This window comes from Oncorhynchus clarkii, chromosome 20 (genome assembly GCF_045791955.1).
Source record: "Oncorhynchus clarkii lewisi isolate Uvic-CL-2024 chromosome 20, UVic_Ocla_1.0, whole genome shotgun sequence".
NCBI lineage: Eukaryota > Metazoa > Chordata > Actinopteri > Salmoniformes > Salmonidae > Oncorhynchus > Oncorhynchus clarkii.
Window position 1 is genome coordinate 57060164 of NC_092166.1, and position 104250 is coordinate 57164413.

At 41.2% G+C, this 104250-nt stretch overlaps 5 protein-coding genes and 1 pseudogene across 8 annotated transcripts; 2 read left to right on the forward strand and 4 right to left on the reverse strand.

Annotated features, from left to right (window-relative positions):
* Positions 1 to 11926: 11926 nt before the first annotated feature.
* LOC139376561 (polycomb group RING finger protein 5-B-like) lies at positions 11927 to 31486 on the reverse strand. 3 transcript variants are annotated; one of them, XM_071119296.1, is made up of 9 exons: positions 31168 to 31486; positions 29747 to 30074; positions 25969 to 26065; positions 25436 to 25491; positions 23968 to 24027; positions 23191 to 23336; positions 19862 to 19960; positions 18397 to 18486; positions 11927 to 13192 (listed from the first exon to the last, which is right to left on the reverse strand). In XM_071119296.1, exons 2-9 carry the CDS (start codon positions 29856 to 29858, stop codon positions 13145 to 13147), a joined length of 708 nt encoding a protein of 235 aa, XP_070975397.1. In that variant the 5' UTR covers positions 29859 to 30074; positions 31168 to 31486; the 3' UTR covers positions 11927 to 13144. The 3 variants fall into 3 exon arrangements, with proteins under 3 accessions (XP_070975397.1, XP_070975400.1, XP_070975398.1); XM_071119299.1 differs by having other exon boundaries at positions 23191 to 23333; positions 31168 to 31371; XM_071119297.1 differs by having other exon boundaries at positions 31117 to 31280.
* A 7129-nt stretch (positions 31487 to 38615) lies between these two features.
* LOC139376562 (ankyrin repeat domain-containing protein 1-like) lies at positions 38616 to 42565 on the forward strand. The gene is made up of 10 exons (XM_071119300.1): positions 38616 to 38732; positions 39021 to 39170; positions 39469 to 39597; positions 39749 to 39856; positions 39970 to 40068; positions 40225 to 40323; positions 40416 to 40514; positions 40698 to 40796; positions 41835 to 41929; positions 42165 to 42565. Exons 1-10 carry the CDS (start codon positions 38700 to 38702, stop codon positions 42250 to 42252), a joined length of 999 nt encoding a protein of 332 aa, XP_070975401.1. The 5' UTR covers positions 38616 to 38699; the 3' UTR covers positions 42253 to 42565.
* On the reverse strand, positions 42547 to 46377 carry LOC139376563 (ribonuclease P protein subunit p30-like; annotated as a pseudogene).
* A 145-nt stretch (positions 46378 to 46522) lies between these two features.
* Positions 46523 to 50687, reverse strand: LOC139376564 (ribonuclease P/MRP 30 subunit). The gene is made up of 11 exons (XM_071119301.1): positions 50552 to 50687; positions 50202 to 50257; positions 50058 to 50114; positions 49870 to 49935; positions 49705 to 49773; positions 49501 to 49590; positions 49246 to 49362; positions 49121 to 49150; positions 48985 to 49022; positions 48785 to 48864; positions 46523 to 46811 (listed from the first exon to the last, which is right to left on the reverse strand). Exons 1-11 carry the CDS (start codon positions 50631 to 50633, stop codon positions 46693 to 46695), a joined length of 804 nt encoding a protein of 267 aa, XP_070975402.1. The 5' UTR covers positions 50634 to 50687; the 3' UTR covers positions 46523 to 46692.
* Positions 50688 to 50758: 71 nt separating this feature from the next.
* LOC139376565 (kinesin family member 20Bb) lies at positions 50759 to 71400 on the forward strand. Of its 2 annotated transcripts, XM_071119302.1 has the most exons (26): positions 50759 to 50842; positions 51071 to 51185; positions 51373 to 51462; positions 51748 to 51885; positions 51996 to 52134; positions 52344 to 52528; positions 52632 to 52686; positions 52818 to 53027; positions 53119 to 53302; positions 53389 to 53535; positions 53645 to 53807; positions 53906 to 54181; positions 56577 to 56716; positions 56809 to 56938; positions 58475 to 58679; positions 60403 to 60464; positions 60560 to 60679; positions 60813 to 60963; positions 61064 to 62221; positions 62328 to 62452; positions 62597 to 62764; positions 64029 to 64211; positions 67804 to 67869; positions 67951 to 68080; positions 68203 to 68336; positions 71170 to 71400. In XM_071119302.1, exons 1-26 carry the CDS (start codon positions 50787 to 50789, stop codon positions 71251 to 71253), a joined length of 4614 nt encoding a protein of 1537 aa, XP_070975403.1. In that variant the 5' UTR covers positions 50759 to 50786; the 3' UTR covers positions 71254 to 71400. The 2 variants fall into 2 exon arrangements, with proteins under 2 accessions (XP_070975403.1, XP_070975404.1); XM_071119303.1 differs by lacking the exons at positions 64029 to 64211; positions 67804 to 67869; positions 67951 to 68080; positions 68203 to 68336; positions 71170 to 71400 and adding an exon at positions 63170 to 63440.
* A 30470-nt stretch (positions 71401 to 101870) lies between these two features.
* Positions 101871 to 103471, reverse strand: LOC139375598 (5-hydroxytryptamine receptor 7-like). The gene is made up of 2 exons (XM_071117386.1): positions 102990 to 103471; positions 101871 to 102627 (listed from the first exon to the last, which is right to left on the reverse strand). The coding sequence occupies exons 1-2, from the start codon at positions 103469 to 103471 to the stop codon at positions 101871 to 101873; spliced, it is 1239 nt and encodes a 412-aa protein (XP_070973487.1).
* Positions 103472 to 104250: the final 779 nt, after the last annotated feature.

Genomic DNA, 104250 nt, shown 5'->3' on the forward strand with positions numbered 1-104250 from the left:
ATATCCCAACATTGGGATATGCATAGGCTCTTGAAGAATTCATACACTTGTGTAAGCCTCATCAAAACTTCAATAGTGTCAGTATTCAATGTTAACATGTGATAACAATACAACAGAACAGATGAACCAGAATGACATTTACTCTCACGGGTGGCCAAAAATAACTATCTGCAAGCCATGCCCCTACTAAGCCACATCTCCAGTCTTCTGACCTGACCCGCTGGGTCATATCTCAATAACCCAGCATCATTAACCCAGCAGTTTTCAAAGAAAACAACCCAACTAAGTGACCCAACACCTGCAACCCAGCAGATGGGTCAACCAAACAACCCAGCATTTTTTTGAGTGTATGCATCATAACCTACATCATGATCTATAACAAGTAGTCAAGACTTCTCCACCTCTCAGTCTCTGGAAGGCATATACAGTCTGACACCCCATGATATCAATCTGTTCTCCCTGTAGTGAAAGAGCACATCTGTCCGGTGTATATGACAATAAACACACACACACACATATACACTCTATGTTTCAGCGGAATACCATATAAAGATCTGTTAACTTTAGAGGGAGTCCTAGCTTGAGTTGCATCTTGAGTTGCTGCTGAAACACGCCATTGCAGTAAATTGTTGAGATGGGACTTAACCGCCAAACAGACAAAATACCTGTGCAGGACAGAACGTTATGTTCTTGTTAACCTGCAATGCATCCATCTACACTGAGTGTATAAATCATTAGAAACACCTTCCTAATATTGAGTTGCACCCCCTTTTGCCCTCAGAACAGCTTCAATTCGATTCTACAAGTGTTCCACAGGGATGCTGGCCCATGTTGACTCCAATGCTTTCCACAGTTGTGTCAAGTTGTCTGGATGTCCTTTGGGTAGTGGACCATTCTTCGTACACATGGAAAACTGTTGAGCATGAAAAACCCAGCAGCGTTGCAGTTCTTGACACACTCAAACCGGTGTGCCTGGTACCTACTACCATACCCCGTTCAAAGGCACTTCATCTTTTGTCTTGCCAATTCACCATCTGAATGGCACACATACACAATCCATGTCTCAATTGTCTCGAGACTTAAAACTCCTGTTTTAACCTGTCTCCTCCCCTTCTTCTACAATGATTGAACTGGATTTAACAAGTGACATCAATAAGGGATCCTAGCTTTCACCTCAATTAACCGGGTCAGTCTATGTCACCGAAAGAGCCGAATGTTTTGTACGAATGTTTTGTATAGTCAGTGTAGGACTGTTTTTCAGCATCACAGATCTGAATCCTAGTTGGCATTTCACCATGGTGACATTTCCTGAAGACGCTCCCATGGGACCAAGATGCACAGGCACAGATATGTCACCATTTTCTAAATTAATTTTGAAGAATGAAACTGTGTTAAACTTGAGATTACATTAAATCCTGAGATATTAAACAGCTGATAGTTGTATTACTTAAATAATGTTATAACTATTATAACACGACACCTTTCTCACCTCCCCACTCTGTTTAAAAGTTTCCCAATCGTCTATTTGTCACAGTCTCGTTTCTCAGAGCCATAAACAATTCTACATTTCCCAGCTCCCACACAATATTACAGTTCATAAATTCTATCACTAATTACCCATTGAGGAGAAGGGGCAGCTGTATCGTGGGGCCTTGGCAGCATTTACTGTCTAACAGCACAGAGTTAATGAGGGAGCTAAGCAATATGATCTCAATATAGGCTACACAGATTCTCACCGGACTTTGCCTTCCCTGTACTCTCTATGTGGACAGGGACAGAGACGCACAAACTGGATTTACAAGATAACATGCATTCAGGTCATGGGAAAACATTATGAAAGTGAGACTTCATAAAGAAAGAGAAACAGAATGAAAAAACATTTCAATCATTACTCAGATCACATCTAAGAAAAAGGCAAGATCCTTTTTTTTAAATCACATGACTGTGTTATTAACGTGTTACTAACATGTTATTAAGTGTTATTAACGGATGACTAACTGCAAACGGTCCTTATCTTAAAGATTACACTGTATTCAGTAGTTATGGGCTACTGTACGGACAGTTTATTTGTAGCCTCTGAGGCTCAAGCCTCACAGCATTCCCAGATTAAATGAAACAATTGATGGCAGAAAGACATGCTATGAGTGCCTGCCTATCGATGACAACCCAACCAGGCAACACAGATACTGTAGTCATGGTCAAATGGAGCAAGGATTATGTTCTTATCTCATATTTCAAACTGGGCGGGGACATACTCATCGATCATTTCTCAGGCCATGTTGTAGGCTGTATGTTTGTCTATGTCCTCCTGTTGAATTGCAAATGTCCTAACCTTTGGCTGGCAAGCCTGATACTCTAATCTGTATTCACAACAAGGCAATAATATGCTAAATGCTAGCACTATGATCACTGACATAAGTGGGCTTGGGTCTCACCCTAAGGCAACGATTGAATAATATCACAGAACATATCTCAGAGATACACAGCGGCTTGCGAAAGTATTCACCCCCCTTGGCATTTTTCCTATTTTGTTGCCTTTACAACCTGGAATTAAAATGGATTTTATGGGGGGTTTGTATCATTTGATTTACACAACATGCCTACCACATTGAAGATGCAAAATATTTTATATTGTAAAACAAACAAGAAATAAGACCAAAAAAAACAGAAAACGTGAGTGTGAATAACTATTCACCCCCTAAAGTCAATACTTTGTAGAGCCACCTTTTGCAGCAATAACAGCTGCAAGTCTCTTGGGGTATGTCTCTATCAGCTTGACACATCTAGCCACCGGGATTTTTGACAATTCTTCAAGGCAAAACTACTCCAGCTCCTTCAAGTTGGATGGGTTGCGCTGGTTTACAGCAATCTTTAAGTCATGGTTTGGATTGAGGTCTGTGCTTTGACTAGGCCATTCCAAGACATTTACATGTTTCCACTTAAACCACTCAAGTGTTGCTTCAGCAGTATGCTTAGGGTCATTGTCCTGCTGGAAGGTGAACCTTCGTAACAGTCTCAAATCTCTGGAAGACTGAAACAGGTTTCCCTCAAAAATGTCCCTGTATTTAGCGTCATCCATCATTCCTTGGCCTAAAGGCTCAATTTGAGTGTTATCTGACCAGAGTACCTTCTTACATATGTTTGGGGAATCTCCCACATGCTTTTTGGCAAACACCAAACGTCTTTGCTTATTTTTTTCCTTAAGAAATTGCTTTTTTTCTGGCCACTCTTCTGTAAGGCCCAGCTCTGTGGAGTGTACGACTTAAAATGGTCCTATAGATACATACTCCAATCTCCGCTGTGGAGCTTTGCAGGGTTATCCTTGGTCTCTTTGTTACCTCTCTGATTAATGCCCTCCTTGCCTTGTCTGTGAGTTTTGGTGGACGTCCCTCTCTTGGCAGGTTTGTTGTGGTGCAATGTTCTTTTCATTAGCACAATTCCAGTGGGTCAGAAGTTTACATACACTAAGTTGATTGTGCCTTTAAACAGCTTGGAAAATTCCAGAAAATGATGTCATGGCTTTAGAAGCTTCTGATAGGCAAATTGAAATAATTTAAGTCAATTGGAGGTGTACCTGTGGATGTATTTCAAGGCCCACCTTCAAACTCAGTGCCTCTTTGCTTGACATCATGGGATAATCAAAAGAAATCAGCCAAGACCTCAGAAGAAAAAGTTGTAGACCTCCACAAGTCTGGTTCATCCTTGGGAGCAATTTCCAAACACCTGAAGGTAGCACATTCATCTGTACAAACAATAGTACGCAAGATAAACACCATGGGACCACGCAGCCGTCATACCCCTCAGTAAGGAGACGCGTTCTGTCTCCTAGAGATGAACGTACTTTGGTGCGAAAAGTGCAAATCAATCCCAGTAAAATGAGTCTTATATCAACATAACCTGAAAGACCGCTCAGCAAGGAAGAAGCCATTGCTCCAAAACTGCCATAAAAAAAAGCCCGACTGCGGTGTGCAACTGCACATGGGGACAAACATTGTACTTTTTGGATAAATGTCCTCTGGTCTATTGAAACAAAAATAGAACTGTTTGGCCATAATGACCATCGTTATGTTTTGAGGAAAAAGGGGGAGGCTTGCAAGCCGAAGAACACCATCCCTACCGTGAAGCATGGGGGTGGCAGCATCATGTTGTGGGGGTGCTTTGCTGCAGGAGGGACTTGTGCACTTCACAAAATAGATGGCTAGAAAATTATTTTGATATATTGTAGTAACATTTCAAGACATCAGTCAGGAAGTTAAAGCTTGGTCGCAAATTGTCACGTTCTGACCATAGTTCTTTTGTGTTTTCTTTGTTTTAGTGTTGGTCAGGATGTGAGCTGAGTGGGCATTCTATGTTGTGTGTCTAGTTTCCCCATTTCTATGTTTGGCCTGATATGGTTCTCAATCAGAGGCAGGTATTAGTCATTGTCTGTGATTGGGAACCATATTTAGGTAGCCTGTTTTGTGTTGGGTTTTGTGGGTGGTTGTTTTCTGTCTTTGTGTCTATGCACCAGATAGGACTGTTTCGGTTTTTCACATTTGTTGTTTTGGTATTTTGTAGTGTTCACGTTTATGGTCTTTATTAAACATGTTGAACTAACCATGCTGCGCTTTGGTCCGATCCTTCGTCCACAGAAGAAAGCCCTTACACAAATGGGTCTTCCAAATGGACAATGACCCCAATCAAACTTCCAAAGTTGTGGCAAAATGGCTTAAGGACAACAAAGTCAAGGTATTTGAGTGGCCATCACAAAGCCCTGACCTCAACCCTATAGAAAATCTGTGGGCAGAACTGAAAAGGCATGTGCGAGCAAGAATGCCTACAAACCTGACTCTGAGGAATGGGCCAGAATTCACCCAACTTATTGTACGGAGCTTGTGGACGGCTACCTGAAACGTTTGACCCAAGTTAAACAATTTAAAGGCAATGCTACCAAATACTAATTGAGTGTATGTAAACTTCTGACCCACTGGGAATGTGATGAAAGAAATAAAATCTTAAATAAATCATTCTCTCTACTATTATTCTGATATTTCACATTCTTAAAATAAAGTGGTGATCCTAACTGACCTAAGACAGGGAATTTTTATTTGGATTAAATGTCAGGAATTGTGAAAAACTGAGTTTAAATGCATTTGGCTAAGGTGTATGTAAACCTCCAACTTCTGTATGCAGTATGCATCAACCCCTTTTCTGTTTTTTATTCTTTTGAATTTTTTTAAACAAGTATTTTTTTTTCTTCATTTCACTTCATCAATTTTGACTATTTTGTGTATGTCCATTACATGAAATCCAAATAAAAATCTATTTAAATTATTAGTTGCAACAAAATAGGAAAAACGCAAAGGGGAAATGAATACTTTTGAGAGGCACTGTAATTGCTGACTGTTTTGATATAGTACCACACACTGCCCAGAGTGGATAGAATGAAGATTACTCACACAAACAAGCACTGTTTTTAAACAGTCGAATCTAAAGGTTTAGTGGCACTGGAGCTCTTTTTTTTTCAGAATTAGCAACAGACTGTTCTTTTTAAGTATGTCTAATGGCAATATGAGACATTGATATCAGTCTTTCCTCCCACAACCACTCCTGGCTAAAAACATGATTTCATAGTGTGTGTCTGTATGCAAGCACAACGCCAGTAGTAAATGTGACCTGTATACTGTGAAAACATTATGGAGACTTTGCATAGACATGTAAATGTTTGCAGCTGAGTAAACACTCCTCCAATTATAGCCAGTCAGTGGAGGAGCCAGTTGCTTGCAGAGGGAGACAAAAGTGTAAAAATGGACCCGAAGAGCATTGAGCTTAATTTAAACCCAGCTGGTGCATCAGAGCTACTGCTCCTCTCAAGCACAGATAAGAATGCCACAGCTTGCAGAACTTAAGCTGGGTTACAGCAGCTCCCTATTGTCCACAAGGAGGATAAACTTAACTCAGGTCAGCCAAGTTTTTTTTTTTCGGCCTCACAATCATGACCATTTAGTAGTGGAAGTCTCCAGACAGAGAGAAGAAAGGAAGGGGGCCTGTGGAAAATGTGACAGTTTGGCTGAGGGGCTGAATGGAAATCCAGAGATAATATTTTGGGCCAATCCAAGGAAAGCAACCGTTTTTTTTCGTAGGGATCAGGATTCAGACAGTGTTGGTCACCAGAGGGATGGTCCTTTCAGGGGATCATTCAAATAGCAACACTGACCCCAAAGTTAGCGTGCCTCTGTCTGGCAGTCAACAGCTTTTGTACTGTGTGCTGTGTGTGTATGTAACCAACCTTCACTTTCTTCAAGCAAATGCAAAATCTGGACTGGACAGCTGTGGTTGTCTCCTCGCCCTCCTCGCCCCACTCCAAAACAGCATGGGCACTTCTTCAGCACATGTTTTTTTTTCCTGCCAAAAGCAGTGTCCTAGTATTCAAGTAGTCAAAATGTTGATTGGTTTTAATATAGGAGAAACCTTGTCATTGGCAGATAAAGCACTGATGAAATCATGGTGAAAGTATGAGACTCTGTCTGAGGGCCCCTCTGGGGTTGCAAAGGGAGGGTATATTACTGGAAGCTTTCAAAGTTTAGCAGTAAACTGCCATCATTTTTTGTATCTTTCAAGGATTTTTTGTAGTCTATCACAAGACATCTAGTTTCCCTTTTAGGTACTTCAGATTATCACAGGTGTCTAATTATCTCTGGACCTTTGTGTGGTCTTATCACATGCAACATTTATAAAATAAATAATTAAGTTGATTTGAAAATAGAAACATTTCATGAAAGCTGTTAAACATTATCCTAAATATAAACAATAAACTTAGTGAATACCATTGGTGTTTAATATGAGAGTTTCAGCATGAAATATCCTTACATTTTTTTTACACACTTTTATTCTACTATGTCAATATGTATTTGCTGTCAATGTTTTGGCGTCAAACTGGTGGCAGTTGTGGCAAAAAAGTAAATAGTTGGAAGAGTTCATTGAAAATAATGCCATTGGTGATTAGATACTTTTTTCATTAATTAGTCTATTTTTTTCTTGAACCATATGGTCTATCTACTAGAAACTCATTGACAATATGGACACAGATATAACAAAGGAATACTATATATTCATATATATTTTTAAAGTTATTAAAGTATAAATTATCAAAGTTAGATTGACATAGATTTTGTGTTAATTACCAAATGTGTAACGGCTCTCGTTACAGCGCAGCGTGGAAAGTGTTCATGATTTTATTGATCAAAGAAACACTCGAACAAAGTAATAAAACGAAAGCGAACAGTTCTGTCAGGTAAACAGATACTAAACAGAAAATAACTACCCACAAAACACAGGTGGGAAAAAGGCTGCCTAAGTATGATACCCAATCAGAGACAACGATAGACAGCTGCCTCTGATTGGGAACCACACTCAGCCAAAATCAAATAAATAGAAAACATAGAATGCCCACCCCAAATCACAACCTGACCTAACCAAATAGAGAAATAAAACGCCTCTCTAAGGTCAGGGCCTGACAGGCCTGAACCTATAGGGGAGGGTCCGGATGGGCATCTATCCTCGGTGGCACCTCCGGTTCGGGACGTAGCCCCCGTTCCCTACGCTTCTGTGGAAACGGACCGTGGATCGTTGCCGGAGACTCCGGACTGGGGACCGTCGCCGGAGACTCCGGACTGGGGACCGTCGCCGGAGACTCCGGACTGGGGACCGTCGCCGGAGACTCCGGACTGGGGACCGTCGCCGGAGGCTCCGGACTGGGGACCGTCGCCGGAGGCTCCGGACTGGGGACCGTCGCCGGAGGCTCCGGACTGGGGACCGTCGCCGGAGGCTCCGGACTGGGGACCGTCGCTGAAAGCTCCGGACTGGGGACCGTCGCTGAAGGCTCCGGACTGGGGACCGTCGCTGGAGGCTCCGGACTGGGGACCGTCGCTGGAGGCTCCGGACTGGGGACCGTCGCTGGAGGCTCCGGACTGGGGACCGTCGCTGGAGGCTCCGGACTGGGGACCGTCGCTGGAGGCTCCGGACTGGGGACCGTCGCTGGAGGCTCCGGACTGGGGACCGTCGCTGGAGGCTCCGGACTGGGGACCGTCGCTGGAGGCTCCGGACTGTGGACTGTCGCTGGAGGCTCCTTTCCCTGAATCATCACTGGAGGCTTTGTGCCATGGATCATCATTGGAGGCTTCGTGCCATGGATCATCATTGGAGGCTTCGTGCCATGGATTATCACTGCAGGCTCTGGGCCATGGATCATCACTGCAGGCTCTGGGCCATGGATCATCACTGCAGGCTCTGGGCCATGGATCATCACTGCAGGCTTCGTGCCATGGATCATCACTGGAGGCTTCGTGCCATGGATCATCACTGGAGGCTTCAGGCCATGGATCATCACTGGAGGCTTCGTACGTGGAGCCGGAACAGGTCTCACCAGACTGAGGAGACGTACTGGCAGCCTAGTGAGTGGAGCTGCCACAACATGTCCTGGCTGGATACCCAGCTCGGTGGAGAGCTGGCACACGACGCACTGGGCTATGACGGCGCACTGGAGGCATAGTGTGTAGAGCCAGCGCAGGACACACTGGACCGTGGAGGCGCACCGGAGGTCTGGAGCGCAGAGTGCTGGTTGGATACCCCCCATAGCCTGGCAAGTGCGGGGAACTGGAACAGGCCGCACTGGATTGTGCTGGCGAACTGGGGATACCTTGCGTAGAGCTGGTGCAGGATAACCTGGGCCGAAGAGAGGCACCGGAGGCCAGGAACACTGGGCCGGCACAATCCCTCCTGGCTGAATGCCCACTCTAGCACGGCAACTGCGGGGAGATGGAATAGAGCATACCGGGCAATGAATGCGTACTGGAGACACCGTGCGCATCACTACATAACACGGTGCCTGACCAGTCACACGCTCCCCACGATAAGCACGGGGAGTTGGCTCAGGTCTAAACCCTGACTCTGCCAATCTCCCCGTGTGCCCCCCTCAAAAAAGTTTTGGGGGCTGCCTCTCGTGCTTGCCTCGATGGTTTAACGCCTCATAACGTCGCCGTTCTGCTCTCGCTGCTTCTATCTCCTCCTTCGGACGGCGATACTCCCCAGTCTGCCTCCAGGGTCCTTTCCCGTCTAGGATTTGTCCTTTGGTGGTGCGCTGCTTTGTCCTTTGGTGGTGCGTTATTCTGTAACGGCTCTCGTCGGAATGAGTGGACCGAAGCGCAGCGTAGAAAGTGTTCATGATTTTATTGATCAAAGAAACACATAACAACACGAAAGCAAACAGTTCTGTCAGGTAAACAGATACCAAACAGAAATGAACTACCCACAAAACACAAGTGGGAAAAAGGCTGCCGAAGAATGATTCCCAATCAGAGACAATGATAGACAGCTGCCTCTGATTGGGAACCACACTCGGCCAAAAACAAAGAAATAGAAAACATAGAATGCCCACCCCAAATCACACCCTGACCTAACCAAATAGAGAAATAAAACGGCTCTCTAAGGTCAGGGCGTGACAAAATTACTGAAGATTCTGGTAACTTTAGTAAATTACCGGTAGCTTTGCAATTCTAGGTAGAGCACTGAGGAGCCATGTTTGTCCAGGAGAAGCAGAAGGTTTAGGTCGCTCTTTGTCAGGATGAAAGATGGAACTGAAAGGAACTGGGATACCATTTGGGATCCTTGGATTTAGGAGTGAATCAGGAAGATCAACTTTGCCTCCATAAGAAAGAATAACATTTAGAGGGAGTCAATGACAATCACAAAATGCAGACCATTCATATTATTAAGAAAAGTAGTCTTGAAACCAAATGTTTGAAACTTTAAAACTTTTTAAAAAATCACATTTTGACAGATAAGTAACTTGTCAATTATGAAATGACACCAAGTTAATTCAATGAGTTCTGGATGTTTGTATTTTTGTTATTATGTCACATATAGAGCAGCTCTTGCATATGTACAGTTCTAATCTTTCTAGGAATGCTTGTAGGTGCATTGACATTGAAAAATATAATAGATTATTCCAGGCAGCATTTTAAGTTTGTTAAATGTACAACAAACAATGTCATTTTTAAAGATAAAATATCTACAAGTGCTTCTTGTTACAAAAATACATATTGTTCATTGCAGCACAGAGACGTTTCTAGGATTATTCAGTCTAAACATTTACTTTGCTAACATTTAAAACCACTAGAGCTGGGTTTTTAGGGAAAATAAGAGATACCATTTCAAACAGGAAAAAGCACATGTGTGAAACAGGAAAGTACACAAGAACGCTAAGTAAGCTTCAAAGTTTTACTTGCGGAGATTTGTAAAGACTTGAACTTGTAGGCCCTTCCAGAAAGTGGTGTCCAATCTGTCCATTGATTGGTTCGCACATAACTGCCAATGAACATCAACTTACTATTGACAGACATCTGCTGTATGGAAATTCCTATTACAGTGGCAAATTGCAAACGTTTTGTTTCCTACCAAGGAGACTTCAGTACTCTCAACGTTTGCCTACATTATGTTATAATTATTATGTCTCTGTTAAAATGTAACAGATAAAATACAACCACTGCTGTTTGTCTCTGCTCTTATTCTTTGGTGTTTCGATGAGAGTGAGAAAAAGATTAATGGTATACAGTGCCTTCAGAAAGTATTCATACCCCTTGACTTATTCCAAATGTTGGGTTACAGCCTGAATTCAAAATTGATAAAATTGATATTTTTTTCTCACCCATCTAAACACAATACCCCATAATGACAAAGTGAAAACATATTTTTTGACATTTTAGCAAATGTACTGAAAATTAAATACAGAAATATCTTATTTACATAAGTATTTAAACCCCCGAGTCACTACATGTTAGAATCGCCATTGGCAGCGATTACAGCTGTGAGTGAGTCTCTAGGAGATTTTCACACCTGGATTGTACAATTTGCATATTATTCTTTTCTAAATTCTTCAAGCTCTGCCAAGTTGGTTGTTGATCATTCCGAGACAGCCATTTTCAAGAAGATTTAAGTCAACACTGAAACTAGGCCACTCAGCAACATTCAATGTCTTCTTGGTGAGCAACTCCAGTGTATTTGGCCTTGTGTTTTAGGTTATTGTCCTGTCCTGCTGAAAGGTGCATTTGTCTCCCAGTGTCTGTTGGAAACCAAACTGTACGAGGTTATCCTCTAGGATTTTGCCTGTGCTTAGCTCTATTCCATTTATTTTACTCCCTAGTCCTTGCCAATGACAAGCATACCTATAACACGATGCAGCCACCACCAAACTTGAAAATATGAAGAGTGGTACTCAGTGATTTGTTGGATTTTCCCCAAACATAATGCCCTGTATTTAGGAAATAAAGTTAATTTCTTTGCTCCATTTTTTGCAGTTTTTTAGTGCCTTATTGCAAACAGGATGCAGGTTTTATAGTATTTTTTTTCTGTACAGGCTTCCTTTTTTTCACTCTGTCATTTAGGTTAGTATAGTCGAGTAACTACAATGTTTTCAGCCATTGAACTCTGTGACTGTTTTAAAGTCACCATTGGCCTTATGGTAAAATCCCTGAGCGGTTTCCTTCCTCTTCGGCAACTGAGTTAGGACGGATGCCTGGATCTTTGTAGTGAATGGGTGTATCGATACACCATCCAAAGTATAATTAATAACTTCAGCATTCTCAAAGGGAAATTCCATGTCTGTTTTTTCCCCCCGCATCTGCAAATAGGTGCCCTTCTTTGCGAGGCATTGGAAAACCTCCCTGGTCTTTGTGGTTAAACCTGTGTTTGAAATGTACTGCTTGACTGAGGGACCTTACATATAATTGTATGTGTGAGGTACAGAGGTGAGGTAGTCATTCAAAAAATCATGTTAAACACTATGCAAAGTCCATGCAAAGAATTATCTGTCTTGTTATGCACATTTTTAATCCATCATTTATTTAGGGTTGCCATAACAAAGGGGCTGAATACTTATGGACTCAAGACATTTCAGCTTTTCATTTTTTATTAATCAGATTTTTTTTTTCTTCGGGAAAACATTATTCCACTTTGACATTATGTGGTATTGTGTGTAGGCCAGGGACACACAATCTCATTTGAATCTATTTTAAATTCAGGCTGTAACACAAAAACATTTGGAAAAAAGTCAAGGGGTGTGAATACTTTCTGAAGGCACTGTATGTGAAGAGGGAAAAAGCATTTAAAGCACTTCGTACTGATCCACCATTAGATACAAATGGCAAGGGTTATCGGACCCTGTAACGACAGTCTGGGCAGTTTCTATACGGCAACAACAATAAATTAATGTTAAGCCATCCGGTAGGACATACAGCATAGTAGTAAACAGTCTATACAAATCTCTGCTATGTACAAGTCAACAATAATGCCCAATACGTTTACATAGTGCACAAACACACAGCTACACATTTCAGACAGTGTAGGTGATATTCAGCTCCTTCTAACCTTCTTCCGCCAAATCTAGTCTTACAGTACTTGTATTGCTTAATATGCGGTAATAACATCAAAATGGCATGGAATGGAAGAATATAGCTTATTGAGATAGGGATATGGTAGGTATGGTATCCATAGCTTCCTTGTAGTTGTATGTAGACTATATATTGGGGCTGTTGAATTCACTATTCGGGATTTCATATGAAAAGCAGTTTGAATTTCGGAGGGCACTGCACTGAAAGAGGCATGTGGGGAAAGGCACTACCGTAGTTAAAAACAGGAATAAGGGAGGGAGCCATGTAAGACATGAAATCCAGCATAGATAAGGTGGAATATTATGAGCCGTTTGCCAGGGCGCACACCTGTCTTGTAATATCTCTGTTGTGTTGCGTAACAACAGACTACTAGTCATTTCACCTTGTATTATTAGGGACACTTCAATGTGCTGTAGAATTAAAGGGCATGTCTTCACTCTTTTGTAAATTACATTTAGGTACTTAAAAAAAAAAAATCAATACGTCATGATTACACAGGCATGCTCTCAAACCCTTGATGCGTTTTTGACAAATGAAACGCAGACAGTGAAACTGAAGGATAACGTAAGAGAACAGAATGAGATTAGAGGCAATCACGGATTACTGCATGCAGATGATAAGAAGATGTGTGGTCCTTGTCTCTTGTGCCAGGCACATCCATTCATTGTGTAGTCTGTCAATGGGCTGTTAGTGCAGGAGTAGTCCCACGTCTCCCTCCATCAACCAAAGTCTATCCGTGGGCGATATTCTAGTACCATTGGGTAGTCCTGAAAGAGAGAGATGACATTGATCACCCTTGGACAGAACCCATTACAATGGAGACAGTAATCAGAGACTAAGGAAGGTAGATGTTCTAGCATTGTAAGAATACAATATATATAGTACACTTACAAGGGAACTTGCTAGTTAGAACACAAAAACAACACAATCTCTACAGATTGTAGCTTCGTAGCTACAGTAAGATGTTCTGCAGTGAGAGAAGAGCACTAATGCAGGTGAGTGCAGAGCGGTGGGAGTGTGATGAGGAGAGAACAAGTCTGATGCCAGAGCAGGTGAAAGTGAAAGACACACTCCACAGACATCACATGCAGCAGCCCTATTTTTAGACAGGCAGGCAGGCAGACAGCAGCGGTAGGCAGGAGACACTTATGTACAATCCCAAAGAGAACGGAAATGAGTCGGCCCACACTGACCCAGTTCCTGGTCATTTGGTCCAGGGGAGGACAGGAATTCATTCTTGGCATCACAGAGCTGTCACATATTCTGCACAGATAGAGAATTCCTAAGAGACCAGTCAGATTATCCCTGTCTGGTACAATCAAAGTGGGACGATCTGGCCTAGATGACAAATTTGGTCATGTGAGATCAGTAATACTGTCATGTGATTTTTTTCTTTTTTTTAACATGGATCTCTTCACTGGATATAGTTCTTCTAAGCTAAAAGCGCTTTACTGATTCCTTCCTGGGACTCTGTTCTTGGCATCAGAATGTTCTGCATAAGGCCTGAGGACAAGGTTATTTTAAGCTTGCCAAAGCCTGTATTTAATGCAAGTCTAAATTAGGGATGGATCGACATTTACAGAATGGTTACCTGGAGGAAAATGGGTGAGGGTCATGCTTTTTACATTTCAGTCAAGGGGAGGTTTAATTTAATTTTTAATCTAGTCCAGCGGAGGGTCATGTCATTTGTAATTGATGAAATTCCAATATTTCTCAGTGTTTTAGAATGAGTTGCTTATTAGGCTATACAGTACATTTGGAATGTATTCAGACCCCTTGACTTTTTCCACATTTTGTAACGTTACAGCCTTAATCTAAAATTGAATAAATCGTTTTTTCCTAATCAATCTTCACACAATACCCCATAATGACGAAGCAAAAACAGGTTTTTAGAAATGTACATAAAAAAAAGTATTCAGAACCTTTACTCTACTTTGTTGAAGCACATTTGGCAGTGATTACAGCCTCAAGTCTTCTTGGGTATGACAATACAAGCTTGGCACACCTGTATTTGGGGAGTTTCTCCCATTCTTCTCTGCAGATCCTCTCAAGCTCTATCAGCTATTTTCAGGTCTCTCCAGAGATGGTCGATCGGGTTCAAGTCTGGGCTCTGGCTGGGCCACTCAAGGGCATTCAGAGACTTGTCCCGAAGCCACTCCTGCATTGTTTTGGCTGTGTGCTTAGGTTCATTGTCCTGTTGGAAGGTGCACCTTCACCCCAGTCTGAGGTCCTGAGCACTCTGGAGCAGGTTTTCATCAAGGATCTCTCTGTACTTTGCTCCGTTCATCTTGCCCTCGATCCTGACTAGTCTCCCAGTCCCTTCCGCTGAAAAACATCCCCACAGCATGATACTGCCACCACCACGCTTCACCATAGGGATGATGCCAGGTTTCCTCCAGATGTGACACTTGACATTCAGACCAAAGAGTATAATCTTGGTTTTATCAGACCAGAGAATCTTGTTTCTCATGGTTAGATAGTTCTTTAGGTGCCTTATAGCCATTCTACCATAAAGGCCTGATTGGTAAAGTGCTACAGAGATGGTTATCTTTCTGGAAGGTTCTCCCACCTCCACAGAGGAACTCTGGAGCTCTGTCAGAGTGACCATCAGGTTCTTGGTCACCTCCCTTACCAAGGCCCTTAACCCCCGATTGCTCAGTTTGGCCGGGCGACCAGCTCTAGGAAGAGTCTTGGTGGTTCCAAACTTCTTCCATTTAAGAATGATTGAGGCCACTGTGTTCTTCCCCAGATCTGTGCGTCGACACAATTCTGTCCTGGAGCTCTAAGGACAATTCCTTTGACCTCAAGGCTTGGTTTTTGCCTTGACATACACTGTCAACTTATATAGACAGGTGTGTGCCTTTCCAAATCATGTTCAATCAATTAAATTTACCACAGGTTGACTCCAATCAAGCTGTAGAAACAGGATGATCCATGGAAACAGGATGCACCTGAGCTCAATTTTGAGTCTCATAGCAAAGGGCCTGAATAAATACGGTATTTCTGTTTCAACTTTTTAATAGATTTGCAAACATTTCTAAAAACCTGTTTTCGCTTTGTCATTATAGGGTATTGTTTGTAGATTGATGAGGACATGTTTTTATTTAATCATTTTTTAATAAGGCTGTAATGTAACAAAATGTGGGAAAATGTAAGGGATCTGAAAACTTTCCAAATGCACTGTATATCAATGTGTGCCTGATTCCGCCCCTCATCTCTGAATCTCTGCTGGGCGCACAATATCAATTGTGTCTATAGGCTATTTAGTGATGTCTCAATCAAATTATCCATAGTCTTTAGGCTATAGGCTATGAAGTGCATGCTCTGAGAAGCCCAGAACAAACGTATATTTCTAAGATAGCTGCTAGGATTGTGTATATAAAACTAGGCTGCATTGCACACTGCAATGGATATTCCAACCCTGCTCTGCTCTTGCTGATCAAACTTTGATAGCTTGCTATTACTATAATTGATTTTTATTAAAAAATAATATGCTTCTTGCCCATTATGTATTTATCAGAGCTCGAGTTCAATCAATCAGATTCGAGTAACTTACATTGTGGTGCTGAAACTTGAAGCAGCAGCCGCAGCACAATCTATCGGAAATGGACAGCTCATGGTGCTGAAAGTAGGCAAATTCGAGTAGGCATAATTCATTTCAACCGTCTTCATTTTGATTAGATTTTACTAACAACAAGAGGGCTTTGTGTTGGAGCCTATTTCTTCCTATTTTAGAAATAAGAGGTAGGCCTACCTGTTAGACAGATTAAATTAGGCTATAGGTTGCTATTTCCATAGATTTGTCAGGCAATTCCTCCACCCACTATGCACTCTTTAAATAGCCTCCCTCCGTATCAGTGAAGTTAAAACCAATACTCGAATTAAGAGGGTATGAGAGGGTATGCCATAGGCCCACCTTTTATGAAAGAAAATGGCAAAAAGCACAGGCCTACCTTGTTAGCTTAAGATTTGTATTTTTTTTTTTTACAGATCCGATTATATAAAACTATCTATATCAGCCCTTTGGTCCGTGATGCTTTATGCTAGAAACAAGCTTTAAAATACCTGGGAAAACCGTGACTCCGATGCATATAGGGATATCATTGTTTCATTTCTTTGACATTCAGAGGCTGACTTTGCTTGGGAAGTAATCCATTTTTGTCACTATCAACTGATTAAGCTATTCACGTTCTGTACAATAAAATATGTTTAAACCCAGACATCTTTTACAGAAACACTTGTGACCTCTCGTTGGGTTAAGCCACGGAAGAAGAGTAGCTTAGCAGTTAAAGCTTACATTTTTTTCTGCATTGGAAGGCCTACTCTGTCTGGGGTGGAAAGGTAGGCCTAACTTTTGAAAGTACCATGCTCAGATTCCTAATTTGCAAACAGGGACAGTTTCGTTACACTGATTTGGCATTGGAGAAATATGATAAGATGATCACATAGGCCTATCTCTCTGTCCATTCTTAGCCGGTAATTTAGTTGATTTGTGTGATAATAAATAAAGATTCTGCTAACATGTAAAATTACGTAGAATTGCATGAAATGAAAAAAAAAAGGCCATTTTTTTTCTCAGACCTGCAAAACAGATGCTTTACTATAAAAGAGATCTTTCCACCCCTACTCTTGTCCACGGTGGTCTGCAATCCCACAACCTTCTGGCCCGCAGCCCTGTGTGCTATCAAAATCCCCATGTTGCCATGTAATGCTTACAAAACTGTTTCTAACTGCATATCTAAGGCTCTGCTATCCACTTTGTTTTAGTTATTCTTTTGGGTAATGGGGAGGGTCACTTTTGATATATTTTTTTGTTTTTAGGGAGGGTTTAGGTAAGATACATTTTGCTGAAGGGGGGGGGGCATCCATTTTCATTTCAAAGAGTTATTATAAATAACATTTCATCTCTTAGCAGAGTATTATTCAAAACAGGGGAATCGATTGAACTATTAAAACTGTACAGTTTACAGTTGAGGCCTTAGGTGCGTTGTACTGTGTGTTGAAACCAAACTGGGACAGAAATGGTCTTTGCTGCTGCTAACAGGACGCCTTCATTAGAAGGCCCCTCTATTGAGCCAGTGGTAATGAGCTATGGCTGTGGAAGAGGAGTGTCAGGCAATGAGCCCAGGAACAGGCACCCTGCTAGGGCAGCTTTCCTCACCTGTCTCCCTGGACCAATACAGCGATTCATTGACCTGACCCCGATCAGCCCATCCAAAAGCGACAATTATCAGCAATGAAATTAGCAGCCAAGGCGCCTGGCCAGCAAAAGTGCTTTTGAGGTCAAGCTGAAGTGTGTTAGTTAGCCTAGCATACTGTGCAAAGGACTTGGGGTGCTTCGTTACGTTTATGCATGGTTGACTGAAGGTCCAGATGTAGCAACCACAACGTGCTTTTTTGGGGGGTGAAGTGAACAAAGTGGGTAAATTCTGAATTCATTGAGGAAGAGAGGTAGAAATACACTATGTACTGTATGTCAACTGCATTTTACCATGAGCTACCAATACCATGCTAGCCTTGCAAATGTCTCCAATGGTGTTTCGTACCATTGTAACACAAGGAACCACCAATTTAACTCACCGTACTTTTGATGTGAACCTATAGTACCAGACACATTTTAAAGGTGACCTGTAATCAACTCTATTAACCGTGCCACTGGTACAGTGTAGGCCGTCATTGTAAATAAGACTTTGTTCTTAACTGACTTGCCTAGTTAAATAAAGGTTTAATTTGTTTTAAATCCTCCTTGCTGTGGCAGATTATACAGTAGAGTGGCTGTGGACTTCAGACGTCTAACCAGCTAATCAGCTTTAAAGCCAAGCAAAGCAGTGACTCACATGGAGACTAGACTCCAGGACCGTCATTCAGCAGCCACAGTTTATCCCCATGGCTAGAAAGGTACAGGGCTTAGCATCTTTCAAAACGAGGGGAACAGGGGGTTGGGCATTGATATCATTTGGGGCTTACTTACGGTTTCACCGCGAAGTCTCCACCGCGTCATGTAGATGAACTCCATGGTGTGGTCTTTTCCCATGATCTCCCCGTTGCATAGGACGTCTAGCTGTGAGGGGACACGGAGGCTGGTGACTAAGAGGTAGACGGCGGGACATAGTGAGAGTATATGCTGTTTGAGAGGAAGACTAGAGCTAGACAAATCTTCCTTTCTTATACTGGTCCAACAAACAGAAAAGCTCTGGGGGCCCATGTGCCTGTCATCAATGTCAAAAGGATTTTATTGAATAAATCACTTTTACAGTAACCTTCAAAAAAGTCATTCCTGAACCTTTTTCATTTCCATATGTACTAGGAAGCTAAGTATTTGTTTCTTGGGCTTCAGGAATGTGTCTGAAAAAGTGCCTCAGGCCTTGAAAAAATGTTTTACTGATTGAAAGTAAGGGGAGATCTGTAAACGAATGGGCGCCACGCCACGGCAAGTGCTAGTAGATACCCATGGACTTCCAGTCATTGCGCTAACGCTAGTTATCATTGGCTCGTGAAACAACCTCTAACGTCCCTCATACTGGACAGAGAGACATAAAAATGGAATCCAGGAGTTCATCTGACACTGGGGAAGAAGTTAAAGGGCCTCATTGCCAAAATCCCAAAGTATCCCTTTAATAAGTTAGAAACAACAATACCATGCACCCACTAGTGGTCAAAAGGTTTTTGGCGCTCCAAAAATAATGTACGGTACTGTATTTTGTGGGGTGGAATTACAGTACCATTCGAAATACAGAAATTCTTTCCCGCCCACATTTTCCCACAATGCACCAATATTTACAGTATGCCACACACACAACAATTCTTGAGGCAAGCCGAAGTTCGGAGCCGAAGTCTACGCCCCCTTGTCGATCATTGGTCAAGAATAGGGATTCTTGCATGTTTGTGTTGTGTGTGTTGTCATTCAACGAGATATGACTCCTTTTCATGCACATTTTCTCACTTGAGAAATATTGCACTAAACATCTCAGTTAGATGTAAAATAGATCTCAGTTAGATGTAAAAAAGATCTCCTCGGCAAAAACGTCAAAATGAATGACTGATTTCTGGAGTTATCTTAGAATAATTCTGACATTTTTGAGGAAGTGTATACTGGCTACGGCATCTCAAGATGGACAAACAGTACTATTGCCGCTTTTTCTCGTTTTTCAAGCACAGGTATTTTAAATCATCAGCAAAGGCGCCAGCCAAACCAAAGCATGCTGAAGCCTTAAGGACAGACTCAGTACAGCAGGGGGCCTGCAAACAAGGCCAGAACTTTTACCCACAACACCAAACACACAGGAGAGACTCTGCGGGAACAGCTACTGTATGTGAGGCCCAAACAAAACTGACATAAAAGGATAAATATTCAATAGCATATATGGCTTAATATCTGTCATACAGTAGATACATACGAAAGGGTATAGAGCACATACAAAAGCTTCATTTCTTACCTCATAAGAACTTGGAAGCTTTAACTTCAAGCTGAGAAACTTCTTGATTGTTCCGACTGTCACTCGAGTCGAGCAGCGTATAAATTTCTTCATTAAGCCCTAGAGGAGGTTCAGAAGATTACTTTAATGATTCAGGCACATTTCCCTTTTTTTTTTTTTTTTTTTTTTTTTTACTTATGTGAAGAGCATGCAAATCCAAACATTCAAACAGCCATTTTAAGATAAAAATAAATAAATAAATCAACGAATGCGTAAATTAGGAATAGTTTGACACCTTTTGTACCTTTTGGTGCAGAGAAACTCCTTCTATACACACTAAAAACAAATCTGTTGTGTTATTCTATTACATATTATATATGCCTATGGCCAGTGACGGTGTCTTGTGAAAGACTCACATATGGCCTTGTGTCAATTGAGAACGGTTGATTAAGTCAGTCGTTCTCAATCCTCTCCTCAGGGACCCTCAGCTGTTCCAGAGCTAACACAACCTGATTCAACTTGTTAGTAAACACAATAATAAAAGCTATGGAATTTTAGCAACATAATATGGCTATTAAACCATATTAAAAAAACATATATGGTTTTACAAAGACTGAGACTGAGAAAGGTTATTTATAGAACCTTTGAGACTGAGAAAGGTTATTTATAGAACCATTCTCCATAAAGGTTATACAGTGCCTTGCGAAAGTATTCGGCCCCCTTGAACTTTGCGACCTTTTGCCACATTTCAGGCTTCAAACATAAAGATATAAAACTGCATTTTTTTGTGAAGAATCAACAACAAGTGGGACACAATCATGAAGTGGAACGACATTTATTGGATATTTCAAACTTTTTTAACAAATCAAAAACTGAAAAATTGGGCGTGCAAAATTATTCAGACCCCTTAAGTTAATACTTTGTAGCGCCACCTTTTGCTGCGATTACAGCTGTAAGTCGCTTGGGGTATGTCTCTATCAGTTTTGCACATCGAGAGACTGACATTTTTTCCCATTCCTCCTTGCAAAACAGCTCGAGCTCAGTGAGGTTGGATGGAGAGCATTTGTGAACAGCAGTTTTCAGTTCTTTCCACAGATTCTCGATTGGATTCAGGTCTGGACTTTGACTTGGCCATTCTAACACCTGGATATGTTTATTTTTGAACCATTCCATTGTAGATTTTGCTTTATGTTTTGGATCATTGTCTTGTTGGAAGACAAATCTCCGTCCCAGTCTCAGGTCTTTTGCAGACTCCATCAGGTTTTCTTCCAGAATGGTCCTGTATTTGGCTCCATCCATCTTCCCATCAATTTTAACCATCTTCCCTGTCCCTGCTGAAGAAAAGCAGGCCCAAACCATGATGCTGCCACCACCATGTTTGACAGTGGGGATGGTGTGTTCAGGGTGATGAGCTGTGTTGCTTTTACGCCAAACATAACGTTTGGCACTGTTGCCAAAAAGTTCAATTTTGGTTTCATCTGACCAGAGCACCTTCTTCCACATGTTTGGTCTGTCTCCCAGGTGGCTTGTGGCCAACTTTAACCAACACTTTTTATGGATATCTTTAAGAAATGTCTTTCTTCTTGCCACTCTTCCATAAAGGCCAGATTTGTGCAACATAGGATTGTTGTCCTATGGACAGAGTCTCCCACCTCAGCTGTAGATCTCTGCAGTTCATCCAGAGTGATCATGGGCCTCTTGGCTGCATCTCTGATCAGTCTTCTCCTTGTATGAGCTGAAAGTTTAGAGGGACGGCCAGGTCTTGGTAGATTTGCAGTGGTCTGATACTCCTTCCATTTCAATATTATCGCTTGCACAGTGCTCCTTGGGATGTTTAAAGCTTGGGAAATCTTTTTGTATCATAATCCGGCTTTAAACTTCTTCACAACAGTATCTCGGACCTGGCTGGTGTGTTCCTTGTTCTTCATGATGCTCTCTGCGCTTTTAACGGACCTCTGAGACTATCACAGTGCAGGTGCATTTATACGGAGACTTGATTACACACAGGTGGATTGTATTTATCATCATTGGTCATTTAGGTCAACATTGAATCATTCAGAGATCCTCACTGAACTTCTGGAGAGAGTTTGCTGCACTGAAAGTAAAGGGTCTGAATAATTTTGCACGCCCAATTCTTCAGTTTTTGATTTGTTAAAAAAGTTTGAAATATCCAATAAATGTCGTTCCACTTCATGATTGTGTCCCACTTGTTGTTGATTCTTCACAAAAAAATACAGTTTTATATCTTTATGTTTGAAGCCTGAAATGTGGCAAAAGGTCGCAAAGTTCAAGGGGGCCGAATACTTTCGCAAGGCACTGTATAACCTTTATGGAGAATGGTTCTATAAATAACCTTTCTCAGTCTCAAAGGTTCTATAAATAACCTTTCTCAGTCTCAGTCTTTGTAAAACCATATATGTTTTTTTAATATGGTTTAATAGCCATATTATGTTGCTAAAATTCCATAGCTTTTATTATTGTGTTTACTAACAAGTTGAATCAGGTTGTGCTAGCTCTGGAACAGCTGAGGGTCCCTGAGGAGAGGATTGAGAATGACTGACTTAATCAACCGTTCTCAATTGACACAAGGCCATATGTGAGTCTTTCACAAGACACCGTCACTGGCCATAGGCATATATAATATGTAATAGAATAACACAACAGATTTGATCAACCGGAATGACTCTCACTCACGGTTGCACAAAAAGAGCTCTGCACAAACCACGCCCCAAAAATAATATAACGAGCCACTGCCCCTACATCTTAATTATCACAAAAAGAGGAAATAACCCTTTTTAAAAGTGCAAAGAACCATTGAAGGGTTCCAAGGGTTATTTTGGGTCAGTATGGTTCCACATAGAACCACCACCCTTCCCAAAGAACACTTGAGGAACCCAATTTTTTTTGTATGTAGTATGCCTCAATTTGAAACCAATTGTGAGCCTCTCCTCTCTCCACATATTCACTGTTCTGCCAACCAATTACGAACAGCAACACCACTGTTGCAACAAGGACCACTATTTTCATGAAAACAACTGCCTAATTAGTGATGGACTGGATTAACACCTGCTGATAGAGGAGCGTGTCTGACTGAATGGCCTGCTCTCAATGGCAGCCCAGGAAATAAAGGAAAACCACAGCGTCATCGTCTCTCTATATTCTACTAAACTCACATTCTGCGGTGTTAGACAGTTAGAGGGACGTAACGGAGTTAGCTTCGTAACACTGTACCTAACCAAATCAGCCTAAAAGAGGGGGAGGAATGAGGTTAGGGAGACAGGGAAGAGGGTGAACGTGGAGAAAAGAGCAGCAGAGAGGCGCTACAGATAGAGCTCTCCCCCGCGACTTACCCTCACAACGCTCTCTTCCACCAGACTGTTGTTGCGTAGACAATCCAGACAGATGGCTATCTGAGGGTCACTCCTGTGGTAGTCTCCATCTCCACCGTCATCATTCTCGGCATCCAGCCTAGACCTCTTTGATCGGGGGCCATCTTCTATGACAAAGAAATGGATAAGCATGTTATACTTATGTGTGTGAACAAGAGCACGCACTGTGCGGACACAAGTTCAGCTTGCTTTATCTTGAATTTGTTTAAAACTGTGAAAAGACACTTCACAATAAGCATGGGTTTGATTGATCCTGATGTCTTTCGCTTTTCACTTCCAAATGCAAAATCATAAGGTAAGACCTTTGGGACAAATTGTCTATCATCACATTGTCATGGAGATGGCATTTAAGTCTGGCGGACTGAATCCTTCCACCTTTAGTCGCCCTGTGGTTTCCATCTGATTTATTCCCCACCTGCATTATACCTCATCAACAGGCTAATCTTGTCGATGCCTTGTAGAGTGCTGTCCCTCCTCCTCTTGTTCCTTCTCTCCCTCTCAGCCTCATATGACTCACAGCCACCTACGGTCGTGCGCCACTGCAGCGATAGAACCTAAGTCGTACTGTAACTCCTTCTCTCTCTTTGTCGCCTTGCTGAACCGTCTCCCACATAGAGCCTCTTTACCTTTCACCTCAATAACCCATCACAGCCCACCTCTGCACACCCAAGCCCAAGGTTCATTCTGGTCCCCCCTGAGGGTCTTGGTCTTCATAGATACTAAATACAGATTTTTTACCTTCTCCGTTCTCCTTCGACTTTCGACTCCTCCAGAACTCAATCTCCTGCTGTTGTTCCTCTAGTCAATAAGCAAAAACAGAGAAGATATGTATACACAGGGCAGGGCTCTATGATAAAAAACAATTACAAGGAGAATGTGTGCTCCTAAGTTTAAAAATATATGAGCGCACAAAGAAATTTAGGAGCACAACGAAAAATATTTGGGGTATTAAAGCGGCAATCTGCTGCTGAACGATAACAAAGCTGTCCCCGTCACTGTTTCAGTAAAAGGTTGAGGGATGGGGCTGGAGCAATCACTGTACATATAAATGGACAAAACCGTTGATCACATGACACCATTCATTCCTATTTGAAGAATCAGTAGCGCATTGAAGCCAATTAAGTTGGTTAAGATGGTGTCTCATGGAGACATAACATGCGCAGTTTGAACTAGTCCAGGAAGTGACGTTGTAGGCTAGCTCAGTTCTGCCCCCTCTCAGGATACTTCTTCGATGTGCGATTTTTAAATAATCGGTTCAAGGACATACTGTACATCTGGTGTATTAGAAGCAATTATTGGTACCATGATTGTCTTCAAAAATATATATATATTTACACGAAGATTGACCACGAAAAATGCCATCTTTTCCATTCACCATAACGGGGATCCTGTTTTCTGCTAACAATGCCTGCAATACCACGGTTGGACTTGATCTACCGTGGCTTCAATGAGAAGGGGCAGTCGTTCTCCCCTGGGACGGAGAAATGTAACAACCCTCAAATTCATAGACAGAGCTAAGGATGCAAGGATTATAATTTTAACCACGTTTTGAGGCTATACAGTGTTACTTTGTTTACATTGACTTTGTTTACAAACAATGGGGGGGAAAAAAGCTTATATTTTGGCTTCTGATGGGGTACAACAGTTGAACTAAGCTCATGTGGCATTTAGAAGTTATACTCTTCAAGAATCAATGGATTTATATCATTTGTTTATGAGTCCAAATATGGATGTACTAACTGCAGATTGCCCCTTTTAATGATACGAATTGCCAGCAATTACAAAATACAGGGTTTAGGAGCACCAGAACAATAGATTTTTAAGATTGAGATATAGCCTACTTTGGGCCTATATGAATCCTAGCTACGTTTGAAGCTCATCTCCCGAAAAAGCTCTCCTTTTTACTTTCTTTCTGTGCCACCACGTGTTTGCGTACTGCTGAGGCTGCGGGACAGCGAAGAAATCATTACAATAATTATTACCTGGGCAATTTATTTTCTAGGTGCACTAGTGCTCCCAAATAAGAACTCCAGGTAGCACAGCAAAGTATTTATATTCCCCCAAAATGGTAGCACTGTAGAGTCCTGCAGGGCAGGAGTTATATCATTCAAGTCGAATGGAAAACAGCTTGAGTAACTCTTAGGCCTACTATCAAAGGCAAGATTATATATCTGATGTTGGTGGATACTAAAATGACTTCACTCACTTTCTCTCAGCCCAGGCACGAGTTTGAAAATGATTTCCTCTAAAGTGTTGTCCAACCTGGCGATAGAATGAGACGTCAAGGAAGAATAAAAGTAAGTACACTTACACACACACACACACACACACACACAACCACAAACCCACACACACATTCCCAGACATTGCATCTGTGGGCTGGGTAGCTGGGTGGCTGAGCACTGGGTGAGGTCTTCAGCTGAGACCTTGGCTCCAGAATGGTGTCCAGCTGTTGCCTGGATCTCACCGCAGCCAAGCTCAAGTTCACTCTATCCTCCCCCAGCCCAGCCCAGCCCACACCAGCCTTACAATCTCACAAGTCAAGTAGACAACTGAAGAAAAACTGCCAAAATCCGGCTAGGGCCAGTTCAGAAGCACAAAGGCCAGCATGTTTATACTTTACTGATGGTTTTGATATATTCATCTATTCAGTAGTATACATTACGATCCTGTGATTCTCAAAAGGAAAACATAAATGCAGATAAGATTCTGTCAAAGATGTCAAATTAGGTGTATTACCTTAACATCTCCAGAGGGTTGGTTTCGTGGACTTGAATGCCACATTTGGGGCAGTCGTTGCTGTCTTCAAAGTGTTGGACGATGCAGCTTTTACAAACTGTTGACAGAATAAAAGGAGATCGAGACAAAGACAAGTTGACCATCTCAAAACACGGACCTAAAGTAAATATGGATTTTTTTTAATCACACCATTCTGGTGTTAAATAAATGCCACAATGACGGCATATTCTCTTTCCTTATCCCTTTCGCTCAGGTAATCTCCACAATAAAATGATTCTCAATTGAAAGTAAAGTTTAAAACCCAAAAAGGAACAGCACTCTTAACATCTCATCTCTACCGTTTCAACTGGATAAACAGCAGAGTGTCTGTTGAGCCTTGAAACATGACTAAAAACTTGGGCTTGCAGTTGAAATTTAAACTGCGGACCGGGCAGGGAGATAAGGAAATAGTGGGTATAGCCTGGCCAGTTCTATCACACACATCGATCACACAGCCAAGGTCAGCTGCAGCCAATACCACAGAGCGCACACACACACACACACGTGCATGTACACAGACTGTATGTGCAATAAGGCACACGGACACACGTACACCATCTATGAGGTGGTACACGATGTACAGTCTGATCGTTCTTTTAAGAACACAAACCGATTCCATACAATACTGACCTGAGGATTAAGTCGACGTCCCACAACGGGATGTCGTCAAATCGTCAGATAAAAATACAGATCAACAATATCTGCGGAAATACAGGGCACAGTCTCCCCTCTAGCAATTGCCATTGTCAACACGACGCATACTCTATGGACTTGTGCACTATGCACCGACCTATAGCCTACATAACAATCCTCGCAAACGTACAGTAGTGAGCTGCTGTCATACTCAATCAACCATGACTGCCAAGGGAAACGATATGTCAGGACAACAGCTTACATGTTCTTTCAATAGCCAGCACCACCTACTGCGCATGACACATATGAGACAGACCTCACTGTGCACAGTAGTGTGTAATAGTGGCAGATGTTCTCTTCAGACGTTTCCTATACGTATACATGTAATTGCATGTAATTCACATGTAATTGCATTCTGAATACTGTACTTTATACATAGACTTGGAACCACGGGCCACTGTAATAATGGAACACTAGTGACTTTGATCATGTTTAAATAATGTTTACATGCTGCTTTACTCATGAAATCCTGCACAGTTGAAGTCGGATGTTTACATACACTTAGGTTGGAGTCTTTAAAACTTGTTTTTCAACCACTCCACATATTTCTTGTTAACAAACTATATTTTTGGCAAGTCGGTTAGGACATCTACTGTGTGCATGACACGTGTAATTTTTCCAACAATCGTTTACAGACAGATTATTTCACTTATAAGTCACTGTATCACAATTTCAGTGGGTCAGAAGTTAACATACACTGTGCCTTTAAACTGCTTGGAAAATTCCAGAAAATTATGTAATGGCTTTAGAATCTTCTGATAGGCTAATTGACATAATTTGAGTCAATTGGAGGTGTACCTGTGGATGTATTTCAAGCCCTCATATGGCTCATTTGTCTCCTAAAGATGAACGTACTTTGGTGCGAAAAGTGCAAATCAATCCCAGAACAACAGCAAAGGACCTTGTGAAGATGCTGGAGGAAACAGGTGCAAAAGTATCTATATCCACATAACCTGAAAGGCCGCTCAGCAAGAAAGAAGCCATTGCTCCAAAACCACCATAAAAAAAGCCTGACTACGGTTTGCAACTGTACATGGGGACAAAGACCGTACTTTTTAGAGAAATTTCCTCTGGTCTGATGAAACAAAAATAGAACGGTTTGGCCATAATGACCATCGTTATGTTTGGAGGAATAAGGGGGAGGCTTGCAAGCCAAAGAACACCATCCCAACCGTGAAGCATGGCGGTGGCAGCATCAGGTTGTTGGGGTGCTTTGCTGCAGGAGGGACTGGTGCACTTCACAAAATATATGGCATCATGAAGCAGGAAAATTATGTGGATATATTGAAGCAACATCTCAAGACATCAGACATAAAGTTTGGTCGCAAATGTCTTCTAAAGATGTGGAAAAATAGCTTAAGGACAACAAAGTCAAGGTATTTGAGTGGCCATCACAAAGCCCTGATCTCAATCCTATAGGAAATATGTGGGCAGAACTGAAAAAGCATGTGCGAGCAAGGAGGCCTACAAACCTGACTCAGTTACACCAGCTCTGTCAGGAGGAATGGGCCAAAATTCACCGAACTTATTGTGGGAAGTTTGTGGAAGGCTACCCGAAACGTTTGACCCAGGATAAACAATTTAAAGGCAATGCTACCAAATACTAATTGAGTGTATGTAAACTTCTGACCCACTGGGAATGTGATGAAAGAAATAAAAGTTGAAATAAATCAATCTCTCTTCTATTATTCTGACATTCACATTCTTAGAATAAAGTGGTGATCCTAACTGACATAAGACAGGGATTTTTTACTCTGATTAAATGTCAGGAATTGTTTAAAACTGAGTTTAAATATATTTGGCTAGGGTGTATGTGAACTTCCAATTTCAACTGTATATACTGTATTCTATTCTGCTGTATTTTAGTCAATGCCACTCCGACATTGCTCAAACTAATATTTATATATTTCTTAATTCCATTATTTTACTTTTAGATTTGTGTGGATTGTTGTGAATCGTTTTTAGATACTACTGCACTGTTCGATACTACTGCAATGTTGGAGCTAGGAACACACGCATTTCGCCACACCCGCAATAACATCTGCTCAATGTGTGTATGTGACCGATACAATTTGATTTGATTTATAGTAGATGTTACAACAAAAACAGTCTAGACTAATGTCAAATATATATTTTGCTGGAGATCTCTGAAATTCACTGGCATAAAGAGATCATGCAACAGCAAAAACGCACTGTACTAGGCAGCAGCTGATATTTTTCATTATTGAGATTATGGCTAGAGGTCAATACAACTTATATGACTGTAAAGAAGTGACTTTGCCCTCAAACAAACAAATACATTGGACACAAACAGCTTATCCTGTGTGGAGGATATTTGTTGTCATGGTGACTGAACCCACAGATGACTGTGTTTTACCCTGATCACTTGAGATGTGTCATTCATGGGAGTGAGATCTGCCGTTCTTCTCCAACAAAACATTCAGTTCAGATGGAGAGGGCAGAAATGGAGAAGGATGCCATGTAATATGATCTGTAAATCATGCAGGATATGACATCGATGAGATCAACAGAGGGCTTTTTAAAAATTCATTGCTGTGACTATGCAAGGCTGTGGCATAAAACAAATAAGACAGCCAATTGATTCTGTGAGCTCTGAATTCCAGCTACTCTAGCACTTTTTAGTGGTGCAATAGATGCCGTAAAGATTTCGTTTTTTTAAGTCACACTACACCCCAAAAAAATCCTTAGGATATTTCTGCATAAAATCATTGTTAGATATAATTTCTAGTAAGGGACGTTAGGTATAATGCATATATATTAGGCAGAACTAAATAGAAATCATACAAATATGCATAGTGCAAATGTGTTGTTTTTCTGGTATAGCCAGCTCCCATTTCCCACAGGCCTACATTACATGATGTCACATTACATGATGTCATTATGAATGAGGCACCTGAGAAAGAGAGCGAGAGAGAGAGATTGAGTGAGTGAGTGAGTGAGTGAGTGAGGGAGAGAGAGAGAGATTGAGTGAGAGTGAGAAAGTGAGAGAGAGCGAAAGAGAGAACAAGGGGGAGGGGGGGCTTACAGGTGTGCAGGCACTCAGTCACCGTGGTGGGCTTGATCAGGTATCCTTTACATACGTAGCATGTGATAAAGTGGTTGAAATCCTTGACCAGGTGCTTTCTCGGCGAGGTCATCTTGGACCAGAGCAGGAGTGTTGATGGATGGGAGTGCTGTGTATTTGGGGGAAAGGAATGATGGCAGATGGGGGCTGGAGGTCAGAGTTCACAGGATTTTCTGAAATGCTCCACACTTCTGGGTTTTCCCCTTCAGTCGCTTCATCTTAAATCAGGCTTCCCCTCCAGGGAGATATCAAGTGTGCTGCATTTTCATCTCTGTGGTGCTGTGGGTGTCTGTGAATGAAAGTAGAAAACAGCGTTGTTTGGGTATTTCCCAGGTTACATGCTTGATATTTGAAAATGTGTTACCACAAATGCAAATTGCAAAGTTGTATTATTTCATGAAATAGAATACATTTGACCAAAACAAATATCATGGATAAGCTACAGGCAGTGCTTGACTTGGACAGGAGCTAACTGGAGCTAATTACCGGCACCTCAAATGTTCTACTGCTTGAGGTCATGTTCCTCTTATAGAATATTATCTCAAAAGTCTTGTGGAGCTCCTGCACCTAAATATGAACAGTACCGACACCTATTTCATTACAAGTCAAGGCTACAGGTGCATGTAACGTTTCACCTTTATGCCCCGCCCCCTTTATGCTTTTTTAAAATCGAAAGCAACTTCAGTTCCTTCCAAAGATTGTTATGACATAAGTGTATAACCCCTTCATTGTCACAGTAATAGAATTGAAATAGTATTTTCAAATCCAAAGTTTTGAGAAAGGCTACTTCGGTTCGCCCACTCAAGCGGAACGACACAAAAAATCGAGATCTCTGCTTTCGCTATTAGCTAGCTATGGTCATTATGCTGTTGCATGATCCCAGAGTTCAATACCAGGTAAACCTATGACTAGTATATTCTGAGAAGAAATGTCATATGATATAATTGTCACAAATTTGATTGCTGAAAAATCCTCAATTGGCAGTAAGGAAATCGAGGATGGTCCCCTTTACAGTGACAAAATTGGGGCTTATGTCCCTCATCATCACCAGGAAACCATACGCGTCATTCTGTCAACCACGGTATTGCGCGAATTACATTATGGTGAGTTTATCATACCCTGAAAAACTGACTTAAGATTCAGCCTAACTGTGGGGACCGTACAAAGATAGTTCAATCACTAAGATAATAAATAAACTAGCGCCACGGCACACATTTGACTATGACCAAAAAGCACATGTCTAGAACTTGATAGCCCGTATGACACATGATCGCATTCCCAACCCACCCCAAACTTTACTATCACAGCACCTACGGAAAAAAGATACGCACAAGCATCGTTTTCTCGGCTTCTGAGTAGCGAGTAGTAAACGCATCTCTTACATTCCAGTTCAAGGCTCCATGGTCGAGATGGTGTGATCTTATCCGACAATTCTATCTATATACGCTGTATGATGTGGGCGCCGATGTTACATTAATGTAGGCTAGCACTGAATACGGAACTGGTTTCAGAATAGATGATAGGAAAGGAGCGGAGGAGGATCCAGCGCTTGTTTACGCATTGCTGCTTTATTCATTCCACGGCAGATACCCTCTGATTGGACACAAACTAGGGCGCAGCCTTCAATTACCAACTACTCTAGTCCAGTAACGCGTAGTCAATATAATATGATAAACACAAGGCTCCTGAAACCTGTTCATCAACCCGAGCAGAGGCATGGTATTGATTGATGGACTTGTGGGCCTATAGATCTGAAGTAGCCTGGGCTACCTAGCCTATAAACATTAAAACAGTATTCACCAACATAAAAAACAGATTTAGCCTACATATCCACTTGTCTTCATAGCGTCATATAGTGTTAGTGTTGATAAGTAGCCTGATATGACCATGTTATTACATCGTTTTAGTCCACTAGATATAAAATAGGACTGGCCAGTATCCAGTTATTCAACATATGAAAAAATAAAAACATTTAAAAACATATAATTTGCTATATTTCAGGAGTAACTCTTATTCCTAGTGAATTCATTTTTGTAGGTATCAATAAATAGGTTGATATGTGTCAGCCACCTTTCAGCCCTTTATGAAAATAAGAATTTGTTCTTAACTGACTTGACTAGTTAAATAAAGCTAAAAATATATATATATTTTTTTTAATGTCTTAATTGAAAGGACATGCCCGCCATTCTGTCTAGGGGTGTGTTAGGCTACATGTGGGCGGATCATGCCTTCATAAGGAACCCAAAACAACTGCTGAGGTTGGAAACAGAGATATAATTACTCGCTAGCAGCTGTGCTAAGGGCACATTTCACATACTAGAACTCACATTTCTTTATCCCTTTAACCCTATTCTCAACCGTCTGATAGTGCATGTTTTGACGATGGACTTAGAAGTGGATATGAAAAAAAAATATTCACTTGAACTTGGTCAACTCCCCCAGCCTTCCTGCATCAATTAACATCATTTGTATCCCTTTGGGTTGCTGCAGTTCAGTGCTGTGGCACTCTTAACTTTGCCCACTCAGAGGGCTGTAAGAGAACTCAAAATCAGTCACCAAAGATATGGGATAAAATGCAGGAATGCAGTTGTTGAGGTATTAACATGACACCATTCCTGTTAGTAGAGACCTTGGAAGAGTAGGAATATGAAAATAAATAGCTAAAATGTAAACAGATGAAAAAGCAAGAATTTTGGAAAGATGTGCTCCAACCAGGTGGTTGATATGTCAGCAAAAAGTATAGTGGACTAAGAATAAGGTAATTTAAAAAAAAATGAAATCAAATGATTTTGATTGAATTGTTGACAACCCACTTTATCAGGCAACATACATTGGTTAAACCGCATTTCATGAACCATAGGCTCAATTCATCAATATTCAAACTTAAGGTTGCCTAATATAGTAAGAAAAACTGCACTGTCATATATTATCTCAGAATGTAGTCTGAACATGTAGTAGGACAAATGGTGGTTGAACCTGGATCATTTGAAATGTAAGAAAACCATTTTGTGGGACCTTGCACTATACAGCACCTGAAAATGCATTCATTTCAATTTAATTTAATATTACCATTCATTTGTTAACATTTGACATTAGTCCTCATTTAACAATGCTAGCCTGTAAAAGCCATTGAAGCAGACCTAAAGTAATTTTTTTAATAATGTTGAGATAAGTGAAATGCTATAAATTATACAACAGGTGGTTTGGAATTCCCATTGTTATAGCCTATCCTACCAATATTATACTAGACAACCTAGGCCTACATATGGCCAGTACATTAACAGAAAGTGCCATTGTTTACATCGTTAACTTGCAACGCCCTACTACTACTAGGCTACTACTTTCACAGATCCACTGCCCAGTCATGCAATTTATAAACTTGTTATCGGAAATATTTCTGGTTTGAATCCCCGAGCCGACTAGGTGAAAAATCTGTCGATGTGCCCTTGAGCACTTAACCCTATTTGCTCCTGTAAGTCACTCTGGATAAGAGTGTCTGCTAAATGACTAACATTTTAATGTGTAGGGTGTCTATGGGAAACCACTGGGGCACTGCGGGTGTGTAAGGCAGTGGCGGTCGGTGCCGTTTAAGAGGGAGGATGATTCTTTTTTTTCATGAGCATGGCCTTATTTCTATTACAGCATATTGGATGACTGGCATTCATATTCACCCAGTTCAATGTAACAGAGATAGGTTTAGGCTACTACATGATACTCAAATATTCCCTATACCCATCATGAGGTTGCTACAACCTAGCCTATGATCGGAGGTTTACAACATAGGTGCACACAGGTCGAAGAGAAAGATTTGAGGTGACGGACAACGACACTTTCCATATCGCCTTGCACACTCTTGCATGCATCTAGCTGATCTAGAGTGTAATCTTTAGTCCAACAGTTGCAAACAATAATTTATATTGGACAAATTCAGGCATGTTTATCCCAGTTCATTCAATTTGCTTCCGTTTTTCAACAAAATCGGCTAAATAAATACAGCCCTGATCACACGTAAACACAGTTCACTTTCATAGCAGCCTCATTGTATTCCTTCTCGCATTTATGCGCTCACCTCCTCTCACCATTTTCCTTCGCTTGTGGACTTCAATGCACAACACATTAGCTGTATATGACCAGGTCGAAACAACCTTTCCAAGCCAAACCATATCATAACTGCTACACATAGCCTACATCGTTGTCACCAAAAAGTAACATCATAGTCAACATAGCTAATATAACTAACTTGTTAGTAAACCCGCTACAATCATGCAGTAACGTTACAGTGTACATTCAATAAGCAGTTTAGCACAGTTTAGCACAAGTGGCAATACATTTGTAAAACCAAAAGCTTACCTTGACTTGGAAGAGTTCCAGTGTTGTGTTATATAGTCATCGCCAGCTACCTAACAAATCATCCCTCTGTTTGAGCAGGGTGGTTGAGTAGGCTAAACTAGCTAGCTGCATTTGCTAGCTAAGTAAGTGAAATTGAAAGTGATAAGAATTATGAAATCTCTCTCTCTGTCACTCTCTTGCTTCTCTTTCCTTTTGGAAGAAATTCATTTGTTCAAAACTGTTCAACTATTGTCTTTCTCTCTCTTTGAGTCAATTACTCACCACATGTTATACACTGCAGTGCTAGCTAGCTATAGCTTATCAAATAAAATCTAAGTTTAATTATCACGTGCGCCGAATACAACAGGTGAAATGCTTACTTACAGGCTCTAACCAATGGTGCGGGGAAAAATGTGTGTGTGTGCGTGCGTGCGTGTGTGTGTGTGTGTGTGTGTAGGTAAGTAAAGAAATAAAACAACAGTAGAAAGACATTTGAAAAAAGAGTAGCAAGGCTATATACAGACAGACACCTGTTGGTCAGGCTTATAGGTAGTATGTACATGAATGTATAGTTAAAGTGACTATGCATATAAGATAAACAGAGAGTAGCAGCAGCGTAAAAGGGGTTGGGGGGAAAACAAGACTTGGGACTCCGGTACCGCTTGCCATGCGATAGTAGAGAGAACAGTCTATGACTGGGGTAGCTCTGGTCTTTGACAATTTTTAGGGCCTTCCTCTGACACAGCCTGGTGTAGAGGTCCTGGATGGCAGTCAGCTTTGCCCCAGTGATGTACTGGGCCGTATGCACTACCCTCTGAAGTGCCTTGCAGTCGTAGGCCGAGCAATTGCCGTATCAGGCAGCGATGCAACCGGTCAGGATGCTCTCGATGTTCCAGCTGTAAAACATTTTGAGGATCTCAGGACCCATGCCAAATCTTTTCAGTCTCCTGAGGGGAAATAGGTTTTGTCGCGCCCTCTTCACAACTGTCTTGGTGTGCTTGAACCATGTCAGTTTGTTGGTGATGTGGACCCCAAGGAACTTGAAGCTTTCAACCTGCTCCACTACAGCCCCATCGATGAGAATGGGGACGTGCTCGGTCCTCCTTTTCCTGTAGTCCACAATCATCTCCTTTGTCTTGATTACGTTGAGGGAGAAGTTGTTGTCCTTGCACCACAAGGTCAGGTCTCTGACCTCCTCCCTATTGGCTGTCTCATCGTTGTCGGTGATCAGGCCTACCACCTACAGATTTTGTTTTAAAATCTTCTTTTTTTTTCATGAGTCCTCGTGATAGTCTGAGAGGAGGAAAGATGTGCAAGGAGGTAGAACTTGACCCCTGACCAGCACATCATTCAGTAGCACTGGTCTCTGACCTTCAACTTTTTATGTCCACTGTTTAATTTATGGTTCTATTGTACTATACAACACTCCTGATCCAAAAGTATGCCAACCATGCCAGAGATAGGATTGCCACTTCACCTAAATTTGAATGAACATTACCTCATGATAAATGTCTAGACAATGTGGGACTTTTCATTTCTGAAAACCCAGATGAAAACCTTTTTCAATGGAGATTCTCTATTTGAAGTGCTTGTTAGTCCACGTCGAGTAGGCTTCATCTAGGTCTAAGAAACAAGGCCTGTACATTCTAAATACCATTATCACAACGATGTACCTGTTTAAGCTGGAAGACAAAGCACTGTTATCTTTTATTTAAAAACAACGAAACCTTTAGAATGATTAAATTCCCTAAAGAGGGGAAGATTTTACAGCTGCACAATTTTTTTACTATAAATTATTTTACCTGCAGTCTCAGAGCAAGAGACCTAACTAACCTGGATAAATAAAGGTTGAATAAAGAAAATGTGCTTTTTTTTTTGTTACAGCTTAGTTACCTTTTTGTCATCATGAGAGGCTGGATCGGGGTTTTTGTTTCTTTTCGGCTGCTTGCTCGTATTCTATTCATACTGTGGCTCATGAATTTTACAACTTGACAACATGAAAATATGTTATTCACTTGTATGTTGTCCTGAAACTGTATCTCAGTCCTTGTGTACATAGATGTCCTGTCGTCCTTTTATGTTGATAGCTCACTCCCGCCCTGTTCATTTCTTCAGCTACCTTCAGATTCAATTCCTCAAAGATATGTTTCTTCAAGTCCTTTTTTTGCTGTAACAAAAACAGTGTGTCACTGCGTTTAAAAAGTGAATACAATTATAAAAAATAAAAAAAGATTGAAGGTAGTGTGAGAAATGCTAAAAATAGAACAACATGCCTCATAAAATGTTATCCTATGATACCACGGTATGAACTAAGCTGAGGATGGAGGTAAGCAGGAGTGACGTATATCACGGTTGTTCTAGCGTTAGAGATACAGTGATGAAGGAGGGATGTGATTGGGTGGAGGTAGCAGACAAGTTGTAAAGCAGTGTTTTAAAGAGGGCCAACCTCCCCGCAGGAGTAAGATATTGACCTGAGCACAAGAGATCCAACCCCCCCACCTGTCAATATTGGGATGAACTGAGAAAATACAATCAGGTAGAGACCCTGGTATGGACGACTAGAGGCCATGGATCCTGCCACTGCAGACAATGTAAATATACTGTATTCATATATCCTCATATATGCTGTTGAATAATAACGACGTGCAATGTTGGTTTTGATACAATGATAAATTTTGTAAAGGTGCTCAACAGTAGCCATGCAGGGTTTGGTATACACATGCATTTGGCCACTTAAGAATATCTACTGTATTCCAACTGTAATCAAAGATTGATACTGATAATATCCATGGTACTCATTGAAAGCATGTTGAACTTTAACCTTTTGGATGTTTTAATACATGCTTTTCAGTGTTTTGTTGGTCTTTGTTTTTTTCTAGCTTGGTGAAATATTATGATAAAAGCGGCAATCAGGCTGGTTCCACCAGGCTAGTTTTTTTTCATCATCCTGTGTGCAATTAAACTACAAAATAGTGCAGATATTTCTTAAGTTCCATTTGTTTTGAAATAATGTGCTTTGTGAAACAAGCAGGAGTTTGAAAAAATATATATTTCCACTCTCTGAACATTTATGGAATGGATGTTTTATTTATGAATTGAAACCATTATCATGATTATTATAATAGTAATTGTTTCGTGTTCTACAGTATATTACATTTTGTTGCATTGTAAAGTATGGTATGTTTAATGCTCAGAGAGCAATTGAGGTGCAACCATGGATGCTGTGTAAACACGTGTAGTTAAACAATGCTCTCACAACAGGATAGACTACTAAACAGCCACTTGTTTTCTCTCATCATTTTCACTATGATTGATCACGATTCACTACGATTTTTAGAATAAAAATGTTCCCAATCATGGAATCTCACTTCTGTGAAAAGTGAAGTCATTATACGCCTACTGCACCAAGTTTAAGGAAATAAAATGTTGTGTATTTTTGGGAGCAGGCAAATAAAAATGGAAAAAAGTGATAAAGATCTGTCTGTCTTTCTAAATGAATGTGATACGTAAGTGGAATGGTATGGCCTTTGCAGACATCGTCAAGGTCCTAATAAAGTAAGCTCTTCGATGTCAGGGCGAGAGACAACATATCAATATAGGTGTAATGGTTACATCTTAATGTCCTGTGTCATTGAAATATTACTCAAGACATGCCCGAACACTGCGCCACCCACATTGCTAAAAATAGCATTTATGGTGTTATTTACCAATTGGACATGGAAATAAGGTGATTTGTCCTTTGTAACTATAAAAAATCTGCTGTTTCATTTGTTCATTTTGAGCTCTACAGCTTAGTGTGTACTCTTTTAAAAAAAAAAAACAGCTGTCAAACATGTGAATCGTTAGGAAGATTATTTATCACCGGCTCCATTAAAAATAGTGTCAGATAGTAATGGTTTTATTGCCCAATGTAAGCAATGCAGAGACAGAAACCGAAGAAGATGAAAACAAGGCATAAAATGCAATCAGTCAGTACCCCAACTGAGGAACAAACAACCATTTATATCAGATGGTACATCATTTGTCACGGGTAGTAGAATACAGAACACAAGTCAATGATTTGTATAAATAGACATTTGGATGCTGTAAGCCTGCTAAGTCATCTCTTCCTGTCCTGTCTGTGTCGCAGTTGAGGAATGTAGTTAGGTTCTATGCGGCAGAGGCTACAGGGCCCGGGGCCAGCTGTCGATGAGAAGTGTAGGAGAGGGGAGTGGAGGGCCATTACATGGCTGGAGCCTTTGGTCATTGTGCATGGCGGCATGGAGTCATAGAGTTAGTGCCACTCAGATTTCACCTACTGACTGACTGGAGGCGATGGCAGCCAAATGCATCTCACTCACTCCCATGGATTTCTCAGCTCACCCCTTCCTTCTTCCCTCACCCCTTCCTTCTCTGCCAGCCAGGCCGTGACAGGAAACCTTGCCCTGTGGCGGGGGCAGGCGAGTCACCCAGGCTAGAACATGATCTCATTCCTTGCCGGCTCCAAACACATATAAAATGTTGAACCGAGGCCCGCAACCGTAGAGCACAGAGAGTTGACACTGGTCATTGACTGGAGATTTGAGCTACCACATATACTTGACAAATGATGATGGGTATTCTACGAGTACAAGAGCTGGTAGGTCTTTACGTCTTTATCTCTTTTTCAGAATCCAGAGGCTTTCATTGTGGATTCCACAGAATAACCACAGTTGCAAAGAATATAGGGTTGAAATGAGGATTTTAGGTGTTGAACTATGTTCACAGCTTTCATGATGCTTAGCTGACACCTCAACAAACCTTTGAGATCAATATGAATTTCTACAGCCACAGTTTGAGAATGGTTATCACACTAAGACTGAAATTCTTCTTCAGAATTGTCTCAGTTGCTCACATATTCCTAATAGTCTTGTTTTTCTTATTCAAGGTTTCCGGCCAGAAATGTGAGGGCAAAGAATCCAGAGATGTGCAGTCTTCAGAGGAAAAATACGAGACATCCATCAACCAGGAGAAACAAGAGGACCTGAGATCTCACAAGGACAGCCTGGCTGACACCGATGCCCCCATGAATTTAAATGTAAGTCAAATACTCTCTTAGCGTCGTTAGTACAATGCCAGCGAACCTGTTAAGTGTTTCAGACCTAATGATTATGTGTTGAATAGACAGACATAAGGTTTTGCAGTTTGAATCTTGGTTGGGCAACTGTCTGAATTTGCTGTAGTAGCTATGACACTAACTTCAAATAAATCTGAAATCAGAAAGTGTAAACACAGATTAAAATCATGGCTCCAAGCGTTTTATCCTCAATTGGGAAGCCGTTTTATAGAAGTGCAAGATGTATAATATCTCTCTATTTGAAATGTTTGGTTGGCAGGTAGACAAATCTGGCCATCTGCGGTTAGAGACAATTGATGACCTCCAGATTATGCTGCAACTGAGGAAGTCAAGAAAGAGAGCGAGAAGAGTACAAGTTCGCAAGCCACCACCCGCACCCGAGACTGTGGTAAGACAGGCCTACTAGCTGAGTAGGGTGATAAGGTATCTAATTTGAGACATAGGAATAGAGGCAATTTACTTCAAGATTTGACCCTTCATAAGACAAATAATTACTAAGTAACTGCTACGTTCAGCTAAATCACCTTCTCTCTTTCCAGCCTTACTATGTGGATGAGGTGGACTTTTTCAAGGCCTGCGAGGAGAACAAACTGCCATTGATCGTGAGGTATCTGGAAAAATCAGGAGACGTCAATGCTTGTGACAATGTGAGTGTTTAGATAATACCAACCAACCTGAAATTTGCCAACGCACCTCAGCTGGGTCATCACGTGTAGTGTGTGTTGTAATGCAATGTGTCCTGCTTCCTCTGCCTTTACAGTTCAGACGTACAGGCCTGCACAGAGCTTGCACACAGGGACATGTGGACGTTGTGAAGAGGCTACTGGAGGCTGGAGCTTTAATTGAGAACAAAGACAAGGTACTTTAAATAGAAGAACTCCAAATAACTGCAGGTCCACGGGAGCCAAGCTCTTGGCAATATATTGCACAGTCTTTGATCCTATACTGTAGAATCATTTGGAGTGTTGATGAGAAAGGAATAGATAAAAACAAGGGATTGCTTGTCTATCTTTAGCTGGATACCACTGCTGTCCATTGTGCCTGCCGAGGAGGAAGCATGCTTGTGTTAGAATTGCTGCTCAACCACGATGGTAGCTTCTCTGCCAGGGATAAGGTAAGCCTACAGAACACTCAGCTAGCAATCCGGACTCGGATCTGAGAATATGTTCAATGTGATTTATCCTTAAATGTTTCTGTGTCCCTAAGCTACGCAGCACTCCTCTTCACGTTGCAGTGAGAACCGGACACTATGAATGCGCTGAACATCTCGTCCACTGTGGAGCGGACATCAATGCCAAAGACAGAGTGAGCTATTCTCATTCAGTATAGGAATTCATTTTTTATTTTACCTTTAACTAGGCAATTCAGTTAAGAATAAATGTTTATTTAAACCTTTGCTCTGATAGACAGTATAAACACCTTAAAATCTAATCAGAAATATGAAACACCAATGGGTCTTTAACTATAAGAGGTTTTATATTCACACAGGAAGGAGATACCCCCATGCACGATGCAGTAAGACTGAACAGATTCAAAATCATCCAACTACTTCTGCTTCATGGAGCCAATGCAAAACTCAAGAATTGCGTAAGTTCTTGACTAACATGACCAGCAAACTTGTTTCCTCAATCTATCATAGTATAGAATGTGGTATTTTGTTTGAATAACACAATGATTTAAAAATGACTTATTTGCTCGTAAGGCTTACATGTATCATGTATTCAGAGAATCAAACTAGTGATAGCTGCAAAAATCTCTGAAGCTGGACTCACATCTCCCTCACTAGCTTTAAGCACCAGCTGTCAGAGCAGCTCACCGATCACTGCACCTGTACATAGCCCATCTATCTACCTACCTCATCCCCATACTGTATTTATTTATCTTGCTCCTTTGCACCCCAGTATCTCTACTTGCACATTCATCTTCGGCACATCTACCATTCCAGTGTTTAATTGCTATATTGTAATTACTTCCCCACCATGGCCTATTTATTGCCTTAACTTACCTCATTTGCACTCACTGTATATATACTTTTTTTATTTTGTTCTACTGTATTATTGACTATGTTTTGTTTATTCCATGTGTAACTCTGTGCTGTTGTATGTGTCGAATTGCTATGCTTTTTCTTGGCCAGGTCGCAGTTGCAAATGAGAACTTGTTCTCAACTAGCCTACCTGGTTAAATAAAGGTGAAATAAATTAAAATAAAAAAATAGCAAAGGTGACAGGATTGATACATAACCACAGTGCCATCTTGTGGTGATACATAAGATTGCACTTGAGTACAGATTTTTTTTTAAATTTAACCTTTATTTAACTAGGCGAGTCAGTTAAGAACAAATTCTTATTTACAGTGACGGCCTATTCCAGCCAACGCTGGGCCAATTGTGCTCCGCCCTACGGGACTCCCAATTACGGCCAGATGTGATGCAGCCTGGATTCAAACCAGGGACTGCAGTGACGCCTCACGCATTGAGATGCAGTGCCTTAGACCGCTGCGCCACTCGGGAGCAAAATAAATAAGGCCCTTCACATTTTAGTCATCTAGCAGAAGCCCATACCTAGAGCAATTTAGGAAAACATACGATTGAAATATTTAATATATCTTTGTTTTTCTCCAACACAGGAGGGGAAGTCACCATTGGATAGCACTCTGGAGTGGCAGAGTGGGGCTAATTCCATTCTCAGCAACTTCAAGGATGATGCAAAAACTCCAGTCAAGTAAAGTCCAGTTCAATTGTATAAGTAGATACAAGCAAATGCTAACCCAGTTCCTTTGTGGAGAGACTAACTTTCACAACTGCTCAGTTGATTATGGCGATACAGCTTCCAAGGTTTCATTAAACGGAGGCTAACTTCAAGACCGAAAGTCATTTCTTGCTAACCAGCAGAAGTTTGGCCTGAAAAATTGCAGTAACTTTGCATTTGCTTCTAAGGATGTTTTTTTTTTTTATAGGCAGCTTATTGGAGGTCGGAGATGCTCAAGAAGGTTGAAAAGGTTGACAAATAACTATATGGGGAAAGAGAAAGTTTGGAAATTGTAGTTGTGACTTGAATTATGACATCAGCATGACTAATATGCATTCAGTTAAATACTAAATTGTAGTTTAATTGTTGAAAAAAATATTTTGAATCAATACATTCTTCATTTCTCTTTAATATAAAATGACAGTGAGCTGGTGGCTTCAAACTGATTTTGTGCTAGTCAGTGAGAACACAGGATTTTAAAATGCTTGTGTGATTCTAATGCACTTCCTGAAGTCATTTTAATTGTTCTACTACATGTTTACCGTTAGCATTTTGCTGGTCATTTTACATTACGTTATGAAATAAACAGTATTGCCGTTGTCATCCGAATTGGTTTGCTTTGTCTAAAAGGAACAAGCATCATCATTGTTGCTAATACATGACAAACTATACGACCACTGAGCAGTTACTAGAAAACGGTCACATTACCACAAATAAGGATATTCATAAAAGTACATTTACATAAACACATTCTCTATCCATAAAGAAAAAGTATTACAATTCAAACAAGTTATTACATTCTACTGCGCCATCTCAATCTTAGCCCTCTTTGACGCTGGAACATCCTCTTTCTCCTGTCTCTCAGTCAAAGGCTGCTCACTCTTCATAGAGTGTACTATCCCCAAGGCAGTCTTTCTCGTTTCTGTAATGACAACACTGTATATTCATTGATTTTTCTTGTGCCACAAACACAGCTTTGAGAATGATAAGACAAGTAATAAATGTAGTTCATTGACACTGTTACATGATAATAACACTCACATTCCATGGATAGGCTACTCTCACTTGGCCTTTTAACCAAGTGTACATACCTGCCTGGCATATAACATTTTACACAATGCATTCATTCAGCTGCTCGAGCAATGTGTAAATGGCAGTATATTTACCTCCATGTAAGTGGACAGCTCGACAGTTGGTTGAGATCGCAGCTTTGCCATCTTCTTCTGACAGGCCAAACAGTAGGCCCCTGGACACCATTCAGGATAATAGCAGTGACACAGTTTGGCCTCATCACACCTGCATATAGTCTATCTGTAATACTGTACCATATTAGAGTCGCATACATCAAGTACTGTACTAGGTAGGTAATGTTTTAAGAGAGGATACAAATTGGCAATGTCATAGGGTCCTCTCAACTCAAGGAGCTGATTGAACAAACACACATTTACAGTGGTATGGTTAATTTCAGTAAGATGTTAAAACCGGTATGTTCAATGCTCATGGTATGAATGGTATCCAAGTGGGTAATATACCTTTTCTGCCCCACTGGTCACAATTACGTTCTGTTAAAAAAACAAAAAAACATTGCTGTTACACAGACTGTGTGAAAATGGCAGGTTGATTGACAGGTGAAGTGAAGTTGAACCATGTTGGGTCTATTTACCTTGCCTTTGCACGCCTCCATGAGATTTAGAGCATTTGCGATGGTGTGTCTTCTCATGGTGGAGTCTCGGATTGCAGGTGTGTAACGTACCTCAAAAAACACACCCCTTTCAATTGCCTGAAACAAGCACAACTTGCATTACCACCTGTACATTACTTGGAAATGGCCAAGCAATCTCTTCATTCAAATACACAGAGAGCAATGGTCTCACCCCATTCACTGAAGATCTTTTGAAAAAAAAAGGGCTGTTTTTCTGTCGCTGCTACACAGATGATGTCAATAGTAAATTCCATGCAGGCTGCCTATTGAAACAAAGAGAAGACCGACACAAGCAGAATGTCATCCATACCTTGCCAGTGTAGTCAACAATAATACAGTACATATTGTTGACGGTGGTGAAAAAAAGTACTTACATGAAACAACTTCTCCGTTTTAGGATAGGCAGCCACTAAGTCATAGGCTTTGTACTCTCTTAATGGTTTCTGGGAAAGGATAAATTACATTAGTCCCATTTCACAAATTATGCAATATGAATACTGTCAGCAAAATGCTCAAACTTCTACTGTATATTGGACTTACAAAGTGTGCTGCCCTTGAGGCCACAACTGTCAGTCGGTTCAACACCTTGATTGGTCTGGATTTACCCTGTACAAAATCAGGGGGACATAATGCCTTCAGAAAAGTATTCGTACTCCTTGACTTATTCCAGTGTGTTATAGCCCGAAATCAAAATGGATTAAATATTTATTTTATTCTCTCATCCATCTACACACAATAGCAGCCCGTAATGACAAGATGAAAACCTGTTTCTATAAATTTTTGCAAACATATTGAAAATGAAATGTCTCATTTACAAATGTGTAGACGCACATCTGGCAGCGATTACAGCTGTGCATCTTTCTGGGTAAGTCTCTAAGAGCTTTGCACACCTGGATAGTACAATATTTGCACATTATTCTTTTAAAAATTCTTCAAGCGCTGTCAAGTTGGTTGTTGATCATTGCTAGACAGCTATTTTCAAGTCTTGCCATAGATTTTCAAGAAGATTTCAGTCAAAACTGTAACTAGGCCACTCAGGAACATTCAAAGTCGTCTTGATAAGCAACTCCAGTGTCTATTTGGCCATGTGTTTACAGTTATTGTCCTGCTGAAAGGTGAATTTGTCTCCCAGAGTCTGTTGGAAAGCAGACAATTAGGTTATCCTTTAAGATTTTGCATGTGCTTAGCTATATTCCTTTTTATTTTTAATCGCAAAACACTCCCTAGTCCTTGCCGATGACAAGCATACCCATACCATGATGCAGCCACCATCATGCTTGAAAATATGAAGAGTGGTACTCAGTGATGTGTTGTTTGCACCAAACATAACGCGTTATATTCAGGACATAAAGTACAATTCTTACAGTTATACTTTAGTGCCTTATTGCAAATAGGATGCATGTTTTGTAATATTTGTATTCTTTCTTTTCACTCTGTCATTTAGGTTAGTATTGTGGAGTCACTACAATGTTGATCCATCCTCAGTTTTCACCGATCACAGCCATTACACTCAAATGGTGTTAAAGTCACCATTGGCCTCATGGTGAAATCTCTGAGAGGTTGCTTCCTCTCCGGCAAGTTAGGAAGGATACCTGTATCTTGTAGTGACTGGGTGATTGATACACCAGCCAAAATGTAATAGTAACTTCACTGTGCACAACAGGATATTCAATGTCAGTTTAATTTTTTTATATATATATTTTTTTTAACTCATCTACCAATAGGTGCCCTTCTTTGCAAGGCATTAAAAAAGCCTCCCTGGTCTTAGTGGTTTAATCTGTTTGAAATTGCCTGCTCGACTGAGGAACTTTACAGATAAATGTGTGGGGTACAGAGATGAGGTAGTCATTCAAAAATCATGTTAAACGATATTATTGCAAATTGTGAATTGTTTAGCAAATGTTTACTCCTGAACTTATTTAGGCTTGCCATAAAAGGGTTGAATACTGAAGACATTTCCACTTTTCATGTTCTTTTTGTACAAATTGTGAAAAACAAATTCACTTTGACATTATGGGGAATTGTGTGTAGGCCAGTGAAATCTCTTCAATACGTTTCAAATTCAAGCAGCAAAACAACAAAATGTGTAAAAAGTCAACGGGTGTGAATACTTTCTGAACGCACTGTAATGATCCCAAGGCATGGAGAAATGGGATAGCTAGCTTCAAGAATATTACATAATGTAGCAACATTATTACTACACCACATTACCTGCACTATAGGAAATGTTTCAAACAGCTCGGAGACACACTTCGGTTTGCCAATTGCCTGTAAACATACGCAAACAAAAAGGGTGACATTGCAATCAATGGGATATGTACAAGGAAAGCCCTCAACTTCATGATTAGCCATAACAGGGTACAATCAGTAGCCTACCTGCTTATTTTGTTCCAAATCAACCACATAATTGATGGCAACTGTGGAGTATCCAACTGAGACATGAAAATAAATGGATTAGTACGAATCAATCAAGACATAGTTCAGCTAACTCCTGTCCATCGCAACAACAGCTGTTGTCAGTAATTCCATTGACCCGCCCTTGAAGTTAGCAACGAAAGACGATTTAAATATCTTTGAAGTTTGTGCTAGCTAAACAGTTTTGCAAATGTAACAAGATAAAATATAGTTACGATGAGCTGCTGTTTCAATAACACTCTGAAGTCGTTTCTTGTCGGTTGTGTAGCTAATATTGAAGTCCATGAACACAGCCATGTTTCCACGTGAGTTGACCCGAAATGCCTTATGGGGCAGGAAGCTGTTTTTCTCTCGCATCTGGTTGCTGGATACAACAAGGCAAGCTCTCTGATTGGTTCAGTTATGTATCAGATTATAGTTTAAATGAACTTGAACAAATTGACTTTGAATCCAATACATTTCAAAATTCTCTTTAATATAAAAGAAAATGTCACAAAACAATTGTCTACAAATATGGAGCATGTATCCATAAAAGGCTAATTACATAAACACATTCTCTTTCCATAAATAAACAGTTTCAAAATCAAAACAAGCCACCACTTTACACAGTATTAGCAATCTACACAATCTCAATCTTAGCCCTCTTTGACACTGGAGCATGCTCTTCCTCCTGTCTCTCAGTCAACGTCTGGTCTTTCTTCATAGTGTGTACGATACCCAAGGCAGTCTTTCTTGTTTCTGTAATGACAACATGGAACATAAATTGGTTCTCGTGCCGCCCACAAATATTGATTTGAGACTGATACCCAAGTAATAAATGTAGTTAAATGACACATTATGTTACAATTGCATTATAATCACAACATTCACATTCCATGGATGGGCTACTAACTTTCCCTTTAAACCATCGACTCCCTCAGCTGATAAGGTAAAAATCTGTAGTTCTGCCCCTGAACAAGGCAGTTAACCCACTGTTCCCCAGGTAGGCAGTCATTGTAAATAAGAATTTGTTCTTAACTGACTTGCCTAGTTAAATAAAAAAGATACAGTGCCTTGCGAAAGTATTTGGCCCCCTTGAACTTTGCGACCTTTTGCCACATTTCAGGCTTCAAACATAAAGATATAAAACTGTATTTTTTTGTGAAGAATCAACAACAAGTGGAACACAATCATGAAGTGGAACGACATTTATTGGATATTTCAAACTTCTTTAACAAATCAAAAACTGAAAAATTGGGTGTGCAAAATTATTCAGCCCCCTTAAGTTAATACTTTGTAGCGCCACCTTTTGCTGCGATTACAGCTGTAAGTCGCTTGGGGTATGTCTCTATCAGTTTTGCACATCGAGAGACTGACATTTTTTCCCATTCCTCCTTGCAAAACAGCTCGAGCTCAGTGAGGTTGGATGGAGAGCATTTGTGAAAAGCAGTTTTCAGTTCTTTCCACAGATTCTCGATTGGATTCAGGTCTGGACTTTGACTTGGCCATTCTAACACCTGGATATGTTTATTTTTGAACCATTCCATTGTAGATTTTGCTTTATGTTTTGGATCATTGTCTTGTTGGAAGACAAATCTCCGTCCCAGTCTCAGGTCTTTTGCAGACTCCATCAGGTTCTTCCAGAATGGTCCTGTATTTGGCTCCATCCATCTTCCCATCAATTTTAACCATCTTCCCTGTCCCTGCTGAAGAAAAGCAGGCCCAAACCATGATGCTGCCACCACCATGTTTGACAGTGGGGATGGTGTGTTCAGCTGTGTTGCTTTTACGCCAAACATAACGTTTTGCATTGTTGCCAAAAAGTTCAATTTTGGTTTCATCTGACCAGAGCACCTTCTTCCACATGTTTGGTGTGTCTCCCAGGTGGCTTGTGGCAAACTTTAAACGACACTTTTTATGGATATCTTTAAGAAATGGCTTTCTTCTTGCCACTCTTCCATAAAGGCCAGATTTGTGCAATATACGACTGATTGTTGTCCTATGGACAGAGTCTCCCACCTCAGCTGTAGATCTCTGCAGTTCATCCAGAGTGATCATGGGCCTCTTGGCTGCATCTCTGATCAGTCTTCTCCTTGTATGAGCTGAAAGTTTAGAGGGACGGCCAGGTCTTGGTAGATTTGCAGTGGTCTGATACTCCTTCCATTTCAATATTATCGCTTGCACAGTGCTCCTTGGGATGTTTAAAGCTTGGGAAATCTTTTTGTATCCAAATCCAGCTTTAAACTTCTTCACAACAGTATCTCGGACCTGCCTGGTGTGTTCCTTGTTCTTCATGATGCTCTCTGCGCTTTTAACGGACCTCTGAGACTATCACAGTGCAGGTGCATTTATACGGAGACTTGATTACACACAGGTGGATTGTATTTGTCATTTAGGTCAACATTGGATCATTCAGAGATCCTCACTGAACTTCTGGAGAGAGTTTGCTGCACTGAAAGTAAAGGGGCTGAATAATTTTGCACGCCCAATTTTTCAGTTTTTGATTTGTTAAAAAAAAGTTTGAAATATCCAATAAATGTCGTTCCACTTCACGATTGTGTCCCACTTGTTGTTGATTCTTCACAAAAAAATAAAAATATGTTTGAATCCTGAAATGTGGCAAAAGGTCGCAAAGTTCAAGGGGGCCGAATACTTTCGCAAGGCACTGTACATGGCATGACACAATGTATTAAATTGATTGACAAATGCGTAAAAGAATGCGGCCTATTTACCTCCGTGTAAGTGGACAGCTCGACAGTTGGTTGAGATAGCAGCTTTGCCATCTCCTTCTGACAGCCCAAACAGAAGGCCTCTGGACACCATTCAGGATAATAGCAGTAACACGGGTTAACCTCATCACACCTGCATATAGTATGTACCATATTCTAGTAGTCTACATCAAGTAGGTAGGTAATGTTTTATGAAAGGATACAAGTTGGCAATGTCGTAGGGTCCCCTCAACTCAAGGGGCTGAATGAGAGAAAAAAACTGGTTCAAGGTTCATTGCAGAAAGATATTAACATGATTGGTATCTAAGAGGGTAAGACAATATCTCATTTCTATCTTACCTTTTCTGCCCCACTGGTCACAATTACATTCTGTTTGAAAAAAAGAAACATTGCTGTTACACACACTGTTTGAAAATGGTAGGTGGATTAACAGGTGAACAATAAACCATGAGGAGTTGATATACCTTCCCTTTGCACGTCTCCATGAGACTGATGGCATTTGCGATGGTGTATCTTCTCATGGTGGAGTCTCGAATAGCAGGTGTGTAACTTATCTCAAAGAACACACCTCTTTCAATTGCCTTACACAAGCACAAGTAATATCACTTTTACTACATAAAAAGCATTCAGTCCAACCAAAAGAAACAGGTCGTAGGCAAGACTTCAAATCAGTACAAAGTATGTTGTTAATTCAAATACTGAGAAGTATAGATAATTACCCCATTTATTGGAGATCTTTTGAAAAAGAAGGGTTGTTTTTCTATCACTGCTACACAAATGATGTCAACATCAAATGTCATGCAGGCTGCCTATTGAAACAAGTAGAAGGCCAAAATTAGCAGAAGGTCATCCTATTATCAACATACATTGTCAGTAGCGGATGGTAATACACAGTGATAATGATCCTGAACAAAAGTACTAACATGAAACAACTTCTCTGTTGTAGGATAGACAGCCACTAAGTCATAGGCTTTGTACTCTGCATTTGGTCTCTGGAAAGGGATAGATGTAACGTTAGTTATTTGAAAAATTGTGCAATATGAATACTGTCAGCAAATGCTCAAACTTCTACAGTATATCAGACTCACAAAGTGTGATGGGTCAGAGGCCACAACTGTCAATCGGTTTAACACCTTGATTGGTCTGGATTTACCCTGTGCAAAAGGAAGGGGATATTACCTATTATTTCGATTCCCAATGCATGGAGAAACGGGATAGGTAACATCATGAAAAAGTATTTACATGATGTATCAACATTATTATTATGCCACATTACCTGCACTATGGGAAATGTATCAAACAGCTCTAAGACACACTTTGGTTTGCCAATTTCCTGTAAACATAAGCAAACAAACGTTAAGGGTGAGGAATAGTTCTCTTGACTTCATGAGTCATAAACTGGGAACACTGAGGAGCTTACCTGTTTCTTTTGTTGCAAATCAACAACATAATTGATGGCAACTGTAGAGTATCCAACTGAAACATGAAAACATTAGCTACTTGATAAGCAAATCAATCAATATATATTGTAGCTTGCTCTGGTCCTGCTACATATATGGCTGCCTAGGCTAGAAGTTAGCAAAGACGATTCAGCGAATGTGAAGTTTGGGCTACAGTAGCTAAACAGTTTGCAAATATAAACAAGCTTAAACAGCTATTTGCGGTGAGCTGCTAGCCAGTTAGCCAAGTTGAGAGCCATGGTCTTCTTTACGAGGTTAGTGGAAGCTAGCTAAACAGTTTTGCAAATGTGAACAAGATAAACATAGTTACGGTGCGCTGCTGTTTCAATAACACTCCGAAGTCGTTTCTTGTCGGTTGTGTAGGTAATATTCAAGTCCATGAACACAGCCATGTTTCCGTGTGTAAAATGTTAAACGTGCATGTGGATGGTGCGTTAACAGAATGCCTTATGGGACATGTTGTAGCCAACAACCGTATGCGGACTACAAGTTCTCTGATTGGTCCAGTTTAAAAATTAGACCGCGGTCAGCTTGTTCAAAAACGAATGGAGAGGACTGTAGCTAGCTACATCAATGTGTCGATGAATAAAAACACACAAACGTGAGTTAGTACAGTAGGTAAACGATTTTTAAAAATCCGATTACCAAAGATAGATGCATAACTTTTTTTACTCTGTCTGTGTCAACGTGTTTGCTCTTCTCTCTTTCCAGCAAGACACGACGGTATAACACAACGGCTAGCCTTGCCTCGGCTAATTTATTGTAGGCTAGCTAAAGAGTAACGTTAAAGGACTTCATCATAAACAATGTGAAATGTCTCTTTTTATAGAGTGATGGATACGTGTTTGGACAAGAAACCAGAGAGAGTGGGGCCTATAGTTGTTGAGGATTTGAGAAAGGACTTGTTTGCTGATTTTTCTGCAATTGCATCTGCTCTGCCACAGGTTTGATTTTGAATCTTGTACTGTACTGGGATTTTTCTTGATGTGACAAGCTAACGTTAGCTAACTAGGGGCTTATGTTATCGGATGTTTTAATATTATCTATATAGCTAGCAAAATTTGCCAATTACTTTAACTAACAAAAAACCCAATACCCCAAGCAATTCTGTATATTAATCTCTCCCTACAGGATTGTGTATTATTTGAGAAAGAGCATCTGCGGGTCTACCTAAGGATACGTCCCTTTACCACAGTAGAGAATGAAAGTGGTGAATCTCAGGTATTGTCCCATGACACATACAGTACACTGAGATGAGGATCATGATTGATCTGCCGCAAAAGGACCTTGATATACTGTAAAGTCACATTCTTTATTATTTCCAGTTATTACAACCAATGAAAAGTACCCTTGGATTGGATGAATATGACTTAGAAAATCCTCAATAGGATTGCACCTGTGTCAAGACACTTCCTGCAGTAGCAAGGGGCAGGATGGTCAGTCAGTGGTCCTTTGCTGATCAGAGTGCATTTGTTGACGTGCTCCTTTTCCTCTGTTTAAATCCAGGAATGTGTGTCCATGGAGCCACCAGACACTGTTTTACTCAGGGCTCCTAGGAGCTCTTTATCAACCAGACGACAAACCAGTCACGCAGATGGTGACAAATCAGTCACTCAGACCACCCAAAGATTTCAGTTTTCTCAGGTAAGGCCTTTTCCAGCTGTTTAATTAGTAGCTATCTGTAAAGATTGGCTTATCAAAAAAATGGGTGTGGAGTGTGGCCATTTTTCCTAAACTGTTTACCCCCCCCCCAGGTATATGGCCCTGACACTACACAGAGGCAAATGTTTGATGGCACAGTGAAACGTCTGGTCAGAGATGTTCTAGAAGGAGGGAATTCTATTGTCTTCACATATGGAGTCACCAACGCCGGGAAGACATTCACATTCCTTGGTCAGAATTCTTTTAGCATGTTTCAATTTGCATTTGACATTTTATTGTTGGGTTAAGTCATTTTTCATAAGCTGTCTTACGTTTTATATACAGACAAATTTGCCCTTTGGCCTCTTGGTTTCATAACAGATGCTCACCACAATAAAAAATAAATAAAAAAGTGACTGCTACGGGTTCATGTTAAACACTTTGTCTATTTTTACTTCCAGGCCCTGAGAGTGATGGTGGAATTCTTCCAAGGTCTTTGAACGTGATCTTCAACAGCATCGAGGGCCGGGTCTATGCACAGAACAACATCAAACCACATCGATGCAGAGACTTCACTAGGCTCACAAAGGACCAGCAGGATGAAGAGTCTACTAATAAGCGAAACCTCATGAGACTGTCAAAGGAGGTGAGGTTTAACAGTAAAACCTCTTGCACAATTCCCTCCTGCTTTGCATTCTTAATGAAATGTAAATTAGTCTCATTCTACTTTCTTTCCCACTTTTCTTCAGAGTGATTTTCTGAAAAGCACGATGAGCTCCACTTGCAGGTCAACAATACTGGAGGGTAAGAAACTTGTTGCAGGCCTAGAGTATGCAAAGTACAGTAGCTATGTATTTTATGAGTTTCTTAATACTATGTGACACATTTTTCATTGTTACAATTAAAGATGTAATGTAAGATCTGTTGTTTGACAGGTTCCTCCTTGAGTGACATCAGTGATCAGGGGGAAGGAGACAGTTTCTGTCTGGATGTGGACTCTCACACTAAATACTCTGTGTGGGTTTCCTTTTGTGAAATCTACAATGAGAATATCTACGACCTACTGGAGCCCATTCCTAATGGCTCACATAGGAGAACTGTCCTTCGGCTGTCCCAAGACATCAAGGGAAACACCTTTGTGAAAGGTAATGTCACTTTGATTGAATATGTGATGAATTCGCCTAGAAGCTATGGGATTTCAGTTCATACAGAACATACACATGGTTTCTCTTGTAGATTTAAAGTGGGTTCAAGTAAATAATTCAGAGGAGGCTTACAAAGTCCTGAAGATAGGAAAGAAGAACCAGAGTTTCTCCTGCACAAAGCTCAACAATGTCTCAAGCAGAAGCCATAGCATATTTTCCATTCGTATCTTGCGGATTGAAGATGTTGGTATACCCAGAGTCCACACAATTAGCGAGTAAGTGACCAAGTTATTCCATTTTTTTTCTCCTGCTTTTCTCATGATTGTCTTTTTTTAATTTATAGTTGCGTGTTATGTCTAAGGTTGTCGTTGTGTGATCTGGCTGGATCTGAGAGATGTGCAAAGACTCAGAATAAAGGAGTGCAGCTAAAAGAGGCTGGCAATATCAACACCTCATTGCTCACTCTGGGCAAATGCATCAATGCGCTGAGACTCAACCAACAAGCAAAGTGAGTATTTGACCTGTATACAGATTTAGTCTTTTACAAACACTGACTGCATGTTTGTTTCTAATGAACCAATATAATGCTCCTTTCATCCTATGTAAATATTTTCCAGGTTCCAACAACATGTCCCCTTCAGAGAGAGCAAGCTCACACACTACCTCCAGGGCTTTTTCTGTGGTAGAGGGAAAGCCTGCATGATTGTCAACATCAACCAGTGTGCCTCCATGTACGACGAGACGCTCAACGTCCTCAAATTCTCTGCCATCGCCCAAAAGGTCAGCCAGAGGAGCTTTTTGTAAGGAAAAGTAAGCTTGTGGTTCGTAATATATGTGGCCAAATTGCTCATTTATTTAATTTCTTTATGACTTCTCAGGTGGTGGTCCTCAACATCAAACCAGTCCCTGCCATTGCTCCAAAGAGATCTGCCAGGGATGTGTCCCTCATCATCAACAATGCTGGCCGCAAGAACCTGTGGAGTAGGAGGGAGAGCTCCATGGTGGCTTGGGAAACGACTCTAGAAGATGTGCAGGAAGATGGGGATGAAGAGGAGGATGATTATGAAGAAGAGGAAAGTTGCGATGAGAGCATGGCAGAGGAGACCATTCTGGAGGCGGGAGAAGAGGACAAGACGGTGCTTGAGGACTTCAATGTAGGTTATGTTCATATTCAGTATGTTGATATGCTGGTTCTTTTTCACTGACTTTACACAACTTTGAAAAATCCTCCTTTTTATAAGGAGGATGGGATCCACCTGAATAATTTGGGTTCCTGGATCCTTTCACAGCTTTATAAGGCTGCGTTGAGTGATTTATCAATGGCCCAGCTCAATTAATCCCTACCATTGTGTCGCTGAGTTGTCATAATGCTTCAGCAAATGTACATTATCCCAGGGGCGTTGGTAGACACAATGTAAGTAACCTAATTAATGTAGCTTAAGAAACAAGGTTCATGAAATCAATAACTTGCTAATAACATGACATCCATATTCTGATTATCTCTGAAACTCACTTAGATGATACCTTTTGATAGTAGTTGCAGTACATGGTTATAACTAGAGGTCGACCGATTAATCGGAATGGCCGATTTAATTAGGGACGTTTTCAAGTTTTCATAACAATCGGAAATCTGTATATTTGCCAGAATTTTACGTAATTATGACATAACATTGAAGGTTGTGCAATGTAACAAGAATATTTGCAGGAAAGTGCTGTTTAAATTAATGCTTACGAGCCTGCTGCTGCCTAACAACTCAGTCCGACTGCTATATCAAATCATAGACTTAATTATAATATAATAACACACAGAAATACGAGCCTTAGGTCATTAATATGGTCGAATCCGGAAACTATAATTTCGAAAAACAAAAAGTTTATTCTTTCAGTGAAATACGGAACCGCTTTGGAGCACCTTAAATTAAATGTAGGGTAAAAAGGCAAACTCCGCTCCATCATTCATTGAATCAGATGGCTCATTCATCACACAACCCACTGATATTTTTTATTGGCAAGATTAGCAAACTTAGACATGACATGCCAGCAACACACACTGACCCTACACATCCAAGTAGAACTAAATCTATGCCTACTAGAAAGTGTGTGCCCTCAGACCTGGAGGGAAGCAAAAGTAATTATGCTACCTAAGAATAGTAAAGCCCCATTTACTGGCTCAAATAGTCGACCAGTCAGCCTTTTACATTAGTACATTTTTGGAGAAAATTGTGTTTGACCAGATGTCAAAGTGGCGCAGCCATCTAAGGCACTGCATCTCGGTGCAAGAGGTGTCACTTCAGTCCCTGGTTTGAATCCAGGCTGTATCACATCTGACCGTGATTGGAAGTCCCATAGGGCAACACCCAATTGACCGGGGTAGGCCGTTATTGTAAATAGGAATTTGTTTTTAACTGACTTGCCTAGTTAAAAATAAATATTTTTTTAATCCTATTTTACTGTAAACAAATTGACTAGACTTTCAGCACGCTTATAGGGAAGGACATTCAACATGCACTGCATTTACAAAATGACTGACTGGCTGAGTGAAATTGACAAGATTTTTGGGAGCTGTTTTGTTAGACTTCAGTGCGGCTTTTGACATTATCGATCATAGTCTGTTGCTGGAAAAACGTATGAGTTATGTCTTTACACCCCCTGTTATATTGTGGATAAAGAGTTGCCTGTCTAACCGAACAAATCATTCACTAAACCTCAACTAAATCTTGTAATCCTGTGCAACATGACTAAACTGCTCGGAGTAACCTTGGCTTGTAAACTGTCATGGTCAAAACATGTTGATACAACAGTAGCGAAGATGGGCAGAAGTCTGTCCATCATAAAGCGCTCCTCTGCCTTTTTAAAACCCCTATCAACTAGACAGGTCCTACATGCCCTAGTTTTGTTGCACCTGGACTACTGTTCAGTCATCTGGTCAGGTGCCACAAAGAGGGGCCTCAAATTAAAATGGGCTCAGAATGGAGCAGCGCGGCTGGCACTTAAATGTACACTGAGAGCTAACATTAATATGCATGTAAATCTCTCATGGCTAAAAGTGGAGGAGAGATTGACTTCATTACTTGTAAGAAGTGTTGACATGTTGAATGCACCGAGTTGTCTGTTTAAACGACTAGCACACAGCTCTGACACCCATGCATACCCCACGAGACATGCCACCTGAGGTCTCTTCATAATCCCCAAGTCAAGAACAGACTATTGGAGGCGCACAGTACTACGTAGAGCCATGGCTACATGGAACTCTATACCACATCAGGTAACTGATGCAAGCAGTAGAATCAGATAAAATATTAAAATCAACCTTTATGGAATGGCAGGGACTGTGACGAGACAGAGATTTTGTATTGTAGAGATGTGGTAGTTGTTTAGTGGCCTGAGGGAACACACTTATATGTTGTGAAAGGTGTTATGTAATATTTTAATTTGTGAATAACTGCCCTAATGTTGCTTGACCGCAGGAAGATTAGCTGCTGCCTTGGCAGCAGCTAATGGGGACCCTTAAGTACAAATATAAAAGATGGATTTGATTGTGTATTGTAGGGCCAGTTTGCTCTGGTGGAGGAACTGAGGGAGAAACTTCTGAAGGAGGAAGCTGAGAAATTGGCTTTGGAGTCTCATATCCGTGAAGAGGTCACCGTCGAGTTCATGGAGCTATTCTCCAAAATGGAAAGTGATTACAAGTAAGTAGTCGCATTTCTCTCTCTTTGAACGATCTGTCAATCTTGGCTGTTGTCTGTAGATGCATTGACTGAACAATGTTTTTGTCATGCAGTGAGCGTCTTTCCAAAGAGAGGGAGATCATCGAGGACAGAGCGGACAAGAGGTTGGAGATCCTGAAGAATTTAGTCAGCAAAAGTGTCAGAAAGTGTGCAAGTGTCACTGGTGACGAGGAAATGACAAAGGTAAGTCATATTCACATCACAGGTGTCATGTCTCTGACTTATCATTACATGTGAAGACTTATTTTATCAAATCCATTCTCTGTAATTATTATCACGTGATTAAACTAATGTTAATTTAATTAACTAGGAAGTCAATGTACCATGGACAATTTTGGTTTAGAGAGTCATAATTTTCAGACAAACACTTCAAATGTTTTAATATCTGATCAATTAGCCTTCTAATAATGAATTATTATTATTACCTTCCGTCAGCTTCATCTGAACCTCGTAAAATTATTGGTTATCTGCACAAACCCAGCCTTTACTTATAAATCATCCATTCACAAATTGGCTCAATTTATTTACTAACTAATTAAACAATTACAGAATATACAATCCATAATAAAATAATACAGTTAGTGGACTAAACAAAAACAGTTTGGTTATAACACGATTGATTCAGAGAGAAGATATGGGGGTTTTGGAAGGATGCTGGGACCTGGGAAGCTATTCTCACAAATACATATGCCACTAACGATCGTTCATTCGGAAAAGCAATGCATTGTATTTACGTGAAGTTTGCTTCGATTGTTGAGCTGGTGATGTGAGGCTCTGGTTTGCACAGTCGATGTTGCCATTGTCCTTTGTAGATTATTCCGGGTTGTCGTGTGAGAGGTTCATGTGATCTGAGGTTTATCTCACTCTGGAGATGCTTCTACGTCGGTGTTCTCGTACTAGATTTGCGCATATGTTCAGCTGCAGTCTGATATATGATAGTTTAGTATGCACCTCTTTAGGTGATCAATAGTTCAGAGCTCATACCATTTAACGTGTGGAGCAAGCTCTCTCGTTTCCTGGTCTGTGGAGTTGAAATTATAATAAGACCTTTTAAACGTGAGTACAAGTCCTCACGGTATTTGGAACTGAGTTGACTTTTCGTCATGGAGGCCTTTATTCAAGAGTAGAAAGGGGGTTGGTTCATTTCCAACCAATGTCTATTCACTTGGGCGTGGCTACTGACTTATTTTAACTTTACATGGGAAGCCAGTTCTCAAATTTTTAAAGATTAACATTACATAATTTTGCAAATAGTTTAATGTTTACTCATTAATTTTATTCAGTAATTAGATGCAAGCCTCATAACTGAGGAACCAGTATAAACAGAGTTAGATTAATGTTGTTGTATTGTCTGTCAGGAGGTCACAAACATGAAACAAATTGGACCGGGTCAATGCTGGCTTCTCCACTGACCGTTTACACGTTCTTCAAAATAGGAATATTGGTAAATTGTCAAATTCTGGGATGTAGTAGAATTTGTTCTACTGTGACCCTCTCTCTCCTTTATGGCATGGTCAGGGAAACCAGATTCTCTGCGAGAAATGTACGAAGTGATTGTAATTGGGTGTTCACATCTCTGCTAGCCAATTCACTGAAATGGCTAGTGTCGTGACACAGGTTATAATATCAGATCATGCAGAAAATACAACTTCACCACTAACATCCTTATCTGTCCTTGTTTACTGAGTTGAGTTCGGATGTCTTTGTTGTCCCTCGCAGGAGGATAAGGTAGAGCTCTTGGAGGGGATCATTGACGCAATGCGAGACGACCTGGCTAGAATCAGGAGGGATGCGGAGGCTGCACAGACCTGTTTGGTGGACCTGCCTGAGTCTCCTGGCACTGTAGCCAGCCCGAGGAAGCAAGTGGATGACTTATCAGAGGAGCTCCTCAAGACCCAGCAGCAACTCAACCTCAAAACAAATGGTGTGTGTATAGTATGTCTCAACTGTGATTTTTTTTTTAATGTCTGATAAATATTCAGGATTTAGCTTAAAGGGATGCTTTGGGGTTTTGGCAATGATGCCCTTTATCTACTTCCCCAGAGTCCGATGAACTCATAGACATAAAAATGGTATCCATGTGTCCAGTATGAAGGAAGTTGGAGGTAGTTTTGCATGCCGATGCTAACTAGTGTTAGTGCAATGACTGGAAGTCCATGGGTATCTTCTAGCATCCTTCCTTCATACTGGACAGAGATCTGACTCTGGGGAAGTAGAGTGCCTTCGGAAAGTATTCAGACCCACACAATACCCCATAACGGCAAACTGAAATCAGGTTTTTAGAAATGTTTGCAAATGTATTAAAAATGTATATCTTATTTACATTAGTATTTAGACCCTTTGCTATGAGACTTGAAATTGAGGTCAGGTGCATCCTGTTTCCATTGACCATCCCTGAGATATTTCTTCAACTTGACTGGAGTCCACCTGTGGTAAATTCAATTGTTTGGACATGATTTGGAAAGGCACACACCTTTCTATAGAATATCCCACAGCTGTCAGAGCAAAAACCAAGCCATGATGTTGAAGGAATTGTCCGTAGATCTCTGAGAGAGGATTGCGTCGAGGCACAGATCTGGGGAAGGGTACCACCATTTTTTTGCAGTATTGAAGGTCCCCAAGAACAGTGGCCTCCATCATTCTTCAATGGAAGTAGTTTGGAACCACCAAGACTCTTCTTAGAGCTGGCTGCCCGGCCAAACTGAGCTATCGAGGGAGAAGGGCCTTGTTCAGGGAGGTGACCAAGAACCCGATGGTAACTCTGACAGAGCTCTGGAGTTCCTCTGTGGAGATGGTTGTTCATCTGGAAGGGTCTCCCATCTCTGCAGCACTCCACCAATCAGGCCTTTATGGTAGAGTGGCCAGACGGAAGCCACTCCTCAGTAAAAGGCACATGACAGCCCGCTTGGAGTTTGCCAAAAAAGGAACCTTAAGACCTTAGTCTGATGAAACCAAGATTGAACTCTTTGGCCTGAATGTAAAGTGTCACATCTGGAGGAAACCAGGTACATCCATATGGTGAAGCATGGTGGTGGCAGCATCATGCTGTGGAGATGTTTTTCAGGGACTGGGAGACAAGTCAAGATCGAGGCAAAGATTAACAGAGAAAAATACAGAGATCCTTGATGAAAACCTGCTCCAGAGCGCTCAGGACCTCCGACTGGGGTGAACGTTCACCTTCTAACAGGACAACGACCCTAAGCGCACAGCCAAGACAACGCAGGAGTGGCTTTGGGACAAGTCTCTGAATGTTCTTGAGTGGCCCAGCCAGATTCCGGACTTTAACCCGATCAAACAGCTCTGGAGAGACCTGAAAATAGCTGTGCAGCGACTCCCCCATCCAACCTGGCAGTTGAGAGAATCTGCAGAGAGGAATGAGAGAGACTCCCCAAATACAAATGTGCCACGCTTGTAGCGTCATACCCAAGAAGACTCTAGGCTGTAGTCGCAGCCAAAGGTGCTTCCAACAAAGTACTGAGTAAATGGTCTGAATACTTATGTAAATATGATTTAGATAAGGGGGGGAAACGTGTTAATACATTTTTGAATAAGGTTGTAATGTCACAATGTGGATGCACTGTAGATAAAGGGCCTTATTGACAAAATTCCCAAGTATCCCTTTAAGTGTGTTTTCTCTCTGTTTACAGAAATGGACGAAATGAGCATGGAATTGAAACAATTGTGTGGGCAGCTAGAGGATGCGAAGGAGGTAAGCCTGGCTGATATTGAGATGTGTTTTGTTCCATGTGAATACTGAAAGGTTGGGTTAGAGTTAATTGTTCTCCACATTTTGGTTTTATGCAGAATTTGGAATCTCAGACACGGACGTTTGAGGCCTTAATGGAAATCTGCCATGAGAAAGATGACATGATTACCAAGCTGCAGGAAGCAATAGACCAGAATAGTGAGGCTGCAACTAGGGATGTAAGTAAATTACTTACTTGAACTAATGATTTCATACTTGTATTAATGGTGCATATGGGGGTGCTTTGTAATATGTCAATCACAGAACCTCTATATGATAATATGCGTTCCATTTCACTATTTTTGTCAACAGGTGGCCTTGGTTGACTCCATCAAGGAGGAGATTCTGAGCTTGAAACAGAATTGTAAGTGTATGAGTCGGGAAAGTCCCAGTGCTGAGGAGGGCAGGAACCTCCATGCTGATGTCCTGGAAAACCTTGATGATCAGCCTGCCCTGAAGAAAGGTAGTCATAAAAGATGAAAGGAGTAACATCTTGTATCGGGGCTAATGGTCCTTATTTACTTTGAGTTCTGTATGTGTCTGACCAGCCCCTCTCTCTCCAGGGAGTCTTGAGGATGAGCGTGTTATTCTAGCAGGCGAGTTGGAGAAACTCCAGGCGGAATGTCATCAAAAAGACATGACCATTTCACAGTTAAAAGAAGAACATGAGGCGATGGTTCAGAAGTTGGAGACAGTCAAAGGAGAGATAAAAAGAATGAACGAAGACTCCGATGAGCTCAAACGCGAAAAGGTTTTGTTCGAACAGACCTTACAGAAGCTCACCAACGATTTGGAGGAGCAGACGGATGACTGTGAAGCTGTGATGGCTTTGCTGGAGAAAGAGAGGAAAGAGACAGCCAGGCTCTCTAAAGACAACAAAGCACTGGTCAACGGCATCTTCCAGCTCCAGCAGACATCACAGAAAGCGGAGTCTTCAGTGAAAACTCTCCAAACAGAACTTATCGAACAGACTGAGAGGTCCGCCAATCTTTTAGAGGAGCTAGAGGCAGCCAGAGCACTCTTGAAGGAGCTCAAAGACAAATCTAACGAAACATCCAAAACCATTGAATCCTTGACTTTGGAAACTGAACGACTCCAGAAGGAAGCGGAGGAACTGAAGGTCTCTTCTGTGCAGAGGAACGACTCAAAGTTCCATGACACCATAGATGCCATGAAAAGGGAGTGTGAGAGTGTGGTGGAACAGTTGCTCCAGAAGAGCCAGTGGATAGCTGACCTGGAGCAGGAGCTCAACCAGGTCAGAGAGCAGCTCTCTGGACAGGAAGAACTCTGCAGCCAGCTGAGACATGAGCTAGAGACACTGCGGTCAGAGGCACAATTCAACCTGCAGGACTACGAATTAGAGAAGGGGGCTTACAATGAAATTACGAAGAGTTACTCTGACCTCGAACAAATGGCAGGCCACCTGAAGGAGCGAATCGTGGACCTGGAGGTTCAGGTGCAGGCCTCTGGAGGTAGCTCTGAGAGGGTTGTGGAGTTGGAGAAGCAGCTGGCTGAGAGGGAGGCCCAGTGTGGCGCTCTGCAAGCGAGACTAGAGGTGGCTCAGCAGAAACTGTCCCAGGTGGAAGAAAGTCATGTAAATAAGTCCAAGGAGAAGGTGATTGAAGACATGCGTCTTGCACTGACAGAGCAGGAGAGGACACAAACAGAACAAGAGCAGATTCTGGAGGCTAAGATGAAAGAGATTGAGGCTTTAAGTCGAGGTGAGTGGTCACACGATTGAAAAAGAAAATACCCACTCATTTAACCATGTCTTCATTCTGAATTTTTGGGGGGAATTTGCACCAATGTCTAAATTTTGCATTTCAGAGCTGATGAGTTTGAAGGACAGCTGCCTTCCAAAAAACGTGAACAGTGCCAAGTTTTCTCATGTGATCAACTGTCCTGGCGAGAACGTGAAGCAGGAACGTCAGCGGACTGAAGAGCGCTTGAAGGTAAGAGCCGTCGTTTGATCACAGATCCTCACACTCATTCTCAAAGTCTCTCTGAAACTCTAGCAATTTACGTTTCTGTTTGAAGCAGGACCCTGTATGCACACGTGGTAAGGGAAGTAATCATTCCTTTTGATGTCCTCCTAGCTGGTTAATGAGCAGCATGAGGTGGAGAACCAGAAATGCCTTGAAAAGAGGGCAATTCTGATGGAGGGAGCCGACGGGCCAGGGCAGGAGGAGAGTCGGTGCTTGGCTCCAGAGTTAATGAGGGAGTGTCAAAAGGAGCTCTGCCGTAGCACGCTGCAGACTGAAAAGGTAATGGGATCATCCTGACTCTGATTTAATAAACACATTAGAACTGCTGGCCTTTATGGCATCTCTGGGTGAGAGGAAGTACTCAATGGAGTTTCAGAGTGTAGGAAGCGGGAAGTTGCTAAATGACATTCAGAATATGGGTTTCTGTGACCTAATCCCTAGTTTCTGCATAATTTAGCGGGACATTGCTAACTTTTTACCTTTCTAATCTCTGAGGATCACATAAATTCTAATAGCATTAACGTTGATCCATACATCATTGAAGTTACCAGCCTGTGTCTTATCACTTTCCCTCTAAATTATATGTATGTAGTTGCAGGGAAAGTGGGTGCATTTCACACAGCAATTGACAGTATTTCTCACCATAAGTGTTGTCTGCCTTTTAAGCTAATGTCTGTTTTCCAGGTGAAATTGTCTAAACAAACTTCAGAAAAAGAAGAGGAGAGTGTCTCTATAGTTGAGGCTCTCAAATTAGAGATGCAGGAGAGAAACGTAGAGAAAGAGCACAAGCTTAGGGAGCTCCATGACCACTTCAATTTCCAAACACAAGATGTCAGTATACATCAGAGAATCATTTATACTGAACAAAAATATAAAAGCATCATGCAACAATTTTAAACGATTTGACTGAGTTACAGTTCATATAAGGAAATCATTCAATTGAAATAAATTCATTAGGCCCTAATCTATGGATTTCACATGACTGGGCAGGGGCGCAGCCATGGGTGGGCCTGGGAGGGCCACCCTCTGGGGAGCCAGGAGGTCTTGGGCTGGCGTGTTTACACGTGGTCTGCGGTTGAGGCTGGTTGGACTTACTTATTCTCTAAAACGACATTGGAGGCGAAGCGGCTTATGGTAGAGAAATGAACATTACATTCTCTGGCAATAGCTCATTCCTGAGACATTCCTGCAGTCAGCATGCCAATTGCACGCTCCCTCAACTTGAATTATCTTGGCAAAGGAGAAATGCTTACTAATAAGGATGTTAGCAAATTTTTGCACAACATTTGAAAGAAATAAGTGTATGGAAAATTTCAGAGGTATTTTATTGAATGAAACATGGGACCAACACTTTACATGTTGCGTTTTATAGTTTTGTTCAGTATAGCTGCTTCTCATGTTTGACTATTTTCTTGTCATTTTTTTTGCAATTTCAGCCACAAAATCAGGGATAGACTCATCCCGGTAAGGGTGTAAAGAAACATTCATATTTGATTAATTGGATAATAAATAGGGGTGTGTGATTGTTTTTCTGTCTGGGCAGGTACTGGACTCCCCGCAGGTGTCCACAGACGGCAGGCGAGAGCTTTGCTTCCCCAAGCTGGAGAGCCAGCTCACCCCTCTGCACCCCAACAAGCTGAACGTCCGGAGGCAGGGAGAGAACAAGTCTGTGAACATCAAAATCACCCGCTCAGCCAGGAAGAGGAATAGCAACGAGATGGAGAAGGTACATTTCAAAGTGTGTGTGATAGGATAACGGATATGTCTAGAAAAGAAGGTCCAGAAGACATTTGACTGAAAACCATAACATTTTTTAAAATGTGTTTTTGTCACATGCTGCATTGAGTTATTGAGCTTGTTTTGGTTGATTTCATGCGGCAACCTTCCATTTGGGCCTTATTCTATTGTACTGATCAACATTTGCATAGAAGAAACAATCTTCTTTTTTTAAGTGTGCGCTCTGTAAGACCATTCCTTCATTCTCTCACACAAACACTTAGTTTGAGGCTTGAGCAAAGATAGTCTTGACTGGGAGAGACGTAAGGCAGGCTGGGGGGAGATTTGAATTAATAACGTTTTTGGTGATAATCAGCTTTGAAATGAGCAATATTTTGCATTATGGTTTGCATATCACAAACAAGGTACTAGGGTAGTTGAAATGTTACCTTCAGCTGTAAGCTAGCAAGGAATGTTAGCCTACAACGCTGGAAGCTACCGGTATTTTCTTTCAATGTGCAGTGTTCTAGCCTGAAATGGACATTGTTTTGCGAACAGTAATTAACGTTTTCAACATTTCTACATGCCCTGTTGCCTTATTCATGTATGTTAACACCTCTGCTGCATGAGCGGTGATGCAGCCAAGACTCAGTGAGTGCAGTGGTTCCTCGGGACCGGCTAGAGCTGGCAATGCGTAAGTGGAGCAGGCACGGTGCTCTTGCACTATAAGGGGACATCGGCTGTGCTGATTGAGAGACTTGGTCCTCTCTCAATCAGTAGACAACGTGAAAGACATTTGACAGAACTGCCGGTAGCAACAAATACTAGTACCGAACCGTTTTTCAGGTTCTATTAAGAAAAAGTACAGAAGTTTCGGTATACCGTGCAACACTAATAGGTGCAGTGAAATGTGGTGTTTTACTGGGTCAGCCATAGTCATATGGCGCCCCTGGAGCAAATTAGGGTTAAGTGTCTTGCTCAAGGGCACATCAACAGATTATTCACCTTGTCAGTTTGGGTAACGCTCTAACCACTAGGCTAACATGGCATATCAAATGTATTTGTCACATGTGGCGAATACAACAGGTGTGGACTTTACCGTGAAATATAACTACATATCCATTCAATCTCATTATACTTCCTCCAAAATGTAGACATGGAGAGCCAGTTCTGTCACTGGGTTGCCTTGCATTTGATTTAGTTTGTGTTTGTGCATGCATGTGTGAGAGTTTTGAGTTTGAGGTGGAGGGGATGAGAACGAGAACATCTTAACAAACAGACTGGTTATTACCCAGCCCTTCCAGAGACCAAGCCGCATATAGACAACTATAAACACAACAGTGTCTGTCCTCTCTCGCTGCACTGACAAACTACCTCAAAGCAACCCTTCTATTTGTTCAGTAGGATTAAGGTCAGTGAACAATAATAACAACCCTACAGAAGCTGAATTGTATAGATAGTATAGTGGCTTTGCGTTAACGTTCAGTCCAGAGGACCTTTCCAAACATTCTTATTGTATTATCCTGCTAAATCAACCCCCCCGTATGGCTTTCACTAACAGACCTATGCCAAAGGAACAAGAGCAACGTCAACAGATGAGGCTTATAAACAGTTGTGGGAACCTGGAACTACAAGCACAATCCCTTCAGTCAGATTGGACAGCATTAAGGTCCTGGTTGCTTTTCCTCCTTTTTTTAGATACTTTGGAAAAAGTGGTAACAGATTTAACCAGATCCATTTGAAATTAGATCCCAATTATGCTATACATGAATTTATATGCTGAAGAATTGACCCCTTTATTGTAGTGGCAGCCCTGCTTCTAGCTCCTAAGCAATTTTGCAGTATTTTTTTGTGTGTTATTTCTTACATTATTAGCCCAGAAACTTTTTTTGTGTTATTACATACAGCCGGAAAAAGAGCAGCGGTAACCCACCAGCATTAAGAAATACAACTTTCACGAATTGGATCCTTTGTTTGTACCCCCAAGGGCAATTTAACTTATTCCAGAGGTTGCTCCAAAAAACCACTGGCGGAGAAGAGGTATTCGGAGTGGACTTCTGGTCAGACTCAGGAGGCGTACACACCATCCACCGCTTCTGAGTATATATTACTCGCTAATGTTCAGTCTCTGGATAATAAAGTAGACTAGCTCAGGGCGAGGATCTCCTTCCAAAGAGTTTAACAGAATCTATTAGAGTTCTGTTTAACATAATCATGGCTCTTTCGGGATATACTATCCCCAGCTATTCAGCCATCTAGGTCCTCAGTGCATCGTGCCGACAGGAATAAAGAACTCTCTGGGAAGAAGAGGCTGTGGTGTATGTTTCATGATTAACTACTCCTGGTGTGTTTGTGATAACATACAGAAACTCAGGTCCTTTGGTTCACCCAACCTAGAATACCTCACAATCAAATGCCGACCGTATTACCTCCCAAGAGGAGTCTCTTCGGTTATATTCCCCCTCAAGTCGATACCACGTCGGTCCTCAAAGGACTACACTGGACTTTATGCAAACTGGAAACCACATAGCTTAAGGCCGCATTTATTGTAGATGGGGATTTTAACAAAGCAAATTTTGAAGAAAACACTTCCGAAGTTCTACCATCACATTGACTGTAGTACTCGCTCTGGTAAAGCATTGGACCATCATTAAGCTTGTGGCCCTGGGTCTGAACCCCGCCCTGTGCAGCTGGGTCCTGGACTTCCTGACGAGCCGCCCCTAGGTGGTGAAGGTAGGAAACAACACCTCCACTTTGCTGATCCTCAACACGGGGCCCCCAGGGGTATGTGCTCAGCACCCTCCTGTACTCCCTGTTCACCCATGACTAGCCACGCACACTTCTAACTCAATCATCAAGATTGCAGACGACACAACAGTAGTAAGCCTGATTACCAACAATGACGACACGGCCTACAGGGAGGAGGTGAGGGCCCTGGGAGAGTGGTGCCAGGAAAATAACCTCCCACTCAATGTCAACAAAACAATGGAGCTGCTCGTGGACTTCAGGAAAAGGCAGAGGGAGCATGCCCCTATCCACACAGACGGAACTGCGGTGGAGAAGGTGGAAAGCTTCAAGTTCCCCGGCGTACACATCACTGACGATCTGAAATGGTCCAACCACACAGACGGTGTGGTGAAGAAGGCGCAACTACACCTCTTCAACCTCAGCAGGCTGAAGAAATTTGATGTTGTCCCCTAAAACCCACAAACGTTTACAGATTCATAATTGAGAGCATCCTGTCTGGCTGTATCACCGACTGGTACATCAACATCGTCCGCAACCGCAGGGCTCTCCCGGTGGTGGTGTGGTCTGCCCAACGCATCACCAGAGGCAAACTACCTGCCCTCCAAGACACCTACATCACTCATTGTCACAGGAAGGCCAAAAAGATCATCAATTTCTTAATTCCATTCTTTTTCCTTTTAGATTTGTGTATTATTGTGAATCGTGTTTAGATACTACTGCATTGTTGGCGCTAGGAACACAAGCATTTCGCTACACCCGCAATAACATCTGATAAATATGTGTATGTGACCAGTAAAATTTGATTTGATACAACACTGTGTGTCACTAATTCTGAAATTTTCTCTGTCCCTTAGGGCCCTGTGGAAAGTGAGAACAAAAATAATATCAAGTTGAGGGTGAACAACAGAGTGAACATGCAGGTGAGAAGAGAATCTAGACTTATAATCCTATTTGACTGTCACTAGTAAAGCTTATCCTGTGTATACATGTCATGTCAACAGTCGCCGACAGTGCTCGGTGTAAAAACAGACCAGAACAAGCAATGGCCACCAATGGAAGCCAAAAAGGATGGAACCGTCCAGAAGATTGGGGACTTCATCCAGAGTTCCCCAACTCTGCTTGGGGGCGAAGGTTAGTAAGACCTGGCTGTTGTCCTTTACTGATGTCAATGTTCTGTACACACATCAGACATTCAGTCATATATATATATATATAAACACACACACACACTACATGTCTGTCTCTCTTCATAGCTAAGTCAATTATGGGGATTGTAAATGGAAGATCTACCAAGAGAGAGAGAGCCACATCAGTGAAACCGAAAAGGACCAAGAGGAAGCTGTACAAGACCGAGATCTCTTCTCCTCTGGACATCCCATCTCTTCCGGTGAGTGGCAACTGGGTGGAACTTGGCCTCAGAAGCCCAGGCTTCTTATGTTCTCTTTGAAAGCCTGGGAAAATTCTCCTCGGGAAGCCAATAAAAAGGGGTAATGTTTGCTGCCCTTCAATGGCAAAAGCAGTAACTGTGCCAACAGTAAAGCCATTTCTCAGTTTCAATGTTTTTTGTTAGCCAGCTATTATGTTGTTGTTGGATAAGTGATGCATCTTCATTATGAATTAATATTTTATGCATATCAACCATGACCACTGATTTTAATGTATGAACCCTAAAATGCAGACTGCACTCTGCCTTTGTATGACCTTAAACAACTATATGGGTAAGGCAAAGCGAGCTATCAACGATCTGTAAATGTTTGTCCAACTTTCGTGTAAATGTTTGTTAGATGGAAACTATTTGAGTTCCAACTGCATTTAATGGTTTAATGTAGTTATTTATGTCTTCATGTTTTGAATGTTGTATTGTAGTAACCCTCAAGCATTTTTCCGCCATAAGGTAAGAACTATTTCATCACGCAGAAAGTTTATACTTAAAAATATATATATTTGACTGCAGTATCTACATTCTAAATGTGTTCATCTGACTTAATTGTTGTTTTTCTGTTTTGACTTGTATGGTATTTATTTGACTTAGTGGTCGTGGTTGATATGCGTAAAAAAATGACTTCATAATAACATAAAGCATCAGTGCTTCATCACTTGTCTACCAACAACATACAGTTGAAGTCGGAAGTTTACATACACCTTACCCAAATACATTTAAACTCAGTCTTTCACATTTCCTGACATTTAATCCCTGTAAAAATTCCCTGTTTTAGATCAGTTAGGATCACCACTTTTATTTTAATAATGTGAAATATCAGAATAATAGTAGTTATTTATTTCAGCTTTTATTTCTTTCATCATATTCCCAGTGGGTCAGAAGTTTACATACACTCAATTATTTGGTAGCCTTGCCTTTTTAAAATGTTTAACTTGGGTCAAACGTTTCGAGTAGCCTTCCAAAAGCTTCCCACAAGAAGTTGGGTGAATTTTGGCCCATTTCTCCTGACAGAGCTGGTGTAACTGAGTTAGGTCTGTAGGACTCCTTGCTCGCACACGCTTTTTCAGTTCTGCCCACACATTTTCTATAGGATCGAGGTCAGGGCTTTGTGATGGCCACTCCAATACCTTGACTTTGTTGTCCTAAAGCCATTTTGTCACAACTTTGGAAGCATGCTTGGGGTCATTGTCCATTTGGAAGACCCATTTGCGACCAAGCTTTAACTTCCTGCCTGATGTCGAGATGTTGCTTCAATATATCCACATAATTTTCCAGCCTCATGATGCCATCTATTTTGTGAAGTGCACCCGTCCCTCCTGCAGTAAAGCACCCCCACAACATGATGCTGCCACCCCCGTTCTTCACGGTTGGGATGGTGTTCTTCGGCTTGCAAGCATCCCCCTTTTTCCTTCAAACATAATGATGGTCATTATGGCCAAACAGTTATATTTTTGTTTCATCAGACCAGAGAACATTTCTCCAAAAAGTACAATCTTTGTCCCCATGTGCAGTTGCAATCCGTAGTCTGGCTTTTTCATGGCGGTTTTGGAGCAGTGGCTTCTTCCTTGCTGAGCGGCCTTTCAGGTTGTCAATATAGGACTAATTTTACTGTGGATATAGATACTTTTGTACCTGTTTCCTCCAGCATCTTCAAGGTCCTTTGCTGTTGTTCTGGGATTGATTTGCACTTTTCGTACCACAGTATGTTCATCTCTAGGAGACAACGTGTCTCCTTCCTGAGCGGTATGACGGCTGCGTGGTCCCATGGTGTTTATACTTGCGTACTATTGGTACGCCTTCCGGCGTTTGGAAATCCCAAGGATGAACCAGACGTGGAGATTTACTGTTTGTTTTCTGAGGTCTTGGCTGATTCCTTTAGATTTTTTTCCTTCCCATGATGTCAAGCAAAGAGGCACTGAGTTTGAAGGGAGACCTTGAAATGCATCCACAGGTACACCTCCAATTGACTCAAATTATGTCAATTAGCCTGTCAGAAGCTTCTAAAATGTGACATTTTCTGGAATTTTCCAAGCTGTTTAAAGGCACAGTCACCTTAGTGTATGTAAACTTCTGAACCATTGGAATTGTGATACTGTGAAGTAATGTCTGTAAACAATTGTTGGGAAAATTACTTGTGTCGTGCACAAAGTAGAGGTCCTAACCGACTTGCCAAAACTATAGTTTAACAAGAAATTTGTGGAGTGGTTGAAAAACGTGTTTTTAATGACTCCAACCTAAGTGTATGTCAACTTCCGACTTCAACTGTATTTGTCTGTACAGCAAATTAACTGTAAAGCCATTTTTCATAGTTTCACTGTTTGTGTCGATACTGTTCTTTGCCTTTGTGTGGCAGAGCTGGTAACTGCATTCAGAACACGATGGACCAAAGCCAAATTGTTTGCCTTGCTTTTTACTTTGTAGTTACTGCATGTTTCACACAAAATAACTCTGCTACTTAAACTTTGTCTGACATGATAGGGTAATGGGCACAGGAAAACAAGGGAATTCCTCTCCTGGGGAGAAATGTAATTTCTAATTAGAGCTAATCAAATTTGAGCGTTAACAGCCAGTGAGCGTTTCCAAAGAAACAAAACAAAAATCCAATACTTAAGTTTTCCATACTTGCATTAACAAGATTTGGAGAGATGGTCCGATGTCTCATCAGGTGGTGGGACTTTGATGGTTTCTGTGTAAAAACTGGATCTTTTTAAAGAATCTATTTAGGTGGCATTAACAAACGACTGGTGCAAGCTAATATTGTTTTGTTCTTATGTTGCAGATCATTGGTCTTGATCAAGATGAGAAAGAAAGCGACCATCTAATTATCAGGAGGCAGCTTAGATCAAGAACAGCAAGGAAATGACTTCGTCAACAGTGGCCAGGAGTTGATATTGCTTACTTGATTTAAAAACTATTGTTAGAAAACTAGCCATGTACATATGTGAATATTTTCATATTTTGTTTCCCGTTCTTTTACATTGTTTTAAACTCTTATTTTTTAAAATTGAAAATAGTATACACTATAGGAAACATGGCAAGTACCAAACCGTTTTGTAAATGTACATTGGAGACCCAGCCTGTGATTGGAGCGCAGTAGACAAGGGACACATTGGAGGATGGAGTATTGTTTCGTCCTGCTCGAATGGGGCCAAAAGTGTAGAATGTCATGGTCATTTATTTTAGTGGCAGCCGTCAGGGGTGGTTGTCATCTGAAGAGAGTAAATAATACAGCTCATCTCTCACCCCTTCTCTGTGGTGGGCCCCTGAGAGGTCCCACTCTCACAGCCAGTCAGGTTCAGTCTCAAGTGGGCAATTTAATGGGACAGTTGCCAGTGTTTGTCTACGTCATTGCTGTTGTCATTGAAAACATGTCTCTGATTAAATGCTTTTTCTCTGCATTGCCTGGCTGTTTTTTGTAAATAATAGACAATGCATTAGAATTCATAATAGCCTACAGGAATTGAAGTCGGGTTAAAGCCACTTCAATAGAAAATGGGGGGCAAGGTTGTGCAGATAGACTTTCTGGCTCCTAAGCAACTTTGCAATATAAAAATGTTTTGTACATTACTGCACTGTTGGTGCTAGGAACACAAGTGTTTCCCTACACCCGCAATAACAGCTGCTAAATACAGTGCCTTGCGAAAGTATTCGGCCCCCTTGAACTTTGCAACCTTTTGCCACATTTCAGGCTTCAAACATAAAGATATAAAACTGTATTTTTTTGTGAAGAATCAACAACAAGTGGGACACAATCATGAAGTGGAACGACATTTATTGGATATTTAAAACTTTTTTAACAAATCAAAAACTGAAAAATTGGCCGTGCAAAATTATTCAGCCCCCTTAAGTTAATACTTTGTAGCGCCACCTTTTGCTGCGATTACAGCTGTAAGTCGCTTGGGGTATGTCTCTATCAGTTTTGCACATCGAGAGACTGAAATTTTTTCCCATTCCTCCTTGCAAAACAGCTCGAGCTCAGTGAGGTTGGATGGAGAGCATTTGTCAACAGCAGTTTTCAGTTCTTTCCACAGATTCTCGATTGGATTCAGGTCTGGACTTTGACTTGGCCATTCTAACACCTGGATATGTTTATTTTTGAACCATTCCATTGTAGATTTTGCTTTATGTTTTGGATCATTGTCTTGTTGGAAGACAAATCTCCGTCCCAGTCTCAGGTCTTTTGCAGACTCCATCAGGTTTTCTTCCAGAATAGTCCTGTATTTGGCTCCATCCATCTTCCCATCAATTTTAACCATCTTCCCTGTCCCTGCTGAAGAAAAGCAGGCCCAAACCATGATGCTGCCACCACCATGTTTGACAGTGGGGATGGTGTGTTAAGGGTGATGAGCTGTGTTGCTTTTACGCCAAACATAACGCTTTGCATTGTTGCCAAAAAGTTCAATTTTGGTTTCATCTGACCAGAGCACCTTCTTCCACATGTTTGGTGTGTCTCCCAGGTGGCAAACTTTAAACGACACTTTTTATGGATATCTTTAAGAATTGGCTTTCTTCTTGCCACTCTTCCATAAAGGCCAGATTTGTGCAATATACGACTGATTGTTGTCCTATGGACAGAGTCTCCCACCTCAGCTGTAGATCTCTGCAGTTCATCCAGAGTGATCATGGGCCTCTTGGCTGCATCTCTGATCAGTCTTCTCCTTGTATGAGCTGAAAGTTTAGAGGGACGGCCAGGTATTGGTAGATTTGCAGTGGTCTGATACTGCTTCCATTTCAATATTATCGCTTGCACAGTGCTCCTTGGGATGTTTAAAGCTTGGGAAATCTTTTTGTATCCAAATCCGGCTTTAAACTTCTTCACAACAGTATCTCGGACCTGCCTGGTGTGTTCCTTGTTCTTCATGATGCTCTCTGCGCTTTTGACGGACCTCTGAGACTATCACAGTGCAGGTGCATTTATACGGAGACTTGATTACACACAGGTGGATTGTATTTATCATCATTAGTCATTTAGGTCAACATTGGATCATTCAGAGATCCTCACTGAACTTCTGGAGAGAGTTTGCTGCACTGAAAGTAAAGGGGCTGAATAATTTTGCACGCCCAATTTTTCAGTTTTTGATTTGTTAAAAAAGTTTGAAATATCCAATAAATGTCGTTCCACTTCATGATTGTGTCCCACTTGTTGTTGATTCTTCACAAAAAATACAGTTTTATATCTTTATGTTTGAAGCCTGAAATGTGGCAAAAGGTCGCAAAGTTCAAGGGGGCCGAATACTTTCGCAAGGCACTGTATGTGTAAGCGACCAATAAGATTTGGACCATCTGTTTAGCAGGGTATCAAGAGACCATTGATTTCTTGTTTACTCCCATCAGCACTTTTTTTTTAAACAGTTGGATAGCAATCTGTGTCTCAGGATCCCGTGGGGAGAGACCAAGTAGAACATCCTGTTGAGGGTAAGCGTGCAGGTGAGAAGAGAGTATGGAATCTACTCAACTATATCACTATGCTACAAATTGATGCATCTCATCTCTGAACTTTGCTTGTTAAATTTCTACTGTATCTTGTCCCATGTCAACAGCCCTCTACAGTTGTCAATGTATAAGGAGACCACAAAGAAGAAACCCCACTAAGTCTGTCTTAAGGTTCACATCCGTTTTGCCTGTCTTCCTTTAGTGTTCCCCAACTGCTCAGCAGTAAACGTTAGCAAGGTCATTGATTTATCTAGTTTACTACTATCAGCACTTTAGAAACAGTTGGATAACAATCAAATCAAAGTTTCTTTGTCATGTGTGCCGAATACAACTGGTGTCGACCTTACAGTGAAATGCAAGTAGTCTGGGTAGCCGTTTGATTACCTGTTCAGGAGTCTTATGGCTTGGGAGTAAAAGCTGTTGAGAAGCCTTTTGGTCCTAGACTTGGCGCTCCGGTACCGCTTGCCATGCGGTAGCAGAGGGAACAGTCTGTGGCTGGGGTCTCAGATTTTTTTTTTTTTGGTTATTCCTCTGACACCGCCTGGTGCAGAGCAGAGCGACGACCACAGCAACACAGTAAAGACACAACATGACGGGTGGGAGCATCTTATTCTTACGTAATTAGAGCGGGGTTGTTTTTCATAACACTTTTGCATTTAACATTGTGGTGGGCCAAGGCAGGAAGAGCTGCGTTATTTAGCGCCCTGCACATTTTTGTTTGTACAGGTTGCTTGTCTGTACATTATTGGTCTCGTGGGGCCATCCTTCCAATAGAAGGTGAGACACCTGGACTCCTGAAACTACTACATTATAATGCCAGTCCAATTTATTATGCCTAGGGCTGTGGTGATCACAAAATTTCGTCAGCTGGTGATTGTCAAGCAAATTACTGTCGGTCTCATGTTAATTGACCGTTAATTAACATAAACACATTTAGCATCTCCTGGCTTCCACACACAGCCTACAAGCCACTGATGGAGACCTTTGGAACATTACATTTGAAAATGTCTAATAAATCCACCTTCTCAAAAAATCCATTGATTATTTTAGACAGGTCTAAAGAAACATGATAAGAAGAAAATGTAAGTCTAGTTCAGAAGAACAGACCAGCATACTCTTGAGTTGTCCTGATCTGGCTATGGCTGTGGGCTACACTAGTTCATTTAGCAGACAAGATTTGGTAAGAATTCCATGGCATTATTTAATGTTCAATAGTATTCATCATACTAGAAAATAAAGGAATCAAATAGAAAGGATATTTTTGCAAAATGTGTTGACTGCGCACATTCTGTGATTTGACAAAGTCACACACAAAAAAGGGGCATAATTCACAAGTGATAGGCTAATATTGTCACCCATCAGACTATTCTTGATTTAATCTTGTCTTTACATATGTTTAATAGAAGCCATCACACTGTTTTGTCTCGCAATTGCACAGCCCATAGAAATGTTGCGCAACATGAGCTCATGGGCTCTCATAAAGTGTTTGAATAGATTTTCGATGTCAGAGTGCCTGGTACTCAGAGTGCTGAGTACCAGGCAGTTAGCAAGTTTGGTAGGCTGCTAATGACCATCAGAAGCATCAGAGCTTGGAGAAGCATAGTTACCGTGGCTAAATGGTCATGTGGAAGTCTCATCTTAGTGTTTGTGTGTTTGCTCCCTGATGAGTGGGGCTTTTTTTTTGTTTTTTGTTAAAACATTCTAGTTAAAACATTCAAATGGAGCGATGTTGTTTTAGTGTGTATTAGAAATTAATGAAAGTCCTTCTCAAAAGCCAAAAGAAGGGCGACACCAATTTGACTATCCTTCCCTGTCCCATCCAATTGTATGGATGAAATAAATAGATTCCAAGAAGCAACTCTGGTTCATGCGCAGGAATACAACCGGTGTAGACTTTGCCGTGAAATGCTTCCTTATGAGCCCTTTTCCAACAATGCAGAGTTAAAAAGTATGAAAAATATATATTTTTAAAGACGTAACACAATAACGAGGCTATATACAAGGAGTACCAGTATCGAATCAATGTGCAGGGGTACGAGGTAGTTGAGGTAATACAGTATGTACGTGTACTGTAAGTAGGGGTAAAAGTGACTAGGCAATCAGGATAGATAAACAGAGGAGCATTGGCTCTATGGACACTCACTAGACTACTTATGCATACTACACTGTGGTGTCAACATGCATTTGTGTGTGTGTCGGTGTAGTATGTGTGGGTAGAGTCTAGTGAGTGTGCATAGAGCCAATGCAAGAGATTCAGTGCAAAAAATAAATAATAAAGGGTGTCAATGTAAATGGTCCTGGTAGCCATTTGATTAACTGTTCAGCAGATCAGGAGGCTTGAGGGTAGAAGCTGTTCAGGAGCCTTTTGGTCCCAGACTTGGCGCTCCTGTACCGCTTGCCGTGCGGTAGCAGAGAGAACAGTCTATGATTTGGGGCTTTCAAATCAAAGTGTATTTGTCACGTGCGCTGAATACAACAGGTAGATCTGACAGTGAAATGCTTACTTACAGGCTCTAACTAATAGTGCAAAAAGGTATTACGTGAACAATAGGCAAGTAAAGAAATAAAACAGTGAAAAATAACAGTAGCGAGACTACATACAGACACCGGTTAGTCGGGCTGATTGAGGTAGTATGTATATGTAGATATGGTTAATGTGACTATGCATAAATGATGAACAGAGAGTATCAGTACTGTAAAAGAGGGGGTGGTGGGTGGCGGGACACAGATAGCCCAGTTAGCCAATGTGCGGGAGCACTGGTTGGTCAGGCCAATTGAGGTAGTATGTACATGAATGTATAGTTAAAGTGACTATGCATGCATACTGTATATGATAAACAGAGAGTAGCAGCAGCGTAAAAGAGGGGTTGGGGACACACACAATGCAAATTGTCTGGGTAGCCATTTGATTACCTGTTCAGGAGTCTTATGGCTTGGGGGTAAAAACTGTTGAGAAGCCTTTTTGTCCTAGACTTGGCACTCTGGTATTGCTTGCCATGCGGTAGTAGAGAGAACAGTCTATGACTGGGGTGGCTGGGGTCTTTGACCATTTTTAGGGCCTTCCTCTGACACCGCCTGGTGTAGAGGTCCTGGATGGCAGACAGCTCCGCACCAGTGATGTACTGGGCCGTACGAACTACCCTCTGTAGTGCCTTGCAGTCGGAGGCCGAGCAAATGCCTTACCAGGCAGTGATGCAACCAGTCAGGATGCTCTCGACGTTGCAGCTGTAGAACCTTTTGTGGGTTTCAGGACCCATGCCAAATCTTTTTAGTTTCCTGAGGGGGAATAGGCAATCTGTCACTTCATTATCAGGCATTTTGTCTAAATCCATCCCATGTCTTCCCAATGTGCTACTGCTCACCAATGATTCTTCACTGAACTGAACATACAGGCAGAGAAGGATTTGGTTTACCAGCCTAACAGTGGCCAAGATAATGGTTTCCTTATGATGGCAAGATCCCACACACTCTGCCACATCATTTATTTATGAACATAGCTCAACTTGAACTGTCAATGTCTTGGCTGCATTGTGCAAAATCCAAAAATATGGACTACAACACTTCCCAGTATAAAATCATTACTTGAATATATGTACTTAAGTTAGCAGGCCTGGGGGCGTTTGAAGCGGTCACAGCACAGCACATCGGCGCTGTGTTGGGAATGACTGATCACCACTTTCATGTGTATAGGCAGTCACCCAGAAGAAAATATTTTCAACAGTCACCTTGTTGAAGAAAGCTAGTGCTTGTGGCCAATCAGTGGTCAGCTCTGAGGACAAGGGAGATAATGGAAAAGCTCTGTAGTTCACCAAGGTGATTAGTGATGGTATGTGGATTCTTATCAAGGACCAGTTTCTCTACTGAGTGCTCTTGATGTAAATGTTCCGCATTGCTTCATGACTACTGGTATGGCTGTCAATTGAAATAAATAATCAGATCTAAACAAGCAGGGGAACATACACCCCCCCCTCCCCATTTATCTCAACATCGATTTTTACCTCTTCCAGCTACAGCAGCCTTTTGCTTTTGATTAAAGTCCTGAGTGTTTCCACTCTGGCCAATAGGTGTGAGAAATTACATACAGAGAGGTGTCATTGATATGGAGCCTTGGCAGGGGATGTGATTTGTTATTGGATATCTTTTGTTTCCCGTTTTAAAGGCCCGAAGCAGCCATTTTTGAATCATTTCTGGGTAACAATTTAAGTACCTTGCTGTGATTTTGTTAATTTTTTTACCATTTTGATTGAGAACAAATACCTTATACATTTTATTTGTCACATGTTTCGTAAACAAACAAGTGTATTCTAACAGTGAAATGCTTACTTACAGTTTATCATCAAACAATGCAGAGTTAAAGATAAAAAAAAATAGAAACCGTATCACGAGGAATAAATACACAGTGAATAATTCATAACAATAATTAGTAAAAATAACATGCCTATACAAAGGGAGTACCAGTACCGAGTCGATGTGCAGGGGTACGATGTAATTGAGGTAGCTGTGTACATATACACTGAGTGTACAAAAAAATGAGGAACACCTGCTCTTTCCATGATAGACTGACCAGGTAAAAGCTATGATCCCTTATTAATGCCACCTATTAAATCCACTTCAATCAGTGTAGATGAACGGGAGGAGACACGTTAAATAAGGATTATAAGCCTTGAGACGGATTGTGTATGTGCGCCATCCAGAGGGTGAATGGGAAAGACAAAATATTGAAGTTCCTTTGAACAGGGTATGGTTGTATGTGCCATGCGCACCGCTTTGAGTGTGTCAAGAACTGCAACGCTGCTGGGTTTCATGGGGGGAACCAAGAATGGTCCACCACCCAAAGGACATCCAGCCAACTTGACACAACTGGGTCAGGGTTACCCTAACTCTGGGCCAGCATCCCTGTGGAACGCTTTTGACACTTTAAAGAGGCCATGGCCTGACAAATTGAGGCTGTTCTGAGGGCAAAAGTGGGTGCAACTCAAAAGGTGTTCCTAATGTTTTGTACACTTAGTGTAGGTAGACAGGGTTGGGTAGGTTACTTTCTAAATGTAATGTTAGTTACATGTACAAAACTGTACTCATCAAGATAATTTTTGGAATAACCAAACTCTGTATTGTAATCTGATTACTTTCATTTATTTTGACGTTACTTTCACCTTTAGATGCATTGGAAGACTAAATTAATATTACCAATTAAACGACCTCTATTGCAGGATAAATCAATGTTAGAGTTTACACAGCTGGCCATAAATGGATGTTGCATTTTACTTTATGGGTTGATTTACAGGCTTATTCTAACCCATTGTTACTACAGATAATAATATGATTAGGATATATCTTTACATTAAAAACCAAGGTCTGTCAAGTTTCCAGTCATTCCAATTAATTTACACTTAACAAAAATGTAAACACAGTGTTGGTCCCATGTTTCATGAGCTGAAATAAAATATTCCAGAAATGTTCCTAATCTTATTTATCTCCAATTGTGTGCACAAATGTGTTTACGTCCCTGTTAGTGAGCATTTTTCCTTTGCCAAGATAATCCATCCACCTGACAGGTGTGGCATATCAAGAAGCTGATTAAACAGCATGATCAGGTGCACCTTGTGCTGGGGACAATAAAAGGCCACTCTAAAATGTGCAGTTTTGTCACACAACACAATGCCACAGATGTCTCAAGTTTTGAGTGAGCGTGCAATTGGCATGCTGACTGCAGGAATATCCACCAGAGCTGTTGGCAGATAATGTAATGTTAATTTCTCTACCATAAGCCGCCTCCAATGTAATTTTAGTGAATTTGGCAGTGCGTCCAACAGGCCTCACAACCGCAGACCACGTGTAACCACGCAAGCCCGGGACCTCCACATCTGGCTTTTTCACCTACGGGATCATCTGAGGCCAGCCACTAAGACAGCTGATGAAACTGTGGGTCTGCACAACCTAAGAACTGCTGAACAAACTGTCAGAAACTGTCTTAGGGAAGCTCATCTGCGTGCTCGTTGTCCTCACCAGGGTCTTGACCTGACTGCAGTTCAGTTCGGTGTGTCGTTCAGTTGGCAAATGCTCTCTTTCGATGGCCTCTGGCTCGATCTCTAAAAATATGCTCTTCACAGATGAATCCAGGATTCAACTGTACCAGGCAGATGCCTGGGATGGTGTCATGTGGCCTAGCGGTTTTCTGATGTCAACGTTGTGAACAGAGTGCCCTATGGTGGAGGTGGGGTTATGGTATGGACAGGCATAAGCTACGGACAACGAACACAATTGCTGTAAAATCGATAGCAATTTGAATGCACATAGATATTGTGACAAGATCCTGAGGCCCATTGTTGTGCCATTCATCTGCTGCCATCACCTCATGTTTCAGCATGATAATACACGGCCCCATGTCGCAAAGATCTGTACACAATTCCTGGAAGCTGACAATGTCTCAGTTTTTCCATGACCTGCATAATCACCAGAGATGTCAACCATTGAGCATGTGTGGGATGCTCTGGATCGATGTGTACGACAGCATGTTCCAGTTCCCACCAATATCCAGCAACTTCGCACAGCCATTGAAGAGGAGTGGGACAACATTCCTCAGGCCACAATCAACAGCCTGATCAACACTATGTAAAGGAGATGTGTCGTGCTATATGAGGCAAATGGTGGTCACACCTGATACTGACTGGCTTTCTGATCAACTCCCCTAGCTTTTATTTAAGGTACCTGTGACCAATAGATGCATATCTGTATTCCCAGTCATGTGAAATCAATATATTACAGCCTAATGAATTTATTTCAATTGACTGATTTCCTTCTACTAACTGTAACTCAGCAAAATCTTCGACATTTTTGCTTGTTGCATTTGATATTTTTGTTCAGTGTACAAAAAAAGAAGAGGGTATGCTCAAAAGGTAAAGTCTACACTAGATCTTCTATAATAAATCAAATCTTATTGGTCACAAACACATGGTTAGCAGATGTTACTTCAAGTGTAGTGAAATGCTTGTGCTTCTAGTTCCGACAGTGCAGCAATATCTAACAAGTAATCTAACAATTCCACAACAACTACCTAATACACACAAATCTAAGCAAAGAGATGGAATAAGAATATATACATATAAATATATGGATGAGCAATGACCGAGCGGCATAGGCAAGACGCAATAGATGGTATAAAGTATAGTATATTACATATGGGATGAGTAATGCAAGATATGTAAACATTATTATTAAAGTGGCATTATTAAAGTGACCAGTGGTCCATTTATTAAAGTGGCCAATGATTTAAAGTCTGTAAGTAGGCAGCAGCCTCTGAGTTAGTGATGGCTGTTTAACAGTCTGATGGCCTTGAGGTAGAAGCTATTTTTCAGTCTCTTGGTCCCAGCTTTGATGCACCTGTACTGACCTCACCTTCTGGATAGTAGCGGGGTGAACAGGCAGTGGCTCGGGTGGTTGTTGTCCTTGATTATCTTTTTGGCCTTCCTGTGACATTGGGTGCTGTAGGTGTCCTGGAGAGTAGGTAGTTTGCCCCCAGTGATGCGTTGTGCAAACCGCATCACCCTCTCGAGAGCCCTTCTCCACTGCTGTCCCTTCGATGTGGATAGGGGGGTGCTCCCTCTGCTTTTTCCTGAAGTCCACGATCATCTCCTTTGTTTTGTTGACGTTGAGTGAGATGTTGTTTTCCTGACACCACACTCCGAGTACCCTCACCTCCTCCCTGTAGGCTGTCTCGTCGTAGTTGGTAATCAAGCCCACTACTGTTGTCATCTGCAAACTTGATGATTGAGTTGGAGGCGTGCATGGCCACGCAGTCGTGGGTGAACAGGGTGTACAGGAGGGGGCTGATAACGCACCCTTGTGGGGCCCCAGTGTTGAGGGTCAGTGAAGTGGAGATGTTTCCTACCTTCACCACCTGGGGGTGGCCCGTCAGAAAGTCCAGGAGCCAATTGCACAGGGCGGGGTTGAGTCCCAGGGCCTCCAGCTTGATGATGAGCTTGGAGCTCATCATTCTCAGCATTCTTACATTTTTCACCGCCTGGGGACGGCCCGTCAGGAAGTCCAGGATCTAGTTGCAGAGGGAGGTGTTCAGTACCAGGGTCCTGAGTTTGAAGGAGACTGTGGTGCAAGAGTAATTTCTCCTGAAAGAATTTTGTTCTGACTTTCTGGGAGTGGGAAGGGGAAAACTGAAAACTAGCTGTTATTGGCAGAGAGGTTTTGAACTCTCTTTCTTATTGGTCCATTAACTAATTAAACGCTTAGTGACAGGCCAAAACCCAATCCCACCAAAACAGGCTGAATTTCAGTCTTTTCAAAAAGCTCTAACACTTAAAGGGCATTATCATAATTTCCCAGTATTAATCCAACCTCATAGTAGCTGCATTTGCATTTGTTTAAGCTGATTTCCAGTGACATTTATACATCCATAACAATGAGCTAACGAGGCGAGATTTTACCTGGCATAGAAAATGTGGTCTCTTGTCAAGACACTATTGTTCAGAGGAGCTAGCCAACAACACAAGCTAACACAATCACTTCAAACTGAATCTGGAAAGACTGCAAACTAGATGCACTTTGTTTTGTTTGACATGTTTTCTATGGATATTTCTTTGTGTATATATCCATAAAAATATGACTGATTCATGATTTTTTTCTGGCTGAGAAAAACTACCTGCCTGTTTGTCTCGTCCCGACTCCCGACATGTTCATTACGATGTGACAGCTGGAGATTCAAGTTTCGTTCCTGTTCAGCAGCTCAGTCGAGAAGGAACACTATCTTTGATGTGTCTGGGTGGTTTAATATATAATCCACAGCATAATTATTAACTTGACCATGCTTAAAGAGATATTCAATATCTGATTTGTTATTGTTACCCATCTACTAGTCACTGCCCTTCTTTGAGGCTTTCGAAAAGCACCCTGGTCTTTGTAGTTAAATATGTGCTTGCAATTCAATACTTGACTGCAGGACCAAACAGATGTTGTATGTATTTTTATTTTTACCTTTATTTAACTAGGCAAGTCAGTTGAGAACAAATTCTTATTTTCAATGGCGGCCTAGGAACAGTGGGTTAACTGCCTGTTCAGGGGCAGAACGACAGATTTGTTAGTCATTCAAAAATCATGTCAACCCCTATTATTTCACACAGAGTGAGTCCATGTGATTGATTCAGCCAAATTTGACTCTTGAACTAATTTAGGCTTGCCTAAACAAAGGGGATGAATACTTATGCAAATACTATTTTAGTTATGAATTTTGTATATATATTAAAATAATTGTATTTTGTGTAGATTGTCGACAAAAAAATGGCACATTTTAATCCCACTTTGTAACACAATAAAATGTGAAGAAATCCAAGGGGTGTGAAATTTCAGTCACAATTTCAGTCCCTTGATGATCATTCCAGGGTAAACACATACACTACCAGTCAAATGTTTTAGAACACCTACTCATTCAAGGGTTTTTCTTTATTTTTACTATTTTCTACATTGTAGAATAAAAGTGAAGGCATAAAAACTATGAAATAACACATATGGAATCATGTAGTAACCAAAATACTGTTAAACAAATCAAAATATATTTTATATTTGAGATTCTTCAAAGTAGCCACCCTTTGCCTTGATGACAGCTTTGCACATTCATGGCATTCTCTCAACCCACTTTATGAGGTAGTCACCTGGAATACATTTAAATTAGCAGATGTGCCTTCTTAAAAGATCATGTGTGGAATTTCTTTCCTTCTTAATGCATTTTCAGCCAATCAGTTGTGTTGTGACAAGGTAGGGAGGGTATACAGATGATAGCCCTATTTGGTAAAAGACCAAGTCCATATTATGGCAAGAACAGCTCAAATAAGCAAAGCGAAATGACAGTCCATCCTTACTTTATGACATGAAGGTCAGTCAATCTGGAAAATGTCAAGAACTTTGAAAGTTTCTTCAAGTGTAGTCGCAAAAACCATCAAGCGCTATGATGAAACTGGCTCTCATGAGGACCGCCACAGGAATGGAAGACCCAGAGTTACCTCTGCTGCAGAGGATAAGTTTATTAGAGTCACCAGCCTCAGAAATCGCAGTCGAAATAAATGCTTCACAGAGTTCAAGTAACAGCATATCTCAATATCAACTGTTCACAGGAGACTGTGTGAATCAGGGATTCATGGTCGAATTGCTGCAAAGAAACCACTACTAAAGGACACCAACAATAAGAAGAGACTTGCTTGGGCCAAGAAACACGAGCAATGGACATTAAACCGGTGGACATTTGTCCTTTGGTCTGGAGTCCAAATTGGAGATTTTTGGTTCCAACCACCGTGTCTTTGTGAGATGCGGTGTGGGTGAACAGATTATCTCTGCATGTGTATTTCCCACTATAAAGCATGGAGAAGGAGGTGTTATGGTGTGCTGGTGTATGGGCTTTTTTACTATGAAGGAGAGTGATGGAGTGCTGCATCAGTTGACCTGGCCTCCACAATCCCCCGACCTCAACCAAATTGAGATGGTTTGGGATGAGTCTGACCGCAGAGTGAAGGAAAAGCAGCCAACAAGTGCTTAGCATATGTTGGAACTCCTTCAAGACTGTTGGAAAAACATTCCAGGTGAAGCTGGTTGAGAGAATGCCAAGTGTGTGCAAAGCTGTCATCAAGGCAAAGCGTGGCTATATGAAGAATCTCAAATATAAAATATATTTTGATTTGTTTAACACTTTTTTGGTTGCTTCATGATTCCATATGTGTTATTTCATAGTATTGATGTATTCACTTGTATTCTACAATGTAGAAAATAGTAAAAAATTAAAGAAAAGCCCTTGTAGGAGTAGGTGTTCTAAAACTTTTGACCGGTAGTGTAGAAGGCCTGGTTTACTATGAATATTGGATTACAATAGCTGCAAACAGTATATTCTGTCTTCCATCCAATACATAAATAAATAAGGTATTAAATTGGCCTTTCACATTCATCTGGGGAAAACATGCATTTGGAGTTGAGTCATATCCTCATCCTGAGTTCTGGGATGCAGTTTGATTCTCTCATCTTATTTGCCCAGTCATTCCATTTCGTAATTGAAAATGTTTCTGAATTCTATTACCCTGACACTTGAAAAAAATGGCTTTGCTTATTTCAACATACAGAGGAAATGTTTGCTGATACATTTGAACTTGGGTTGATGAAGCTTTGGAGACAAGCTTTAGTTTATGGACAGCTGAACTGAAACATTAAGATTGCTTATGGCATTAAGGATGTGCTAACCTTGTCATTAACATGATGGTCATCTGAGACTGAATTACCGCACCCTAATTCCATTTCCCAATTGACCTTGATTTAAAGTCACTCGGAGGACTTTATAAAAGTTTCCCTGTACTGTACACTACCGTTCAAAAGTTTGGGGTCACTTAGAAATGTCCTTGTTTTTGATAGAAAAGCACATTTTTTATCCATCAAAATAACATAAAATTGATCAGCAATTCAGTGTAGACACTGTTAATGTTGTAAATGATTATTGTAGCTGGAAACAGCAGATTATTTAATGGAATATCCACATAGGCGTACAGAGGTCCATTATCAGCAACCATCACTCCTGTGTTCCAATGGAAACGTGGATTTGTTTTTTTACAAAAACAGATCTGGTTTCTCTCTAGTCAGCAGGAAGCAGATTGTGTCGTCAACCTTTCTACCTGTTCTTGATTATGGTGATACTATTGTGAAGAAAATGTTACTTTGTGCATCTCATCTTTGGTGTAACAAACTATTCTTGGTTCCTGCCTGTGTCTGGTAAAGATACGAGGGAGGGCCATCATGACCCCCTCCGTAGGACCATCTGGCAGAACGCACAGAATATGTTCTTTAAGTTAAGGTAGGAGACTGAGCCAGTCACAGGTAGGAACCAATCCAATGAAATCCTGTTTATGTAGGTTTTTATGTAGCCGTGTAAAGGCTCTATTTAAGGAACACACTTTTAGATCTCACTTCAGACCGGTACTTTATACATCTAAGTTTGACTCTGACCTCTCCAGCTTGCTGACAATAAAGAGTAATTCATGTAATATTGCCTTTGAGTGTCCATTATAAGACATTCCACAACACTATTTATCAAAGTGCAGATGCCTCTACTCCATTTTTCATAGCGCCCTTTACTTTATCACAGAAGACTCATCACTGTATTATTTACCTAAAGGCTGGCTAGACATCTTTTAAGTTACGTAGATTGTATTTATTTATTTTATTTCACCTTTATTTAACCAGGTAGGCCAGTTGAGAACAAGTTCTCATTTACAACTGTGACCTGGCCAGATCAATCAAATGTATTGATAAAGCCCTTCTTACATCTGCTGATGTCACAAAGTGCTGTATAGAAACCCAGCCTAAACCCAGCCCTAGCTCCCCGGCACAAACTATTGCAGCATAAATACTGGGGGCTGAGACAGGAGGGGTCGGGAGACACTGTGGCCCCGTCCAACGATACCCCGGGACAGGGCCAAACAGGCAGGATATAACCCCACCCACTCTGCCAAAGAACAGCCCCCATACCACTAGAGGGATATCTTCAACCACCAACTTACTATCCTGAGTATAGCCCACGAAGATCTCCCCCAAGGCATAAACCCACATTATTACGCTCTTTTTGTTTACAAAGCCCTGCTCCACATACTTCCGACTTACCTAACATTGCTGTTAAGATTTAAAATGACAAGTTATCAAACCCGTTCACTCTTTTGGTGTCTAGAGAGTTAGGTAAATTGGCCTTTCATTTCCTTTCACCTTACATATGGAATGATCGGAATTGGTGCCTCTATGGCATTTCAGCTGGTTGTTAGGGGACGTTTTAATCAATAGTGTAAAGTACTTAAATAAAAATACTTTTAAGTACTACGTAAGTAGTTTTTTGGGGGTATCTGTACTTTACTATTTATATTTTTGACTACTTTTACCTCACTACATTCCTAAAGAAAATAGTATACTTTTTACTCCTTACATTTTCCGTAACACCCAAAAGTACTAGTTACATTTTAAATGCTTAAGCAGGACAGGAAAATTGTCTAATTCATGCACTTATCAAGAGAACATCCTTGGTCATCCCTACTGCTTCTGATCTGGCAGACTCACTAAGCGGGGTGTTTTGCTTTTGTCTGGCACTTCAGCAACTGTTTACAGTGTGTTGGTACAAGGTGTGGGGATGGGTTGCATGGAAGTTCCTTTGTATAATGTGGAACTCGAGTCTGATCTTATTTCTTGTTTCCGTCGTCGTTGGAGTGAGGCCTAGCCTACCGGTGAAGTGAGTATCATTCTTTTGGGGAAATAATTTGGCTGGAGGGAAGGTTGTGCCGAATCCTGCCATTTGTAAGGAACCAAGAGTAGAGAAACCTGATGGGTTATCAGAAAAGTACCCTAGATTGTTCCCAGCATGTGCTGTTACACATGGTATGTCTAAGAAGGTCTAGTGTTCTGGAGGATGTCAGCGATTCCACCATGGTCGATCTGTCCGATACCTTTATGGGTGATCCTGATTTTGTTAAACCTTGTGAGTTGACTTCTCCTTTGAAAACCCCAAAGGAAGAGATGGACCCTAAAGTTGACACTTCGATCTCAAGGAAGCAGCTGATTGTGGAACAGAGTAAATATTTTCCCTCTACCCTCTTTTTGCTGAAATAAGTCCAGAGGAGGAGTTTGATGAAGTTTGTGAGGGTTACTTTGACAGAGATGGGGTTCTAATGAGGAAATGATGTTCTCGCACTACTTCTGGGAAAGACGATTGGCCCAGTGTATCTCAAATTGTCTTTCCAGTTACACTTCGACAAGAGATACTGAGGTTGGCTCATGATGGTAGTATGGCAGGCCCTCTTGGGGTCAACAAGACGTATGACCTTATGTTGCATAACTTCTTCTGGCCTGGTCTGAAACAGGATGTTGTGGCTTACTGTAAATTGTGTCACGTTTGTCAGTGGATGGGTAAACCAAATCAAGCTGTACTAGTTGCACCTTTGTAGCCTATTCCTGCTTTTGACCAACCTTTCAACAGGGTTCTGGTGGATTGTATTGGTCCTTTGTCCAAAGCCAAGATTAGTAACCAGTTTCTCTTAACCATAATGTGTGCTCCCGCTTGTTTTCCTGAGGCCATTCCAATGAGGAAAATCACGGCTCCCAGTATTGTTAAGGCCCTGGTGAAATTATTTTCAACATTTGGACTTTTGCAGCTAGTGCAGTCAGACCAAGGATATAATTACATGTCAAAGGTATTCCAGCAAGTGCTACAACAGTTTAGTGTAACCCATTGTTAAGATATTTTATCAAGATTTAAGATAAATTATTAAATAATTTCTACCCAGAAACTTAACCATTAGGGATTAGCGTTTATGTAGCATGAACAAGGAGTAATTAAAAATAATAAACACAGCTCCAACTAGGTTGGAGGGGGGGAAGAGATGTCAATGTGTGTGCCTAACGAAAACAAAGAGGATCCCTAACTTATGTTTGAACCGACCCAGCTATAACTCTGGAGAGATAAGATAGGACAAGGAGTGCCCCTCCAGGTTTCCCGTATCTGGGGGGGCCTGGAACTGTCAGCTGAGTGGTAATAAACTGTGGTGAGACTTCAGTAGAAAAATAAAGAATCCTAATGTTAGTGTGTATGTATGTGCGTAGGTTAGAATGGTATATAAACTAATGTACATGGTATTTTGAGCAGAGCTCTCGGGAATAAACGCTATTGTATATTTTGAGACTGGTCTTTGTCTATTTTATGCAAATAAGAACCTTACAAATTCTTAGAAACGTCTTAGAAAGTGTTTTGCTTTGTTACAATTGAATTGGTTAATGAACATATAGGAATTAAATTCCTACAACACCCATTGACCCTCTATTGCCTACCACCTTGACTCTCAAGTTGCTCTTGAGAGATTTCATCAGACTTTGAAGTCTATGTTGAGAGTTTACTGTTTTGAGTTTGAGAAAGACTGGGATGAAGAGGTTCCTCTTGTGCTGTTTACAGCGCAGGAGGTTATTCAGGAATCTCTCGGTTTTTGTACGAATGAACTCGTGTTTGGACATCATGTCAGAGTTTGCTGAGAGAGAGAGCTTGTTGCAGGACGACACCTTAAACACAAAAACTAATCTGTTGGAGAACATTAGCGCTTTTTCAATACAGATTACACCACGCCTATGAGTTTGCCAGTGATAATCTGGAGAAGACGCAAATGAAAATTAAAGTTTGGTACGATCGAAAGGCCCGAGACCCCGAGACAATTTCGATGTGGCCAAGACCTGGTTTCGTTGCCCACCATTGCAGGCTCGCTTTTCAGGCCCTTACCCCATAGTAAAAAAAAATGGTAACCTGGATTACATCATTGCCACACCGGAGCGCAGGAAGAAAACCTGCCTGTGTCATGTCAACATGTTGAAACCATATGATTGGGCGGAGAAGTCAGTGTAAACTGGTAGTGATGTTCTGCCTGTGGCTGCTGCTGTCACCGTTGACTATGGTCTTCCTCGAGACTATGAGGAAAGCTCAATTTACTGTTTTTAAATTTTTTATTTCACCTTTATTTAGCAAGGTAGGCATGTTGAGAACAAAATCTAATTTACAACTGCGACCTGGCCAAGATAAAGCAAAGCAGTGCGACAAAAACAACAACACAGAGTTACAGATAAACAAACGTACAGTCAATAACACAAAATAAAAATAGAAAAATCTATGTACAGTGTGTGCAAATGTAGAAGAGTAGGGAGGTAAGCAATAAATAAGCCATTGATGTGAAAATAATTACAATTTAGCAATAATACTGGAGTTTTTAGATGTGCAGATGATGATGTGCAAATAGAGATACTGGGGTACAAAAGAGCAAGAGGGTAAGTATTAATATGGGGATGAGGTAGTCGGGTGTGCTATTTACAGATTGGCTGTGTACAGGTACAGTGATCGGTAAGCTGCTCTGACAGCTGATGCTTAAAGATAGAGAGGGAGATATAAGACTCCAGCTTCAGAGATTTTTGCAATTCGTTCCAGTCATTGGCAGCAGAGAATTGGAAGGAAAGGCGGCCAAAGGAAGTGTTGGCTTTGGGGATGACCAGTGCAATATACCTGCTGAAGCGCGTGCTACAGGTGGGTGTTGCTATGATGACCAGTGAGCTGAGATAAGGCAGGGCCTTACCTAGCAAAGACTTATAGACGAACTGGAGCCACTGGGTTTGGCGACGGATATGTAGTGAAGGCCAGCCAACGAGAGCATACAGGTTGCAGTGGTGAGTAGTATATGGGGCTTTGGTGACAAAACTGATGGCACTGTGATAGACTACATACAGTTTGCTGAGTAGAGTGTTGGGGGCTATTTTGTATTGCCAAAGTCAAGGATCGGTAGGATAGTCAGTTTTACGAGGGTATGTTAGGTGGCATGAGCGAAGGAGGCTTTGTTGCGAAATAGGAAGCCGATTCTAGATTTAGTCCGTATGTGCTACACCTTTGCTGGTTGTTATCTCATTGGTGGGAAGGTATTTCAGCTGGGCTGGCCTAGGTGCTATTTAAGAATGGCAAACAATCCTTTATCTGATTTTGTTTTGCTCCACCTTTTTGGTTTGCTTCCTGTCTTGAAGTTTGGTGTGCGTTTTTCTTTTGGTTGGCCTCAACTTAGGCAAATTTTGTGGGCGCTCATGGTGGGTGTCTTTTAGGTCCCAATTGTTGTTGCTATGCAACTTTCAGTGGACACCCTCATGAGTGTCTTTCAGAACCCCTCATAAAACCCCATCAGTTTGGTTTTGGTTGTTGTTCAGTGATTCTTTGTTTGTTCTCCCTTCTGTTTGAGCAACATTATTTGGTTTTTTTGCTTGGGAACGTAACAAGTGTTTATTTGCGTTCTGCCCATTTGTTTTTATAGATTCAGAACTAGCCAAATGAACACTGAATTCAGCCAAGCAGCAAAGCGGGAGATACTTTTTAAAAGTCGATAGAAGTGCTGGCAATGTTAATTGTTCCTTGGACACTAGCAACATGCCCTGTAAATTTTTTGTCTAAATTAGGTTGCCTGATATTCAAACAAGACACTGCAGGCAGTACAGCACAGACGTCCCACCACACTGATTAATGTTTTTGTTGACACGTTTGTTGCATTGGTTATGTGATCATCATCTGAACTTGTAAGGTGGAATTGGACACTGGTGGGGCCTTGGGGGAGGGGGTCTGTAACCTTGTCATGCTGTCTGGTCTGGGGTCTGCAGCAGCCTTGATGTTCTGATTAGGATTCCACAGGGCGTGTGTGAGAACCGGCTGGTGTGTGCTGTGTGGAGGTCCTCCTCTGATCGGCCCAGTTTGCTATGGCCTCATTAAAATGACACACTAGTGATGAAGACGTACTACTTTCCATGACATTGTTTTAATTTACTGTACAGATTTGATATGTACCTTTTATCGGCAATGTCAACGTGGTAAAAAAAAATCTTATTGGTAATGATATGAGAAACATGAGATAGTAGAGCTCGTCTTTGAAGATATATATTTGAGCTTGGTGGCCTGCAGTGTCTCAGTTGATGGGGCTGTCCAGAGACCTCAATGAAATAAGAGTGTGGTAATATACACTGAAAAGAAATATAAACGCAACATGTAAAGTGTTGGTCCCATGTTTCATGAGCTGAAATAAAAGAGGCCATAAATGTTCCATATGCACAAAAATATAATTTTGTGCAAATTTTGTGCACACATTTGTTTACATCCCTGTTTGTGAGCCAGTATAATCCATCCATCCACCTGATAGGTGTGGCATATCAAAAACTGAAAAAACGGATTTACCCCATTGTGCTGGGAAAAATAAAAGACCACTCCAAAATGTGCAGTTTAGTCACACACTGATGTTTTGATGGCTGACTGCAGGAATGTTCACCAGGGCTGTCGCCAGAGAATGTAATGTTATTTTCTCTACCATAAACTGCCTCCAACCGCCGACCATGTGTAACCACGCCAGCCTAGGACCTCCACATTTGGCTTCATCAACTGCGGGATGATCTGAGACCAGCCACCCGGATAGCTGATGAAACTGTGGGTTTGCACAACCGAAGAATTTCTGCACAAACTGTCAGAAACCGTCTCAGGGAAGCTCATATATGTGTGCTCGTCATCCTCACCAGGGTCTTGACCTGACTGCAGTTCGGCATTGTAACATACTTCAGTGTGCAAATGCTCACCTTCGATGGCCATTGGCATGCTGGAGAAGTGTGCACTTAACAGATGAATCCCGGTTTCAACTGTACCGGGCAGATGGCAGACTGTGTGTGTGGCATCGTGTAGGCGAGCGGTTTGCTGATGTCAATGTTGTGAACAGTGCCCCGTGGTGGCGGTGGGGTTATGGTATGGACAGGCATAAGCTACGGACAATGAACACTATTGCATTTTATCGATGGCAATTTGAATGCACAGAGATACCGTGATGAGATCATGAGGCCCATTGTCGTGCCATTCATCCACTGCCATCACCTCATGTTTCAGCATGATAATGTACAGCCCCATGTCACAAGGATCTGTACACAATTCCTGAAAACCGAACATGTCCCAGTTCTTCCATGGCCTGCAAACTGACCAGACGTATCACCCGTTGAGCATGTTTGGGATGCTCTGGATCGACGCGTATGGTACCTGTGATCAACAAATGCATATGTGTATTCTCAGCCATGTCAAATCCATATATTAGGGCCTAATGAATTTATTTTAATAAACTGATATCCTTATATGAACTGTAACTCAGTAAAAATCTTAGAAATAGTTGCATGTTGAGTTCATATTTTTGTTCGGTGTACTTCCAACCAGGCATCTGCTAGGCAGGCGAGACAACATATTGGGACAATTAGGACTGTGATCTCTGCTATCCAACATGCATAGCAGGACCTTGAAATACACTGAAGTACCTATAATTTAATTTGGTTCTCAGTTGATCATGCCATCTAAAATGGATTAGTGCCTGACTACCCACCATTGCTCAGCATTTGACATTGAATTTGCATGAAGTGCTATTGCCATGAGGAAATTATTATGTTGGAACAGTACATGTCATTGTTCTTTCTCTGTCTCTAAATAGGGTGAAATAACTTATTTGACTCATCACAATTCTGAAGTATTCAATATTGTCTATCAGTCCCTTGTGTATTAAAATAAGTCATCCAATGAATCCTGTTTGCACCTACAAGAAAAAAGGTGATGGAAGTGTATAGATTTAATTCAATCTCATCTCCAGGTGTGATGAATTCAATACGGATGAATTACGGGTTTTCTGAGTGCATTACCTTCAGAGTTTTGCTGTCAGCTGTTTATCCCTGACTTTTGTCGTTTGGTATTAATCCCACACTTCCTCTCAATGTCCCCCAGAGTCCGCAGGGCAAAGGACAGAGGTCTGGGTGGCAGTGAGACACTGGACAGATGGACAGACACAGGGAGGCCTGGGAGGTTTCAGCCATGTTATATCATTTACAGAGATTTCTATCCATTTGAGTAATGGTCAATTGAATATCTCAATGGCAATGCATAAGCCCTACATGTGGTCCACAGTTCACAGAAGCTGCTGCTACCAGCCTGTCCCACCCACACTCATCCAATGGTAATGACACCGATGACGGATTGCATGTACACCCTCTATCTGACGATCCCAACACCCAGTGTCACCTTCTTCATTCTCCACCTAATGAGAATCTTCAGCGAGCTTCATGTCCAATTTGTGTCAGAACTCCGCTAGTGGTGGTCTATTAATACACAAGTCTGCTTCTCTAAATGCATGGGGGAATATTCCACAGGACTGTATGATTTATTGGACCTGAGACTCCTTTGTCTCTGAGCACCACGGCCCTGCCCATGTTTACCTCACCATGGGTGGAGGGGAGTAGACACTGCTTCAAGACATGGCCCACGGGAGCACCATGCACCACGTGTCTGCAGGATTTTTACTTCAATTAAGCTCCAACTTCCCCCTCTACTTCTTTATTTTTTAAGTCTAATTATAATAAGGTCTGATTTATTAGGATGTTTATTAGACTGAGAAATTAAGAGCATAAAAGTCTACCCTAGAAGAGGCTTTTGTGATGCTGCCTGCCCCGTGGACATTCCATCTCTGCCCTATAAAGTGGAACGGTAAATTAAAAAGGATATTCCAGCAAAGATGCGAACATTCAAAAATCCACCTAAAAACGATATGCTCATTTTCCTACCAGAGATGTGTTTCCATCAAATTGACTCGTGGGATAAAAGGCAGTGCATGATGACGTAGTGAACATAAAAATAAATACAAATTGCGGTTAAATTTCCATGTACCAAAAAAAAAACAAGTTAAATGGGTTTTCATCGCATTTTCAACTCTAAAGATGGTTTTCTCCCCCCCAAAATGGTTATAGAGCGAGCATGCCCACTCTTGTATTGGCACACGCGCTCTAGCCAACAGCTCACAGATACAGTGCAGGTATAGCCTACATGAGATTATTGTGAACAAAAGAGCAAGAATATTTTTATTTGTCAAACAGCAGCCAATCATCGATGATCATGTCAGCAGAATAAGACCCTCCATATTTATTGGAAAGGAGCGTCAGGCGCATCACCCTGCACTTTCACCACCACTCTGTGAAGTTCATCATAACTTCAAATAAAATGTTATTTGTCAAATGCGCCAAATGCAGAAGGGGTTGACCTTACTGTGAAATGCTTATTCACAAGCCCTTAACCAACAATGCAGTTTAAGAAATAGAGTTAAGAAAATATTTACTAAATAAACTAAAGTAAAAAATCAAATTAAAAAGTAACATAATAAGATTACATAACAATAATGAGGCTGTCTACAGGGGGTACAGGTACAGAGTCAATGTGTGGGGGTACAGGTTAGTCAAGGTAATTTGCACATGCATGTAGGGGTAAAGTGACTATGCACAGATAATAAACAGTGAGTAGCAGCAGTGTAAAAAAAAAAAGGGGAGGGGGGTCCATGTAAGTCCGGGTGGCCATTTGATTAATTGTTCCGCAGTCTTATGGCTTGGTCGTTGAAGCTGTTAAGGAGCCTTTTGGACCTAGACTTGACGCTCCGGTACTGTTCTCCGGAGAGAACAGTCTATGACTTGGGTGACTGGAGTCTTTGACAATTTTTTGGGCCTTCCTCTGTCACCTCCTAGTATATACAGTACCAGTCTAAAGTTTGGACACACCTACTCATTCAAGGATTTTTCTTCATTTTTACTATTTTCTACCTTGTAGAATAATAGTGAAGACATCAAAACTATGAAATAACACATATGGAATCATGTAGTGAGCAAGAAAGTGCTAAACAAATAAAAATATATTTTACATTTGAGATTCTTCTAAGTAGCCACCCTTTGCCATGACAGCTTTGCACACTCTTGGCATTCTCTCAACCAGCTTCATGAGGTAGTCACCTGGAATTAATTTCAATTATTAGGTGTGCCTTGTTCATAAGAAGAGACTTGCTTGGGCCAACAAACACGAGCAATGGACATTAGACCAGTGGAAATCTGTCCTTTGGTCCGATGAGTCCAAATTGGAGATTTTTGGTTCCAACCGCCGTGTCTTTGTGAGAAGCAGAGTAGGTGAACGGATGATCTCCGCATGTGTGGTTCCCACCGTGAAGCATAGAGGAGGAGGTGTGATGGTGTGGGGGGTGCTTTGCTGGTGACACTGTCAGTGATTTATTTAGGTAAAGCTGGTTGTGAGCATGCCAAGAGCCTGCAAAGCTTTCATTAGCAAAGGTTGGCTACTTTGAAGAATCTCAAATATAAAATATTTGTTAAACACTTTTTTTGTTACTACATGATTCCATATGTGTTATTTCATAGTTTTGATGTCTTCATTATTATTCTACAATGTAGAAAATATTACAAATAAAGAAAAACCCTTCAATGAGTAGGTGTGTGTCACCTCTGCTCCTGCTCTCTGCTCCCGCTCTCCCCCACCCCCTGGTGCTTGAGGGCGCCAGGCTGCCCTGCATCACTCACTCCTATCATCTATTACGCACACCTGCATCCCCTCGTCACGCGCATCAGCGATATTGGACTCACCTGGACTCACTCATCATCTGTTTATTACCTCCCCTATATTTGTCAGTTCCCCAGCTCTGTACCTGCTGCTGCATTGATTGTCTTTTGTTTGTTTTACCTGTTTGCTGACGCTGTTCCTGTCTCATTCCATGTCCGTTATTTATTAAATGTTTTACTCCCCGTGCCTGCTTCGTCTCTCCAGCATCATTCCATGTAACAGTGTGTCCAAACTTATGACTGATACTGTAGGTCCAAACTTATGACTGATACTGTAGGTCCAAACTTATGACTGATACTGTAGGTCCAAACTTATGACTGATACTGTAGGTCCTGGGTGGCAGGAAGCTTGACCCCAGTGATGTATTGGGCCATACGTTCTACCCTCTGTAGCGTCTTACGGTCGGATGCCGAGCAATTGCCATGCCAGGTGGTGTGCAGAATTTAATCTGTAGCCTAATAAACTGAACGCTTTCCCAACCAGTCGTAATGGGACGACAAGACGTCATCACATGACTCCAAGTTTACTTTGATACGATTATTACATAAATATTTGAGCATAAAAGCGTTTCCACCGACAGTTCTCACATAATTTATTTACAGACACCAAAAGATCCCACCCTGTCTGGCATATTTTGTTTTGTCGACTTTTGGAAATTTTACCGCCAAATTTTCATCAGGCCTGTCATTACTTTTCACCCGACATGTACTTTACTCGCACTAAAAAATTGGATGGAAACCTGGTTAGTAGTAACAAGCAATATCTTGTTATTTTTTTCCCACAGAGAGGATTTAATGTGGCATGCTATTTCATGGAATGCCATTTGTCATACTGCAGTTATACCTTGAATGTGCATATCTGTGCTGGAATTCAGAGTATGGACTGTGGACCAGCCGGAATTCAACATTTTGGGCTCTTTAAAAGTGTTAATGATTGAGAATTATTAACATAAGTTTAAAAAAGGACCTGCCAGGTAGGGCAATTTCTCAAGAATGCAATGTCCTTCCAGCACTCCTAACAACTATCACTGAGCATTACCCCTCAAGAGGCACAAGAGGAAACAACCTCTATCCTTAACTCAATTCTGTGGCTTTCCTTCTCTCTGTAGTACTGGTCAATTTAGCATTGGGTCATTGAAAAGGAAAAATCATTGGGTCATTTAAGAGGATGAATCAATCAATTTTTTAGGATAATTCAAAGAGATTTATGGTGCAAGTGCATCTAGGAACAATATATATAATATAATAAACTCAAGGTCATTTTTTTCACACCTTGGTTCCAATATCCTCACTGTCTCAGTGATGCTACTGTCACTGTAGCCAAAGACACATTTCATTTACTCAGAGGGCGCAGTCCCTGATGTCTGCTTTAGCAATAAAAGGCAGACGAGAGTACAAAGCTTGCTTATTGTCAGAGACAGATTCATTGTAGTGGCTCCAACTCGGGCATCAAATCAAATCAAATCTTATTTGATTATCATTCAACCTCTATTGCTGTATTATTGTTTGTCCTCATGTAATCTCACTGCGTGTTCCTCTCTGTCTTTCCTTAGGAAAGGTAAATGGTCTGAATAGTTCTCCCATGCGGTTTTCAAGTTGCGGTAATATTGTCTTTCGGTTCCACTGTCTCATCATGATGCCATTGTTGTTTTAAGGTCCTATGTGCATCAATGGTAGCTCTGTTCACAACCTAGCACAGGAGAATGGAGGTATCTAAAATTCTCCCATACAGCAGATTTGCTATTTATTATTGGTGATCTATAGGGTGCGCCACAGGATAATAAAAATTCTGTCAATTAAGCTGTCCCTCACTGGTCTATGATTCACACCTCAAAACAAATACCACTTTAAAGAACCAGCCAAGCCAATTGCTTTGGAAGCAGCGATCCAGGCGGCAGCTGAGTCCCCTGAATTCATTCCCCCTCAATCTGAGACTCATTATACATCCAGTGGTCAAAAACAAAGATACCTCACCAGGTGAAAGCTATGATCATTTATGGATATCACCCACTTCATTCAGTGTAGATGAAGGGGAGGAGACAGGTTAAAGAAGGATTTTTTTTTTAACCTTGAGAAAATTGAGACATGGATTGTGTGTCTGCGTCATTCAGAGGGTGAACGGGCAATACAAAATGTTTAAGTGCCTTTTAACGGGGTATGGTATTTAGTAGGTGCCAAGCGCACCGGGTTGAGTGTGTCAAGAACTGCAACGCTGCTGGGTTTTTCACGCTCAACAGTTTCCCGTGTGTATCAAGAATGGTCCACTACCCAAAGGACATCCAGCCAACTTGACATAACTGTGGGAAGCATTGGAGTCAACATGGGCCAGCATCCCTGTGGAACGCTTTCAACACCTTGTACTGTAGTCCATTCCCCGACAAATTGAGGCTGTTTTGAGGGAAAGTGCCCACGTCTTACTGTTACAGTCAGCACGACCACCGCTTGTTGATTTAATGGCTGCCATCTGTTGTTGTGCCTGACGAATGGAATGAGAGGCACCTGCTTAGTCGGACTCTAGTCTGTGCCCTTCCCCGCCTTTCTCCCAGCAAGGCAATTAATGCCTTGGTTCTAATAATTATACTAATCTCCTCTGGTGAGTACAGCTCTGCCCATCACGTTTCCACATTAAAGCTTGTGATCAGCACTCCTATCAGATGGTTGTGTGGAGGGACAAGAGGAACATGCTGATCACCTGTGGGAGGAGAGATCTATGATCCTCTGGTCTCTTCTAGTACATTGTGTTCCGTTTGGTTCTTCAACATTTAGATACTTTGTTGAACTAGGCTTTGGCATGAAACAAGCACGTCACTGTCAAATGACCAAAATGTAGAATTATAACATGATGTATTGACCTAGTGTATGGATGTAGAATATAAACCATTTCAAACGCAAAACTATCAGGCAACAAAACTATCAGGCAACAAAACTATCAGGCAACAAAACTATCAGGCAACAAAACTATCAGGCAACAAAACTATCAGGCAACAAAACTATCAGGCAACAAAACTATCAGGCAACAAAACTATCAGGCAACAAAACTATCAGGCAACAAAACTATCAGGCAACAAAACTATCAGGCAACAAAACTATCAGGCAACAAAACTATCAGGCAACAAAACTATCAGGCAACAAAACTATCAGGCAACAAAACTATCAGGCAACAAAAAAAAAGGCTACCAAAAATGTTAATCAACACATCAGTACATAGTGTGCAACGTGTTCCTTCCTGTTATCACACAAGTCGAAAAAAAGCTAATATAAATGAACAAATAAAACAAACGTACATGGTAAATTTAACCAAACGTCCATATCAACAACTGTCATACTATTCAGATATAAGTAGGTTACTATAACATGATTGTCTTGCATGAATCTCTGATATTGGTCAACATTCTATACAAAATAATTACAATTTCACATGGTTTCGAAGGTTGTTCCTTGAACACACAATCAAATGAATAATTGACCTGTTCCTCAATACACAACTGGAAGCATGACTCACCATCTGTGTTGGATGCTGTTAAACTCTGACATTTTTTTTTTTTTACCAAGTACATTACTCACACAAACTTTATGCACTGAGAATGATTTCAATTTCAAGTACCAAATACACAGAGATATATTACAATCGTAGACTATTATTTGCCCTGTCATCAAATACAATAGTGTGCTATGTTATCTACAAATGTTATGTGCATTTCAGTTAGGGCCGGGACGATACTCGTTAGTATCACAATACTCGTTAGTATCTTGGCAAGGAAACAAAACACAAACCGTATTTAACTGTTTTAGGAAAACAGCCCTAATGTTGGAAACAAACATCATTATGTTGTCATCCAGAGTCATACTTATTTATTTTCCAAGCTACAGCACACAATAGTTTCAGGAGTTAAAGCTGGAACATGTAACTTGTTGGGCGACATGACCAAATATTTTCATGCTTCCCATTTTTAAGATTTGTTTTTTTGTTTTTCACGTTCGGTTTTGTACACCAGCTTCAAACCCAATATTTTTAGCAACCAGGAAAAGGCGGAACAATTTCTGCATAATGCACCTTTAAATTCCCTCTGTTAGAGTGAAATTAACACTCATTGGTGTAAAAGAACCCCGGTGTTGGTGTTAATAACCAGAGTTATTGTTTTACACTGTGGAGAGGAAACCAGTACCATTAAAACCACAACTATCATTATCATATTTCCCAGCATGCTATGCAGGTACTTTTTTTTGTTGGATTGTTTTAATATCTGTGTTTTTGCATGTACATTGATTGATTGATTAATCTTATGCTATACAAGATAAATAACATACATGTTTCTAAACTAATCCAATCAATTAGTTTGATTTATTGCACTCATTAGTGAAATGGTTGTTCCAGTCTACATGGTTTAGGTCGTCTCCTTTTAATTTTTTTATTTTTTTTTATAGCTCCTAACCCCAACCTGGTCTAAGACCAAACACAAGCATTTTGCTACACCCACAATAACATTTGCTAAACATGTGTATGTGACCAATTAAATTTGATTTGATTGAACTCTTTTGTATTATTCTGTATCTGAGGCACACATTTGGTATGATAGGTTGCATTCCATATGTTATGTATTCATTTGTGGATGTCCATCACCCAGTTCATATTATGTGTTACAAATTACAATTCGTATTATATGTTGCGAATTTGAAAAATGTACCAGATGTTACAAATTTGAAAAATGTATGATATGAATTCTAGCTAGATGGCTAACGTTAACTAGGCTAGGGGTTAGGGTTAAGGTTTAGGAGTTAGGTTAAAGGGTTGAAGTTAGTGTTAGGGTTAGCTGAAGGGTTAGCAAACATGCTATGTTGTTGCAAAGTTGTTTAGGTTTCCTGATATTCATGTTTTACGCCCACTCATCCTGTGTTATAAGCCCACATTAACTAACCATCTGTTTTATGTAACCATATCAAACGTAACATATCATACTAAACGGCGTGTCTCAGATTTACATACAGAATAATACGAAATGCTCTGAGACCAGGTTGCTAACCCTGGTAGTCATTCTGAATGCAGGTTGAGGGTAAATAGAAATTCCAACTGTTGAATATACTAACCCACTGAATTTAAAAAAGGAATTATACATCCCTTTGCCAGTCAGCATAATGGGACTTGCAGGCCTGAAATTTGTAAAGCAATTGTTAGCGAGTTAGGATTTGTTAGCAAATTAAAGCCTTATGATATATGTCATCTATTGTCATAAAGTTACATTTTTTATTATAACAGGTCCTTAAAAGGAAAGAATTCAACAACCATGTCTTTGTCACTAACAAATATAGTCATGGGTGGTAACGCTACAATTCAATTGAAAAGAAAAGGCACCATGGGAAATATGCAAATTTAGCTTTTACACCAAATAGTGTTAAAACAACACCCAAAATCACTGTAACAGTGGCACGTGAAATGCAATGTTAATATTTTATAATATGAATTGAATTGTTACATTAACACTCAAAATATAACACTACAATCAGAGTACTTTTTACACTCTGTAGAGTGGGACTATATGTTATCTAAGGTAGTGTTAAAATGAACTCTTTAAGTGAAATGAATGTACTGTGTATAACCTGACAAGATGTGGATCTAATGTTCTTGTGTGTGCCAGGTATTAACAATAATGCCAGTTATTCTATACACATGCATGTAGCCTTCTCTACTCATGAACTGAATAAGATTCCTCAGTCTAGAGTAGTGTTTTTCAACCCCTGGTCTGTGGACCTGTGGACCACAGATGGTTGTCTGCTCCAATTTAGTCATATGTCAAGACCAAGTTTTCATTTAAACCAGGGGTGTCAAACTCATTTTGCACCTCATTTTTGTAATTTTGATGCTCCCTGACTGTTAGGCTTTCGTTTTGATGATTGTTAACAAGATGGACAGAGTGAAGAGACTGTAAAAATGTAAGTCCATTATCACTACATTGAGGTTGTTTGTTTTACTCAAACCACCCACAGGCCGCAGTCGAATGTTTGACACCCTGATCTAAACCATAGTTTGCCGGTCCTTGTGTAGCAAAGTGTTAGAGAAGTTTAAGAAACACTGTTCTAGATCTCCAGATCCGGTCTCTCAGCCAGTTTGATGGCCTCGTGCATGCAGGCGGCGGAGAGTTTGCGGTTAATGTTCCTGTACCTGCAGAGCAAGATGTTACGGTAGGTGGTCCTCAGGTCCCTGTTGAAGAAGGCATAGATGAATGGGTTGATGAGGGAGTTGGCGTAGCCCAGCCAGAGGAGAAACCTTTCCACCCAGAGGGGAACGCAGCTACATTCTACCCCACAGATGAAGGGCCTGGCCGTGGACATCAGGAAGAAGGGCAGCCAGCAGACAGAGAAGGCCCCCACAACGATCCCCAACGTAGCGGCCGCCTTCTGCTCCCGCTTGAAGATGGAGATGTTTTTCCTGTCGTTTTTAAGCAGACGAGAGAAACTGGCACACTCCTCCACCTCCTTCTGGAGCTTAAAGGCCGCGGCCACGCAGTCAACACTGTTACGCTCGTCCTCCGCCTTGGGAAAGCCTTGGATGGTGTGCTTGGCGGCGCTCACCTTGGCTGCTCGGTAGATGCGGTAGTACATCATCAACATCACCGACATGGGGATGTAGAATGCAACGGCGGTGGAGTAGATGGTGTAGCCCACGTCTTGGGTGATCAGACACACCTTGTCATCGTTGACGTTCTGGGCCCAGCCGAACAACGGGGGCAGGGTGATGGAAGCAGACAGCAGCCACACAGACAGAACTACTTTCGCCATGCATCTCCCACTCTGTCGCACAGGGTAGGTCAAGGGTTTAGTTATGCCTAGGTACCTGTGACAGCAAAGAGATTAGTTAAAAATATTGTGAAGTCTCTGATGAAAGTAATGTGATTGAAATATAGCACACAGAGGATAGTATAGATCATGAGGTGTCCAACTGTCTTCCTGGAGAGCTGCTGTGTGCAGGCTTTCGCTACAGCCCTGCTTACATACATATGAAAATCCATTCTTAATTATTCATCAATGGTAGAATAAAAAATGTAAGCAAGTACTTTGGTGTTAATTGCTGTTGGCATATATTTTTTATAAATTAGACTAACCTGCACAGAGAATGGTTTTGGGGGAAAAAAACAAGAACATTTGCAATAATTAAAGATTTGTTGGTTTATCATTAATGAAGGCATCTTGACTCACCTGTCTATGCTTATTACACACAGGGTCATGATCGAAGCAGTGCAACACATCACGTCCATGGCAATGAAAACGTTGCAGAACACCTGTCCGAAGATCCACTGCCCCCCGATGAGGTCCGTGATGCTGACAAAGGGCATCACCGCCACCGCTATGGACAGGTCTGCCACCGCCAGAGAGACAATTAGATAATTGGAAGGCTGTTTCAGCTTCTTCACAAAGCACACGGATATCACCACAAGTAAGTTCCCGCAAATAGTGAACAAAGTGAGCACAGTGAGAACTCCTCCGATAAGCACCTTCTCCACATTCCCGTGGCTAAGAATCTGCTCCCCGCAGCTGGTGTCATTTTCCGTGAAGCTCAGAGTTGGCAAAATTGCGATGGTTGTTTGGGGCGCTCTCAGCAAACGCAGATCCATCCCCGCTGTAGTCATGCTGGTCCTGGCAAATTCCTTCATCAGGTCTTTGGTCAAATATGATCTCATAAAATGAATACTATTTCATTGGAACCATTCTTTTAATGCCTATTAATCCGTTATTAATAATGCATTGGGTATCCATCAAATCACAATGATAATTTCCTCCCAACTAAATTGATACCTTTGTCTTTTCCACAACTTCCAAATTACCAGTCCCGGTAGGCCAGTTATCCATCCACCGGCGCCAAATCAGCAGGTTAATGGGATAGAGTAGATTAATAGGATAAACAGACTCCCGTTAACAAGCTTGGTTTGTAATACATTGTTAAATGTAATGGGATTCATTGGTCACCATCACGCGAGTGGCTACCGCAGCAAAGAACTCACTGAGAAAATGTTTTATTGGCGAAAGGGAATATACCGGGATGACGTCAGAAGAACCCGCGTAGATGTAGCCTAGTCTGGTTGGACATTATTCAGTCAAAATAAAGTATATTCATAGGCCTATCACAGAATTGCATGCTTTTTTTATTTTTACGGAGCAACACATATACCAAGTGTGTGTGTGTGTGAGAGAGAGAGAGAGAGAGTACAGAAGGGGGGGGGGGGGGGGGGGGGGGTTGATACACTTTGAAACACATCATTTGGCGCCATCCTGTGGCTTTATTCTAGGTATACGTAACAATATCATTCTTTCCCCACATAGATTTATATAGGGCCTAATCTATTTTAATGGCAAGGGGACATTTGGGTAGGCTAAATCTATAAATGTAGTCCTAATCAAATGTAGGATAGCTATTTTTTCTATTTAAGTTTTTGAAAATTATACTGGACACACCTTTTGT

Coding starts and splice junctions, on each gene's coding strand:
- LOC139376561 (XM_071119296.1), bottom strand. CDS start 29,858: ATGACCTCGCCGAGAAAGCACCTGGTCAAGGATTTCAACCACTTTATC. Junction 23,337..23,967: donor GTCGAAGGAGAACGGAGAAG/GTAAAAAATCTG, acceptor TCTTTGTCATAG/AAGATGGCCCCCGATCAAAG. Junction 19,961..23,190: donor TGGAAGAGAGCGTTGTGAGG/GTAAGTCGCGGG, acceptor AACCTCCTCTAG/GGCTTAATGAAGAAATTTAT.
- LOC139376562 (XM_071119300.1), top strand. CDS start 38,700: ATGATGATGGGTATTCTACGAGTACAAGAGCTG. Junction 39,171..39,468: donor ATGCCCCCATGAATTTAAAT/GTAAGTCAAATA, acceptor TTTGGTTGGCAG/GTAGACAAATCTGGCCATCT. Junction 40,797..41,834: donor ATGCAAAACTCAAGAATTGC/GTAAGTTCTTGA, acceptor TCTCCAACACAG/GAGGGGAAGTCACCATTGGA.
- LOC139376564 (XM_071119301.1), bottom strand. CDS start 50,633: ATGGCTGTGTTCATGGACTTGAATATTACCTACACAACCGACAAGAAA. Junction 50,115..50,201: donor ATTTGCAACAAAAGAAACAG/GTAAGCTCCTCA, acceptor TTATGTTTACAG/GAAATTGGCAAACCAAAGTG. Junction 49,151..49,245: donor TGGAGACGTGCAAAGGGAAG/GTATATCAACTC, acceptor TTTTTCAAACAG/AATGTAATTGTGACCAGTGG.
- LOC139376565 (XM_071119302.1), top strand. CDS start 50,787: ATGGAGAGGACTGTAGCTAGCTACATCAATGTGTCGATGAATAAAAAC. Junction 64,212..67,803: donor ATAGCAACGAGATGGAGAAG/GTACATTTCAAA, acceptor TCTGTCCCTTAG/GGCCCTGTGGAAAGTGAGAA. Junction 68,081..68,202: donor AACTCTGCTTGGGGGCGAAG/GTTAGTAAGACC, acceptor CTCTCTTCATAG/CTAAGTCAATTATGGGGATT.
- LOC139375598 (XM_071117386.1), bottom strand. CDS start 103,471: ATGAGATCATATTTGACCAAAGACCTGATGAAGGAATTTGCCAGGACC. Junction 102,628..102,989: donor TGTGTAATAAGCATAGACAG/GTGAGTCAAGAT, acceptor TTGCTGTCACAG/GTACCTAGGCATAACTAAAC.